The following is a 144,179-nucleotide window of genomic DNA, read 5'->3' as shown; positions in this document are numbered from 1 at the left end:
CCTCTCATGTATTGAGTAATCCAACATTTTATAATTTAAACCAACTCAATATTTATTTTCTATTTTTAAAGGAATATTAATTAATTAATTAAATTAACAAAATTAATTTTATAATTAAATAATTCTTTCAATTCAAATCTAATTCTATTAAAGTCGTGATGACTTTATTGTAAAAGAATTTATGAGAAAGATATTCATAATGATTAATTAATTAAATTTAATTTTTGAACTTCAATTATTTAATTATAATTAATTAAATAATAATTAAAAAATCTTAAATTAATTCTCAAGTCATTTCTATACTTAGTGAGAAAACGCATTCAGAAGTAACTATCTCATTTCTCTAACTTCATTATTTTTACTCAATTCTGCTAATTCGATTCAATATGCAATTCATTTATGGTTTCAACGAGCTAATGGAAGGACCAAATAAACATATGTAATTAGGGCTCAAATAATATATAATTAAGTTTAAGCTTTTCACCTATTAATTATAAACTTATTTAGTTGCGAAGTCATTCCATTATCGTATTGTGACTGAGCTCTCCCTAATTACATATCATTACGAAAGCTACTTAATCAGTGCTCATCTGATAACCTTGGTATCAGTGTGTTACCCTCATAGGATATCCTTAATATCTTTAAAATAAATTCGTTCGCCCAATATGATCTTATTTTATCTCATGGTATCCATTATATATTCCTTCAAGAAAAATCAATTACTATCAAATAGTGATTAAGTAATTTATTACAAAGACAAACAACCAGTAACCATGTTTTCTTTTCATCTATCATGTAATGTTAATGAGAGGATAACATTTAGCCATTATTTTAACTATGAATTTCACTATTGTGAATGATGTTACATATTGAAGAAGTTGTATACCCAACACACCAACTTTTGGTTCCTTAGTTATTTGAACTTAAGATTTTACTTACATCAAAGTATAAGAGTCACGCATACATGGTCCATCATCCACTAAGGATTAAGGTATGCCACAACTGAATAAATCTATAAACGAATCTAGGATCTATTTTACTTGGGTGATTTCTGATGTACTGTCAGTCTAGTTAGTCACATCTACGTCTTTATCTTCTAGGAGTCATCCACTTCGATGCCCAAGGAAAAATATCTCCTAATTGAACTTGATAGATGACATATTAGTTTTCCAATTAGTTTGCTCATTTTCTATTAAACTAAGGATATGTTTAGGTTCATCTACTAATACAAGTCTTTCCATATTACTATCCAACCACGTAATACCGTTTAATATTAGTTAAACTTTAGATAACTAGTGAATCAATATTTGCATCAATTTTGTTTTGCGTGCAAACATATTGAGGACAATATATAAAAGGTATTAATTTAATTAATAGATATTTTATTAAACCAATTTGTTCAAAAAATTCAAGTGAACATAGACGAAAATATTACACTTAGGGCACCAGATCCAATTGTTTCCCACTTGCCCTAGTGAAGTAGATGAGTCATGTTTCACATTCCTATGCCCTCTATATGTTTCTCAAAACTCCTAGCTAGTAGAGTCTTGATAAACAAATCCGTAGGGTTTTTGCTCAGATGTTATCGTTGACTACATCTACTATTCCGTCAATCACTACCGTCTCTCTTATGAAACTTCCTACCAATGTGTTTTTTTCTTTTTTTGGATTCCAGTTTCCATAAAGAACTTTCTTTATACCAAGAATGACTTCAAGATCCATAAGGAACTTTCGAAGTCATGTTGCTTCTTTTGTTGCTTCAGCAGCCACATCTTTGACTTCTAGAGTGGAGTAAACAATATATTTCTGCTTAACACTTTCCACACTATAGACTCGCCACCTAGGAAAAAGACATAGCCCAATGTTGATTTTCTCGAATTCAGACACGTTTGGAAGTCATAATCGGTATAGTCGATAGAAGTAAGATCTCCTTTGGAATACAAAAACAAATAATCCTCCTTTCTCTATAAATAGTTGAATATATGCTTAACTATTTTCTAGTATCTTAAATCGAAATTCATCTGATATTGACTCACCAACGTTACTACGAAACATAAGGATACTAATCTTCATAAAATAAACATTAAATAAAGAATACTAATCTTATAAAACATAGATTAAATTAAGGATGTTTAAGCCGAACATAAAAATGGATCACTGGGGAGGTCCATTAATAATAATTCTAAGAACCCATACTTAGAATTTTGTAACTAATGATTGTATATTGCATCCTTTATTTGTTTTCTTCTTTTCCCTATTCTAATCTGCGTAAGTGAATGCGACAGTTTTAAGATGTTGAATATATTATTGTACGTTGCAGTTCTATTAATTTAAATCATGTTTGAGAATAGTGAATATGAATCTAGCATAAAGTTATTTAATGCATCAAAATTTATATATAAATATGAAAAAGTAATAAATATGCAATTTACAACTTGCCTTACAGATTTTGGTCCCCACTCTCCTCTTGGGCTCGAACTTTAAGAGTTCCGGCCTTTATATTTCTATCTTTTTAGATATTTTGTAGATATTTTTTTATAAAGAAATAAAATAATCTAAAATCTTTCATATATAAATATTATGCATATCAAAATAATTATTTTAGAATTTTTAGAACAATATAATTTTTATAAGCTTAAGAAATATTTAATGCGAGATTAAAATTGACCTTTAGGTTTGATGAAGAACTCGAAAAGCATTCGATAAATTGATTTCTCTCTCTTGACTTTTCTCTTAGTTACACAAATCTAAAGTGATGCTGATTATAATTTCTTTTGTGTGTTTTGTTTTGTGTAACCCTAATAAATAAATGGTAGATCAATTTATAATGATAAACTTTTAATCCGGTACATTAATCAAGAAACTGAAGGTATGGATAGAATTTAACTTCTATACAAAATAAAACTTTTAGCCACTTTAAATTGGGTCACATTATTTTAGACTTAATTGGGCTCACATAATCGGGATAAAATCTTACATTCTCTCACTTGACCTAATGCAATAAAACATAAACTTTAATAGAATAAACGTTGAGAATGCATAAAAATAACACTCATCATAATTACGATATTATAGCAAATTGTAAATGTGAGTTATGGTGGTTCTATATAGCTTAAGTCACATACTTCCTTTCATATACTACAACATTGCAACTCAATATGATTGGTCTTTTGGTAACTATAAAGATTTTCTTGTTTTAAATCATTTTTAAAAATGATGTGCACAGAATCATAATAAATAGTAAATACATCCATTTTCTTTTAGAAACACCATAACTGAGCTCAAAGTGTCATAATGTCGTAAGATTTCTTTCAACAATACAACCAAAACTCATTCCATGTGTATGTTTTTTAAATGTCTTTGGTTGTAAGCCTTTAGTTAATAGATATGCAACCATAAGATCAGTTCTAATATGCTTTATAGACACTATTTGTTTTTGGACTTCCTCCTTAATGACAAAATATTTTAGTTCCATATGTTTTGCACCTTTTGAAAAATTTGTCACTTTTGGAGAAAAACACTATTGCGAATTATCATAATGAATTTTCAGTGGCTTGGTAATGGTATCAACTACCGCAAGTCCCAAAATAGAGTTCTGCAACCATAATGCATGAATAGTGGCTTCTAAACATGCCAAAAATTTTGCTTCCATCATAGATGATGCAATGATAGATTGTTTAGCATTTTTCCATGATAAGACTCTTTCAGCAATTAAAAATAAATAGCTAAAAGTGGACTTTCAACTGTCAAGATATCCAGAAAAATTTAAATTTGAGTATCTAATCACTTCTAATTGATTGGATTTCCTATACGTGAGCATGTAATTATTTGTTCCTTATAGTTACCATAAAACTTTCTTTGCCACTTTCAAATGATTAGTTCTAGGATTACTTTGATATCTGCCAAGTATCCAAACTACAAAGCTAATGTTGGGTCTTGTATACGTCTTGACATACATTTAAGTGCCCACAACAAAAGCATAAGGAATTGATTGCATTCCCTTTCATTCCAGATCATTCTTTGGACATTGCATGAGACTAAATTTGTCCTCTTTCTGTATGAGAACAATTACTGCTAAACAATTATGCATATTAAATCTCTCTAGTATACTTTCGAAATTGTTTTTTTGAGATAATCTTAACAGTCCTTGTAATCTATCACGGAATATTTCAATTCCTATCACATACAATGCTTTTCCCATATCCTTCTTTTCAAAGTTATTTAAGAGAAAATTTTCGTCTCACGCCATAACCTAAAATAATTTGCAACAAGCAAAATATTGTCAGCATATAGAATTAAGAAAATAAACTTGCTCCGACTAATCTTTTGGTATATACAACAATCAATGATATTTTTTTGAAAACCAAAGGACTTTATGGTATCATTAAACTTGATGTACCATTGTCTTGAAGCTTGTTTAAGTCCATATATTGACTTCTTAAGTTTACACACCATATGACATTTTCCTTCAATTGTAAAACCTTTAGGTTGGTCCATATAAACTTCTTACTCAAGATCTCTATTTAGAAAGGTTGTATTCACATCCATTTGGTGCAATTCTAAATCATAATAAGCTATCAATTCCATAATAATTCTTAAGGAGTCTTTCTTAGACGCCAGTGGGAAAGTCTCTTTACAATCAATACTATCCTTCCAAGTGTAACCTTTGACAACAAGTATAGCTTTATATCATTCAACATTACCATTTAAGTCACGTTCGGTTTTAAAAACTCATTTACATCCAACTCATCTCAAACCTTTTGGAAATTCGAAAATAACTCAAACTTTATTTTGTTCTATATCTTTTATCTCATATTTTAACATTTAATCATTTATCTAGTAACACTCTATACCCGGCTCGATCACTGAGTCTGAATATTAGGATGTCACACCACTGTCAAACATCACATACAATTCAAATGGTCTTAAAATAATAAGTAAACATGTATAGAGATCATTTAGCAAAATTTAAAACATAAGTACATAAGTATCGATATTTCCTTCATCTGGTATCGACACTGAATAAAAAATCGATATCAAAACAACAATTTGTTTCTTGCCCAAAAATAAAATTCTAGAAATTATCGGTACAGTTCAAAAAGTATCAATAATTTTACCCCGAAGATCAACACTTGTGATATGGTATTAATACCAATTTACAATTCTGACTTCCTATACATTTCAAAATCATAGAGGGATCATTTTTAACACATGAATATCAATAACTCTGCTTCATACCAGAAAAATACAACATACATAAGCACATAGCTCATTCCAACTTGTACCAATTCATTATGCTACTATTACATCATCAAATAATTGTCAAAATGGCCATAGAAATAGTTTCAATCACCGTAATTAAGTCCAAGAAATGATCAACATTTCACAATTTAGATTTTTAAATCCTAAGAACAAATAAGCTATGGAAACATTCAAAATATGATGGAAAATAATAGCGAAAAGCCTACCACATTGTTTTCATTTCCCAAAAACATTAACAACTAAATAAACACCTACAAATTGATTAAAAAAAGACTTGCTTGGATTACCCCTCGGAAACACTCCATTTGTAACGCCCCGCACCCGAGACTGTTGCCAGATTCGAACACGAGGTGTTAACGAACTTAATTCATTTATTTACACAGTTCATTTTAAAATTTCCAGACAAGCTGGCTAACTGCGTCACTGTCACCTTAAAAATCATATCTCGAGTTCCAAAACTCAAAAACTGATTCCGTGAATTTTCCCTGAAACTAAACTCATATATCCATCTACAGATTTGTTTCTAGAATTTTTGGTCAGGCCAATTAGTACAGTTTATTAGTTAAATTCTCCCCTGTTTCAGGGTTCGACTACTCTGACCTTCATGTATTACGACTTAGATATCTCCCTCTACAGGGCTTCAATACATATGCCGTTTGTTTCTAATGAAACTAGACTCAAAAAAGAATCTGTACATATAAAGAATGACTTCTAATTAATTCTGGTTAATTTATGGTAAATTTCCAAAGTCATAATAGGGGATCCAGTAACCGTTCTGGCCCTGTTTCACGAAAACTTAAACATCTCATAAAATACGGCTCATATGGTCATTTTACTTCTTCCATATGAAAATAGACTCATCAAGGTTCGATTAAATAATTTATTCATTATTTAATTACATTCATACTATTTTTAGTGAATTTTCAAACTCACATCACTGCTGCTGTCAGCATCTATTTTAAGGTAAATTTCACCTATTTCATAGTTTCCATGATTCAACTAGCCATTTGACATTCATAGCACCAAATATGATCGTGATTAACCATTCCAATGGCTAATCATTGCCAAGCATTTCCACACCTCTCAATAACCATATATATACAAAATGATTTTAATACTATGCTCAAAATATTTAAGCCATTTTCGCATGGCTATCCAAATATATACACATTACCAAAGGTACTTGATTAACAACAAAGGTTAGTCTTATACATTAAATTCACATGCAATCGACTAAATCGAAGCTTAAAAATTTCACACATTCATATTCACATATTTTAGACAATAAATATCATATTCAAATACTTCGGTGACTCGGTTTAGCGGTCCCGAAACCACTTTCCGACTAGGGTCAATTTAGGGCTGTCACAACTCTCCCCCACTTAAGAAATTTTCGTCCCCGAAAATCTTACCGGTAAATAGGTTTGGGTATCGTTCTTTCATAGAGTTCTCGGTTTCCCAAGTAGCTTCTTCGATCCCGTGTTTGAGCCATAACACCTTTACTAACGGAACCCTCTTGTTTCGCAACTCTTTCACTTCACGAGCTAGGATGCGAATCGGTTCTTCTTCATAACTCATATCGGCTTGAATTTCAACCTCGGAGGGATTTATTATGTGCGAAGGATCAGATCTGTAACGTCGAAGCATTGAGACATGAAAAACATTGTGAATCTTCTCGAGGTCAGGGGGTAAAATCAATCTATATGCCACTGGGCCAACTCGTTCGGATATTTCATATGGCCCTATGAACCTCGGACTCAGTTTGCCCTTACGGCCAAATCTGAGTATCTTTTTCGAAGGTGAAAATTTAAGAAACACTTTGTCTCCCACCTGATACTCAATATCTCTTCGTTTTAAATCCGCGTACGACTTCTGACGATCTGATGTTGCCTTCAGACTTTCACGAATTATTTTTACTTTCTGCTCAGCATCTTTAATCAAATCAACTCCGAAAATTTTACTTTCACCGAGCTCGGTCCAAAAAAATGGTGTACGGCATTTACGACCGTACAAAGCCTCGTAAGGCGCCATCTTAGTACTTGATTGAAAACTATTGTTGTAAGCGAATTCAATCAAAGGTAAATACCGCTCCCATGAACCACTAAACTCAAGGATGCAACATCTCAACATATCCTCAAGTATCTGAATTATCCGCTCGGATTGACCATCAGTTTGTGGATGAAAAGCGGTGCTAAAATGCAACTTGGTACCCAAAGCTTCTTGCAATTTCTTCCAAAATCGCGAGGTGAACCTCGGATCTCTATCCGACACAATAGAAATAGGTACCCCGTGTAATCTTACAATCTGAGAAACATACAATTCAGCTAGTTTATCCAATGAAAAATCCGTACGTACGGGGATAAAGTGAGCCGACTTAGTCAGTCTATCGACAACAACCCAAATCGTATCTTTCTTACTTGCCGACAATGGCAACCCAGATACAAATCCATCGTGACTCGATCCCATTTCATTCAGGTATCATGATCGGCTGAAGTAAACCTGTAGGTACTTGATGTTCCGCTTTCACTTGTTGACATATTAAACACCTCGAAACAAAATCGGAAATGTCTCGTTTCATACCATGCCACCAAAACTGACGTCTCAGATCGTTGTACATTTTCGTACTCCCCGGGTGAATTGACATTCGGCTACAATGAGCTTCGTTCAGAATCATCGAAATAAGTTCTGAATTTCTTGGAACACACAAACGACTTCTGAACCTCAAACAATCGTCATCATCAATTTGGAACTCTGATTCCATATTCGAAACGCATTCAGCCCGTTTTGCAACCAATTCATCATCGACTTTCTGAGCTTCACGAATTTGGTGAATCAACAATGGTTTGGCCTTTAATTCTGCTACTAACACATTGTCGGATAGAACAGATAGGTGTACATTCATCGCTCGTAAAGCAAACAGTGATTTACGACTTAAAGCATCCGCAACCACATTAGCCTTTCCCGGGTGATAGTCAATGACAAGCTCATAATCTTTTAACAACTCGAGCCAACGTCTTTGTCGCAGATTCAAGTCTCTTTGAGTCATCAAATATTTGAGACTTTTGTGATCCGAATATACATGGCACTTCTCACCAAATAAGTAATGTCGCCATATTTCAAAGCGAATACGATGGCAACTAGTTCGAGATCATGGGTGGAATAATTTTTCTCATGTGGCTTCAATTGTCTCGACGCATAAGCTACAACTCGACCTTCTTGCATCAATACACAACCCAACCCAAGTAAGGATGCGTCACTGTAAATGACAAACTCTTCGCCTGATTCAGGCTGCACTAGCACTAGAGCTTCAGTCAAGTAAGTTTTTAGTTGATCGAAACTTTTCTGACATTTTTCTGACCATTCGAACTTAACATCTTTCTGAAGTAGCTTCGTCATTGGTGTGGCTATCATCGAGAAACCCTTTACAAACCGTCTGTAGTAACCGACAAGTCCCAAAAAGCTCCAAACCTCAGTAATATTTCTCGGGGGCTTCCAGTTAAGTATGGCTAAAATTTTGCTCGGATCAACTCGAATACCCGATGCAGATACCACATGTCCTAAAAAGCTAACTTCTCTCAACCAAAACTCACATTTACTGAACTTAGCATATAACTGCTTATCCCGTAAAACCTGCAACACTAACCCTAGGTGTTCAGCATGATCGGTTTCATTTCTCGAATAGACCAAAATATCATCAATAAACACAACTACAAACCGATCCAAAAACGGTCTGAAGATCTGATTCATCAAATCCATAAATACCACTGGGGCATTAGTGAGCCCAAACGGCATCACTAAGAACTCGTAGTGACCGTATCTCGTTCTGAAAGCAGTTTTGGGTATATCCGAATCCCGATTTCGCAACTGATAATAACCCGATCTCAAATCTATCTTTGAAAACACTGAGGCTCCCTTTAGTTGATCAAACAAATCATCAATACGCGGTAACAGATATTTATTCTTTATTGTCACTTTATTCAGCTGACGATAGCCGGTGCACAACCTCATGGTTCCGTCCTTCTTTTTCACAAAAAATACTGGTGCACCCCAAGGTGAAAAACTCGGTCGAGCAAAACCTCTATCCGTCAACTCTTGCAACTGAGTTTTCAGTTCTTTTAATTCCGTTAGTGCCATACGATACGGAGCTATCGAAATCGGTGTAGTCCTGGGTACAAGTTCGATGCCAAACTCTACCTCCCGAACAGGTGGTAACCCCAGTAATTCTTCGAGAAAAACATCCAGATATTCACAAACCACTAGTACCGATTCAAGTTTCTTTCCTGATTTTTCATTATCAAGCACGTATGCAAGATACGCTTCACACCCATTTCTCACATATTTTTGAGCTAACGTCGAGGATATTATTGTTGGAAATCCATTCAAGATAGTAGACTCAACTCGGATTATCTCATTATTTGCACACCTCAAATCAATAGTCTTGCTTTTGCAATTCACAACCGCATCATGCACGGTCAACCAATCCAAACCGAGAATAACATGAAATTCATCAAACGGTAAAAGCATCAAGTCCACCGGAAAACGGGAACCTCGAATTACTAGGGGACATTTCTTACACACCTTATCAACAAGCACACAATGACCCAAGGGATTCGACACTCTAATAACGAACTCAGTAGACTCAACAGGTAAAGTCTTACTGGATGCTAAAGTCTCACATAAATAAGAATGAGTAGAACCAGGGTCAATCAATGCAATCACATTAGTATCAAATAGAGTGAATGTACCGGTAATAACATCAGGCGAAGAAGCATCCTCCGTGCACGTATAGCATAAGCTCTGGCAGGAGCACGAGCCTCAGATCTGGTGGTAACATATCTAGATCCTCTTTGACCGCCACTAGCATTCCCTGCATTTTTAGATGGCCTACCTCGAGCACTAGTACCACCCGGTTTCCCACTCTGATTTACATTCTGTTCAGACAATCTCGGGCAATCTTTAATAAAGTGGTCAACTGATCCGCACTTGTAACCGGAGCGATCATGGAATCTACAACTCCCCGAATGCCATTTACCACAATACTGGCACTCTGTTCTGCCTCGACGATCATTTCCAACACTGGCAACCGAAGTAACTCGTGTACTCACAGGGGGTCGATCACGGTCTCGTCTAGAAAAGCCCGACGTGTCTCTAGATCGGCCTAAATCATCTCTAAATTTCTTCGATGACTTTTGAAAGGGCTTTCCCGAAGATCTGTTACAAAACTCCTTTGCTCCCATATCAGCTTTTCTTTTCTCCTTACTGAGCTCTTCGGCTTTGCAAGCTCGCTCGACAAGTACCACAAATTCTCTTATTTCTAAAATGCCAACATACAGCTTTATATCATCGTTCAGTCCATCTTCGAAACGTTTACACATCACAGCTTCTGAAGAAATGCATTCTCACGCGTACCGGCTAAGCCTTACAAACTTTCGTTCATAATCAGTAACCGACATGGAACCTTGTTTAAGTTCAAGAAATTCTTTTCGTTTTTGATCAATGAATCTCTAGCTGATATACTTTTTTCAAAACTCGGTTTGGAAAAACTCCCAAGTTACTTGCTCTCTAGGCACAACAGAAATCAACGTATTCCATCAATAGTAGGCAGAATCACGTAGCAAGGAGATCGTACATTTTAGGCATTCATCGGGTGTGCAAGATAGTTCATCAAGTACCCGAATAGTGTTGTCCAACCGAAATTCAGCTTGCTCGGCATCGTCGCTGTCTGTAGCTTTAAATTCAGTAGCCCCGTGTTTTCGGATTCTATCAACTGGGGGCTTATTTAACCTTATCTAGTCAGTTATCGGAGGTATCGCAGGTGCAGGGGTTGTATTAGTCGGAAATGGGGGTTGTGGAACAGCCGTATTAGTTCGAATGTATTGGTTAAACCAATCATTCATTACGCTATAAAAAGCTTGTCTAGCTTCGTCATTCTGATTACTAGCAATAGGTTGAGAGTCCACCAGCGCTGTCCCTTGTGCGGGAGCAGGCGCTACACTCTCAAGATCATCAGCTACCGCTCGGTTGGGATCGGGATCCATTACTATAAACAAACACATTTTTAACTGTCAGAAATCACCACACTATCAAATAGACACATAATGGCATGTATAGCTAGACCCGAACGTATTTCGGTAGTCCTAGAATCGACTAAACCATAGCTCTGATAACAATAAAATTGTAACGCCCCGCACCCGAGACCGTTTCCGGAGTCGAACACGAGGTGTTAACGAACTTAATTCATTTATTTACATAGTTCATTTTAAAATTTCTAGACAAGCTGGCTAACTGCGTCACTGTCACCTTAAAAATCATATCTCGATTTCCAAAACTTGAAAACTGATTCCGTGAATTTTCTATGAAACTAGACTCATATATCCATCTACAGATTTTTTTCTAGAATTTTTGGTCAGGCCAATTACTACAGTTTGTTAGTTAAAGTCTCCCCTGTTTCAGGGTTCGACTACTCTGACCTTCATGCATTACGACTTAGATATCTCCCTGTACAGGGCTTCAATACATATGCCGTTTGTTTCTAATGAAACTAGACTCAAAAATGAATCTGTACATATAAAGAATGACTTCTAATTATTTCTGGTTAATTTATTGTAAATTTCCAAAGTCAGAACAGGGGATCCAGTAACCGTTCTGGCCCTGTTTCACGAAAACTTAAACATCTCATATAATACGGCTCATATGGTCGTTTCGCTTCTTCCATATGAAAATAGACTCATCAAGGTTCGATTACATAATTTATTCATTATTTAATTAGATTCCTACTATTTTTAGTGAATTTTCAAACTCCCATCACTGCTGCTATCAGCATCTATTTTAAGGTAAATTTCACCTATTTCATAGTTTCCATGATTCAACTAGCCATTTGACATACATAGCACCAAATATGATCGTGATTAACCATTCCAATGGCTAATCATTGCCAAGCATTTCCACACCTCTCAATAACCATATATATACAAAATGATTTTAATACTATGCTCAAAATATTTAAGCCATTTTCGCATGGCTATCCGAATATATACACATTACCAAAGGTACTTGATTAACAACAAAGGTTAGTCCTATACATTAAATTCACATGCAATCGACTAAATCGAAGCTTAAAACTTTCACACATTCATATTCACATATTTTAGACAATAAATATCATATTCAAATACTTCGGTGACTCTGTTTAGCGGTCCCAAAACCACTTTCCGACTAGGGTCAATTTAGGGCTGTCACACCATTTATACCGAGACGCTACTAATCTGCAATGGTTCAAAAGGGAGTGGGTGAGCTTAACAAGCTTAGTGAATGCTCAGAATAACTACCACGCAAACAAGTCATAATGCATTAATGCCAATCATATAACATATTCACAATATTACCAACTTTAATGTCATATTACACTCACTCATGAATTATTTACTAGTTCATTTACATGGTAATCACATTGACTTTTAAACATATATCACATTGCACATATAGTCACATAACATTTAAGCATATATAATAATACTCATAAACATATTTATTGATAATTTGGCACTTGAGCTATGAAATGTAAAAGTGGACTCTATCAGCACTCATCCGATACACGGATCTCCAACACATAAATGACTCATAGAGTCAAACATGTCCCAAAAAGTGAAGCATATAGCTAACACTCTCTATCATACCAAACATGTTTCGGTGAATGGAGCTTAGCTCACATTCCCTTATCTCTCCAACATGTCTTAAGGCCTCAATGTCCAAATCACATAACACATATAGGTGAGTACTCACAATCCTATGGCATGCTAACTATATTTAATGATCTTAAAGATTACAAGGCCAAAATATCCGTTATTAACACACACATATTATTTATCGTTCGCGACACTTATTCACTGTAAATATCACATTATAACACAACATTATCACTTTCATCTAGCATGTATAACATGCTTACATTTACACTTTCTCAATGGTATTCATGAAAACATATCACATAATATAGCATATCATCTCGATTCACAATTTTACAATCAACAAGCTCACATTATATTAAGAGTACGAGAAATCATACACTTAGGATTTAGATTAGAGGTTTAGGCTACTTCTAAATTCCAAATTAACACAATGAATTGTGTCCACAAGCAATTATTTCAAATGCTCACCAATTATGTTTTCGTCAAAATGCCGAAAGCTCAAACTAGCCTTTCCTTAACTCGTAAAAGGTCCTAATGGATTTGACGATTCAACATAGTAAGTCATACAACAAATACAATTAACAATCAGCTATGGACTCACCTCAAGTAACCAAAATACAAGCTTAAGCTTAATTCTCATACAATTAAAACTTTCGACATAACAAACTTAAAATTCAAATATCTCGATCTATATTTAATCTTTTTGCCTAAGACTATTTTTGTTCATCTAATTATTCACCTACGACGGATTCTCAACCTTTAAACTATGCAAAACTACCCAATTCATGGTATACAAATTTTTGACATGTTTATGGCAATTTTCAGGAAAACTCATTAAAACCCTAGAAATCCTTAGTGAAAATATAAATTAAGTTTAGAAACCTTCTAATCATGTTAAAATAAGTTGAAAACACTTTGAAACCATGTTTTTACCAAAAAACTTAAAATCTACCATTAACGACCCAATTTTCAGCTTTTATTTAAAACATACGATTTAATGGCTAAAATTCCATTTAAAAGACCACATATCATTTAAAACTAATTAGGAATTGAATTGTTACCTTATTTGATGAGTAACTGAGCATTTGATCAAAAACCCGAAAAACTCACAAGCTTGACAATGGATGAATCTATGGTGTTTTTGGGTGCTTTTCTTGGACTTTATGGAGGTTTAATGATTTGGAAAGTGATAGGAATCAACTAAATCTAAGTTTGGCAAAGAAAATTGAATGGAAGAGTTGGGAGAACAAAGGGAAGACAGGAACAAGTTATGGAGAAGAACTAACGTGAAAATAAAACTATAAATGGGGGTTTTTAGGTTGAATTTTAAAATTTGATCTAATTGTCTCTTAAAAACTCTAAGTTTTGACTGTTTTACAAATTAGTCTCATTTTCAAAATTAAAGATATTTAAAACTCATTTTCAGAAATGGATTTAATTTTCTAAAAGCCATAGTCGAAAACATCTACGGTGTACCAAGTCACAGAATTCTGAACACTCTAAAGCTAAAATCCTTAAAACTCCTAGGCCTTATTTTAGGGTGTTACATATTTGACTCTTCACTATTTAGGCTCGTGAAAATGAAACTAGATCTTTATTGGTTCCATTATCAAAACTTGACTATTGCAAATAAACCACATAATCAACAGGATTGTTTGGTTTTCTCTCTCTTTGAGATTTTCCTAATGGTATTATTTGCATTTCATTTTCAGCATACCTTTGTGAGTTAGTTTCTTCTAGGGGTGTTTCATCTATTGTTCAATATTATTAGGATATTGATTAATGGTTGGAGCAACGTTTGTGGTAGTTGTGGGTAAAAGAACATTATAAGTGTAGAAAATTCTACGTTAACTTATTTATATCCACAACTTGTTTTGAAACACTCCTACTAACTTCATCATTCTCAAGAAACCTAGCATTATCTGTCTCTGTGATTCTTGGATTATGATTTGCTACGTAAAACCTATATCCTATAAATTTATTTGGATAACCAATAAAGTATCCACTTATCATATGAGAATCTAATTTTATTGCATATAGATTATATATTCTTGCTTTCACTAGGTAACCTTAAACATGTAGGTGCCTTAGGCTAGGTTTCCTTCAAGTCCATATGATACGACTCTCAAGTCCCAATTTTAGACCTATGGATGTGATGGGCTTACACTACCTCAAGCCCCAACAACAAGGTCAAATGTCACACCCCAAAATAGGGCTTAAGAGTTTTAAGGATATTTTAGGAATTTTGGCCTATATCAGCTTAGAATTTTATAAGGTTAGTACTCGATAATGTTTTCGACAATGGTTTTCGTAAAGTTAAGTCATTTTTTGGTAACGAGTTTTAAATATCTTTAATTTTAGAAAAAGGGACTAATTTGTAAAAAGGTCCAAGTTGTGAGTCTTTATGAAGCACTTAAACTAATTTTTCAAAATGAGCCTAATAAACCCTTATTCCTAGTTATTTTCACGAATGCTTCTTCCCATCTCCTTAGTGTTCCCGTCCATTTCTATTCCCCACTCTCTCAATTGTTTGTTGACTCTTAAACTATAATACTTTGAATTTCTATCATTTCCAAGCATTAAACCTCTCTAAATCTTTAAGAAATTACCCAAAAATCTCATCAATTTCATCATCTTCTCCACTTGTGGATTTTTTAGATTTGCATCAAAAACTCGTTATTCCTCTCATCAAAGGTAACCATTCATATTATTATTAGTTTTTAATGTTATTGGGTCTTTAAAATAGAATTTTTAGCCATTAAGTCGCATATTTTGATTAAAAGCTAAAAATCATGTCTTTAGTGGTGAATTTTGAGTTTGTGGATAAAAATTTATTTTTAAGTGTTTTTCAATTAGTTTAAACCTAATTAGAAGCTTTCTAAAGTAACTTTGAAGATTCATGAAGGATTTCCTAGGTTTTAATGAATTTTCTTTGTAATGACAAAACTTGTCAAAAAACTTTGATACCTTAAAATGCATAGTTTTGTGAAGTTTAAAGGTTGGAAATTTGTCGTGGATGAATGGAATTCATTTCATGCAAAAAGATTAAGCATAGATCGAGTTATTTGAATTTTAAGTTTGTTGTGCTAAAGGTTTTAGTTAGAAAAGAATGTATTTTAGGCTTGTGTTTGTGACTGTTTGAGGTGAGTTATTGACTAATTGTTGATTAAATATAAGTATGGTTTGTCTTGTTGAAGTGTCGAAGTCAATAGGACCTTCAACGAGTAGAGATAAAGGTAAAAGAAAGCTTGTCTAAGCTTTTGGTTTTTTTAGCAAAAGCAAATATTTTGGTGAGTGTTTTGGAATAGCTGTTTGTAAGTGATTCGTTGTATATTTGAGGATTTAGATGTAGCCTAAACCCTTTCTCTAAATTTCGAGTGTAAGTGTTCTTTTACCTATGCTAAATATGTAATAAATATGTTTGTGAATTGTGATAAAAAGAATTATGATATGATGAAATATGAACATGTTGTGATGACTGTTGTGACAGTAAATATGAGGTTATGTCATTCATGCCATGTGACAGTGTGTATAATGTGCTAATTATATGATTATATAATGAATATATGCAGATAATCAATAGTAATATTTGATGACATTATGGATATTTTGGCCTTTTGAATTGATGAACTGTTGGATATAGTTGGCATACCATAGGATTGTGAGTACTCACTTATTTGTGTTGTGATATATGGGGCACTGAGGTGTAGGGACAATTTTGGAGAGATAAGGGAGTGTGAGCCAAGCTCCATTTACTGGGATATGTATGTGTGGTGTGTTGGAGAGTGTTAGCTATATGCTTCACTTATGGGATATGTTTGACTCTACAAGTCTATGTGCGGTGTGTTGGAGATCCTTGTATCCGATGAGTGGTGATAGAGTCCACTTGTTTCATAAAATCAAGAGCCAAATTATGATACACTGTGACTAAATCTGATTAAATGTAATTATATGTGCTTATATGTGATTGATATGTGTTAGAATATTGATATATGTATGCCTAAATGTTTGTATAAATAAAGTGTAAAAGAATGCATGGAATATGACTAAATATGTGAATTATGACACTAAGTTAATGACATTTTAGGAATATGTTGTATGTTGTTTGGTTGATGCGTGACGACTTTTTTGCGTAGTGGTTGTTCTAGGAATTCACTGAGCTTGTTAAGCTCACCCGCTCCATTTTATCCTTTGTAAAGTAGTCGTGTTCCCGATGTGAGCGGTGTTGTCTTCGAGGGATTGATCCAAGCTATTCTTTATTCATTATAGTAGGTGTTTTGCTTATTCTAGTTGTAGGGAATAAAAAGGTAATGTGGTAGACATTTATTTCAATTTTGTTAAAATGTACTAGAGATTATTTGTATATTGCATATGTTTGGAAGCTTGTGAACTTGGACATGGTGTTTGGTTTATTGTTTAGACATTTTGATGCTTATGTGACTAGGTGAATGAAGCATGATGTTTAAGGACGAAGTTTGAATGATTTAAATGCTTTTATATGATGAATTTTTTTAACTTACCTCTATATTTTCAAAAGTATAGGGAGTCGGAATACTAATTTGGTATTAATACCTTGGCCCGAGTATCAATACTCGGGGTGTTATTATTGATACCTTGTGGAAGGTACCGATATTTTTTCGATGTTTTAAAATTCAGTGAGAAACAGATTGCTAGTTTGATATCAATTTTCAAGGTGGTATTGATACAACTTAAAGGAAATATTGATACCATAGAAGCGGTCGATACCTACGACATTTTTAGGAAAATTTGATAAGTGGTCCTAATGCATGATTAATTCCCATGTTATGCTATTTTATGAATTCTTGGCATGGTTTATAATTCACGATAATTCTATGCTATCATTAATAATAATAAAAAAAAGATGCATGAGAAATAACATGTCATTTTAGATGAACAAGTAGTGAGACGGTGGTGTGGCATCTCGATATTCGGCTTAGCATCCAAGCCAGGTATGGAGTGTTACATCAAAGATCAAGTAAATCAAACCAAGATTCAATCAAAAATCCAATATATGAGGACAAATCTTTTCTAGGAAACGAGGAATGATACATGCACAGAATGACTGAAATGTATTAAAGTCAATTCAACTAAGTTGTCAACTTTCAAGCTGATAATATTAGTCAACTTACATCAAATTTTTGGATAGATCAAAGGATTTCTGGATTAATATGTTTGAATAGCTTTCAAATATCCATCTCTTAGCTTTGAAACGCACTTTGAATCACTCGATTTCAATTTTGGAAACTCAAGTTAGGACTATTTTAGTGAAGACTGCGCAAGCAGAATTTTTGGACAGGATTATTATGGAAATTACGAGTTTCGGGCTTCTAATTCGAGTTTAAATCATATTAGATTCGGGTTTTATGCTTAATTTTTATTAAAGATGATCCCAATATTGCATTTATCAGTTCTTATTATTTTATTATTTTATTATTCTAAATTGTTTTATAATTATTAAGTATTTTAAGTTATTTTGGAGTTTTATGTCAACAAGAAAGTTTAGTTTAAAACTCTTCTTGTTTAGGTTAATTAGAGTTCTAGTATACTTAAGAGTTGTATTTAGATTTATTTAGCTAGCCTATATAAAGACTTTTACATTGTACACAAAGGGACCAATTTGTTATTCAACTTCTCTTTTGAGTTAATAAATTCTCTTTAAGTTTTTCTTTTCAAGAAATTTTCTTGAATTTTCTTTTAAAAGAGTTTTAACAATCTTTTCAAATTGTTAGGAATTATCTTTAAACTTTTTCTTGCCAAGTTTTCTTTCTTGAAGGGGAAATTAGAGCCACTTGAAAAGGGTTGTGAATTCTTCTTGTTTCCAAGGCCCCTTAGGACTTCTACATGCCACATTCTATCTTTTTCGTCTATCTTCTTTATTGTTCTATTTTATTTAACTTAGTTATTTATTTTAATTGTTTCATTTTTTTATCTGGCTTGGATTCATTTGTGTTTCTTGTTGTGTTAGAATCCAAGTTTCTTTTTGAACATCTAGAGCCATAAGTCAAATTGAAACTTGGACAAACTTTATGATCTCTTCCACACTAATCCACATTTGTCTCTATTATTTGGTATCAGATTCTTGGGCATTTTAGGTGTTCTTATAAACTGGTTTCTAGCACATAACTTCAAACAATTCTTTTTACCTAGAAAGTTTTCGATAAAAATATTTTTCAATGGTTAAATGTTTTTCAAACGATCTAAAATTTTACATATTGATTCTTGGCACTATTTTAGAATATTAAAAAATATTTCCCACGAAGAAAAGTGATCGCAATAGTGAAAAAAATAGATAATTAAAGAAAAATTAAAAAAATATCATGTGGGTTGAATTTTATGCAGAAACTTTCCGCAATTTGAAAAAATTGTCAAAACTCTTCTAAAAGAAAACTCATGAGAAATTCTTGAAAAGAAAAACTCAAAAAGTATTTATTAACTCAAAAGAGAAGTTGAATAATAATGAATTGATTGTTCTATGTATAATGGAAAGACATTTATATAGGCTAGCTAAATAAATTTAAATAAAACTGTTTAACCTAAAAAAGAAGTAGTTTTAATCTAAACTTTCTTATTGATATAAAACTCCTAAATAACTTAAAATACTTAATAACTATAAAAATTTGAAATAAAATAATAATAAAATAATTAAAGCCAATAAATACAATATTAGGCTCATTATAATAAAAATTAAGCCTAAAACCAGAACGCAATATGATTTAAACACGAATTAAAAGCCTGAAACTCGTAATTTTCGTAATAATCTCGTCCGAAAATTTTACTCATATAGTCATCACTAAAACGGTCATAACTTACAATGTGCATGCTTGCAATAACAGATACAAAATATATGTTTACATTTTTCATATTTAATCAAGGCATATTACAAGTATTTCCTCTCTCTTATCACTTCAAACATACATTTTATTTCCAATTTAACATTAATAGATAATCAGAACTTGTGTTTTATAGCTTATTTAATAGTATACTGACCCTAGGAAAGGTCTACGTTCGATCCATACAATGTATACAACCCTAGGAAAAATTTTAGAATTTTGGGTCTGCACGCTCGTGTGGTCCACACGACTCAAATAGCCCAAACTGTGTGTCTCACACGGTTTGTCACACGGTCATGTGTCACACACAGCCTACCACATGGCCGTGTTGCATCAACTGTGAAGTTTTTCGACTTTCTTCGTTCGTTATTTTTCATATTTTTCGTTACACACCTGATTAATTTCTGGTGCGGATATAAAGATGAACACTCCAGTACCTATAGTGACCATTCCAATGAATTAATTAATTGATGAGCACCAAAACTCGAGCGGTAAAACGTAATCCAACAACAACACTTAAGCCACAACTTAAAGAAATTGACCGTAATAACAACGAACACAGTTACTTACCCTCAAGAACAGCAACCCACGATAACTAAATCATTGGAGGAACATCACCCGACTCACGGTTGTCCCCTAATTGAGCATTAAAATGAATAACACAATCAATGAATCTTTCCATTACAAAGAATAACGAAAACCCCCAACTTATCCAACAACCATAAAAAAACTGAAGCTTCACCTACCCCAATTACTTACTGAATCGAAAAAAACAAACTGGAAATTGGAAGCAAAAATAGATTATGAGCCAAACAATATTGACAATTGGAGGAAAGTAGTATCGTAATAGCACTTGGATTTGATTTGGAAAAGAAAATAGAAAAAGAGACGCAAGAGGAAGAACCAACAAAACTAAAATTAAAAAAAAAATAAAGAACATGGAAATATGGGAAGCAGACTTTTGGAAAATAAAATTAAAATTAAAAATTAAACAATAATCTTTTAATTTAAAATAAACACCAAATCTTAACTAACCTCCCACCAACTTATCTAGAATTTTAATCCAATTCCAACACACCAACTTGGATAGCACATTAAAAATAACAAACAAAAATAAATTCAATCTTTTACTCATGCCAGGACTCCAACATAAAAGCGAAGGGTAAACCAACATAATACCACTAAACCAATAAGCTTATTCTAATATAAATTGACTGAAAATAATGCTTAAGTCAAAAGAACATAGATAGACTTAGAAATAAAATAACATAATTTCCAAAAAGTGAGATTTGATGCTTGATTTCTAAAAATAAACTAAGAAAATAAAAAGTAAAAATTTCAATGCATGATTTCTAAAAATGAGTTTAACCAATATGACATAAATGTGTTAGATTAATTTTATTTTTAAACTTAGAATTATTAAAATTGTGTTCATGTTGTTATGAATAATTTCACTACAACTCAGTAACTTACTAACTAATGCACATACATACCAACTAAAACTCAATAATTTTTTGACCATATCTCTATGTCAATTCAAATGACTAATTGTGTAACACCCCAAAAATTTGAATATTTAATTTGTTAATTTTTGGCATAAGTAAATGTTTGCCTCTATGGTTGAGGGCCTTAATTCTATGGTTAAGGGCCTTAGAAATTTTTACTTTTTATTTTCTTATTTAATTTTTAGTTTTTATAACACCTCTTCAAATCAACATATTTTTCCTCCACGAAATTGTTAAATTTTGCATTTCATAAATAGTCACTTGCACAGTCTTTGTGGGCACGATAAGTTGACAATACTTGTTGCTTTATAACTTGTTGCGATTGTGTACACTTGCACATCTCCGTCGTTCCAAGTTTTTGGCACCATTGTCGAGTACTGTATTTTGTTATTATTTGTGAAGATAATTATTTTGCAATTTGCTTTAAATATATTTATTTTTCTATTTTCAGGTGATTATATATCCTGTAGGACAAAATAAAAACTAAGGAGCTTTTTACAACGCTTATAATATGGTCATTGTTGTTGATTATAGAGACCACCCCATCTGCCAATATGCTGTGCCTTTATTCAATGGATTCAATTTGACAATTGTGTGGCCTGAGATTGAGGCTTCTTAATTTGAATTAAAGCTAGATATGTTCCAGATGTTGCAAATGATCGGTCAATTTAGTGGAAAGCCTACCGAAGATCCACATCTTCCCCTTCGTTTATTCATGGAAGTAAGTGATTCATTCAAGCTAGCCAGAGTAGTTGAAAACGCTTTGAGGTTAAATTATTCTCATTCTCGCTGAAAGAAAAAGCACGAGCATGGTTGAATTCCTTACCACCTCATTCTGTATCAACATAGCAAGAATGGACTGAACGATTATTGATGAAGTATTTTTGTGACAGCCCAAAATTTACCCTAGTCGGGAAGTGGTTTCGGGACCACAAGACCGAGTCGTAAAAAAATAATTACTTGCTATATTCTATGCTTATTATGTGTGAACATGAGTATGTGGAAGTTTCACTCCCTAATTTTACCAATTGCATGAGAAATTATTAATTGGGATCAATTTGAGACATTGTAAAAATATGATAGTCTAATTCAAATGGTCTATTAGTGCATGTACCAAAAAGAGTGGTTTTGCATGTCAATTTGTCCATAAAATTTATGGTGGCCGGCCAAGGAGTGATAATGCTCCACTCATTCTAATTTAAAATGTTTCTTTGGTGAACAAATGATGGGATTAATAATAGAAAAGGGAACAAAAAAAAAAGGTGTCATACTTGCCATCACCTAGCCGAAAAACCAAGAAAAAAAGAAGGAGAGAAAGGAACTTGGGAGGGATTCGGCCATTGCTTGCCTAGGGAGAGTGTTTGATGTTGTGGCATGAAAAATGAGGGAGGTTGAATGCTTAATAAGGAGGGAAGAAGGAGTGTTCATATTTTCTTTCTTTTGCAATTGTTCTAACTAGAGGAAGAAGGGGAAACAAGATTCGGCCAAGGTGGTCCTTTAGACCAAGGTATGTTTAATGTTGTCTTAGAGATGCATGCATGTTTTAAATAGCCCATGTTCAAACCTTGAACCTTGTTGATAACATGAGCGATCGGTCATGAGAAAGTGTTCAAGGAAAGGTTGTTGATGAAAGAAATTAATGTGTTAAGAGATTATATGAAACTTATTCATGTTTATATATGTTATATGCAACGAAAATGGTTGATGATTTTGGAGGTGATTAGCTTGAATCGGCCACGGTATATCCATAAACACGATCTATGCTTGTTATGTTACTCATGGTTAAAACAATTCGGCTAGGACATTCGGCCATGGATGGTTGTATTTCTTTGAGGTTGTTTTTGATGCTTTAGGGCATTGAGGGTTGATTATAGATGAGGTGAGTTTCTTGATTTAAAATTTGATGGATGTTAAGCTAATTGGGCAACCAAAGGTTCAATATTTTTGTTATGAGGTCATATGTGCATTTCGGCCATGGTCTTTGCTTGAATATGAGATTTGTAATGTGATTTTCCTAAATTGTCTATGAATTTGGTTGTTGATTTCATGGTAATGGTATATTGAATCCATGAGAATTTAGTAAGGTTGCATTCGGCAACTTACTTGAAATTAAAAATCGATGTCTAAGCTTAGGTGATTTCGATGATGATATATGTGTATATACATAAGTATATTTAGTTGATTCGGCTTTGGTAGTTGCATGAGATTATTAGCCGAATATACTAACATACATATACATGTGAGATTGGATTGTAAATATTTAGCAAGGTGGTTAAACTAGTTAAATTATTGATATAGCTCAAGGAGCTAAAGGAGGTGAATCGAGCAAAGGCAAAGAAAAGGTTATCGAGTAGCCGAGTTGGAACCGTCTTACCCAACACGAGGTAAGTCATTAAGCATGTAGTTGGTATTATTTCAATGGTCATAATGTTGTGTATTGATGCTGAATGGAATGAATAAATGTACATATATATATGCATGTACGTATGTGATGATGAAATTGTTGAATGAAATAAAAGAGGTAAGATGTAATGAGTTGTTGATCTCGGCACTAAACGTGCGGGATAACCATTTATGACCATGAGATTGGCGCTAAGTGCGCGGGATTAAATTGTACAGCACTAAGTGTGCGATTCGACTTTGTTGCACTAAGTGTGCGAAATGAATATGATGCACTAAGTGTGCGAATTGACCATGCGGCACTAAGTGTGCGAGTCTGACTATGTAGCACTAAGTGTGCGATTTGATTACGTGGCACTAAGTGTGCGAGTTGATTATATAGCACTGAGTGTGCGGGCTCAATATACATTCGTGAATCATTATGGACACTATGTGTGCGACACTATTGAGCTGATCGCGGACAGCGGATCGGGTAAGTGTCTTGAGTACATGGCTAATATGTGCTATGCGTATACTTGGTGTTGAGCTCGGTAAGTTGAACCTATGTGACAACTATACTTGAAGTCACGTACATAAAAATTTATCGTAGGATGGGTGAAAGGCCGTTTTGTGGTTTGATTGTAACGAAAATAAATTGATTTATGAAAATGCTTCAATGTCCTATTGATGAGTATATGAATTGTGAATGCATGAATTGATATGAAATTGAATCGGTAGGTTGGAGGAACTATGGCATGGTTCGGTATGGATGGAGTAAATTGTCTCATTCCATTTTGTTCCTCTTGTGATAATGTTATTGATGTATAGTAGAGCATTGCTTATGACTTACTGAGTTATAAACTCACTCGGTGTTTCCTTGTCACCCATTATAGGTTGCTTGGACTCATCAATTTTTGCGGGGTCGGGCCGTCATCGAAGTCATCACACCGGATAGCTAGTTTTGGTACTTTCTTCTTAGTGTGCTTAGAAGATCATTTTGGCATGTATAAGCTAGTACGTTGTGTTTGAATTATGGCATGTAAACTTTAAGCCATGCGAAAATGGCACGAATGTTCGATTGAGTTGGATCGAGGGTAGGCATGAAATGGACCTAGTTACTTTCGTAACAGATGCTGGCAGCAGCAGTGTCATGAGATTGAAAAATCACTAAAAATAGTAGGAGTGGAATTAATTGATGAATAAATTACGTAATCGAAGCTCGATGAGTCTGTTTTCATGAGGAAGTAACGAAAAGATCATATGGGCAGTATATTAAGAGATAATCAGATTTTAGTGGGACAGGGCCAGAACGGTTTCTGGATTCCCTGCTCCGACTTTGGAAATTCATTATAAATTAACCAGAGATAATTAGGGGTCGTACCATATATGTGCAGATTCCTCTCTGAGTCTAGTTTCCATAGAAACAAACCGCAACAGTATTGAAGCCCCGTGCAGGGAGATATCCCAGTCGTAATGGGCAAAGGTCAGTGTAGTCGACCCCTGCAACTTGGGGAACTTTGACTAATAAACTGTACTAATTGGCCCAACCAAAAATTCTAGAAAAAAATACATAGATGGGCACATGAGTCTAGTTTCTGGGAAAAATTACGAAACTGATTTTCGAGTTACGAAACTCAAGATATGATTTTTTAAAACGACTAGTACACAGATTGGGCAGTGTCTGGAAAATAAATTTTGTAAGAGGTTAAAGCCAGTTAACACCTCGTGTTCGACCCCGATGTCGGTTTCGGGTTCGGGGTGTTACAATTTTCCACCGAGTATAAATTCCAAGCTTAAAAATAAAATCTCACATTTCAACAACTTGACTATGAATCTCTCTATGATGCATGGGAGCGATTCAAGGACTTGTTGCGAAAATGTACTCATCATGGAATTCCTCACTGTATTCAGTTGGAGTCTTTTTACAATGGTCTCAATGCACATATAAAAATGGTGGTAGACGCTTCAGCCAATGGATCTCTTCTTGTAAAATTATAAAATGAAGCATATGAGATCCTTGAAAGGATATCTAGCAATAGTTATCAGTGGCAGACTACTCAAGTAGCCATAGGAAGAAGGGTGGCTGAAGTTCATGAAGATGATCTACTTACGTTTTTGGCAGCCTTAAGAACTTTTTTGCTAATGATTTTAATGCTAATGTGTCAAGTCAACAACTAAGCTAGTTTGAAATTATCTCTTGTATTTATTGCGGAGATGTTCATATGTGCGAAGACTACCCATTAAACCCAAAATCCATCTATTACAAGGACGACCAAAACTATAATAAAAGTGGTCTAGGATCGAAATCAACTTACTACAACCCTTCATAGCAGAATCATCCCAATTTCTCCTGAGTAAGCAAGGGATTGGTCTAGGTAATTCCTATATGCCTTCACATTCAAATCATTTTCCAGGTTTTTCAAAAATAGATGTAGAAATCTCAGCCAGCTGATTCTTTAAGTAGTTTGGATAACTTATTGAAAGCATATATGGAAAAAAAATGATGCCACTCTAAGGAATCTAGAGAACCAAATAGGACAATTAGCCAATGAGCTCACAAGTAAACCTCAAGAAGCTTTGCCAAGTAACACTATAAATCCAAATGGTACATGTAAATAACCATGTGAAGTTGTTACTATGAGGAGTGGAAAAATGTTGAAACCAAGGACTATTGAAATTGAAGACGAGCCTATGGAAGCTAAGAATTAGGAGGAAGTTCAATCAAATGTTGAAGTTCCCATAAGACAGAAGTCTGCTCTTGTGACTTCTACAGAAAACCAAGCACAACAGAATCATCCTAAAGGTTCAACGCCCATGGCAAACACAAGGACATCAACACCTCAGAAAAGGGGTTCGGTCAAGGTTAACATTCCATCACCTCCTTATCAGTAGAGACGCCAAAAGTATCAACAAGAGGTACAATTTTAAAAATTAAAGATATTCTTAAACAATTACATATCAAGAAACCCATTGTGGAAGCTTTGGAGAAAATGCCAAATTATGCCAAGTTCATAAAGAACTTAATAGCCATGGGAGCACAAGATGATGAATTAATAGACATGGTGTAACACCATTAACCTGTTTACATCATCAGATTAGGGTTACGGAGTATTACCAAGCAATCTTCAATCATTTGTCTATATAACATTAAATAAAATACATGACATTAAAAGTATCTCTATCATAGGCAGTTTGTCCCTAAATCGAGCCTTCGAGGCCTTAAAAATAGCTTTGGGGCAATCTGGGACTAATTTGAAACAAAATAGAAGTTTTAAGAAAAAGTTGTAAAATTGGAAAAGAAGGGTCACGTGGTTGTATGACATCACCCTGGACCATGTAACATTCGAACATGGGACACACGGCTATGTTTCAGCCCGTGTCCTTACCGTGTAACTCATTGAGATGCCACACACGCCTATATGTTAGGCTATGTGCTAGGCCATGTAACTCTCTGAGTTGCCACACATGCCCGTGACCTAGGCCGCACACGGCCGTTTGACAACCTATGTCCTAGGCCGTGTGCACCAAATTTGACCTAAAGTCATACTCTTTTTAAGACCAAACCACACCTATTCCACCATTCCAATTATACACACATTCAATAGACCTACGCACTACCACAACATACCTCAATATACCAAATCAACTAACCTATATCATCCAACCAATATGCCATTCAAAGACACCACATTATATACTAAAAAATTGTTCAAAAATATGCATAAAAGACCTCCTTTATAAGACATTAAGCAATTAAGGATTGCTCCATGATCAAATCCACTTCAATCAACAACTAACCATCAATGTTTATCTATGAAATATAAGCATACTTGCTTCATCCATTCAAAATATACCTTAGAAAAAACACATATCTCATTCATAAACTACATATTTATCTATATATACAGGCCACTACCTTAAGAGACACAAAAGCTACCAACTTAGATGGATAGTGTGAGTCGGTTGATTGATCCTTCCAAAATGTCAACAACGATTATCTACAAAAAAATCCACAAAAATCGGTAAGCTTACATAGCTTTGTAAGGACATAGTATAACATTTAATCTAAGTATAACTATACTCAATGCACATATTTTTTTAATTCAGGATTACCAAAGTACAAACAGGGCCCGTATGTGTAGTCAGGGGTACCGAAGTACAACCAGGGGCACGTATGTGCGTTTAGGGGTACCGAAGCACAAATAGGGGCACATATGTGCATTCATTCAATAATTATCTATAAACATTTAGTTAAAGAACTATACTATAAGAATTCAAGTAGAAATTCATTTATGTATTAAAACACCATAAACTTACCTACTATTAAATGTTGATCAACATGCAATGACTAATCTGCTATTTTCTCTTTTCCTCGGTTAGTCTTTTTATTCAAATTTTGATCTATATAATAATTAAATACAATATATTTATCTCATACACATTTCATATTCCATTCAATGCATTTGACCCTTAACTTTTCATTAATTATGCATTTTCCTTAAACTTTTATAGCTTTTTGCAATTTAGTCCTCTAACCCAAAATTCATCAAAGTGAACATTTTCTAAGAACCAATTACAACCAAATATTCTACACCTTTTAACAGTCCCTATTATACATCAAATTCACTATCAGACCTTGAAATTTTGACATTTTAACAATTCAATTCTCAAATCAAATTCTAACAACAATCACTTCACAAAACAACCAAATACTATAATCAAAGCTTTAAACACATAGTTATCATAAAAAAACAGTCAAGATTCATCAATGGAAACTTCTAAAATTTTTAATAGATTTAAAAAAGAAGGTATAGGCTACCTGAACCTACTTGCAACGATCTCAAAAATATAAAAATCACAAAAAAAGGGATGGAAATTACTTACATGCAAGCCAAGTACATAGCCGAACTTCATGCTTGATAAAAATGGTGTTTTAACAACTTAATTTTCGGTGGTTCTTCCTTTTGGAAGATGATAGCATTGTTATTTTATTTTTACTTAAGTTTTATTTAACAAATTACAACTTTATCCTTTAAATTTACATGCATTTTAATGAATTCAAAGTACAAAGCCATCCATCTTCTTTTGCTATGGTCTAATTACCATATAAGTCCTCCTTTATTTAATATTTAGACTATTTGATCATCTAAATGTTGTAATTAACAAGTTTTGAACCATTTACAATTTAGTCCTTTTTTCCTTAATTAGTTATCTAAACGTTAAAATTTCTTAACCAATTTTTAATACGACATTTATGACTCCATAAATATTCTATAAATAGTATTTACGAGCTGACATAACAAAAATTTGTGGTCCCAAAACCACAGTTCTGTCACCACTGAAAATAGGCTATTACAACTCTACCTTCTTAAGAAATTTTGTCCTCGTAATTGTTACCTGAGAATAGACTCGGATACTATAGTTTCATTGATTTCTCGATTTCTAAGGTAGCTTCTTCATTACGATGTCCATGACACAAGACTTTTAATAATGGTACACATTTATTCCAAAGTTCTTTGACTTCCCGAGCCAAAATTTTCACTGGTTCTTCAAATACGTCAAATTTGGTTGTAATTCAATCTCACTATGAGGAATCACATGTGAAAGATCATTTCTGTACTGTCTCAGCATTGAAACGTAAAATACATTATGAATTTTTTCTAGTTCAGGAGGGAAAACTAATCTGTAAGCTACAGGACTGATTCTTTCAGTAATCTTATACAGCTCGATAAATCTCAAACTCAACTTTCCTTTCTTTCTGAATCTTAGCACTTTCGGAGAAACTTTTAAAAATGCTTCATCGCCAATAGTAAATTCTATATCTTTTCTTTTCAAATCTATGTACGACTTTTGGCGATCAGATGCAACTTTCAAACAATCTCGAATAATTCAAATTTTTTCTTCAGTTTCTTGAATCAAATCAATCCATACTATTTTAGATTCACTCAGTTTGGACTAATACAATGGAGTTTTACATTTCCTTCCGTATAAAGCTTCAATTGGTGCCATTTTGATACTGGATTGATAACTGTTATTATAAGTGAACTTAACTAGCAGTAGATATTTTTCCTAGCTACCCTCGAACTCAAGAATACAACATCATAGCATGTCTTCTAAAATTTGAATTACTCATTCTAATTGTCTATCCGTCTGAGGATGAAACGTTGTACTCAAATTGAGTTTAGTTCCTAAAGCCTCATGTAGTTTACTTCAAAGTCTTGATGTAAACTGTGGATCACAATCAGAAATAATAAATGTTGGAACTCTGTGCAACCTCACAATCTTTGACACATATAATTCTACTAGCCTCTCTAGTGAGTAATTTGTTCTAACTAGAATAAAATGGGCTAACTTATTCAATTTGTCAACAATTACCTAGATCGAATCTTTCTTCTTCAGAGTTACAGACAAACCAGATATGAAATCCATCGTGACTCGCTACTACTTCCAATTAGGAATCATAACAAACTGTAATAATCCCAATGACACCTAATGCTCCGCTTTTACCTACTGAAAAATCAAACATTTGCCTACGAACTCACAAATCACAATACATCTTCGTGCTACTTGGATGTGACAACCCTAATTTGGCCCTAGTCGAAAAGTGGTTTCGGGATCACAAAACCGAGTCAAAAAAATAATTAGATGTTATATTCTATGTTTATTTCATGTGAAAGTGCATGTTTGAAAATTTCATGCTTTGATTTTTCCATTTGTAAGTGAAATTATGAAATAGGACTCATGTGAAAATTTTTGAAAATGCTATAGGCTAATTTGTAGTGGCCAAATAACTTATAGTATGAAATAGTTGGATTTGCATGTCAAATTTCCCACCTTAAAACATAGTGGCCGGCCATAATGGGCATGATAAGCATTTGTGCAATTTTTTTTATTGAAATTATGGCATAAGTATGGCACAAATAATATATGTTATTTTGTGTCATAAAATGTTAGTAATAAAATAACAAAAGGAAGTAAAAGACAAGGTTTTTTGTTCATCCTTGTTCTTCATAGCCGAAAATAGGAGAGCAAGAGGGGAAAAAGCTCTTGAAAAATTTGGTCACTAGGGGAAGAAAAATCCAAGGTAAGTTCATGGTAGTTTACTTCTATCTTGATTTTCATGAGTTTTTCTTGATTCTACCTTAACTCATGAAGCATATTTTTTATTTTTGGTTGTGTTGTGAGCATTCGGTCATGAATGGAAATGAAGGAAATGGTTGTTGTTTCATGTTCTTTTGATGAATAATGGAAGATAGGGGAAGTTGAGCCAAACAAATGAGCATGCATGTGCCTTAGATGCTAAGGGGGAAAATCGGCTAACATGTTGTGTGTATTATGGCCGAATGTGAACTTGGATAACATTGAGTAATGTTTGTGCTTTAAAATGATGAAATGGAGATTATGCTTAAGTGAAATCATAGGTATGTGATGATTGATTTGTGATATGCATGTTTGAATAACATGCATGCAAGTTATGTGTGAAAGAGTGAATTGGTAATAAATCTGCTTGGGACAACAGCAGTAACATGAATTTGGAAAATCACCATAAATTGTGGGAGATGATTTAGAAGCTAAATAAATTATGTAATTAAATATTAATGAGTCTAGTTTCTTATAAAATAAACCGTGTAAGCAAAAGAATTGCCGATAATGAGATATTTGAAGTGATGTGGGACAGGGTCAGAATGACTTCTAGATCCTCTGTTATGTATTTATAAAATCATTATAAATTGTAAAAAAATGATCATAAGATGAAATTTATATGAATAGACTCCTTAATGAGTCTAGTTTCAAATGAAATAAATAAGAAAATATTTTGAATTCTGTACAATGAGAAAATTGATCCGTAGTTAGGAGTGGTCAGATTAGTCAAATAGTGAAACAGGGGAAACTTTAAGAGAAATCTGGTATTGATTGTACAAACCAAAAATTCTTAAAATTTTATGGATAAAATATATATGAGTCTATTTTCAGGGAAAATTAACGGCACTTGATTTGGAGTTTCGTAGCTCTAGTTATAAATGATTTAGTGACTGTTACTAAGGAAGACAGCTTGCAGTGAAATAATGATTATGTGGTAAACATTGACAAAAATTTGTTAATGAGTTGCTTATTGATTTCTTATAAGCTTACTATGATCAGTAGGTGTGAAATTCAAATATATATATATATATTATATTTTGAAAGTGATGCTGGAATAGTCGAATAATGACTAGTTTAAAATCTTTGAATTTAAGCTCAAGAGCATAGAGGGCAAATTCGGATAAGGGAAAAGAGAAAGTAATCGAATAGCCGTTGTAATCGTTCGGCAACGTTCAAGGTAAGTTCTTAAGTGTTTAAGCTTGATTCCTTCTTATATGCCTAAGAGCTAAATTAATATGGCAGAGAGAATGTAAATTTTATTTAGTTAATGTGCCGAATATGTAATGATTTAAGGCTATAAGCCAATTATGGCTATTATGCTTAAGTTGAATTGGATTTGGAAATTTGATGCACTAAATGAGTGTTACAATGAATAAACTATGTCGTATATGTGCTGGTAGAGATATCACGATTTGTGATTATTAAATATCTAAAGGAAACCGTGATGTGTATAAAATTATTTTTATTAGTCCTTTGTGGTAGCCAAATGTGGCTTGGTACTAAAGTGATTAAATGTGAACTTCGATGAGGTAACTGTTAGTGATCGATGATATAAGTTATGCATTATAATATATATTCGGGTTTCAAACCTAGCAGGCGTAATGCCGGTGAAATGACATCAGACTTAAAGGTCTAGCAGGCTTATGGCCGGCGATGAAATCAGGTTATTACCTAGCAAGCAAATTGCCGGTAAACTATTAAAAGTGTGGTGCTATAAGACTATGGGCTAATACGATATGTGGATTCGTTCCGTAAAGTAAACTATTCAGGTACGAACAACCTAATTAAATACATGTGAATTAAATGAATTTGATGATTGATGTGAATCGAACATATAAGAAATGGTTTCATGTTTATGTTCAACTATGAGACCTTCTGTTAAATCGACAATCGATTTCGTTCAATACATTAAGTTGGTCAGGTATGCGATATGTACTTATGCATGTTAAATCGATTGGAATTGAATCATGATTGTGAATTGAGAAGCATAGGTGAAAATGCCTATGTCATATATATGAGTAAGGATAAAATCATCGTAAATTATCGATAAGGATGGGCTATGTGCGAAACCATCTTATAATTGCTAATTTGAATGGTTGTGTGCAAATCAGTGAGCAAGATGTATTGTATTGAGATGATGCTTCAGTGAAAATATACATATGTTCTTTGTGTTGTATGAATATTAAATTAAAGTTATGAGCCATATGTGACTAGCATATCTAGTCGAATTTGATACTATTAAATGATGTACTAAGATATGTGTTCCAATGTGGAAATTAAATCCTATGTGGTTGAAAGGATGAAAATCTTTGTTCATAGATATGTGTTTCAGTTATACATGATTGAAGTATAAGTTATGAAAGTGGGAAAGAACAGGTGAATTGTCTATCGAAATGTGATATTTAGGCTTCGGGCCTAGCAGGCTATAATGCCGGTGAAATGATATCGGGCTTTGAGCTTAGTAGGCTATGATGCCGGTGAAATATTATTCGAGCCTCTGAGCCTAGCAGGCTATAATGCCGGTGAAATGAAATGTTATGTGAATTCGGTGTTCCTTGTAAGATAGGGATTTAGCCGAATGTTTAAGATGAAATGATAGTGTATTATATCATGCTTATATGGCCTAATGGTAAGTATAACATGTTGGTAAATATGCAATGTGCTTTTATAATCGATTGATAAGTTTGAAATGAATGTGAGTAAAATGTTATGCATAAGCTATCAAATGCTAAGTGTGAAAATGAGATGAAAGAAAAGTGTTGAAATATGTTAATATATGATTAAATATGCATGATATTTGTATCCGGCTTAAAGACCGCAGGCTATATGCTGGAATTATATCCAAGTTAAACCCCGCAGGCTTCGTGCTGGTAATATATCCGGGTTAAATCCCGCAGGCTTCGTGCTGGTAATGTATCCGGGTTAATTCCCGCAGGCTTCGTGCTGGTATTATATCCGGGTTAAATCCTGAAGGCCTAGTGCTGGTATTATATTCGGGCCTTTAAGCCTAGCAGGCTATTATGCCAGTGAGACACTATTCTATCCTTTGGGCCTAGCAGGATATAATGCGGTGAGATACTATTCGGGCTTTCGAGCCTAGCAGGCTATAATGCCGATGAAATGATAATCGGGCCTCGATCCTAGCAGGCGAAATGCTGGTGATTTGAGAAAAGTCTAAGACTATGGTACCTCGTGTTAGATTGACAAATGAATACATTCAATACGTAAATGGGCCAGGTACACATTATGTACTCATATGTGAGTTTGATTTGAAGTGAATCATTAGTGTGTAATGTGATACATACGTGAATAAATGTTATAACTATATCTATGATCATGATACATCGGGTCAGGGTGTGAAAGTATGTGAAGTATTTGAGTTAATTATGGTATATGAATTCAGATTAAGTATGATAAGAATGCTGAAAGTGCATTATGTGTTTGTGTGTATTCGGCCAGATGGCAATATACTTAGAATATGGCCTCTTGAGAAATTGAATAATCGAAGTATAATTGCGTTTATTTGTTTACATTGCTTAAAACTTACTAAGCTTATGAAAGCTTACTCCGTTGTTACATTCCTCTGTTTTGTAGATTGTTGGATCTAGTTATTTGCTCGGGTTGGAGTTTGCCGGAGATATTATCACACTGTCGAGCTCACGCTATTGGTGTAAGTAAATCCTAGTATTTCGAGTCTATGGCATGTATAGGGTTTTAATGTTGAGTATGTGATACTATAAGTTAGCCAAAGGTGGTGGCTTGTATTGATAAAGTGTTTTGGCCATGTGAATTGGCCTATGTTGGCTAGTGATGTTTTGGGCCTCGTAAGCCCATATATGGGACAGATTGCATGTGAAAAGAAAAGATTTAAATTGATTGAAATTTTTTGGCACGGTTTTTGTATGATTGACTGAGTTTAAGTCGGGTAACACCTCGAACCCTGTTCCGGCGAGGGATACAGGCGAGGGGTGTTACATTGGATGAATGAAATATGTACTACTATGAGCCTCTAGTAGAACATATGTTTCAAATTTAAATTATTCGAAACATAAATTCTACCGCGTTAATGCAATGTACCATATTCACTAATACTATATTCAGTAGTCAAATTATCCTGAACCAAGTTTCATTTCATTATCAACTTCAAATCGTGATTTTGCAACTCCTGAATTCATTGTAGAAACAAGGGTTTAGTTCTCAATTGTGCCAATATTGAACCAGTAACACCCCAAACCCAGCCCAAAAGTTAGGCCCGAATCTGGCGTGTCACATTGAAGTGTTTTTCGAAAACCATGTTTTCATTGAAAACCCTTCTTAATATTTAAAAAAAACCTTTCGGTCATTGAAAATAGTAAAAAACTCCAGTTTACGTTACTTTAATTTCAAAATGTGGTTCATTGAAAAATACATAATTTTATGCCCAAAATCTCTTTTAGTTGCAGAAGCTAATTTTAAAATGTTGTGGAAATGTAGTGTTGTTTTAAGAACAATTAACATTTTGTGAAAACCGTGATTTATTTCAAACAGATATAAATCAAAGTAAATGAAAGCCAAAGTTAAAATCAAAAAACTCTAAAAGGCTTTATTACAAAAATTAAAACCCTAAACAGAATCTAAACCATAAATAAAGTCCAAAGTATAATAAGATTATAGTCATGTGACCATCTCTGAGTCCCTCGCAGCACCGATCCTTCTAATGCTGGGGATTACCTACATAGTTAATAAATGGGGGGAGTTTATGAAAACTCAGTGTGTAATCCCCTTACTAGAGTAACAGTCAGTATATAGGAATAGAAACAGTCTGGGCCAAAGCCCTATAACAGTAACAGTACAGTCTAGTTTAGAGCATAAGTGGGCCAAAGCCCAATACAATATCATTTGGGTCACAGTCTATAATAGAATCAATTGGGCCTAGCCAATCTCAGTAACAAAACAGAATGTGTGAATGCATGAATGCATGCTATCCCATCCAACCCTATACTTGCCTCCGTCCAACCCTGCACTACCTGTGGGGAATATCTCACCCACGCCATCCCTACACTTACAATGTTAGCACTAATTGTAGCACTAAATGAAATCGTAGCAAAGCTGCTAGTATATATACGGCTTTAAGCCTTCAGTAGCGGTATTATAATTGGCACATAGCCTTCGGTAACTGTAATAAATTTGGTACATAGCCATCAGCGACAGTAATATAATCGACACACAACCATGAATAAATATGATCGACACAGAGTCATCAATAAATATTATAGGCACATAGCCACTGGTAAATACGATTTTCACAAAGCCATAATTAACGTAGCACAGAGCCATATTTAGGTTGGCACAGAGCCATAATTAGATTAAGCAGCATTAAGCCGTCCATCAGTCCACAGTCGTCTCGTGCGACCCGTGCGACCTTAATAGATCAATAATGGATCCACAGTCGTATCATGCGACTCGTACGATCCTATCAAAACTTCCTCCGTATCAATGTCCCAACCCCATGTAATATGTCGTGTATGTCATGCTCAATTATCACACGTGTATGCAGAATGGCCATGCTCAGTAACAGTCATTTAAACATATATTAAAAGCATATCAGTTTTACAACCACAATCAACTCAGTTAAAACACAGTCAAACAATCATAGTCAAATCAATCAAATTCATAGTCCAAGTTAGTCATTTACCCACAAGGGTAAAATAGTCATTTTACCCTATAGGGGTATTTCGATAATTTTACACTACAAGGGTATTTCGGTAATTTTACACTAAAAGGGTATTTCAGTAATTTTTCACTACAAGGGTATTTTGATAATTTTACACTATAAGGGTATTTTGGTAATTTTACACTACAAGGGTATTTCAATAATTTTACACTACAAAGGTATTTCAATAATTTTACACTATAAGGGTATTTTGGTAATTTTACAAATCGAGGTCTTAACGACCCAACCGAAGGTCTATCGTTGCCTCGAGCAACTTAAGTAATCTAAACAGAAATAACGATGTAAATGGGCCTAAGGCCCATTCTCGGCTCAAGTGGGCCCACACACGAGTGTGGCCCATTTAGCCCCGAAACAACCATAGCTATGCGAACATCACAGTCCAAGCAAAACTTACCGCATCACATACATTTTATCTATGTGGAGCCTACGAGCCCATTGGGCCCACATGGCCCATTTAGCCCAACTAGGCCTAGAACAGCCCAAGACCATGGAAGCGCTCGTGGTGGCTTCTACAGTCTAACGCCTATGTCTGTGGGCTCGGTTCACCACACGTACAATCGCATGCTTGTGTGGCATCATACACAATATTTCTGGCTTTTCGACATTTTGTCGATCAACAATCATAGTAGTGTAAACAACACATACTTTTGGCTTTCAAACAATTATCGAATATATCATACAAATACACACACTTTCGGCTTTTCAGCCAATCATCAAGCATAGCATACGGTTATACACCTGATCACGTAGAGTACTAAGAATCCACAATCACCAGCACTTTGAGTAGATCGGTCGACTGTGATTTGCCTACCTAATCCAAAGTTTGGTGCCGTCACCCTTTTGCATCCTAGCGGGAAGTCCCGAACCGCTGACACCCTACGCCGTTTAAACCTATGAGTAGAGGCTACGCACTCAATCTCAGTCGGCACCCTTGCCATCACTTTATCACTAGCACTCCCTTTTCCCATCTAAAGTTCTATTAGCAGAGGTTGCTTACCAAACCGAAAACAAAAATGGAAAGAGAGCGAAAACGGGTTTGAGAGGGAAAAGAATTTGATAAAAAGACTAGATTTAACCAGAGGTGTTTAGGAGAAAAGGAATAAGATATTCGGCTTTAGAGGGAAAGAGGAAAAAGGAAAGTAAATGGAGAGGAAGAAAACAACAATCGGTTGCGTCAATGATTTGAGAGACTTAGGAGTATTCGGCCACCAAAGAGAATAATAGAAAGAGATGTCAAAGAAGGGGATGATGAACAGATTCGGCAGGCTGTGAAGGGAAAGAATTGATCACTAGAAAAAGAAAAAGAAAATAGAATACTTGAGTGGCACCCACAAATTCAGCTAGAAAGGTGAAAAATAAAAAGAATGCATGAGAGGTCACTTTTTAGCATATGTTAGGCAATACAGAAAATTAAGAAACACAAAAAATAAAAACGAGGAGAACCAAAGAAATGGCATAAAAGAATTTGACTCATATGAAACAAGAGGTCCTATGACCGAATTTGCCAAGATGGGGAGTCCCACATTCGGCCAACTACTAACTCTCCCCTCAACCCCCATAATCCACTCCTACAATCTCTCAACGCCTCGATTTGAATCACTTTCAAACTCCTCCTAGTCCATTTTAAATCTCTCCCCTAAGATCAATTCCACAACCACTTGAGCAGAATTCTATTCCAACACAACCACTGGGCGGCACAGCTGCAAAATAAGTAATCCTTAGTTCACTTCAGGTCTCAAACCTTTGACCTCCTTGCCATACTCCTAATGCCACCTTGCCTCTAGACCACATGCGTCCTTGTGTCATAATTTAAACCAAAATATTAATAAGACCTTCCAGCTAACGCCAAGTTCAATTTAGGGAAAACTAAGATTTTTGCTAAAGCTTAGATTTGAACTTAAGACCTCCTAAAACACTCCTAATCACCCTAAAGTACATAGCCAGTAAAGCAAACATGCAATTAGTGAAATTTTCTCGCAGAACTAAAATCCAATTGCTCTGATGTGAGAAGCCCAATTCTTTTAGGCCCAAAATTCGGGGCGTTACAGAACCATTGGAATTCAAAGCCAAATTAACGTTCAACGCTTGAAGTGCAAACAATGATGACTTTCTGCTGAGTGCATCCGCAATGACATTAGCCTTTCCCGGATGATAATCAATAACCAAATCATAATCTTTCAATAGCTCTAACCAACGTCACTATCTCAGACTCAGTTCCTTCTTGGTCATTAAATATTTTAAGCATTTGTGATCAGTATACATGTGACATTTATCGCTGTATAAATAATGCCTCAATATTTTCAAAGTGAAGACAATTACAACCAGCTCAAGATCTTGAGTAGGATAATTCTTTCATTGCGACTTTAACTGCCGATAAGCATAAGCTACTACTTTCCTTGACTGTATTAACTCACAACCCAAACCATTGAGAGACGCATCACTGTAGACAACATATGCCGTCCCAGACTATGGCTGAGTCGATACTGGAGCTTCTATTAACCTATTTTTTTAGCTGATCAAAAATCTATTGACATTTATCAGACCAAACAAATTCGACGTTTTTCTGTAGTAACATGGTCATAGGTGAAGTAATGATTGAGAAGTTTTTTTAACAAATAGTCGATAATATCTGACTAATCCCAAGAAACTTCAAACGTTAGAAACATTTTTTGGAATTTTCCAATAAAAAATTATGGATACTTTGTTCAGATCAACATTAATTCCATCAGCAGATATAACATTTCCCAAAAAATCTACGTCTTGTAGCCATAATTCACATTTACTGAATTTCACATACAATTGTTTTTCACGCAAAGTTTGCATCACAACTCTTAAATGTTTAGCATGATCTGACTCGTTCAATGAAAAAATCAGTATGTCATCAATGAATACCACAACAAACCAATCTAAATATGGCTAAAATACCTAATTCATCAAGTCCATGAATGCCGCAGGAGCATTAATCAAACCAAATGGCATCACCAGAAATTCCTAGTGACCATATCTTGTTCTAAATGCAATTTTCAGTACATCTTGTTCATTTCTCATTGCTGAGAATATCAGGATCTTAAATCGATCTTCGAAAACAATGTAGCTCCTTTTAATTATTCAAACAAATCATCAATACGAGGTAACAAGTATTTATTCTTAATGGTGGCTCTATTCAACTGTCGATAATTTATACATATTCTTATTGACCTATCTTTCTTCTTCACGAACAAAAATAGCGCACCCCAAGGTGACACGCTCGGTCGAATAAATCCACGACATAACAACTCTTGCAACTGCACTTTTAACTCTTTCAATTCTGTACTGACCATCATGTACGGTGTTGTAATACCTCAAACCCGGCCTGGACGTTATGACCGAGTCTAGAGATGTCACATTGAAGTGTTTTTTGTAAAGTATGATATTGTAAAAACCCATTCTCAATTTACCCTCTTTGTGTGATCTTAAAGATGCTCATTTAATTTAAAACACAAGTCGTTTAGCAAAATGTTAATCATATTAAAATTGTTATTACTTTTTAAAACATTGTTTGTTGCGGAAGCTTTTAAAATATGTTGCGTAAACGTAGTGTTTTGAAAAACATTTATCTTTTTGAAAACTCGCGTCCTACTACTAACAGATATGAATCAAAATAAGTAAAACCCCAAATTAAAAGTTAAAAATTTAAAGAGGCCTTATTACATAAACAAATACCCAAATTAAATCACTTGTACATTTAAAGGCAAATATGGAAGCATGTGCAGTTGTGTGGCCACTTTTGAATCCCTCGCAGCACCGATCCGCCTAAGACTGGGGATTAGCTGTGCAAATAAACAGAAGGGTCAGTTTACGAAAACTTAATGTGTAATCCCTTTATAAACAAATAGTCACTCATGCAGTAAACAAATACAGTCTGAGCCTAAGCCCGTATCAGTAACAGTTCAGTTTCATTTAGGCCTTAGCCCATTACAATATCAGTATCAGTGTGGGCCTTAGCCCATTTCAGTGCCGGTAACAATACATATATGCAATCAGAAATCCTACCCAACCAGCCTCTACACTCCACTCCTTCCAGCCCTACACTCCATGTGGGGATAAAATCAACCCACCCATCCCTACACTCCAAAATAGCACCAGTTACGGCGCTAAACAGTATTTGCAGCAGAGCTGCCAGTACAGTACACTTCCTCCAATCATAATAAACCCATCCCCATGCAACATACAATAATATCATGCATGTATGAAATTTATATAAAATGGCATGCTCAATCAGTCATACATCTTATAAAGGCATAATAGTCATTTTACCTCATAGGGGCATAACACTCATTTATCAATTTGGGGTCTAGGTATGCTAACCGGCCCCACAGTAGGTCCACAGTCATCTCGAGCGACCCATGCAACCTTAACAGTTAAACAGTGACAATGGGCCCAAGGCCCATAATACAGGCCCATGTAGGTCCACACGCCCGTGTGGCCCATCTAGCCTAAAAATGGCTTTGGCCGTGTGGATTACACAGCCTGGCCCAATATTCACCACACGTCAATGTGGTTTACCTGTGTGGGGCCCACACAGCCCATTTTAGCCCAATATGACCCAGAATGGCCTAAGCCCATGAAATCGCTCATGGTGGCCACTACGAACAAACGCCCATGTTTATGCATTCGGATTACCACAAGAGTGAGCGCACGCTCATGTAGCATCGACAGTTTCTTATTTTGGCTTTTTCTAATTTACAAGTAGAGGTAGTGTTTTACATACACACCTGTTTGCGAAAACGTGTGAATAGCCCACGAGCACCAAAACCTACATTTAAACAAGACCTTCCATTAATCATTTGACAATTGGGTTAACTACCCCTTTTTAAACACTTAACCTAAAACATCATTAATAATTGCCTTGATTGAACAAATGTGGCTTAGCCTACTTAAATCGCTGACCAAGATTGATCACCAAATACTCCTAGCAAATCGGTAGTAAAAGAAGGTGTTAGATATAAGATTAGCACGACAGAGAGAGAAAAGAAAGAGAAGGCTGAAAGGGCAAAAATCGAGCATTGACCTACCAAAAACATAAAACCAAGATTCAGAGAAAGGAGAAGTTGGCCTACACCCAACACGAAAGCCGAAAGCACTCACTTTGACAAAGGTAACAATGGCACAATTACCCCTAATCAGAAAACGACAGCACAAGAAGATGTTAAGTGCAAGACTAAAAAGATAAAGAGGAAGAAAGAGAGAGAAAGAGCATAACCGAATAGTTGTATTACCACCTAAGTCGTCAGAGAGCATAGAAGAAACGACACAGAGGGGGTGAAAGAATGAGTAATATTTGGTCAAGGTAACAATATGAAAAAGAAAGGGGATCTGCTAATACAGAAAGAATAGAATGAGGGAGAAGAGAAAAGAAGAGAAGATAAATTGGTAGTAGAGGGAGAAGTTGTCAAAAAGAATTGAGAGATAGGAAGCAATGTCATTCGGCCATAGAGGAAAACTAAATGAGAGAAAGAGAGGAGAAAGCAATCGGTCAACCAAAAAAAATTTAGGGAAAAACAAATTCAGGAATAGACAAAAACGAGCAAAACTCGAAAGATTTCTACCAACAATCGGTTCCAAAAAGAGAGAAACACGAAAGGAGGAAAAGTAGTAAAAACCTAAAAGCAAAATTTCGGCACCAAGGAGTGAAAGAAAAGAACTAAAACGTAAAAGCCAGAAACTGAATGTGAGAAGGGAAGAATCATACTAGTCCCTAGTCAATTTCTGAGTGCCTAAAGTTCAAATTTGGCACAACTCCTCCACAACCTCACATCCCAAATTTTCCTCCTAAAATCTCTCCACCATAATCTCCTCAACCACCCATTCCACTCCACTCCACTCAGTAGTGTTTCAGTCAAGTTCTACCACCTACACAGTAAAGGAAGCAAAATAAACACTCCTTTTGCATCGTCAAGTCTCGAACCTCAAACCCCATGGAACACTCCACACTCCCCTATCCCCTAGACCAGCAGGCCTTTTCTGACATGTCTTACCCATATTTATTTAAGAAGCCTACTGACTAGAGACAAGGTTTATTCAAGTAAGAAACAAAATTTTTGCACAAGCCAAGGCTTGAAGCCAAGACTTCTCAGACACTTCCCAAGACACTTAACCACTGAAGCAGATAGATATTTGTGTCACAACCATGAAATAATAATTATTTAAGATTTGGGACATTACAGGTGTTATCAAAATTGGAGCTATTATAGGTGCAAGTTTGACCACAAATTTTACTTCTCGAGTTGTTGGTAACCTAGGCAGTCCTTCAGGAAAAACATCAGCATACTCCTTAACTATCCACACTTGCTTAATTTTTTATTCAACCACTTTTGAATCAAGAACGTAGGCTAAAAAAGCTTTACATCCCTTTTTAATCAATTTTAGAGCTAATAATGCTGAAACTACATTTATAATACAATCGGCCCCATCTACCCTAACACAAATAAATTCACCATTCGGATGCTTCAAACTAACTTGCTTCATTTGGAAACTTACTATTGCATCATGCTCAGACAACCAATCCATTCCCATAATGATATCAAAATCATTGAAAGATAACAACATCAAACTAGAGGGAAAATCATAAACCCTAACTTTTAGTGGACATGATTTACATATCTGATTAACTAAAACACATTAACCCAGTGGATTCATTACTTTTACAGTATATTCAGTGAATTCAATAGGAAAATTTGTTTTGTCTACTAATGCAGTGCATATATATTAGTGAGTTGATCTAGGATCAATCAATGCATATACATCAATATCAAAGAGAGAAAAAGTACCCACAATAACATCTAGGGCAGCAGGTTCTTCACGAGCTCTGATTGCATAAGCTCTAGCTGGTGTTCTTGTTATTCTTCCCCTGACTAGAAGTAGTGTTTGTAGCGTTTCCAGATCGTCTAACTTTCTGTGAGGTTGCTTCAGACTTGCTTGTTTGATTGCCAAAACCATTTTCCTTTTTTGGAAAATCACAAAGGAAATTATCAGTAGATCCACAATAGAAACAAGCTCTGGACTTTGATCGACACTCACCAAAATGCCTTTTGTTGCAATCATCACAAACAGGGACGATTTTCTTACCATTTCTTACACTTCCCACACTAGCCACTGGAGAGCTAACAAAATTAAAATTGCTTTGCCTCTATTTATCCCTACCCATGAACTATGAAGGGGCAACAGATTGACTTGTCTCATTTCTAAATTTCTTCGATGGAGCCATTTGAGCAGGCTTGAACGACCCTCTTTTGTTAAAATCTCAAAATTTCAAATCTGACTGTCGTTTATTTTTGCAAATTTATTCAATTTTCTGAGCTCATTTTGAAAGTTCTACAAATTCCCATAACTTTAATGCTGCCACAAACATATGAATGTCATCATTCAATCCATCTTAAAATCTGATACACATTTCTTCTTCATTTGACAATATATTATGGGCATACTTGCTTAATTGTACAAATTCTTGTTCATACTTAGCTACAACCGATTCCCCTATTTTAATTCAAGAAATTCTTTCTTTTTCTTGTCAATAAACAACCGGCTTACATACTTCTTCTTGAATTCCATCTGGAAGAAATCCCAATTAATGTGATCACTCGATGTCATAGTGCTCAAAGTGTCCCACCATAAATATGCTTCATCTTTTAACAACGACACAACACTTCTCAAACAATCTTCAGGAGTGCACATCAATTCTGCGAAGACTCTCTTCGTATTCATTAATCTATACTCGACTTTTGCTGGAACATCATCAACATTGCCTCTAAAATCTTTCGCTCCACGTATCTAGATTTTATCTACAGATACTCGAGTAACTATCATAAGTACAGGATTTTGAGGTCCCAGAGGTGCTAGAGGAGGCACAGTACGGGGTGGAGGTGGCGGAGTTGCAAGATTTGCTTGCTTGAATTCATTGAACCAGTGGTTTGTTATTCTAAGAAGCACATTTTTCATTTCATCACCACCAGACTATGGAATCGATGCACTATTACTTGCTTCAGGGTTCGAAACTTGAACATTACTTTCTGCTTCATTAACTACAGCCTGGTTCGACTCAGCTAACATCTTGAATCTATAAGAAAATACAATATTAGAGCAGATCAAAAGCATCACACTATCAAAAGGTATATGTGGCACGTATATACTAAGCTCTACTCTACTACGTTATTCTTAGAACCAATTAAATCGTAGCTCTAATAACACTAAATGAGCACATCTAACCCGTCTCCGTCACTGGATTAGGGTTACAAAGCATTATCAAACAATCTTCAATCATTTTTCTGTATAACATAAAAATAAATACATGACATTCAAAACATATCTATCATAAGCATTTCCTCCCTAAATCGAGCCTTCGAGGCCTTAAAAATAACTTTGGGGCAATCTAGGACTAATTTGAAATAAAATAGAAGTTTGAAGAAAAACTTATAAAAATTGGAAAATAGAGATCACACGGCCGTGTGACATCACCCCAAATTGTGTAACATTCGAACAAGGGATACACGATTGTGTCTCAGCCCATGTCTTCACCCACGTAACTTACTGAGATACCCCACACGCTCGTGTGCCAGGTCGTGTTCTAGGCCATGTAACTCACTGACTTGAAACACTAATAACCTTACAAATGACATACGACTGTGCCGCCAGTCTGTGTGAGTCACACGACCCTGTGACAGCCCATGTCCTAGGTCGTGTGCACCAAATTTGACCCAAAATCAAGCTCTTTTTAACACCAAACCATAACTACTCCACCACTCCAATTATACACACATTCAATAGACCTAGGGACTACCACAATATAACAGCCATTTTTGGGTTAAATTAGAATAGTGGTTTTGGGACCACAAATCCAATGTAGAAATATTTATTTTACTATTTCTTTAAGGTCTATAGCATGATAGAGTAATTTTGTGAAAATTTCATTAAAAAATTTTATTGATTGAGTGCTCAATTTAGCTAAAAGGACTAAATTGCAATAGGTGCCAAACTTGAGTTCCCTTAGCTAAATGTGTTTAATTGTTATGAATTTTTAAATTAGAGGTCCTTAAATGGTACTTAGACCATTATAACGATAGACAAAAATGAACATGATTAGGTGAAATTTTAAAGTTATGCATTAAGGGTAAATCAGTAATTTGGTCAATGAAGACAAATTAGCCTAGTAAAAGATGTCCATCTTCTTCAATATAGTCCTCCCATAGCTGAAATTGTGGAGGAAGCGATAGTTAGGTTTTTGGCCAAGCTTTCAAGCTCGATTGTAAGTCCGTTCTTGTCTTGTTTTTAATGATTTTTATATTTTTAAGATTGTTGTAACTTGATCTAGCTATTTCAAGGACTAATTTGAAAGAAAGTTAAAGTCTAAAATTTTACTCATGTTGAATATGCTTGTATTTTGATGATTTATGGTAGACAATGCATGTTTTTTGTTTGTTAAACAACATTTGTAAATTGATTTCCGTAAAAATATCAAATAGGAACTTATTTGTAAAATGTTGAAAAATGTGTGGTAGAGTGTGAATAAATGTAAAATGTAGGCTGTTATAAGTAAGGGTAAGGTTCGGCTAGGCTTGAGTTGGGAAGAAATTGAAAGAAATTCATTTTACGAGCCTAGGGAGTAAATTGTAAAATGTTGAAATATTAGGGGCAAAAATGTAATTTTTGTCATAATGTGATTTTGGACAGAATTGAATAGCTTGATGATTAAATGAGTTAAATGTGGCATTATAGATCAAGAAAAACGAAGTTTAGATCTAGATCAGGGAAAAACAAAGTAATTGATGAATAGATCCTTTTCGCCATTTTTGTAACCGAGGTAAGTTCGTATGTAAATAAGCTTTATTATAATTTTATTTTAAATGCTTTTTGTAATATCCTGAATTAGGGCCTAATCGGAATAGTGGTTTTGTGACCACAAATCTGAGATAAAAATAATTATTTTATAATTATTTTGAGGTTTATGATATGATTGCAGGATTGTGTGAAAATTTCGTGACGAAATTCTATGTATAAAGTGCTTAAGTTGAAATTAGGGACTAAATCGAATAATTTACAAAACTTGAATTCTAGAAGTTTTTAGTATGAAATTGCTTTGGAATATTAATGAGGAGGTCTTAAATAGAAATTTGACCAATTTCTAAGTTTATGGACAAAAATTGGACATGGATGGAATTATTGAAAGTTTATTAAGGAAAGGCATTTTGGTCATTTGGATATTAAATGAAATAAAATGGGAAAAATAACACAAAAATGATCATATTCTCCATAAGTTTCTGCCAAATTTTTCTCTCCACCATAGCTAGGGTTTCAACACTTTTAATCCTTGGTTGTAAGTGATTTCTATGCCCGTTTTTAATGATTTTTATGTTTTTGAAATCTCCGTACCTCGATTTAGCATATGCCAACCTAGGGTTCATATTTGGAAAAATACCCATAGGTAAAATTTTTGTATTTTGGTGTTTTATGAAAGAATATGAGGTTTTAAATTATGTTAGACAACTTGTGCTACTCGGTTTTAAGTGAAAACGAGTAAAAGGGCTTAATTGGTAAAAATACCTAATATTCATAAGTACATGTTAGAGTGTGAATTTGATGTTGCCATAGAAGGGAAAAATGATCAGCATGTCATAAAACATAAGAAAATAAGATGATGTTTAATTTACGAGCCTTGGGGTAAAAGTGCAAATATGTAAAAGTTTAGGGGCAAAATGGTAATTTTGCCAAAATTCGTACTAGGGGCTGTTTTGACGAGTGTATGTATTAAATAAATTAATTTGGTATTATAGATCAAGAGAAACAAGATTCAAGTCGTGATCGAGGGAAAAATAAAGTTTACGAGGAATAAGCTCGATTGCTAATATTTTGTATCGAGGTAAGTTAATGTGTAAATAAGGTAACATAATTTTTTATTTTTACTGATTTAATGATATTTATATGATATGATACTTATTATCATGAAATATTATGTATGATGCTTATTATCATGAAATATTATGTTTTGTGAATTATTATTTGGTAATATGCAAATTATTTGAACAACTTGATAAGTATGAGATGCTAGCAAGTATCGGTTTCTATATTTTGAAGAAGACAATAAAAATGTGTAATTGAGAAGAATCCTGCTTTAACCTTGGGAATAGATTAGGGTACAAGTGACATGTCACTAGGATGGTTGAGCTCCGCACTCGTTGAGTTGAGTCCGAGTTCACTTATGGATGCGAACGCCCGAGCTCGTTGAGTTGAGTCCGAGTTCGTTTATGGGCAGGTTACATAGTAGCTTGGCTACATAGATTTCAAAAGCTATTGAGCTTGTTTAGCTATGAGTATAGCACTTATGTGCACACTATCCGCGTATCCGAAATTATATTCCGATTTGTTCAACGGGAGATCTCTAATAGAATAAGGAGAATGCCTAATACGAAGGTGGCATGTTGGTAAGTGTGGTGAATAAGAAAATTTGACAGGTATGTGTTTAAACCCTCGGGTTGAGAACTTAGTATGATGAAATTGTAGTAAGATATTAAATGCAAATGTAACATGAATGTCTTGGTGTTGTTTATGCAAATAATGTTTTTGTTGAATGGCGTGATTTTGTTACTTGTTATTTGCATGTGAACTTACTAAGCATTTATGCTTACTCCCTCCTTTTCATTCGTTGTAGTTTTGACAAGCCAGCTTAAGAATCGGGATAGGTTGAAGGCTTGTTCACACTATCCAAAGATCTAAATTGGTAAAATGGCTTTTATATTTTGAGTGTGGCATGTATAGCAATATACACTTTGTGTAAATGATCATATGATATGGTTATAGTTTGGTAAGAAAAGGGTTTGTAAATGATTAGCTATTGAAATGGCTAATCAAGTTTATATATGATAACATGTATGCTTTATGTCTTAATTAAACCATGAAAATCCTTGGAAAGGTAAAATTTGCCACAAAACAGAATCAGACAGCAGCAGTGCAATGAATTTGAAAAATCTCTAAAAATAGTAGAAATCGAATTAAAGGTAGAATAAGTTATTAAATCAAAGCTTGATGAGTCTATTTTTATATGGATTGAACAAAACAGGTAAATAGTTATATTTTATGAGATATTTAAAGTTTTGGTGGAACAGGGTTGGAGTGGTCTCTGAATCCCCTGTTCTGAATTTAAAAATTCACCATAAATTTTAAAACAATAATTATAAGTCCTGTTTTATATTTATAGATTCCTTATTGAGTCTAGTTTTATTAGAAACATATGAAATAATCATTGAAGCTCTGTATAGGGAGATATTTGATTCGTAATACACATAGGTCAGAGTAGTCGAACCCTAAAACAGGGGAGACTTTAATCAATAAACTATACTAATTAGCTCGACCAAAAATTCTAGAAAAAAAATTGTAGATATATATTGAGTCTAGTTTCATGCAAAATTTACGGATCTTAATTTTGAGTTTCGAAACTCGAGATATGAATTTTTAAGCGACTATGACGTAGTTAGCCAGCTTGTTTAGAAATTCTAAAATGAATTGTTTAAGTTGTTTAATTAATGAATTAAGTTTAGTAACACCTCGTACTCGACTCCGGCAATGGTCTCGGGTACGGGGGCCTTACATTTGGTGGTATCAGAGCAGGTTTAGTCGATTCTTGGGCTAACGTGTTGTATGTATGGGTTTTGCTATACATGCCATATATATATTGTGATAGTGTGACGACTTCTAACCTTTTAAATGATTTTTTTATAGTAAATGGATCCCACTCCAGCTGTGGCTGATGATGTAGAGAGTAATGCAGCAGCTCCGGCTGAAGGGGCGGTGCCAACTAAAAATCTACCTCCTACTGTTGGTCAAGGAGGAGGAGACAAGGCTCGGGAAGCCTTTCACTAGATGATGAATGCCTGGTATACTGAGTTTGTTCGTACGAACCCGAATGCATAACCTCTCCCACCTCCCTCGATTCCTCAACTTGTACCCCCGATGCCTCAAAGTGTAGATCTGATGAAATTTCACAGAACTCCAATTGACAGAATCTGTAAGCAAGGGGGCGAAGAATTCAGGGTAAATGTTGATGATGATGCTGAGAAAGTAGAGTTTTGGTTTGACAATTCTATTCGGGTATTTGATGAATTGTCTTGTACACCTGAGGAATGCTTGAAATGTGCTATATCATTATTGAGGGATTCAGCCTATCATTGGTGGAAGACATTGATTTCAGTGGTACCGAAAGAGAAAGTACCTTGGGAGTTCTTTAAAGAAGAATTTTGGAAGAAATATATCAGTGAAAGATTTGTTGATCAAAATCATAAAGAGTTTCTTGAATTGAAGCAGGGGAACATGACAGTGACTGAATACGAAAGGGAGTTCGTCAGGTTGAGTAAGTATGCTAGAGAATATGTTCCTACAGAGGCTAAAATGTGCAGACGATTTGAAGACGGACTCAATGAAGACATCAAATATTTGTTGGGATTCTTGGGTTAAAAGAAATGGTAGTACTTGTTGATCAGGCTCGCAAGGCTGAAGAACTACTTAAAGAGAAGAAAAAAGTAGAGGCTGAAACTAGAAATTGGAAGAAAAGATCGACGAGCAGTTCATTCTCACAGCAATCTAGAAAATCTAGAAGTATGAATCCTCGTTCTCAGGTTTCGGCCGGAAAATCATATGGAAATTCTAAGAAGCAAAATGTGGGTCTTAAATCTCAGACTACTTCCATGGCTAGTGTGGGGAATTCGAGATTTGCTAAGCCCGAGTGCCAGCAATGTGGTAGAAATCATTTTGGCCCATGTAGAGCGAATGAATGTTTTCGGTGTGGTTCTCTAGATCATTTTATTAGAGATTGCCCAGAGAGAGTTGAGAAAGAAAAATTTCAGAGGGTAAAAGCTAGTGGTGCAGAGTCGAGGGGAAGATATTCGAGAAAAGCTGGAAATGAAGCAAGTAGCAAGAATGTAGTCAGAGATTCAGCAACTAAACCTGAAGCAAGGGCTCCAGCTAGAACTTATGCCATAAAAGCATGTGAAGATGCTTCATCACCCGACGTGATTACTGGTATATTTTCTCTTTATGATGTTAATGTTATTGCTTTGGTTGATCTTAGTTCTACTCATTCATATGTGTGCATGAAATTGGTGTCTAGTATGAATATACTTGTTGAGTACACAAAATTTATGATTAGACTGTCAAATCCATTAGGCAAATGTGTGATAGTTGATAAACTATGCAAGAAATGTCCTTTAATGATTTGGGGTCATTACTTTCCGGTCGACTTGATGTTGTTGCTATTTGATGAATTTGATGTTATTTTGGGTATGGATTGGTTGACATTGCATGATGCTATAGTAAATTGCAAAGAAAAGGTTATAGAATTAAAGTGTGAAAGTGGTAAAATTCTGCGGGTTGAATTAGGCAAAGTAGAAGCATTATCTAGTGTGATTTCTTCAATGTCGGCTCAGAGATATTTGAGGAAGGGTTATGAAGCTTATTTGGCATATGTAATTACTTCAAAAGAAATTGAAAAGAAAGTTTTATTAGTGCCAATTGTGTGTGAATTCGCGGATGTATTTCTAGAAGAGTTGCCGGGTTTGCCTCCAGTCAGAGAAGTAGAATTTGGTATTGAGTTGATACTAGGAATAGCTCTGATCTTGATTGCTCCGTATAGAATGGTACCAGCAGAGTTGAAAGAATTAAAGTCGCAATTGCAAGAATTGACAGATAAAGGCTTTATGAGATCGAGTTTTTCACCTTGGGGTGCTCCCGTGTTATTTGTGAAAAAGAAGGATGGTTCTATGAGATTGTGTGTTGACTATCGGCAATTAAACAAGGTGACAATCAACAACAAGTATCCGTTGCCGAAAATTGATGATTTGTTTGATCAGCTGAAAGGAGCGACATGGTTTTCAAAGATTGACTTGAGATCTGGGTACTATCAGCTGTGAGTAAAAGAGTCGAATGTGCCTAAAACTACTTTTAGAACAAGGTACGATCATTATGGATTTTTACTTATGCCATTCGGGTTAACAAATGCTCCTGCTGTGTTTATGGATTTGATGAATCACATATTTCAGCCATACTTGGACAAATTTGTTGTGGTATTTATAGATGACATCTTAATTTATTCGAAAGATGAGACAACGCATGCCGAACACTTGAAGATAGTTTTGCAAACTTTGAGAAATAAGCAGTTATTTTCCAAGTTTAGTAAAAGTGAATTTTGGCTTCGAGAAGTTGGATTTTTAGGTCACATTGTTTTAGGTGATGGTATACGGGTTGATCCTAGTAAAATTTCAGCCATTGTTGATTGGAAACCACCGAAAAATGTTACCGAAGTTAGAAGTTTCTTGGGGCTAGCTGGGTATTATCGATGGTTTGTAAATGGATTTTCTATAATTGCTGCTCCTATGACTAGACTACTCCGAAAGGATGTTAAATTTGAGTGGATGGAAGAATGTCAACAGAGTTTTGAAGAATTGAAAAAGTTATTAACTGAAGCACCAGTGTTGGTACAACCCGAATCAGGTAAAGAATTATAGTGATGCTTCTCGAAATGGCTTAGGATGTGTACTTATGCAAGAAGGAAAAGTGAGGGCTTATGCTTCGAGGCAGTTAAAATCTCACGAAAGGAATTATTCGACTCATGATTTGGAATTGGCTGCTATAGTGTTTGCTTTGAAGATTTGGCGACATTATCTGTATGGTGAAAAGTGTCGAGTATATACCGACCACAAAAGTCTTAAGTACTTGATGTCACAAAAAGACTTGAATTTGAGACAGTGAAGATGGTTGGAGTTATTGAAAGATTACGAGCTTATTATTGACTATCATCCGGGAAAAGAGAATGTGGTTGCCGATGCTTTGAGCAGAAAGTTGCTATTTGCTTTGAGAGCTATGAATACTTAGTTAAAGGTATCAGATGATTGTTCAATTTTAGCAGAGTTAAGAGTAAGACCAACGTTTTTACAAGAGATTTGTGAAGCTCAGAAAAGCCATGAAGATTTACAAGCAAAAGAAAACAATGTGAGGTTGATACGAGGTCAGATTTTAGAATCGGTTCTGATGGTTGCTTGGTGTTTAAAAACTGGATTTGTGTACCGAAAAATGATGAGTTGATTCAAAAGATTTTGCATGAAGCACAAAATGGGTATTTGGCGGTTCACCTAGGCAGTACGAAAATGTATAATGACTTGAAGAAAATGTATTAGTGGAGTGGAATGAAAAGAGATATCTCTGAGTTTGTATCAAAGTGCTTAATTTGTCAACAAGTGAAAGCTAAACACCAAGTACCTTCGGGACTACTCCAGCCTATCATGGTTCCTGAATGGAAATGGGATCGGATTACTATGGATTTTGTATCAAGGTTTCCGTTAACTTCGGGGAAGAAAGATACCATTTGGGTAATAGTTGACAAACTGACTAAATCGACTCATTTTATTCCGGTATGTATGGATTATTCTCTTAATAAGTTGGTTGAATTGTATATTAGAGAGATTGTTAGACTTCACGGAATACCTTTGTCAATCATTTCGGATAGAGATCCGAGATTTACTTCATGATTTTGGCAAAACTTGCAAGAGGCATTAGGTACGAAGTTAAATTTCAGCACTGCCTTTCATCCACAAACTGATGGACAATCAGAGAGAGTGATTCAGATTCTTGAAGACATGCTCAGATGTTGTGTATTGGAATTTCAAGGTAGTTGGGAAAGATACTTACCGTTGATAGAATTTGCTTATAATAATAGTTATTAGATGAGTTTGAAGATGGCACCTTATGAAGTATTGTATGGTCGTAAATGTCGGACGCCATTGTATTGGACTGAACTTAAGGAAAATCAGATTTATGGAGTTGATCTAATAAAAGAAACTAAAGAAAAAGTGAAAGTGATTCGAGATTGTTTGAAAGCTGCTTCGGATAGACAAAAATCTTATGCGGATTTGAAACGAAAGGAAATCGAGTTTCAAGTTGGTGATAAGGTATTTTTAAAAGTATCTCCATGGAACAAAGTTCTTAGATTTGGACGGAAGGGCAAGTTAAGTCCACGTTTTATTGGACCGTATGAAATAATTGAAAAAGTTGGACCAGTAGCTTATCGGTTAGCATTTCCATCTGAATTACAAAAGATGCATGATGTGTTTCATGTATCTACGCTACATCGGTATCGTTCGTATCCTTCACATATAATTTCACCGACAGAAATTGAGCTATGACCGGATATGACTTACGAAGAAGAACCGATTAAGATTTTAGCTCGAGAGGTCAAGCAACTAAGAAATAAAAGTGTCGCTCTCGTGAAAGTATTGTGGAAAAAACATGGGGTAGAAGAGACTACATGGGAACCTGAGGAAACCATGAGAAATCAATACCCACACCTGTTTACCGGTAAGATTTTCGAGGACGAAAATCCTTAAAGGTGGGAGAGTTGTAATATCCCGAATTATGGCCTAATCGGAATAGGGGTTTTGTGACCACAAGTCCAAGATAGAAATAATTATTTTATAATTATTTTCAGGTTTATGATATGATTGCAGGATTGTGTGAAAATTTCGTGACAAAATTCTATGCATAAAGTGCTTAAGTTGAAATTAGGGACTAAATTGAATAATTTGCAAAACTTTCATTTTAGAATTTTTTAGTATGAAATTGCTTTGGAATATTAATGAGGAGGCCTTAAATAGCAATTTAACCAATTTCTAAGTTTATGGACAAAAATTGGACATGGATGGAATTTTTGAAAGTTTATTAAGGAATGGCATTTTGGTCATTTGGATATTAAATGAAATAAAATGGGACAAATAACACAAAAATGATCATCTTCTCCATAAGTTGCTGCCAAATTTTGCTCTCCACCATAGCTAGGGTTTCAACACTTTTAAGCCTTGATTGTAAGTGATTTCTATGCCCGTTTTTAATGATTTTTATGTTTTTGAAATCCGGTATCTCGATTTAGCTTATGCTAGCAATAATTCAATCTAGGGTTCATATTTGGAAAAATACCCATAGGTGAAATTTTTGTATTTTGGTGTTTTATGATAGAATATGAGGTTTTAAATTATATTAGACAACTTGTGCTACTCGGTTTTAAGTGAAAACCAGTAAAAGGGCTTAATAGGTAAAAATATCTAATATTCATAAGTACATGTTAGAGTGTGAATTTGATGTTTCCATAGAAGGGAAAAATGATCAGCATGTCATAAAAAATAAGAAAATAGGATGAGGTTTAATTTACGAGCCTTGGGGCAAAAGGTGCAAATATGTAAAAGTTTAGGGGCAAAATGGTAATTTTTCCAAAGTTCGTACTAGGGGCTGCTTTGATGAGTGTATGTATTAAATAAATTAATTTGGTATTATAGATCAAGAGAAACAAGATTCAAGTCGTGATTGAGGGAAAAAAAAGTTTACGAGGAATAGGCTCGATTGCTAATATTTTGTATCGAGGTAAGTTAATGTGTAAATAAGGTAACATAATTTTTTATTTTTACTGATTTAATGATATTTATATGATATTATACTTATTATCATGAAATATTATGTTTTGTGAATTATTATTTGGTAATATGCAAATTATGTGAACAACTTGCTAAGTATGAGATGCTAGCAAGTATCGGTTTCTATATTTCGAAGAAGACAATAAAAATGTGTAATTGAGAAGAATCCCGTTTGAACCTTGGGAATAGATTAGGGTACAAGTGACATGTCACTAGGATGGTTGAGTTCCAAACTCGTTGAGTTGAGTCCGAGTTCACTTATGGATGCGAACGCCCGAGCTCGTTGACTTGAGTCCGAGTTCGTTTATGGGCAGGTTACATGGTAGCTTGACTACATAGATTTCAAAAGCTACTGAGCTTGTTTAGCTATGAGTATAGCACTTATGTGTACACTATCCACGTATCCGAAATTATATTTTGATGTGTTCAACGGGAGATCTCTAATAGATTAAGGAGAATGCCTAATACGAAGGTGACATGTTGGTAAGTGTGGTGAATAAGAAAATTTGATAGGTATGTGTTTAAACCCTCGGGTTAAGAACTTAGTATTATGAAATTGTAGTAAGATATTAAATGCAAATGTAACATGAATGTCTTGGTGTTGTTTATGCAAATAATGTTTATGTTGAATGGCATGATTTTGTCACTTGTTATTTGCATGTGAACTTACTAAGCATTTATGCTTACTCCCTCCTTTTCACTCATTGTAGTTTTGACAAGACGGCTTAAGAATTGGGATAGGTTGAAGGCTTGTTCACACTATCCGAAGATCTAAACTGGTAAAATGGCTTGTATATTTTGAGTGTGGCATGTATAGCAATATACTCACTTTGTGTAAATGATCATATGATATGGTTATAGTTTGGTAAGAAAAGGGTTTGTAAATGATTAGCTATTGGAATGACTAATCAAGTTTATATATGATAACATGTATGCTTTATGTCTTAACTAAACCATGAAAATCCTTGGAAAGGTAAAATTGGCCACAAAACAGAATCAGACAGCAGCAGTGGCATGAATTTGAAAAATCAATAAAAATAGTAGAAATGGAATTAAAGGAAGAATAAGTTATGAAATCAAAGCAGGAATACAACAACGTATTGGGCCTGAATACGCTGATCCTTTTGGCATTCTCCAAGCGCTTGATGAGTCTATTTTCATATGGATGGAACAAAAAGGGTAAATGAGTTATATTTTATGAGATATTTAAATTTTGGTGGAACAGGGTTATAGTGGTCTCTAAATCCCCTATTCTGAATTTAAAAATTCACGATAAATTGTAAAAAAAATAATTAGAAGTGATGTTTTATATGTATAGATTCCTTATTGAGTCTAGTTTTATTAGAAACAAACAGCATAATCATTGAAACTCTGTAGAGGGAGATATCTGATTCGTAATACACAAGGGTTAGAGTAGTCAAACCCTAAAATAGGGGAGACTTTAATCAATAAACTGTACGAATTAGCTCGACCAAAAATTCTAGAAAACAATTAGTAGATAGATATATGAGTCTAGTTTCATGGAAAATTTACAGATCTTAATTTTGAGTTTTGAAACTCGAGATATGAATTTTTAAGCGACTATGACGCAGTTAGCCAGCTTGTCTGGAAATTCTAAAATAAATTGTTTAAGTTGTTTAATTAATGAATTATGTTTAGTAACACCTCGTACTCGACTCCGGCGACGGTCTCGGGTACGGGGGAGTTACACTTTTAATTTTGTATGAATTGCGTGAACGACTCTACAGACACCTTCGATGATGTTTTGGCAAGCGATAAATCCCAATCGAACCTAAGGAATAGATTAGGATGCAAGTGACATGTCACTAAGGTATTATGTTATGTGATTCAGGTGTGGGTCCTTTACATCCTACTAGGTGCTGAGTATACCGGTATATGTTGCAGTTACTTGAAAACTTGTGTGAGCAGCACTGTGTAGCTACGTCTTGACTGACAGCTTGTGTGAGTAGGCCCGTTGATGGCTCGACAGCGAGCATATATGTGTTATGAGATAGAGGTAGCAATGGCTACATATGTGACACCTTGTGTGCTAGGTTTCCTGAGTATCCAATATTATTTTTTCGAGTGGTTTATTAGGTATGGCAACGATGAGAATAAGTTGAAATTATTACGTGATGGTACAGGTATGTACATAAAGCTTATGATTATTAAATTCGTGAAATGATGATTTCAAGGTAAGTAGTGATGGAATGAATTGTGGTCATAAGATTATGGTAAATTACATTATCTTATATTACATTACTTGAATGTTAAATGTATGATAAGATATTCTTATTTCTTTCATACGAGCTTAGTAAGCTATATAGCTTACTCCGTTTTATTTTTCCATGTTTTATAGTGTTACCAAGCTAGCTCGAGTTGGAGGTCGTCGGAGATCGCATGACACTATCAAACTGTCATTTTTGGTATTGACGATTTTAAACATTTTGATTATATGGCATGTATAGGGACTTGGTCATTTCGGGTATAGGTGTCATTATGATTTTGGCCAAATGTGTTGGCTTATATTTGGTATTGAGCAATGTAATTGGCTTATTTTGAATAAAATGGTTGTAAGCCTATTTATATTAATATATGTGCCAATGCCTTTTGTTTATGTGTTTTGTAATGGTTCACTATATGTTTATTTATAGCTATATAGCTTTGTTGTTAAATGAATGAGTTCGATTCATTGGTATGCTAGAAGATCTATATGATACAATGCATATTAATGGTAGCCATATTGAAGCTTGTAGAATGTGAATAGTATGGTTTGGTTTAGTAAAATATGATGTTGTAAGTATGTTAGGTATTGAAATGACATGTTTTAGCCTTGATTATGGATGTTTTGGTTGTCTAAGTATGCTATGAGTTGTGCCATTTGATGTTGTGTATGTGTGTGCAAATGAGGGGGGCAAATTGGCTTGGTAGATAGCCTTTACATTTGTCTACATGGATAGACACACAGCCTGCCCCATGGGCATGTGTTTCGGCCGTGTCCCCTGCACCTTAATTTTGAGAAATAGAGTGCTCAGAATTGTGCAACACGGGCAGAGACATGAGTGTGTGTCTCAGCCGTGTGAGGGACATGGCCTCGGACATGGGCGTGTGTCCTGGACGTGTGAAGTCTGCACCTATTTTATGAGAATTAATTAATCACACGGGCGTGTGGCTTGGCCATGTGACTTAAATTTCTTCATGCCTTGCAAAATAAAAAGTTACATAGGTTAAGGACACGGGCGTATGTGACCACATGACCTGCCCACACAGGCGTGTCCCAAACCACATGGGCGTGTGACCCCTATACCAAACAAAAATCTTCCAAGTTTTGTAGAAATTTCCTAAGTTCTCGGTTTAATCCCAGACCACTTCCACAGCATGATTTGCGCCTCGTAGGTTCGTAATAGGGACTTTATGACTGAAAAAATGGTTTTAAATTTGGTTGAAATTTATGACTCGGAATTGTATGATTGTTTGCGACGTAAGTCTGGTAAAGCCTCGTAACCCTATTTTGGTGTGGAATACTAGTAAGGGGTGTTAAATTTAGTGGTGTCAGAGCTATAATTTAGTCAATTCTCAGACTAACGTAACTTGTGTGAGAGTCTAGCTATACATGCCATATATAATTTTTGATAGTATGACAACTCTTGACAATTTAAATTGTATTTTCATATAGTAAATGGACCCTGACCTAGATGCAGCTGATGATCTTGAAAGTAATGCGTCGACTCCCGCTCAAGGGATAGGGCCATCTGAAAGTAGACCAGTAACGGTTAGTCAGAAAGGAGAGACTAGGGAAGCCTTCTTCCAAAGGATGAATGAGTGGTTTGCCGAGTTTGTTCGAACAAATCCGGCTGTTGAACATCCTCCACCCCCACCTAACCCCCAACTAGTTTTCGTAGCTCTTCAAGGTGTGGAATTGTTAAGACTAAACAAGCCTTCAGTTGAAAAGATTAGAAAATAAGTGGCTGAAGAATTTAGAGCTAATGTTGACAACGATCCCGAAAGAGCAGAGTTTTGGCTTGAGAACTCTATCAGGGTATTTGATGAGCTTTCTTACACACCGGATGAGTGCTTAAAATGTGCTATATCACTTCTAAGGGACTTGACATATCAATGGTGGAATACTCTTGTATCCGTGGTACCGAGAGAAAGAGTTGCCTGGGAATTCTTTCAAGATGAGTTCATAAAGAAATATATTAGTCAACGGTTCATTGATCAGAAATGCAAAGAGTTTTTAGAGTTGAAACAGGGTCATATGTCTGTGACTAAATATGAGCGAGAGTTTGTTAGGATCAGTAAGTATGCTCGGGAATGTGTTTCCACCGAGGCCATTATGTGTAAAAGATTTGAAGATGGGTTGAACGAGGATATTAGATTGCTAGTAGGGATTATAGAGTTGAAAGAATTTGTTGTGCTAGTCATCCGAACTTGCAAGCTAAAGAGTTAACCAAAGAAAAGAGAAAAGTTAAGTTTGAGGCTAGCGATTCGAGAAAAAGACTGATGAATAAGTCATTTCAATCTTCATCAAAGAAATCAAGGGATTTTTATACTCGTTCAAATGTTTTAGCTAGATATCCCAATAGAGATCGCAGAAAGCAATATTCGGTTTTGAAGGCCCAAACTACATCAATAGTGATCGTTGGTAATGCTAGGTCTAACAGACCTGAATGTCAACACTGTGGTAGATGACATCCTGGTGAATGTAGAATGAATGACCGAGCTTGCTTTAAATGTGGCTCCCAAGATCACTTCATTCAAGATTGCCTTGAAATGGCTGAGAAAGATAAGTTTCAGAGTGCAAGGTCGAGTATCACTACCACTAGAGGAAGGCCACCAAGAAATATGGGAACCAATAACAGAGGTGTAACGAAAGATTTGACTGTGAGATCAGAGGTTAGAGCTTCTGCTAGAACCTATGCTATTCGTACTCACGAAGATGCGTCATCCTCTGATGTTATCACTGGTACATTTTCTCTCTATGATACTAATGTAATTGCATTGATTGATCCTAGATCGACTCATTCTTATATTTGCATGAATTTGGTTTCTAGTAAGAATTTGCCTGTTGAGCTTATTGAGTATGTGATTAAAGTGTTGATCCCTTTAGGCAAATATGTTTTAGTTGATAAAGTTTTCAAGAGTTGTCCTTTAATGATTATTGAATTGAAATGTCAAGATAAAGAAATTCTTCGGATTGAATCGAATGAGTTGAGTGAGTTTCCTATTGTGATTTCATCGATGTTAGCTTAGAGGTACATAAGAAAAGGTTGTGAAGCTTATATTGCGTATGTACTGAATACGAAAGTGCCTGAATTGAAGATCAAATTTGTGCCGGTAGTAAGTGAATATCCAGATGTGTTTCCAAAAGTGTTGCCTGGATTACCACCAAATAGAGAGGTTGAGTTTACCATTGATTTACTACTGGGAACTTCACCAATATCGATAGCTCCGTATAGAATAGCTCTGACTGAATTGAAAGAATTGAAATCTCAATTGTAAGAGTTGACAGATAAGGGTTTTGTGAGACCAAGTTTTTCGCCCTGGGGTGTACCAGTGTTTTTCATCAAGAAGAAAGACGAGTCCATAAGACTTTGTATTAATTATCGTTACAATAAAGAAATAGTATCCTTTACCGAGAATTGATGATCTTTTTGACCAGTTGAAAGGGGCAACAGTGTTCTCGAAGTTAGATATGAGATCTGGTTATTATCATCTGAGAGTTAAGGATTCAGATGTGCTGAAAACCGCGTTCAGAACATGGTACGGGCATTATGAATTCCTTTTATGCATTTTGGATTAACTAATGCTCCTGCAGTTTTTATGGACTTGATGAATTGAATCTTCAGACCATATTTAGATAAATTTGTGGTTATTTTTATTGATGAAATTTTGATTTATTCACGAGATGAGTCTGAACATGCTGGGCATTTAAGAGTTGTATTATAGACCTTGCAAGACAAACAATTGTTTGCTAAATTTAGCAAAAGTGAGTTTTGGCTCCGAGAAGTTAGATTTCTGGGACATATTATTTCCGCAGAAGGTATACGATTTGATCGGAGTAAGATTTCGGCAGTTGTTGATTGGAAATCACCGAGAAATGTATCAAAAGTTAGGAGCTTTTTGGGCTTGGTCGGTTATTATTGGCGTTTTGTTAAAGGATTTTCGATGATAGCTACACCTATGACCAGACTTTTACAAAAAGATGTGAAATTCGAGTGGTCTGAGAAATGTCAATAGAGTTTCGAGCAGTTGAAAGCATTTTTGACTGAAGCACCGGTGTTAGTGCAATCTGAGTCTTAGTGCAACCTGAGTAGAGGAAAGAGTTTGTGATTTTTAGTGATGCATCATTGAACTATTTAGGTTGTTTGTTGATGCAAAAAGGTAAAGTGATAGCTTATGCCTCGAGGCAGTTGAAACCGCATGAAAAGAACTATCCGATGCACGACTTGGAACTAGACACTATTGTGTTTGCTTTAAAATTTTGGACACAGCATTTATTTGGTGAGAAGTGTCACATCTTTACTAACCACAAGAGTTTAAGGTATTTAATAACTCAAAAATATTTGAATTTATGACAACGGAGATGGCTCAAACTATTGAAAGATTATAAGATAGTGATCGACTATCACCTAGGGAAAGCGAACGTAGTTCCAGATGCTTTAAGTAGAAAGTCTTTGTTTGCTTTGAGCACAATGAATACACGGTTAATCTTATCTGATGATGGATCGATTTTAGCTGAGTTGAAAGCTAGACCAGTATTTCTTCAGCAAATTTACAAAACTTAGAAAGGTGATAATGAGTTGCAAGCCAAAAGAGTTCAATACAAATCGAATAGTGATTCAGAATATCAGATTGGATCCGATGATTGTTTGAGGTTCCGAGATAGGATTTGTGTACCAAGAGATACTGAAATGATTCAAAAATTTCTTCATGAGGCACATAATGGTTGTCTATCTGTTTATCCTAGGAGTACAAAGATGTATAACGATTTGAAGAAATTGTATTGGTGGGAAGGCATGAAACTAGACATTTCAGAGTTTGTAACGAGATGCTTGATTTGTCAACAAGTGGAAGCCGAACATCAAGTGCCTTCGGGTTTACTTCAGCCTGTGATGATACTCGAGTGGAAATTGGATAGAGTTACGATGGATTTTGTATCGAGGTTACCTCTAACTCTGAAAAAGAAAGATAATGTTTAGGTCATTGTTGATAGGTTGATGAAATCGGCTCATTTTATTCCGGTACGTACTGATTATTCACTTGATAAACTTGCTGAATTGTACATTTTTGAGATTGTTAGATTTCACGGAATGTCTACTTCTATTATTTCGGATAGAGATCTGAGGTTCACGTCGCGATTTTGGAAGAAATTGCAAGAAGTATTAGGGACAAGGTTGAATTTTAGTACTGCATTTCATCCACAAACCAACGGTCAATCTGAGAGAGTGGTTTAAATTCTCGAAGATATGCTTTGCTGTTGTGTTTTAAAGTTAAAAGGTAGTTGGGAGAAATATGCTTATAACAATAATTTTCAATCGAGTATAAAAATGGCACCGTATAAAGCATTATACAGTCGCAAGTGCTGAACTGCGCTATACTGGACAGAGCTTAGTGAGAAACAGATTCACGGGGTTGATTTGATCAGAAAACTAAAGAGAAAGTGAAGGTAATTCAAATTGTTTGAAAGTAGCTTTGAATCGACAAAAATCATACACAGATTTGAAACGGAAGGATATTGAATTTCAAGTTGGTGATAAAGTGTTTCGAAAAGTGTCACCGTGGAAGAAAGTTCTTAGATTTTGTCGCAAAGGCAAGTTGAGTTTGCGTTTCATTGGGCCGTATGAGATTATTGAAAGAATAGGGCCAGTGGCATATTGACTAGCTTGGCCATTGGAGTTAGAAAGGATCCAAAATGTATTTCATGTGTAGATGTTGCGATGATATCGATCAGATCTATCGCATGTAATCTCACTGTCAGAGATTGAGATTCAACCCGATATGACATGCGGTGAAGAGCTGATCAAAGTGTTAGCTTGAGAGGTTACACAGTTGAGAAATAAAAGCATAGCTCTAGTAAAAGTTTTGTGGCAACGACATGGGATCGAAGATGCTACGTGGGAACCCGAGGAAGCTATGAGAAAATAGTACCCTAACCTCTTTTCTGGTAAGATTTTCGAGGATGAAAATCCCTAAGGGTGGAGAGTCGTAACAGCCCATTTTTGGATCAAATCAGATAAGTGGCTTTGGGACCACAAATCCAAAGAAGAAATATTTATTTTACTATTTGTTTAAGGTCTACAGCATGATAGAGTAATTGTGTGAAAAATTCGTTAAGAAATTTTATTGATTGAGTGCTCAATTTAGCTAAAAAGACTAAATTGCAATAGGTGCCAAACTTGAGTTCACTTCGCTAAAGGTGTTTAATTGTTATAAATTTTTAAATTGGAGGTCCTTAAATGGTACTTAGACCATTATAAGGATGGACAAAAATGGACATGATTAGGTGAAATTTTAAATTTATGTATTAAGGGTAAATTGGTAATTTGGTAAATAAAGACAAATTAGCCTAATAAAAGATGTTCATTTGCTTCAATTGAGTCCCCTCATAGCCGAAATTTTGGAGGAAGCCATAGCTAGGGTTTTGGCCAAGCTTTCAAGCTCGATTGTAAGTCCGTTCTTGTCCCGTTTTTAATGATTTTTATATTTTTTAGATCGTTATAACTTGATCTAGCTATTTAAAGGACTAATTTGAAAGAAAGTTAAATTATAAAATTTACCTAGGTTGAATATGCTTCTATTTTGATGTTTGATGGTAGAAAATACACGTTTGTTGTTTGTTAAACAACATTGTAAAGTGATTTTCGATAATAATGTCAAATAGGGACTTATTTGTAAAGTGTTAAAAAATGTATGTGAGAGTGTGAATAAATGTAAACTGTGGGCTATTACGAGTAAGGGTAACGCTCGACTGGGCTTGAGTTGGGAAGAAATTGAAAGAAATTCATTTTACGAGCCTAGGGAGTAAATTGTAAAATGTTGAAATATTAGGGGCAAAAATATAATTTTTTTCATAATGTGATTTTGGATAGAATTGAATAGCTTGATGATTAAATGACTTAAATGTGGTATTATAGATAATGAAAAATGAAGTTCGAATCTAGATCAAGGGAAAAATAAAGTAATTGACGAATAGATCCTTTTCACTGTTTTTGTAAACGAGGTAAGTTCGTATGTAAATAAGCTTTATTATAATTGTATTTTAAATGCTTTAATTTTGTATGAATTGTGTGAACGACTCTACGGGCACGTTTGATGACGTTTTGGCAAGCGAGAAATCCCAATTGAACCTAAGGAATAGATTAGGATACAAGTGACATGTCACTAGGGTATTATGTTATGTGATCCGGGTGTCGGTCCTGTACGTCCTACTGGCTGCTGAGTATCTCGGTATATGTTGCAGTTACTTGATAGCTTGTGTGAGCAGCACCGTGTAGCTACATCTTGACTGACAGCTTGTGTAATATCCTAATTTTGGGCCTAGTCGGAATAGTGGTTTCGTGACCACAAAATCCAAGATAGAAATAATTATTTTATGATTATTTTGAGGTCTATGATATGATTGCATGATTGTGTGAAAATTTCGTGAAGAAATTTTATGCATAAAGTGCTTAAATTGAAATTAGGGACTAAATCGAATAATTTGCAAAACTTGCATTCTAGAAGTTTCTAGTATGAAATTGTTTTGAAATATTAATTAGGAGCTCTTAAATAGAATTTTACCAATTTCTAAGTCTATGGACAAAAATTGGACATGGATGGAATTTTTGGAAAGTTTAGTAGTAAGGGCATTTTGGTCATTTAGGGGTGAAATGAATTAAAATACAAAATTAAAAGCCAATTTTGCTCATCTTCAACCCCATGGAAAAATATAGCAAGGAGAAACCATGGCTAGGGTTTTTCAAGCTTCCAAGCTCGATTGTAAGTCCGTTCTAGCCTCGTTTTTAATGATTTTTACGTTTTTAGAGTCCCGGTAGCTCGATTTAGCTTATGCTAGCAATAATTTAACCTAGGGTTTATATTTGGAAAAATACCCATAGGTGAAATTTGTGTATTTTTGTGTTTTATGATAGAATATGAGGTTTTAAATTATGTTAGACAACTTGTGCTACTCGATTTTAAGTGAAAACGAGCAAAAGGGCTTAATCGGTAAAAATACCTAATAGTCATAAGTACATGTTAGAGTGAGAATTTATGTTGCCATAGAAGGGAAAAATGATCAGCATGTCATAAAACATAAGAAAATAGGCTGAAGTTTAATTTACGAGCTTTGGGGCAAAAGTGTAAATATGCAAAAGTTTAGGGGCAAAATTGTGATTTTTCCAAAATATGATTTTGGGTCAATTTGAATAATGTGAGTCCTAATTAGACTATATTTTAAATGATAGAGCAAGGAAAACTAAAATTCGGGCTAAAATGGGGAAAATACCAAGTTGTGGACGAAATGGTAAAAGTAGCCATTTTCGCATACCGAGGTAAGTTCATATGTAAATGTTGGTAACATAGTTATTGTTTTAAATGTTTTAATGTTATTTAAATGATATGATAATTATTATGAAATATCATACTTGTGACAATTGTTTGATAATATGTCAAATTATGTGATATACTTGGAAAATGTGAAATACTACCGAGTATCGGTATCGACATTCCATAGAAGATGGTTGAGACATATGATTGGGAAAAATGTCCCGTTGAGCCTGAGGAATGGATTAGGATACGAGTGACATGTCACTGGGATATTTGGGCATCCGAACTCGTTGAGTTGAGTCCGAGTTCACTTATGGATGCAAATGTCCGAACTCGTTGAGTTGAGTCCGAGTTCGTGAGATGTAACTAGGCATCCGAACTCGTTGAGTTGAGTCCGAGTTCACTTATGGATGCAAATGTCCGAACTCGTTGAGTTGAGTCCGAGTTCGTGAGATGTAACTAGGCATCCGAACTCGTTGAGTTGAGTCTGAGTTCACTCATGGATGCGAACGCCCGAGCTCGTTGAGTTGAGTCCGAGTTCACTTATGGGCGGGTTACATGGTAGCTTGGCTACATATGTGGCACTTATGTGCAAACTTTCCATGTATCCGAATTATATTCCGATGTGTTCAACGGGTAAAGTTCTACTGAAATGGAGGAATACTCAAGATGAAAGGGACGTATTGGTAAGTGCTGTGAAATGGGTACTTTGAACAGGTATGTACTTAACCCTCGGGTTGAAAAATCGATATAACAACAATATGGTTAGATGATAAATGAAAATGTGATATGAATGTCTTGGTGATGATTATGCAAATGATGTTTTATGTTTGCTTATATGGTTATGTTACTTGCTATTTGCATGTGAACTTATTAAGCATTTATGCTTACTCCCTCCTTTTCATTCCTTGTAGTTTTGACAAGCCAGCTCGAAAATCGGGAACGGTCGGAGGCTCGCTCACACTATCCGTATACCATCTTGGCATAATGGCTTGTATATTTTGAGTATGGCATGTATAGCAGTATAATCATTTTGTATATATGGTCTTATGATATGGTTATTGAGTGGTATGGAAATGCTTGGTAATGATTAGCCATAGGAATGGCTAATCATGATCATATTTGGTGTTATGTATGTCAAATTACTAGCTAATCCACGGATACCATGAAATAGGTAAAATTTACCATAAAATAGATTAAGACAGCAGCAGTGACGTGAGTTTGAAAAATCATTAAAAATAGTAGAGATATAATTATATGATGAATAAAATATGGAATTAAAGAAATATGAGTCTATTTTCATATGAATGGAACAAAATAGGTATATGAGTTATATTTTATGAGATGTTTAAATTTTTGTGAAACAGGGCTAGAGCAATTTTTGGATCCCCTGTTCTGACTTTGGAAATTCACCATAAATTTTACAAAGGCAATTAGAAGTCATTCTTTATATGTAAAGATTCCTTATTGAGTCTAGTTTTATTAGAAACAAACGGCATAGTCATTGAAGCTCTGTACAAGGAGATATCTGATTCGTAATACACAGAGGTCAGAGTAGTCGAACCCTGAAATAGGGGAGATTTTAACTAATAAACTGTACTAATTGGCCCAACCAAAAATTCTAGAAAAAAATTAGTAGATAGATATATGAGTATAGTTTCAGGAAAAATTTACGGAATTGGATTTCGAGTTTTGTAACTCGAGATATGATTTTTAAAGGGACTGTGATGCAGTTAGCCAGCTTGTCTGGAAATTTTAAAATGAATTGTATGAGCTGTTTAATTAATGAATTAAGTCCGTTAACACCTCGTGTTCGACTCCGAAAACGGTCTCGGGTACGGGGCGTTACAGCTTGTATGAGCAAGCCCGCTGATGGCTCGAGAGTGAGCATATATGTGTTATGAGATAGAGGTAGCAATGACTACATATGTGACACCTTGTGTGCAAGGTTTCCTGAGCATCTGATATTATTATTCTGAATGGTTCATTAGGTATGTCAACGATGAGAATAAGTATGAAATTATTAAGAGATGGTACAAGTTTGTACATAAAGCTTATTATTATTGAATTCGTGAAATGATGATTTCAAGTTAAGTTGTGATGGAATGAATTATGGTCATGAGATTATAGTAAATTACATTATCTTATATTACTTTACTTGAATGTTAAATGTATGGTAAGATTTTCTTATTTATTTCATACGAGCTTAGTAAGCTATATAGCTTACTTCATTTTATTTTTCCATGTTTTATAATGTTACAAAGCTAGCTCGGGTTGGAGGTCGTTGGAGATCGCATGACACTATCAAACAGTCATTTTTGGTATCGATGATTTTAAACATTTTGAGTATATGGCATGTATAGGGACTTGGTCATTTTGGGTACATGTGTCATTATGATTTTGGCCAAAATGTGTTGGCTTATAGTTGTTTAAGGTGATTTGGTATTTAGCAATGTAATTGGCTTATTTTGACTAAAATGGTTGTAAGCCTATTTATATAAGTATATGTGCCAATGCCTTTTGTTTATGTGTTTTGTAATGGTTCACTATATGTTTATTTATGGCTATATAGCTTTGTTGTTAATGAATGAGTTTTGGTTCATTGGTATGCTTGAAGATCCATATGATACAATGCATATTAATGGTAACCATATTGAAGCTTGTAGAATGTGAATGGTATGGTTTGGTTTGGTAAAATATGATGTTGCAAGTATGTTAGGTATTGAAATGACATGTTTTAGCCTTGATTGTGTATGTTTTGGTTGTCTAAGTATGCTATGAGTTATGTCATTTGATGTTGTGTATATGTATGCAAAAGAGGGTGGCAAATTGGCTTGGTAGATAGCCTTTATTTTTTGTCCACACGGATAGACACATAGGCGTGTGTCTAGGCCGTATGTGACACACGGCCTGCCCCATGGGCATTTGTTTCGGCCATGTGTCCCCTGCATCTTAATTTTGAGAAACAGAATGCTCAGAATTGAGCACACAAGTAGAGACACGGGCATGCGTCTCAGCAGTGTGAGGGTCACGGCCCCAGACATGGCCGTGTGTCCTGGCCGCGTGAAGTCTGCACCTATTTTATGAAAATTAATTAATCACACAGCCTAGCACACGGGCATGTGGCTTGGCCGTGTGACTTCAAATTGTTCATCCCTTGCAAAACAGAGAGTTACACGAGTTAAGGACACGGGCGTGTGTGACCACACGGCCTGCCCACATGGACGTGTCTCAAACCACACGAGCGTGTGACCCTTATACCTGACAAAAATCTTCTATGTTTTGTAAAAATTTTCTAAGTTCTCGATTTAATCCCAGAGCACTTCCAAAGCATGATTTGGGCCTCGTAGGATCGTATTAGGGACTTTATGACTAAATGCAAATGGTTTTAAATTTGGTTGAAATTTATGACTCGGAATTGTATGATTGTTTGCGATGTAAGTTCGATAATGCCTCGTAACCCTGTTCCAGCATCGAATACGGGTGAGGGGTGTTACACACAACATACCTCAATATACCAAATCAACTAATCTACATTATCCAACCAATGTTCCGTTCAAAGGCACCACATTATACTAAACAATTGATCACAAATATGCTTAAAAAAGCTCATTTACAAGACATTAAGTAATTAAGCATTGTTCCATGATCAAACACACTTCAATCAACAACTAACAATCAATGTTTATCTATGAAATATAAGCATACTTAGATGGATAGTGTGAGCTGGTTGATTGATCCTTCCAAAATGTCAGCAACGGTTATCTACAAAACAATCAACAAAAACCTGTAAGCTTACATAGCATAATAAAGACATAGTATAACATTTATTCTAAGTATAACTATACTCAATGCACGTATTATTTAATTCAGGATTACCAAAGTATAAGCAGGGCACGTATATGCATTCAGGGGTACCGAAGTACAATCAGGGGCACATATGTGCATTCAAAGGTACCGAAGAACAAACAAAGGCATGTATGTGCATTCAGGGGTACGAAAGTACAAAAAGGGGCATGTATGTGCATTCAGGGGTACTGAAGTACAAACAGGGGCACGTATATGCATTCATTCAATAATTATTTATAAAATTTAATTAAAGAGCTATAATATAAGAATACAAGTAGAAATTCATTTATGTATTAAAATACCATGAACTTACCTACTTTTAAATGCCGATCAACACGCAGGAACTAATTCTCTATTTTCTCTTTTCCTCGATTATTGTCTTTTTTTATCCAAGTTTTTATCTATATAATAATTAAATACAATATATTAATCTCATACACATTTCACATTCCATTCAATGCATTTGGACGGTAAATTTTTATTAATTACATATTTTCCCTAAACTTTTATAGCTTTTACAATTTAGTCCTCTAACCCGAAATTCATCATATTTACCATTTTCTAGGAACCAAATTACAACCAAATATTCTAAGCCTTTTAACAATCTTTATTATCAAACCTTGAAATTTTGACATTTTAAGAATTCAATTCTCAAATCAAAATCTAACAAAAATCACTTAATAAAACAACCAAATACCACAATCAAAGCTTCAAAAGCATAGTTATTGTAAAAAGCAATCAAGATTCATCAATGGCAACTTCTAAAATTTTTAACAGATTCAAAAACGAAGGTACGGGCTAGTTGGACCTAGTTGCAACGATCTCAAAAACATAAAAATCATAAGAAACGAGTTGGAAATTACTTACATGCAAGCCAAGAACATAGTAGAACTTCAAGCTTGGTAAAAATGGTGTTTTAACACCTTAATTTTCGGTGATTCTTCCTTTTGGAAGATGATAGCATTGTTATTTTATTTTTACTTAAGTTTTATTTAACAAATTACAACTTTTTCCTTTAAATTATCATTCATTTTAATGAATTCAAAGTACAAAGCCGTCAATCTTCTTTTACTATGGTCTAATTACCATATGAGTCCTCCCTCATTTAATAATTAAGCTATTTGATCATCTTAATGCTATAATTAACAAGTTTTGCACCTTTTACAATTTAATTCTTTTTTCCTTAATTAGTTATCTAAATGTTAAAATTTCTTATGACTCTGTAAATATTCTATAAATAGTATTTACAAGCCGACATGGCAGAAATTTATAGTCCCAAAACCACTATTCCATCATCATTGAAAAGTAGGTTGTTACTGTAACAACCTGATTTTGGGTCTAGTCAGAACAGTGGTTTTGGGACCACAAATCCGACATAGTAAAATTCACTTTAATTATATTTTTATAGCCTAAAATTTCACAGGACGATTTCGTGAAAATTTCATTCCAAAATTTCGACGTTTGGGCACTCAATTTAGTCAAAAGGACTAAATTGTAAAAAAAGTGTAAAACTTGAATTCTACATGTTAGAGGTGTCCAATTGTTATAAAATTTTAAATTGGAGGTCTTTAAATTGTAATTAGACCATTGGTTAAGTTGGTGGAAAAAAATGGACATGGTTTGGTATATTTCTAAAGTTTTTCATTAAGGGTAATTTGGTCATTTGATAATTAAAATGAATTAAAAACAAAATTAAAAGCCAATTTTTGTCCATCTTCAACCCCTTGTCTGAATTTCACATGAGGAAGACATAGCTAGGGTTTTTCAAGCTTCCAAGCTCGATTGTAAGTCCATTTTAGCCCTGTTTTTAATGTTCTTTACATTTTTGAGATCCTAGTAGCTCGGTTTAGCTATTTCCACCATTATTTTGAGCTAGGGTTTGTGTTTAAAAATTTACCCATGGATTACATGCATGTGTTTTGATGTTTTATGGAAGAATATGAAAGTTTGAGGTGTGATAAACAACTTTTACTAAGTAATTTTTGATGAAATTGCCTAAAAGGACCTATTTGTAAAAGTTGTAAAATTATGTGCAGAAAATGTGATTTAGTGAAAAATTTGAGCTGCTATAAGAGGGATTATGGATCGGCTAGGCTTAGAATTTGAGAAAAGTAAGTGCTTTTCATCTTACGAGCCTAGGGGAAAAATTGTAATTATGTAAAACTTTAGGAGCAAAAATGTAATTTTTCCATAGTATGATTTTTGGACTAAATTGAATAATGTGAGTATGATCAAGAAAGACGAGGAATTGACCTTGATCGGGGAAAAAAAGGTTGTAGACTAAGTTGCAAATTTGTCATATTTTGCACCGAGATAAGTTTGTATGTAAATAATGCATCATTTTTACTTACGTTATTACATTTTATTATGTTTTATGAAATGTGGCTGAATATTGAATGAAATTGACAAGTATTGAAAAGTGAGAAATTTCCCGGTTGAACATTAGGAACAGAATAGGACACAAGTGACATGTCACTAGTGACTCAAGTGTGGTACTATGTGAAGGCCACTTTGAGAAGAGATAGCTTGGTCACAAGTGTGGTACTATGTGAAGGCCACTTTGTGAAGAAAGATAGCTTTGGTCACCAGTGTGGTACTATGTGAAGGCCACTTTGTGAAGAAGGTAGCTTTGACTACAAGGGTATCTGTTATTATTCCGATATGTTCCACGAGAAATGACTAGGTGTAATTGAATATGACTATGTGATGAATAAGTGCATGTATGTGTGTGTAAACTTATGAGCAATGTGCTCGTTATGTGATCGAACTGTGGTAAGATTGATATGGAATAAGTGTTACAATGAAAGTTACTACAAAGAAAAATATGAAAGACTGAAATTTAGTAATAAAATAGTTTTGGACAGCAGCAGTTGTGTGATTTTCAAAAATTACCAAAAATGGTGAAAATTGAATTGGAGGTTTAATAAGATATTAAATTAAATCTTATTGAGTCTATTTTCACATAAAAGAAATGGTGTAAGAAAGAGAATTTCATATTACGAGATATATGAATTTTTGTGAGACAGAGTCAGAATGATTTTGGATTTCCTTGTTCTGATTTGGGAAAATCATTAAAAATTTTACAAAAATAATTATGAGTTATAGTTTTTATTATTAAAATCCTTAATAAGTCTATTTTAAAAAGAAACAAATGGGAAAATGATTCGAATCCCGTATGAGGAGATAATTAATTTTTAGTGAAGAGGGGTCGGAACTGTTAGATAGTGAAACATGGGTGACTTTAAGGAATAAACTGTACTTATTGGCTAAACCAAAAATAATAAAAATTTTATGGTAAGATTATATATAAGTCTAGCTTCTGGAAAAATTAGTGGATCTTAATTTGGAGTTCCATAGCTCCAGATATAAATAATTTAGTGACTATGACTCAAATAGATAGCTTGTTTTGAACTTGAGTAAATAGTGTATCTATGTGTGGTTATAATTGTATTATTTTGAAAACATATTTTGAGGATTTATAAAAGCATGTTAATATTTTTTTTTATTTACATACCTACTTACTAAGCTATATGCTTGCTCCCCTCTCTTTTCCCTTGTTTTATAGTGTCACCAAGCTAGCTTGGGGTATGTAGATCGTCGGAGATCCATCCACACTATCATTATTCTTTTCGTATCTTGAAATTCATATTTTGAATTATCACATGTATAGAGGACTTGGTTATTTTGTTATATGTCATAATTGATTTGGCCTAAAATGTTGGCTTTTAATATTTTATAAGTCATTTTGTACAAGGCCATCGATGTTGGCTAATATTAGTTAAGTTATATGTTATGATGATTCATTTTGTGAGAGTCATGAGTTGGTTGAATGAGTGTGTATGGAAAATGTGGCATGTGAATGGTTGTGTGAAGGACACAGCCTTGGACACCCTATTTTCAAAAAAAAATTCCAATGTTTTCCAAAGATCTCGATTTAGTCCCGAACTGTTTCCATAGTATGTTTTGGGCCTTGTAGATCCATATTAGGAACTTAGAGATAAAAATTGACAAGTTTAATTTGGATGTAAAAATTATGTCTTTGTTTTGTATGATTACATGTGTATGTTCCGGTAATGCCTCATACCCTGTTTCGGCGATGAACACGGGTAAGGGGTGTTACAGTTACACGTGGAGGACTTAACTTTTTTCTTTTTTCTTTTTTACTTTGTCAAATCAATTGGTCTGGTTTGATATTTATTGGGGAAAAACAAGCAGCTCGAAATAGAGAAAATAGCCTGAATTGGGCAAGTAAAGAGGGAGGACAGACAAGCCCAAAAGAGCAACCCAAACCATCCCATATAGCTGACCCAATCAACTTGTTTTAGCTAATTTTCACGCTTGCAAAATAGCCCTTGAACTCCTCCTAAATGCCATTCAAACTCCTCCCCTTTTTAGCCACAAGCTAAAAATAGCAAATTTGAGTCAACCATTCCTTCCACCTAGCATGGTCGACCATGGGAAGGGGGATTGGCTGCTATTTTTAGCTAATTTTAGCTGCATCTCCCACTATAAAAAGCTCCCTTCACTCTTTCATTTTTGATCCCTCACTTCATACATCTCACACACACATATTTTCTCTCTTTTTCCCTTTATGTTTCCTTTCACTTCTTTTCTTCCCTTATCGATTTCCCCTCTTGAAAAAGAGCTTGCACACCTTTTGTAGTAGAAGCAATTAAATGTTCATGAAAGCCTTGGATCACAAAACAAGCAGAGACGAGAGGAGTGCACTAATCTAGCTTCAAAAAACCACATAGATTTGCTTTTCTAGTTCCCTTCTCTTAATCTTTTTTTTTTATTTTTTTTATCATGAACATGAATTTTTGCGTTGTTGTTCTTTAATTAATTAAAATGACTTAAATTCCTTTCGTGTTAGGTTAATTGCATTATGTCCTCTTAAGATTATTAAAAATGTGTTTGTGCTGTTTTTAGATGTCAATAAATTGTTCAATTAAATAAAAATCATGCTTATGTTATGTTTACATTTTAATTGTAAGGTAACAATTGAATTAATTATTTAAATTGATTTAAATTTTAATTAATGAACACAATATTTAATTGGTGCATGTTTAATCTTCTAAGGTAGTTGAGGGTTAAATTAGCGACGATATTAAACAATACATTAGTCTTGCATAACTTGTAAGATTATTGTGATTAAATTGTTTCAATATAGAGATATATTGTTACCTCACTTAATCTTTTACTTGCTTATTAAAATTTGATTAATCGTTTGAATTGACATAGAGATATGGTCAAGAGATTATTGAGTTTTAGTAGGCAAGTATGTGCATTACTTAGCAAGTTACTGAGTTGCCGTGAAATTATTTGTAACAACATGTACAAGATATTAATAATTCTAAGTTAAATAATAAAATTAATCTAACACATTTATGTCATATTGATTAAACTTATTTTAAGAAATCATGCATTGGAATTTTTACTTTTTATTTTCTTAGTTAATCACTTAGTTAACTTTAGTTTTTATAACACCTATTCAAATCAATATATTTTTCCTCCACCAAATTGTTAAATTTTACATTTCATGAATATTCACTTACACAATCCCTGTGGGTACAATAACTTGACAATACTTATCACTTTATTACTTGTTGTGATTGTGTACACTTGCACATTTCCATCGTTTCACATTTCATATTGTTTTTCCACTTGAGAACTCTCCAATTTTACCACATATGGATTTTCACTCGTCAAATTTGGACCATCAAGTAGACTTTTATCACTCAAGGTCTCTTTTCTCTTGGTCTTTTCACATGATTCTTCCTCATCTCCCATATCCCCTTCACAAGTTTTATGAATATTCAATTCAGTACGATACATCTCAGTAAGAGACCATGACGTTTCTATCTCATCTAACTCGATAGATTTGAGGAAAAAATTTTCACTATCTTATTTTCCGGTTCATAAAGTTCGCCATCACAAATCTCTTTTCCATTAGAGTAAGAGTCAATAAAAGGTATAAGTCATACTTAGTTTCTTCTCTAGTTGGATATTTAACTGGACATTGGAAACCCTTATGCTCTTTTGAACTACACCAATAACATTGCACAAAAAGGTGATATCTCAATTTTATTCACTTAATTGGATATCTAATTGGACATCGGAAACCCTCATGATCTTTTGAACTACACCAATTGTACTCCTTCTTTCATTTGGCCATCTCCCCTTGAACTGACAAACTAATTTATGATCACCTTTTCCATTACAATAAGTCTTCTGATCATTCTTTCCATGATATTCTAGAATTGAGAACTTTGATTTAGCTAAAAAATGTAGCCCACATTCATTATTAACCAAAGTCTCATCATTTTCACGAGAGACATGTCGAGCATTATTTGTAGAAAGACGAGGCTAATAAACCTTATCTCCTCAAAATATCGATTCCGACACTCAATTTTAGTACTTAGGTGTTCCAATTTTTTACTGATTGTGTCTAGAATAGTATCACATTGCTGATCTTGAGCATTTTGAACCTCTTCACCCCTTTGTAACTTCCCAATCATAGTATCACGAATCATTATGAAAGCTTGAAAAGAACACAACACACAAGAAAAGAAAACTTAAGGAAACCTCACTGCTATGCACTTAGAAATAAAAATCAAATTCTTAATAAGTAAGAATCAATCTTGTGAGTCTTTTAAAAGTGTTTATATTAATTAATCAGAATGTATTAGAATCAAACTAGCAAAGCAAACCTAGTAGCACTAGGAATCCAAAATCAGCTAGACACAAAAGAATTGTGTTGCATGGAGGAAAGAACGTGCAACGTGATTTAACCTACTAAAAAAATAAATAATAAAGTGTTAGAACGCGTAAATGAAAAATAAAAAGCAAAAAATAAAAATGAAAACCTAATGCTAAGAGTCAATAAAAATCCTTGAAACTCGAAAACCTGAAAATTGCGAAGCAACTTGACAAACTTTGTTCGAGGTGTTTTCAATTTCCAAAATTAACAAATTTTAAACAGTAGCCTCCTCAAATAATGTAAATCTAATCTGGACAGTTGGGACAAAAAATTCAACCCACAAATAATTTTTTAATTTTTCTTCTTTTTTTCGTATTTTTCTATTTTTTCACTCTTTTTTCACTTTTTTTTGTGGAAAATATTTTTTAATATTCTAAAATAGTTTCAAGAAACACTATGTAATATTTTAAATCGTTTGAAATTGTTTAACCCCTAAAAAATTCCTCTAAAATTTTCTAGGTAAAAAAAATTGTTTTGAGGTTGTTTGTTGGAAATTAGTTTTATAAGAACCTAAAGAAAACCTAAAACGCACAAATCAGATACCAAATGATACGGATAAGTGTGGAAGAATGTTGAAGAGGCTCGTAAAGTTTTTCCAAGTCCTAAATTTGACTTAGGGCTCTAGATGTTTGAAAAGAAACTTGGATTTTGACACAATTTAAAATGCAATCGAATCCAAGTCAGATAAAAAATTTAAAATAAAAACTAAGATAAATAAAATGGAATAATAAATCAAATATTAGAATAATAAAGAAGAAAATAAAGAAGATAGATGAAAAAGATAGAACATGGCGTGTAAAAGTCCTATGGAGCCTTGGAAATAAGAATAATCCACAACCCCCTTTAAGCGGCTCTAATTTCCCCTCCAAGAAAGAAAACTTAGCAAGAAAAAAGTTTGAACTTAAATCTGAAAATATTGTTAAAACTCTTCTAAAAGAAAACTCAAAAAAAATCTTGAAAAAAGAAAAACTCAAAGAGAATTTATTAACTTAAAAGAGAAGACGAATAATAATGAATTGATTATTAGGTGTACAATGCAAAGGCCTTTATATAGGCTAAATAAATAAATCTAAACAAAACCCTTAAGTATACTAGAACTCTAATTAACCAAAACAAGAAGTAGTTTTAAACTAAACTATCTCGTTGACATGAAACTCCTAAATAACTTAAAATATTTCATAATTATAAAAAATTCAGAATAAAATGATAATAACTGATAAATACGATATTGGGCTCAAATATAATAAAAATTAAGCCTAAAAATTGAATCCAATATGATTTAAACTCGAAATAAAAATCCCAAAACTCGTAATTCCCATCATAATCTCGTCCAAAAATTCTGGTCGCATAGTCTTCACTAAAATGGTCATAACTTGGGTTCCTAAACTTGAAATCGAGTGATTCAAAGTGTGTTTCGAAGCTAAGAGATAGATATTTGAACACTATGAAGACATCTTAATTCATAAATGTCTGGATCCCATACAAATATTTGTTGCAAGTTGAATAATCTTTTGAGCTTGAAAATTGACAGCTTGAACAAACTTTATGATCCCCTTCCACACTTATCCACACTCGTTTTTCTCATTTGGTATCAGATTTTTGGATGTTTTAGGTGTTCTTTGTGTTCTTATAAACTAATTTCTAGTAAATAGCCTTAAAACAGTTTTTTTACCTAGAAAGTTTTCGATAAAAAATATTTTTTAATAGCTAAACATTTTCCAAACAATATGAAATTTTACATATTGATTATTGGCACTGTAACACCCCAATTACTGACCCAATCATCAGGTCCGAGCAATGGGATATCACATTCATTGCTGGAGCAAATGAAAACATTCATTACAATATAAATTAAAAAATCATACATTTAAACCAAAGACTAAGTCATGATTAATATATATCAGTATCTCAACTATTAACCTATTTATTCATTGAATTTCATGCATCCTGTTTTCCAATTATATATATTAATTCACATCCAAAGCATTATAATCACATTTAAAAACTCCCATAGCATCATCAACAACAAACATATACATGGTACGAACCATTGACAACTATCATATACGCCTCTTTATAAAACATCTCAAAGTATGAATTAATTCTCCAACTAAGTAGAGTATAACATAAAATCCTATAGGTACATGCCAAACAAATTAAGAAAAGTTTCATCAACCTGATGAATATGAGATTTTCTGTTGGATGCTAATTCAATGATCGAATCACTAAGTACCTAACCTGTGCACGGGAAACAAAACCATATACTTAGTATATGTAACACCGCTTACCCTTACCCCAGATTAGGACAAGGTTCGAGACGTTACCGTACAATTTCACAAGTATTCTAGTAAAACCACGTCACAAAATTTTGTTCCAAATCAAAAACCATCAAACATATTCACGATGTCCTTAATATGGGCCTACGAGGCCCAAAACAGACATTAAAAATGGTCTGGGACTAAACTGAAAACTTGAGGAAAACTTAGGAAAATTTCATGCTTTTAGCCTCACATGCCCGTGTAGAGGAATGGCACACGTCCGTATAGTCGGGACACGCCCGTGTACCTTACCCGTATGGGTTTATTTTTCATTTCGAACTTACAGGGGTTTTCACACAGCCTAGCACATGCCTGTGTTCCTAGCCCGTGTCCCTCACACGGCCATGAACATGCCCGTGTCATCGACCATATCCAAAGACCTTGACATTCTGTTTATGATGTCAGCAACCATTTAGATGCACATGGCCAAGGCACACATCCGTGGCCAGAGGCCTTGTCTTCCACATGGCTAAGACACACGGCCTTGTCTCTGCCCGTGTGTTTACTACCATGCATACTGACTTGAAATTTCAAGGTGCAGGGGACCTACGGTTGGACAACACGGCCATGAGGGCAGACCGTGTGTTACAGACGGCCTAGACACATGGCCGTGTTTCTACCCGTGTCGACCTTTTGAAGGTTATTTTCCAAGCCATTGGTCATCATCTAACACCTATACACACTTATTAATTTCAGTGGTATCTAACATGGTCTAAACATACCTTAAACCACTTGGGCAAAGTTTATTGCATGTTAATCTGATCTCATTTTTTAGCACATGCTAAGTTACCCTTTTTTGTATTAAAGAGTAACATTATCACATTACACGTTTTATACTTAGGCCATATTATAACCCCATACCATTCATGCTAAACCATAAAATCACATCATATGAAACATTTAAACTTAAACATGTATATTTAGTAAGGTTACAACTTCTATCAATATGAGCCACATCTCATGGCCATATACAAAATGAATTAGCATATCTTGATAAACCATTTCTTTGGCTAACCAAATGACATATATAACAAAACGATCAAAAACCCTATACATGTCATTATAAGAAAATAAAAGTTCTTTATACCGAAGCAAGACTTGTCGATAGTGTGACCAGTACTCCAATCATCTTCCAATCTTTATGAGTCCACAAGCTCTAAAGACAGGGAAAATAAAACGGGGTAAGCATTAACATGCTTAGTAAGTTCGTATAACGAGAAAATAAACTTACCAATTATTTTAACATACAAATACATAATTCACCAATCCATCAAGAAAAGAATATTTTTCCTATCACATACACCCAAACATCAAGTTAGTCACATAACAATACAGGACAATAATGGTCTTAGATGAGCTCATCATTACCAGCATTCCAATTCCATTTCTCATATTAATCCTGTTGAATTCCTCGTATTCTCGATGGATATTCCATAATACACTTATAACGTACTAACTTATTTATCTTCAATTCATGTTAGTGACCTTTTTAATGAATGCACTCCCGCAAACTTCAATCCTTACGGCGGGATTACCAGTCCAGGCTAAATCCCCCGTAGTATAGATTCATAGAGCAATATTGGGATTACCACTCTAGGCTAAATCCCCCGTAGTACAGACTCATAGAGCAATGTCGAGATTACCAGTCCAGGCTAAATCCCCTGCAATGACAATTACTCTAATAAGCTCGGATCTGAATTACCAGTTCAGGCTAAATTCAGATCCTAGTTCGAATTACCCGTCCGGGCTAAATCCATTTAAACTCTATTCTTCGGGAGGCTAGATCACCTAAGGAATAGCCGTCTGTGCTAGATCCTTTTTCTTACCGTCAATTCCATTTTAGGGAAATCCATCGGACATCCTTTTTATTCAATCGGGACTTTTAGTCCTCTTTTCAACATTACATTCATATAACATGAATTATTATACCATGAATATCAAATATTCATAACATCAAAGAGGATACATTTTAAATATTAAAAGTATACATTCGAGTTACACGAACTTACTTGGAAGATGTTTCGAATTTGGATTTCGGTTATTCCGAAACCTTTTGTTTTCCACGGTCAACCTCCAAAATTGATCTCTCGGGGTCTATATAAACAAAATAAATTATTATTCAATCACATTATTCAAATTTAGCCCAAAAATTCTCTCTTGGACAAATGACCATTTTATCCCTAACCTTTCACATTTTTACAATTTAGTCCTAACGCTCATAAAATGAAATGCATGTATTTTCTTGGTTACCTAAGCCTAGTCGAATCTATTCTAAGCTCATACCAACCCATATTATCCTCCATTTCACGTTTCTACCACACATTTTATTCCTTTTACAAATAGGTCCCTTTGAAGTGTTTTCATGAAAAAATCACCTAGCAAAAGATGTTCATCTAACATCTAACTTTCATAATCCTCCATAAATCATCAAAGAATAATGCATGGGTCAAATTTTCAAGATAAACCCTAGCTTAAAAATTGGGAAGAAATGGATAGAGTATGTTACGAGGATCTCAAAAATATAAAGAACATTAAAAACGGGCTAGGAGTCACTTACTTCCAAGAATGAAAAGTTTGAAAACCCTAGCTATGGTTCTCCACAAAATTCGGCAGCCAAGGGTTGAAGATAAGCAAATTTTTGCTTTGATTTTCCTTTTTTAATTCATTTATTACTAAATGACCAAAATGTCATTCCTTACTAAACTTTCAAAATTTTCTATCCATGCCCATTTTTGTCCAAAAACTCAAAATTTGAGCAAATTGCTATTTAAGACCTCCTAATTAATTATCCAAAGCAATTTCATACAAATTGCTTCTAGAACACAAGTTTTGCAATTTATTTGATTTGGTCCCTAAATTTCAATTGGACACTTTACACCTAGAATTTTCTTCATGAAACTTTCACACTTGCATGCTTTAATGTTCTAGACCTCAAAATAATCATACAAAAATATTTTTACATCGGATTTGCAGTCTCAAAACCACTATTCTGACTAGGCCCTAATTTAGGATGTTACAATTCTCCCACCTTAAGGACTCTTGTCCTCGAAAGTCTCACCGGTAATTAAGTTCAAATATTGGCTTCTCATGGCCTCCTCGGGCTCCCATGTAGCCTCTTGAACTCCATGTCCATGCCACAACACTTTTACCAAGGCAATATTCTTGTTCTTCAACTATTTGACTTCTCGAGCCAAAATCCTAACCGGTTCTTCACCAAAAGTCATGTCCAGTCTAATATCAACTTCTACCAGTGAAATCATGTAGGAAGGGTCTGATCTATATCTTCGCAACATGGGTACATGGAATACGTCACAAATCTTTTCCAGTTCAGATGGTAAGGCTAATCGATAGGTTAATGTCTAACTCTTTCGGTAATCTCATATGGTCTAATAAACTGCAGACTCAATTTGCCTTTCTGGCCAAATCTCAAAATCTTTTTCCATGGAGACACTTTCAAGAATACTTTATCTCCAACTTGAAACTCAATCTCTCTTCTCTTCAAATTAGCATACGACTTTTGCCTATTCGATGCCGCTTTCAAACAATCACGTATCACCTTATTTTTCTTTAGTTTCCTTGATTAAGTCAACTCCATGAATCTGATGTTCTTTGAGTTCTGTCCAATATAATGGAGTCCGGCACTTCCAGCCATACAGTACCTTATAAGGTGCCATTTTCAAACTCGTCTGGAAACTATTGTTGTAGGTGAACTCCACCAATGGTAAGTATTTTTCCCAGCTACCTTGAAACTTAAGAACACAACACCGTAACATGTCCTCAAGGACTTGAATTGTTCGCTTAGGCTAACCATCAGTATGTGAGTGGAAGGCCATGCTAAAGCTCAACTTTCAACCCAAAGCCTCTTGTAGTCTCTTCCAAAATCTTGAAGTGAACCTTAGGTCCCTATCTGAGATGATCAACAATGGCACCTCGTGTATTCTAACAATCTCAAAAATATACAAGTCAGCCAACTTATCAAGTGAGTAGTCAGTTCATACTAGAATAAAGTGAGCTGACTTTGTCAGCATATCAACCACAACTCAAACAGTGTCTTTCTTTTTCGGTGTCAAAGGAAACCCTGTCATGAAATCCATAGTAATCCTATTCCACTTCCACTAGGGGACCATCATAGATTGTAACAAGCCCGAAGGTACTTGGTGTCCAGCCTTAACCTGTTGACATATTAAGCATTTTGATACAAATTTAGAGATATCTCTTTTCATGCCATTCCACCAGTATGTTGTCTTAAAGTCATTGTACATCTTGGTACTTCTCAGATGAATAGACAAACGACTATCATGTGCCTCTTGCAAAATTGTTTGAATGAGTTCATTATCTTTGGGTACACAGACCTTATCTAAAAACATCAGGCAGCCATTGGAACCAATCCGAAAATCTAATTCAATACCTGTCTCACATTGTGCTCTCTTGACTTGCAAGTCACTATCATTGCTCTGAGCTGCACAAATTTCTTGGAGAAATGTCGGTTTGGCTCTTAACTCTGCCAAAACTGAACCATCATTAGACAAAGCCAATTGTGTGTTCATAGCCTTCAATGTAAATAAGGACTTCCTACTCAAGGCATCGGTGACCACATTCGCCTTTCCCGAGTGATAATCAATTATTAGCTCATAATATTTAATCAATTCTAACCATCTCTGTTGTCTCAGATTCAATTCCTTTTGAGTCATCAAGTACTTCAAGCTTTTGTGATCGGTGAATACACGGCAAGTTTCACCATACAAATGGTGTCTTTAAATCTTCAACGTAAAAAATATGGCAGCTAGCTCCAAGTCATGTGTTGGATAATTTTTCTCGTGTGGCTTTAATTGTCTTGAAGCATAGGCTATCACCTTGCCCTCTTGCATAAGTATGCAACCCAATCAATTCAAGCACGCATCACAATAGACAACAAATTCTTTTCCTGGCTCGGGCTGCACTAAAATTGGAGCTTCGATCAGTAATGTCTTTAACTTCTCAAAACTCTACTAACATTTTTCCAACCCTTCAAACTTAACATCTTTTTGCAGCAACCTCGTCAAAGGAGTTGCAATCATAGAAAATCCTTTTACAAAGCGTCGGTAGTAACTGACTAAGCCCAAGAAGTTTCTAACCTTAGTTACATTCCTTGGCAGCTTCCACTCGACAATAGTAGAAATCTTATTTGGACAAACTTGGATGCCATCACCCGACACAATGTGACCTAGGAATCCGACCTATCGAAGCCAAAATTCACTTTTGCTAAACTTAGCATATAATTGCTTGTCTCATAAAGTCTGTAAAACAATCCTTAAATGTTCGGCATGCTCAAACTTACTACGAGAATAAATCAAAATATCATCTATGAATACCATAAGAAACTTGTCTAAGTATGGCCGAAAAATACAATTCATTAAATCTATAAATGCAGCTGAGACATTTGTTAGACCAAAAGGCATGACAAGGGACTCGTAGTGACCATACCTCGTTCTGAAGAAAGTCTTAGGCACGTTCGACTCTTTAACTCGCAACTGGTAGTATCTGGATATAAGATCTATCTTCGTAAACACGGTGGCTCCCTTCAATTGATCAAACAAGTTGTCGATCCTTGGCAAAGGATACTTGTTCTTGACAATTACCTTGTTGAGTTATCGGTAGTTTATACATAACCTCATCGAACCATCTTTCTTTTTCATGAATAATACAGGAGCACCCCAAGGTGAAGAGCTCAGTCTTGTGAAACCTTTGTCAGTCAATTCTCGCAACTATGATTTTAACTCCTTCAACTGAGTCGGGGCCATCTTGTACGGGGCACTAGAAATAGGCATTGTTCCTGGCACTAGCTTAATACCAAACTCCACTTCTCTAACAGGAGGTAACCCGGGTAACTCTTCACGGAATACGTCTAGTTATTCACAAACTATTGGTACCGACTTAATCTTCAACCCAGATTCTTTAGTATTCATCACGAAAGCAAGCTAAGCTTCATACCCTTTTCTTATATACCTTTGAGCCAACATTGAGGTAATCACAATCAGCGGTGCATCCAACTCATTCGAATCAACCCATAGAATCTCGCCATCTGGGCTTTTCAATTCAATATTCTTGCTACCACAATTTACAACCACCTCATGAACAATCAACCAATCCATGCCAAGTATTATATTGAACTCATCGAATGGAAAAAGCATAAGGTTAGAGGGAAAACAATGACCTTGAATCATCAAGGGACAATTTTTACAAACTTTATTAACTAACACTGACTTGCCCAGTGGGTTCGACACTTTAATCATAAATTTCGTAGGTTCCACAAACATATTCATGCGAAGCACCAATTTCATGCAAATATTTGAATTGGTTAATCTCGGGTTAATCAAGGCAATGACATGAACATTATGAAGAGAAAATGTACCCGTAAAGGCTTCCTCTCTAGCGCGTATAGCATAAGTTTTCACCGGGGCTCGAGCCTCTGATTTTGCAGTAGAATCCTTTGCAACAATTTGACTACCGCTAGCACTTCTGGGATGTCGTGGAGGTCTACCTCAGGAGATAGGAGCAATCGATTTCGGTGCTGGCAAAACCTCTCTATCATCTCGTTTCAGGAAGTCCCTAAGAAAGTGGTCAAAAGAACCATATTTATAGCATGCTCCGCTCCTTGTCCGGCACTCTCTGAAGTGGAATTTATTGCAACTATTACACCTGAGCTTTTGATCTCCCACACTTCCCACACTAGTTGACATGGGAGAAGAAGACTTCGAGTTGTGAAGCTTAGAGCTTCTTGCTCTACCCGAATATCCTACCGATGCAGTGGAGCGTTCCTGATGACTTTTCGATTTCTTTGTGGGAAACAAGTGCGTCTTACCCCTAGATCTCTTATTCAAAACTCGAGCTTCTGTCTTTGCTTACTTTCTTTTGTTATTTAGCTATTTGGCCTTCTTGGCTCGATCAGCTAACGTAGACAATTCCTTTATCCCAAGGATCCCAATTAACAGTTTAATTTCCTCATTCATACCTTCTTCGAAGCGCTTGCACATTTCTGCCTCTGTCTAGACCCACTTCTTTGTATACTGACTTAGTCTTACAAATTCTCTTTCGTATTCTAGCACGGTTCTATTTCCTTATTTGAGTTCTAGGAACTCCTTTCACTTCTAATCTAAAAACATTTGACTAATATACTTCTTCTTAAATTCCGCTTGAAATAATTCCCATGTAATAATCTCTCACAGTGTCACTGAAGATATACTCTTCCACCAGTGACATGCGGTGTCTTTCAATAAAGATATCGTGCACTTCAGGTATTCTGCAAGGGTACATAACAACTCGTCGAGAACTCGTATGGTATTCTCAAGTTAGAACTCAGCATGTTCCGGATCGTCATCAATCGTGACCCTAAACTCTTCAGCCCTGTATTTCCTAAGTTTATCCACTGGGGTTTTACCAATTCTCACGAGTTCCATACCTTGTGGCAATTCTTCTTCAGATCGAGCAAGGGGCGGAGGAGGTCGTGGTATATCGGGGTGGTTTCTCAGGTAATCACCGAACCACTCATCCATCATCTCGAAAAGGGTGGCTCTTGCCTCTTCCTAGCCCTCAGACATGGGCCTTCTACCACTACTAGAGGTAACTTGCTGTACGGAAGTTGGAGCATGGCTTTCGGCTCCCTCGGACTCATCTTGAGCTTCATTGGAAGACATTGCTATATACAAATACAATTGAAATGGTTAGGAGAGGTCACACTATCATAACATGTATAATGGCATGTATAGCGAGACTCGATACATGCTACGTTAGTCCAAGAATCGACTAAACCGTAGCTCTAATACCACTAAATGTAACACCCCTTACCCATGCCAGAGATCGAGAAAAGGTTCGAGATGTTACCGTACAATTTCACAACTATTCTAGTAAAACCGTGTCATAAAATTTTGTTCCAAATCAAAAACCATCAAACATATTCACAATGTCCCTAATATGGGTCTACGAGGACGAAAACAGACATTAAAAATGGTTTGGGACTAAACCGAGAACTTGAGGAAAACTTAGGAAAATTTCATGCTTTAAGCCTCACACACCCATGTAGAGGCAAGGTACACGCCCGTGTATTCAAGACATAATCGTGTACCTTACCCGTATGGATTTAGTTTTCATTTCGAACCTACAAGGGTTTTCACACGGCCTAGCACATGCCCGTGTTCCTAACCCATGTCCCTCACACGGCCATGAACACGCTCGTGTCATTGATTGTGTCCAAAAACCTTGACATTCCATTTATGATGTCAGCAACCATTTAGATGCACACGGCCAAGGCACACGCCCATGGCCAGAGGCTGTGTCCTCCATACGGTTGAGACACACGGTCATGTCTCTGCCCGTGTGTTTACTACCATGCATATTGACTTGAAATTTCAAGGTACAGGAGACCCACGACCGGATAACACGCCCATGGGGATAGACCGTGTGTCACACACGGCCTAGACACATGGTTGTGTGTCTACCCGTGTGGACCGTTTGAAGGCTATCTTCCAAGCCTTTCGTCATTATCTAACATCCATACACACTTATTAATTTCAATGGTATCTAACATGGTCTAAACATATCCTTAAACCACTTGGGTAGAGTTTATTGCATGTTAATCTGATCTCATTTGTTTAGCACATGCTAAGTTACCCTTTTTTGTATTAAGGAGTAACATTATCACATTACACGTTTTATACTTAGGCCATATTATAACCCCATACCATTCATGCTAAACCATAAAATCACATCACATGAAACATTTAAACTTAAACATGTATATCTAGTAAGGTTACAACTTCTATCAATATGAGCCACATCTCATGGCCATACAAAATGAATTAGCATATCTTGATAAACCATTTCTTTGGCTAACCAAATGACATATATAACAAAATGATCAAAAACCCTATACATGCCATTATAAGAAAATAAAAGTTCTTTATACCGAAGCAAGACTTGTCGATAGTGTGACCAATACTCTAATCATCTTCCAATCTTTATGAGTCCACAAGCTCGAAGACAGGGAAAATAAAACAGGGTAAGCATTAACATGCTTAGTAAGTTCGTATAACGGAAAGTAAACTTACCGGTTATTTTAACATACAACTACATAATTTACCAATCCATAAGAAAAGAATATTTTTCCTATCACATGCACCCAAACATCAAGTTAGTCACACAACAATACATGACAATAATAGTATTAGATGAGCTCATCATTACAAGCATTCCAATTCCATTTCTCATATTAATCTCGTTGAATTTCTAAGATTCTCAATAGATATTCCATAATACACTTATAGCATACTAACTCATTTATCGTCAATTCATGTTAGTGACCTTTTCACTGAATGCACTCCCGTGAACCTCAATCCTTACGGCGGGATTATCAGTCCAGGCTAAATCCCTCGTAGTTTAGACTCATAGAGCAATGTCGAGATTACCAGTCCAGGCTAAATCCCCCGTAGTATAGACTCATAGAGCAATGTCAGGATTACCAGTCTAAGCTAAATTTCCTGCAACGATAATTACTCTAATAAGCTGGAATCTGAATTACCAGTCCAGGTTAAATTCTAATCCTAGGTCGGATTACCCGTCCTGGCTAAATCCATTTAAACTCATATTCTTTGGAAGGCTAGATCACCTAAAGAACACCCGTCCGGGCTAGATCCTTTTTTTATCGTCAATTCCTTTTTAGGGTAATCCATCGAACATCTTTTTCATTCAATCGGGACCTTTGGTCCTCTTTTCATCATTACATTCATATAACATGAATTACTATACCATGAATATCAAATTTTCATAACATCAAAGAGCATACATTTTAAATATTAAAAGTATACATTCGAGTTACACGAACTTACCTGGAAGATGTTTCGGATTTGGATTTCGGTTATTCCGAAACCTTTTATTTTCCATGGTCAACCTCCAGAATTGGTCTCTCGGGGTCTATATAAACAAAATAAATTATTATTCAATCACATTATTCAAATTCAACCCAAAAAATTCACTCTTAGGCAAAATGACCGTTTTACCCTAACCTTTCACATTTTTACAATTTAGTCCTAACGCTCGTAAAACAAAATGCATGTATTTTCTTGGTTACCCAAGCCTAGTCGAATCTATTCTAAGATCATACCAGCCCATATTGTCCTCTATTTCACATTTCTATAACACATTTTATACCTTTTACAAATAGGTCCCTTTGAGGTGTTTTCATGAAAAAATCACCTATCAAAAGATGTTCATCTAACATCTAACTTTCATAATCCTCCATAAATCATCAAAGAATAATCATCTCATGCATGGTTCAAATTTTCAATGTAAACCCTAGCTTAAAAAATGGGTAGAAATGGATAGAGTATGTTACAAGGATCTCAAAAATATAAAGAACGTTAAAAACGGGCTAGGAGTCACTTACTTCGAAGCTTGAAAAGTTTGAAAACCCTAGCTATGGTTCTCCACAAAATTCGGCAGCCAAGGGTTGAAGATGAGCAAATTTTTGCTTTGAATTTCCCATTTTAATTCATTTATTACTAAATGACCAAAATGCACTTCCTTACTAAACTTTCAAAATTTTTTATCCATGCCCATTTTTGTCCAAAAACGTAGAATTTGGGAAAATTGCTATTTAAGACCTCCTAATTAATAATCCAAAGCAATTTCATACAAATTTCTTCTAGAACACAATTTTTCAATTTATTTGATTTAGTCCCTAAATTTCAATTGGACACCTTACACCTAGAATTTCTTCATGAAACTTTCACACTTGCATGCTTTCATGTCCTAGACCTCAAAATAATCATAAAACAAATAATTTTACTTCAAATTTGTGGTCTTGAAACCACTATTCTGACTAGGCCCTAATTCGAGATGTTACAGTATAACTCAGTGGTATTTCTATATCTAATATTTGAATAAATTATAATTTATGTATGCCTAACTTAACAACATGAATAAATAGAATTTAGTATGGAAAGTTACATGTCATAATACATCAACTAAGAATACGATTCGATTTACTTCTTATAGATCAATCTGTTATATTTGTACCATATACATCTCTTTATATTACAATTGAAATAATTTAATCATTACATAATAGATTCATATTTCTAGATTTAATTACGGTATCTTTTATTCATCTATGTTTCAATCTGCTTTATAAACAATTTTCCAAATTAATACCATTAATTCATCTATTATCCATCAATACATATACATAAAAAAATCCCACATTTCAAAACAGATCATTTTTCATACTTATATCAATATACAATATTTCCACAATTATTCAATTTAGTCCTCATCGTAAGCAACCATTCTATATCAAAACAATTCAGCCCCTTTTTAATCATTTTCAACTCTTCTTAAGATCTTACCTTGCAATACAACTCATAAATGCAACAAATGAAGTAATTCAAATTTAGAACACAAACCATACATTCCGAGCCATTCGCCCACAGCTTTGTCTTTCCTTTCTTTTTGAGAAATCCAGGTCGTTACAGTGTACTTCACCACTAGTGAATAACATGAAAAACTGTAGCACTTGAATAGCAACCAAATTTAAACCAAATCGTTTATTTGGTCCAACCGAATAATATGAAGTTGTCCAATTTTGGATCACAACTAAACTTCGATTATTGCATATATTAATTCCAAACATGTAAAATGAAATTTACTAGCTTGAGACATAAATTTAAACTCAATTAAGGTATAAATTTAGTCCAACCAAATTACATGGAATTATCCAACTTTGGACATGCAATTAAACTCAATTTATGTAATAACGACACATAATTAATATCAAACCCAAAGTTATACATTTTTAATCACAACACCGAAGCACAATAATTTACAGCTATAAACTCCTTTCAACTTGTAGCGTTAAGATATCGCAATTTCATTGTAAAGATATTTTAATATACGATAATTAATCCCCTTCAGGTAATGTTTAAGACAACATAATTACTTACATTTTAATCTAGATGCAACAACATAACATCTCAATTATAGCTACTACCTTTTTTAATTTCAGCTTACGACATTAATATTTAGTCTAATTATAGCATCAAAACATCATAATTGTAGCTATTACATTTTTTTAATTTCAACCTAAGGCATTAATAGTTACAACATATAATTAGCACCTCAAATTTTAGCTTTCAGACATGGTAAATTACAGCATCTAATTACCTCAGTTTCCAAACTTCCAAACCTCATAATTTGTAGCATTTAAATGCCTCAAATTTCAGCATTCAGCAACATAAAATACAACATCTACCACTCCAAATTTCCAGCAAGTTTACAAGTCTTTAAACATTGAAATTAAATACTGCAATCTAGAATTTAGACAGTGTCCAAAATTGGCCTTTAACCTCCAATAATTTCTCCATATTTCAACCTATAACAGTTCAACTACTCAACAAATTTAAACATATTCAATTCGCCACAATTTTCACTACCTCTTCAAATTCGGTCCTTCTTCATTAGTTTGGGAAGTTTTATTAAATTTACTTCAATTCTCACATAGTCAAGGCCTGGCTCAGGCAACAAAAATGCAGCGAACATAATTAAAATTTTTACTTGCCAATGACTTTTAATTTCTCTTTAAATTGGTCAGTATTGTACAGAAGTACAACATTTCATTTCAATTGGCACCAATATTTAATTACTCTTACATGGATAGTAATAATGAATCCACAAAAGAGGGCATGAATAAACAATTTTACAATTAAATTTTTTTATCTTGCTCTAGATAGCAGCAAACACTCATAATATCATGTATTAAATAAATTTCAAGCTCATTTAGATAAACTAAAGTTATGGCCTTTGGACACCTTCAATCTTTACCTCCCAACATCATGATTGGCATCATTTAACCGTCCCAGATTATAGCCTACAAACTTTGTAAATGGCAGCGTTTAAACACCTTAAATTACAAATTCCAAACATCATAGATTCACATCGTTTATGGACATTATAAACTGACATTTAAACCACTTAATTTCCATTATTCAGACCTCATTTATTTATGCTCAATTGAACAACATTCATAAAAAAAAGACTTTGGATAGCATAGATCACCACCAACCGAACCACCTTTTTCTGGCGAAGAAACTTAATAGCCTACTTAAAGAAAAACTGCATGCATAAGCAGCTCCCTCGATAACATGCATTCCATAAAAATTTTCCTTGGATTTATACATTCATACCAGCATGAAAGTGTAACAAAGCAATCAAGAAAGAAAAATGTATAGAGGACTCACAAAAACTCGAAGTCGAGCATAACCTTGAGTAAAATCTCTTCCCCTCTTGCTGCTACCTTCTCCTTCCCCTTTTTGCAAGTTTCTTGAGGAAAATCAGCTCCTAAATGAGCTCAAAATTTAGCATGCAACAATTCTCTTCTCCCTTTCTAATTGAATTGTAGCCAGAAAAACAAGCAGATTTTTTTTAAGTGTCCTCTCTTTCGAAAAAAAATCATCTAGGTTGAAAAAGACTGTCCTCTTTTTTTTAAATTTCTTTCTCTTACATATAATAGTTATCCTCATAAACATCCACTATCAAAATCTATAAAAATAATGGTCTATTTATTTAATAAGTCCTTCAATAGAGATTCACCTTATAATTTAGTATTAATTTTTACTTCTATCACTTATTTGATTTAGTTCCTTTATTTTAATTAAACACTCTTTATTCAAAATTACATAACTAAAAATTTAATTCACATCTAATAGAAATCTGTAAATATTAAATAAAATATTTACGAGTCCGGTTTAAGGAAACGAGATCCTGATACCTCAATTTCCAAAACCATCATTTTTGAATCCGTTGACTTTTGGGGTGTTACAGGCACTATTTTAGAATATTAAAAAATATTTCTCATAAAAAAATGATCGGAAAAGTGAAAAAAAAATAGAAAAATAAAGAAACATTAAAAAATATTTTGTGGGTTGAATTTTGTGCCAAAACTTTTCAGATTAGATCTACATTATTTTAGTAGGCTCCAGTTTAAATTTCGTATTTTTTGGAAATTGGGAACATCTCGAGCAAAGTTTGTCGAGTTGCATCGTAATTTTTTGGGTTTTAGGGAATTTCATTGACTCTTAGCCTTAGATTTTCATTTTTCTTATTGTTCATTTACACATTCTAACATTTTATTGTTTCTTGTGTTAGTAGGTTAAAACATGTTGCACATTCCTTCCCTCGTGCAAGATAATTCTTTGGTGTCTAGCAGATTTTGGACTCCTAGTGCTACTAGGTTTACTTTACTAGTTTGATTCTAATATATTTTGATTAATTGATATAAACACTTTTAAAAGACTCACAAGATTAATTTTTACCTCGTTGACAATTTGATTTTTATCTTTAAGTGCAAAATAGTGATGTTTGCTTAATTTTTCTTTTCCTGAGTGTTGTGTTCTTTTCAGACTTTCATAATGATTCGCAATACTGTGATCAAAAAGTTGCAAAGGGATCTAGAGGTTTGAGATGCTCGATATCAATAATGGGATACTATTCTAGACAAGATCAACAAAAATTTGGAACGTCTAAGTACCAAAATTAAGCATTGGAATCATAATTGGGGAGATAAGGTTGACCAATCTTGTCTCCATGCAAGTAATATTCGACTTTCATCAATAGTGATCGTGGACAGCTTTATTTGGCTAAACCAAAGTTCTCAATTCCATAATTTTGTGGAAAGAATGATCCCGAAGCATATTATGAGTGGAAATAAAAAAATGAACTTATGTTCTATTACTATAAATGCTTGGGAGAGGAAAAAGTCTCATTGGTGACTCTTGAATTTTTGGATTATGCATTGAGGTAGATTCAAATTGGAATTAATTTTCAAAGAAACTATGAAAGAGAAATTGAAACATAGAAAAGTTAAAGCAAGTGATGCGAAAGTGTTTCATTCCTTCTCATTAATGCAGAGAGCTCAAAATGAAACGTCGACATCATGGTCAAGTTAACTGATTAGTTGATGAGTACTTCAATAACTGGTGGCCAAATGAAAGGAGGAGTATAATTGATCTCTCATCTATTGTGAAATATTATTGGTGTAGTTTAAAAGGTCATGAGGGTTTCCAATGTTCAATTAAATATCCAACTAGCAAAGAAAGTAAGTATGACTTTCTACCTTTTGTTGGCTCTTACTCTAGTGGAAAAGAGATTTGTGATGACAAACTTTGTGAACCAAAAAAACATGATAGTGAGAATTTTTTCCTCAAATCCATGAAGTTAGATGAGATAGAAACATCATGTTCTCCTACTGAGATGTATTGTACTAAATTGAATATTCATAATGCTTGTGAGGGGGATATGGAAAGTGAGGAAGAATCATGTTAAAAGACTGAGACAAAAGAGACCTTTAGTGATAAAAGTTTATTTGATGAATTTGGTAAGTGAAATCCATATGAAGTAACATTGGAGAGTTCTCAAATGGAAAAACAAAAGAAAAATCAAGAAAATACCCATACAAAGTGAATAATGATTATGTTTTAACTAACTCTAACTCAAATTTGTTTAGTGATATTTCTTTGTTACATGATTTCAAGGTTCTATTGACGAACTCCCAATTATATTACTCTACCACCAATAGACAATTTTACTTGTGGGAAAGAGCTAAAAATTTGAGGATGAATCTTCTTGAGGAATGGGGAAATGCTATGAGTCTCAAGGCCCAATTTCAGGCCCATGGATGTGATGGGCTCACACTACCTCAAGGCCCAACAGCTAAGTCAAAGGTCAAGCAAATCAAACAAATATTTGATCAAATCCAGTATATGAGGATGAATCTTTCTAAGAAAACAAGGAATGATACATGTATGGAATGGGTGAATTGTATTAAGTTCAATTCAACCAAGTTGTCAATTTTTAAGCTAAAAATATTAGTCAGATTGCAACAAATTTTTGGATAGGATCTAGACATTTATGGATTAAAATCTCCTCATAGAGTTCGAAGATTTATCTCTTAGATTTAAAATGCACTTTGAATCACTCGATTTTGATTTTGAAAACTAAAGTTATGATCGTTTTTGTGAAGATTGCACGCTAGAATTTCTGGATGGGATTATTACGAAAATTACGAGTTCTGGGCTTTTAATTCAAGTTTAAATCATATTGGGTTCAAGTTTTAGGATTAATTTTTATTATATATGATCCTAATATTTTATTTATCAACTTTTTTTATTTTATTACTTTTTATTCCAAATTTCTTATAATTATTTAGTATTTTAAGTTATTTAGGAGTTTTATATCAATAAGAAAGTTTAGTTTAAAATTACTTCTTGTAGGTTAATTAGAGTTCTAGTATACTTAAGGGTTTTATTTAGATTTATTTAGATAGCCTATATAAATGTTTTTACATTGTACACAAAGGGACCAATTGATTATTATTCAACTTCTCTTTTGAGTTAATAAATTCACTTTGAGTTTTTATTTTCAAGAATTTTTCTTGATTTTTCTTTTAGAAGAGTTTTAATAATCTTTTCAGATTGTGGGGATCATCTTCAAGCTTTTTCTTGCCAAGTGTCTTTCTTGGAGGGGAAATTAGAGCCGCTTGAAAGGGGTTGTGGATTCTTTTTGTTTCCAAGGCTCCTTAAGACTTCTACATACCACGTTCTATCTTTTTCATCTATCTTTTTTATTATTCTATTTTATTTACCTTAGTTATTTATTTTAATTGTTTCATTTATTTTTTCATCTCATATTGATTCTTTTGCATTTCAGGTTGTGTCAAAATCCAAGCTTCTTTCCAAACGTCTAGAGCCCTATGTAATAGCCTATTTTTAGTCAAACCGAAACAGTGGTTTTGGGACCACAAATCTGAGGTCAAAATGATTATTTTATTATTATTTTAATGTTTACAGCATGATAATATGATTGTGTGAAAATTTCGTTAAGAACTTTTATCGTTTGAGTGCTTAATTTGATAAAAAGGACTAAATCGCGTAAAGTGTAAAACTGGAATTCTATTAGCTAAAGGTATCTAATAGCCATGGAACCTTAAATTAGAGGTCCTTATGTAGTAATTAACCCATTAATTAGGTAGTCGATGATATTGTCTTGGCATTATGGAAAATTTGATTAAGTTTTAAGGTTAATTAAGTAAATTAGACATTAAGGTTAATTAAAAAAACAAAAATGATCATCTTCTTCCACTATCTTCTTACAACCAAAAATAGCATGAGAAGAATCCATATCTAGGGTTCTTCATTTGGCCATTCCCATTTCTTCCAATTAGGTATGATTTTTGTCTCGTTTTTAATGATTTATATGTTTTCGAGATCGTTGCAGCTTAGTCTAGCTAGCCTAGGGACTATTTTGCAAAACTGTTAAAGGTTTAGGGTTTTACCATTGATGAATGTATGCTTATTTTGATGTTCGATGATAGAAAAAGTATGTTGTTAAATAAACGACATTTCTAAAGTAATTTTTGACAAAATTGTCATTTAGGGATTTGATTGAGAAATATTGAAATTTTGTGGTTAAATTGTGAAATAAATAAAAAATATGGGCTGCTAGGGACTTAATTGAAATTCAGCTAGCACGGGTATAGATTGAATTGCATGAATTTATATTTTTATAAGATAAGGACTAAATTGTAAAAATGTTGAAATATTAGGGGCAAAAGTGTAAAGTTGCCTTAATGTGTATTTTGGACTAAATTGAATAGAATGATGATTGAATAAGTTAATTTTGATTACATTTAGATCAAGAAAAGCGAAATTTGGATTTAGATCGAGGAAAAACAAGGTTTTGGATGAGTAAATATGTTTGTTGTTTTAACGGCCGAGGTAAGTTTGTATGTAATAAGCATTGTATTAATTGTGTTTGAAATGATTTAATAATGCATAAATTGAGAATACGAACTTGCGAATATATTCGATGACATTTCAAAAAACGTGAAATCCCGATTGAACGTTAAGAATAGATTAGGATACAAATGATATGTCATTAGGTGTTATCTGATTGGGTGCTGGTCCGTACGTCCTACTAGTGGCTGAGTTATTCGGCATGTGTTGTGGATTCCCATCAGCTTGTGTGAGCAACACCGTGTAGCTTCGTGATGATCGTCAGCTTGTGTGAGCAAACTCGTTAATAGCTAGAGAGTGAGCATTATATGTGATATGAGATCGAGATAGCTTCGGCTATATATTTGGCACTTAAGGTGTGAGATTCCCAAGTATCCAATAGTATTCCAAATGATTTAACGGGTATATCAAAGATATGAAATGGTAAGAAATAGATACGTATCAGTACAGGTATGTACGAAAACTATATAAGCATTAAATTTGTGAAAGATATGAGTTCATGGTTAAATATGTAATTGAATATATGTTAAAATTATATGATTAATTGTTTAGTAGTATGATATGTTCATATTCTTGATTGGTAAATGAATGGTGAGTTTTGGTTACCATTTCATACGAGCTTACCAAGCTTTATAGCTTACATTGTTTATTTTTCCATGTTTTATAGTAAAATCGAAGCTAGCTCGAATTTGGAAATTGTCGAAGACCTCATTATACTATCAAGCTATCACTTTGGTACTTTTGACTCTATGGTTTTGGTTATATGGCATGTATAGGAGCTTTGGTCATTTTGGTATATAGTTTGGTAATGAATTTAGCCATTTGAGTTGGCTAGTAAATTTTAAGTGGTTGGTTATGTATATATTTAGCCAAGTGATTTGGCTTATTGGTTGATTTAGTTGTATATATATATATGTGTAAATGGCCTTTATTATGCATATGGTAATTCCAATGTAAATGCTTGTGATGAATAGTAGTTTGTAAATTGGTAATTTGTATATCACATGGTAGATATTAAAGAATTGGTATGCTTATGAGTTTAGGCAAAATGATGCAAAATTAGAAGTGTCCACATTGATGATTTGTGAAAGTGAGGTTTGGTATGAAATTGAATGGTATTTGTATGCCTTGTATATGTAGGTATTGAATGGCATGAATTAAATTTATTTGAGATTGGATGAATGCCTATTTATGTTATGTTTGGTGCCATTTGGTTTGGTTTGGTGTATGCAAATTTGGGTGGCAAGATGGCTTGGTAAATAGCCTATTTTTGTCTACACGAGCAGAGACATGAGTGTGTGTCTTAACCATGTGTGACACATAGTTAGGTTACATGACCATGTTTCCCCTGTTGTTGAATTAGAAATCAATTCAGTATGCTCCACACAGCCCAGCACAAGGGCATATGACTTGGCTATGTGGCATAAGTCAGTATGCCCTACAGGTTTGGCACGGCCTAGCACACAGCCTGGAACACGGACGTGTGTGGCCATTTTGAAGGGAACACGGGCTGGTCACATGGGCGTGTGGTTGGCCGTGTGACCCAAGTCAGAGAGTTAGACAGGGTTAGAAATGGGCTAGGACACGACCATCTGATCCCATTTCGAATGTCCACACGGCCTGTGACACAGGCATGTCTTTGGCCTTGTCAGACAGATGGCCAGGCCACACGGGCGTGTGTCTCCTGTATTTTGTAAAATTTTCTAAGTTTTCTAAAAATTTCATAAGTTATCAATTTAGTCCTAAACCATCCCGAATGCATGTTTAGGTCCTCGTAGGCTCGTATTAGGGATAATGTGAATGATTTTGAATAATGTTTATTTGAATTTTAAAAATGTATGTTTAATTATATAATAGGTTCGGTAATGCTTCGTAACCCTATTCCGGTGTTGAATACGGGTGAGTGGTGTTACATTTATTTGTATCAGAGTTACGGTTTAGTCAATTATAGGACTAACGTAACGTATGTGAGAGTTTAGCTATACATGCCATATATAACCTGTGATAGTGTCATATCTCCTGGAAATTTTAGATCATGTTTTTATATAGTAAATGGATCCCAATCGAGCTATGGCTGATGATGTTGAGAGTAATGCGCCAGCCTCCATTCATGGAGCAGCGCAATCTGAGTCGAGACCCATATCGTGTAGTCAATGAGGAGTGGCCAAGGAAGCCTTCTTCTAGATGATGAATGAGTGATTTACGAAGTTTGTTCAAACAAATCCGGCTGCTCAGCATTCTCCACCCCAATCTAATCCCCAATCGGTTCTCGTAGCTCCTCAAGGTTTGGAACCTTTACGATTGAATAAGCCGCCTGTTGATAAAATCTAAAAATACAAGGTTAAAGAATTCAGAGCTACTGTTGATGACGATCCTGAGAGAGCCAAGTTTTGGCTTGAGAGTACTATTAGAGTATTTGACGAACTATCCTGCACACCAGCTGATTGTGTAATATGTGTCTTATCACTTCTTAGAAACACAATCTATCAATGGTGGAATACTTTAGTATTTGTAGTACCGACAGAATGAATCACTTGGGAATTCTTTCAAGCTGAATTTAGAAAGAAATACATCAACCAATGGTTTATTAATCAAAAGCGAAAAGAGAATCTGGAGCTGAAACAGGGTCGAATGTCTGTAACTAAGTACGAGAGAAAGTTTGTAAGATTTAGTAAGTATGCTCGAGAATGTGTTTCAATTGAGACAATTATGTGTAAATGATTTGAAGATGGATTGAACAAAGATATCAGATTGGTAATTGGGATTCTAAAGTTGAAAGAATTTGTGGTGCTAGTTGACAGAGCTTGTAAAGCCGGAGAACTTGGAAAAGAAAAGAGAAAAGTTGATTTTAAGGCTAGAGATTCGAGAAAAAGATCGATGAATAAACCCTATCAATCTTCGTAAAAGAAATCACAGGATTCGTATACTCGTTCAAATGCTTCGGTGGGGTATCCAAATAGAGATTGTGGAAAGCAATACTCTAGTCCTAAAACTCAGGTTACTTTAGTGTCGAGTGCGGGTAGTGTGAGAAATAATAAACTCGAGTGTCAATAGAGTGGGTGACGAAATTTTGGAGACTGCTGGATGAATAATAAAGCTTGTTTCAAATGTGGTTCGTTAGATCACTTTATTCGAGATTGTCTTGAATTAGCCGAGAAAGATAAATTTCAAAATGCAAGATCGAGTAACACAACTCCTAGAGGGAGACCTCCTAGAAATGTAGGAAATGGACCAGTAGTAACGGAACAATAAAGGACTCTACTATGAGATTTGAGGCTAAAGCGTCGGCCAGAGCTTACACTATTCACGATCACGAAGATACGTCGTCACTAGATGTTATCATCGGTACATTTTCTCTCTATGACACTAATGTAATTGCCTTGATTGATCCTGGATCGACTCATTCATATTTTTGTATGAACTTAGTGTCTAGTAAGAGTTTTCCTATTAAGTCTACTGAGTTTGTGATTAAAGTATCGCACCCCTTAGGCAAGTATGTCCTAGTTGATAAACTTTGCAAGAATTGTCTTTCGATGACATGGGGTTACTGTTTTTTTGGAAAATTTGATGCTTTTACCATTTGATGAATTTGATATGATTTTGGGTATGGATTGGTTGACTCTGCATGATGCTGTTGTGAACTGTAGATGAAAGATTATTGAATTGAAATGCTAGAATAATGAAATCCTTCGAATTGAATCAGATGAGTCGAGTGGGTTACCTGTGTAACACCCCTCGCCCGTATCCCTCACCGGAACAGGGTTCGAGGTGTTACCCGACTTAAACTCAGTCAATCACACAAAAACCGTGCTGAAAAATTTCAATCAATTTAAAACTTTTCTTTTCACATGCAATCTATCCCATATATGAGCTTACGAGGTCCAAAACATTAAAACCCTATACATGCCATAGACTCGAAATACTAGGATCTACTTACACCGATAACGTGAGCTCGACAGTGTGATAATATCTCCGGCGAACTCCAACCCAAGCAGGTAACTAAAGTCAACAATCTATAAAACAGAGAAATGTAACAACGGAGTAAGTTTTCATAAGCTTAGTAAGTCTTAAGCACTGCAAACAAATAAATGCAATTATACTTCAATTATTTAATTTCTTAAAAGGCCAAATTCTAGGGATATTGCCATCTGGCCGAATATACACAAGCACATATGCACGTTCAGCATTCTTATCACACTTAATCTAAATTCATATAACATATTTAAATCAAATACCCTCACATACTTTCACACCCTGACCAGGTGTATCATGATCATAGGTATAGTTTTAACATTTATTCACGTACATATCACATTACTCACTTATGATTCACTTCAAATCAAACTCACATCTGAGTACATACTGCGTACCTGGCCCACTTTACGTATTAAATGTATTCATTTGACAATCTAGCACGAGGTACCTTAGTCATAGGCTTTTCTCAAATCACCGGCATTTCGCCTACTAGGCTCGAGGCCCGATATCATTTCACCGGCTTTATAGCCTACTAGGCTCGAAAGCCCGAATAGTATCTTACCGACATTATAGTCTGCTAAGCTCAAAGGCCCGAATAATCAAATCAACAAGTTCCATATAACATATTTATATCAATTGAGTACTAACATCATTCGAACGTATATAATTATACATCTCAAACACTTTTCTTTCATCTCATTTTCACACTTAACATTTGATAGCTTATGGATAACATTTCACTCACATTCATTTCAAACTTATCATTCGATTAAAAAAGCACATTGCATATTTACCAACATGTTATACTTGCCATTAGGCCATATAAGCATGATACAATACACTATCATTTCATCTTTAACATTCGGCTAAACCTTTATCTTACAAGGAACACTGAATTCACATAACATATCATTTCATCGGCATTACGCCTGCTAGGCACGAAGGCCCGAATAAACATCACCGGCACGAAGCCTGCTAGGCACGAAGGCCTGAATACACATCACCGGCACGAAGCCTGCTAGGCACGGAGGCCTGAATACACATCATCGGCACGAAGCCTGCTAGGCACGAAGGCCCGAATACACATCACCGGCACGAAGCCTGCTAGGCACGAAGGCCCGAATACACTCACCGGCACGAAGCCTGCTAGGCACGAAGGCCCAAATACACATCACCGGCACGAAGGCCCGAATACACATCACCGGGACGAAGCCTGCTAGGCACGAAGGCCCGAATACACATCACCAGCACGAAGCCTGCTAGGTACGAAGGCCCGAATATAATTACCAGCATTAGGCCTGCGGGGTTTATCCCCGATATAATACCAGCACGAAGCCTGCGGGATTTAACCCGGATATTTTACCAGCACGAAGCCTGCGGGTCTTTAAGCCCGGATACACATCAAATATCATGCATATTTAATCATATATTAACACATCTCATTCAACATATCACATTTCCATTTCACCATTCAAACTTAACCCATAGTGACCATTCGACTATAAGTCATATGCATAAATTATTTATCGCGCAACTTAGTTCAAGTAGAACCAAAAGGTTACGATTCATCTAATATATACATATTGCTTACTGATTCGCACACAACCTTTCAAATTAGCAATTATAAGATGGTTCCACACATAGCCTCCTTATCGATAATTTACGATGGTTTTACACTTACTCACATATATGTCATAGGCATTTTTACCTATGCTTCTCAATTCACATTCATGATTCAATTCCAATCGATTTAACATGCCTAAGTACATATCGCATACCTGAATAATTTACTTTACGGAACGAATCCACATATCGTATTAGCCCATAGTCTTATAGCACCACACTTTTAATGGTTTACCTCATCGAAGTTCACATTTAATCACTTTAGTGCCAAGCCATATTTGGCTACCACAAAGGACTAATAATAATAATTTTATACACATCATGGTTTCCTTTAAGTATTTAATAATCACAAATCGTGATATCTCCACCAGCACATATACGACATAGTTTATTCATTGTAACACTCATTTACTGCATCAAATTTCCAAATCCAATTCAACTTAAGCATAATAGTCATAATCAGCTTATAGCCTTAAATCATTACATATTCGGCACATTAACTAAATAAAATTTACATTCCCTTTACCATATTAATTTGACTCTTGGGCATATAAAAAGGAATCAAGCTTAAATACTTAAGAACTTACCTCGAATGTTGCCTAACGATTACAACGGCTATTCGATTACTTTCTCTTTTCTCTTATCCGAATTTTCCCCTCTATGCTCTTGAGCTTAAAATTTAAAGATTTTAAACTAGTCATTATTCGACTATTCAAGCATCACTTTCAAAATATAATATATATATATTCAAATTTCACACCTACTGATCATAGTAAGCTTAAAAGAAATCAATAAGCAACTCATTAACAAATTTTTGTCAATGTTTACCACATAATCATAATTTCACTGCAAGCTGTCTTCCTGAACAACAGTCACTAAATCATTTATAACTAGAGGTACGAAACTCCAAATCAAGTGCCGTTAATTTTATCTGAAAATAGACCCATATATATTTTATCCATAAAATTTTCAGGATTTTTGGTTTGTCCAATCAATACCAGAGTTTTCTTAAAGTTTCCCTTATTTCACTGCTTGACTAATTTGACCACTCTTCACTACGAATCAAATTTCTCATTGTACAGAATTCAAAATATGTTCTTGTTTATTTCATTTGAAACTAGACTAATCAAGGAGTCTAAGAATATAAACTTCATCTTATAAAAATTTTTGTACAATTTATAATGATTTTATAAATACAGAACAGAGGATCTAGAAGTTATTCTGATCCTGTCCCACATCACTTCAAATATCTCATCATCGGAAATTCTTTTGCTTACATGGTTTTTTTATAAGCAACTAGACTCATTAAGGTTTAATTACATAATTTATTCAGCTTCTAACTCATCTCCCAAAATTTATGGTGATTTTACAAAATCATGTTACTGCTGCTGTCCCAATCAGATTTATTACCAATTCACTCTTTCACACATACCTTGCATGCATGTTATTTAAACATGCATATCACAAATCAATCATCACATACCTATAAATTCACTTAAGCATAATCTTCCTTTCATCATTTTAAAGCACAACATTACTCAATATTATCCAAGTTCACATTCGGCCATAATACACACAACATGTTAGCCGATTCCCCCCCTTAGCATCTAAGGCACATGCATTCTCATTTGCTTGGCTCAACTTCATCTATTCTCCATTTTTTATCAAAAGAACATGAAACAACAACCATTTCTCTCATTTCCATTCATGACTGAATGCTCACAACACAACCAAAAATCAAAAATATGCTTCATGGGTTAAGGTAGAAACAAGAAAAACCCATGAACATCAAAATAGAAGCAAAGCACCATGAACTCACCTTGGATTTTCTTCCCCAAGTGACTGAACATTCAAGAACTCTTTTCCTCTCCTTTCTCTTCTATTTTCGGCTACCATGAACAAGGATGGACAAACTTTTCCCTTCCATCATTTTGTTATTTTTAGTCTTTATTTTATGACATAAAATGACACATATCAATTAGTACCATAACTTCATGTCTTAAATTATTATTATCTAATGCACATGTTGCTTCCCACCAACATCATGGCCGGCCACTACACATAAAATGGGGAGTTTGACATGCAAATCCTCCCATTTTACACTACAAATTATTTGCCCACTACAATTTGGCCTATAGCAATTTCAGAAATTTTCACATAGGTCCTATTTCATAATTTTACTCTCAAATGACAAAATCAAAGCATGAAATTTTCACACATGCACTTTCACATATAATAAACACAGAGTACAACATTTAATTATTTCTGTGACTCAGTTTTGTGATCCCGAAGCCACTTTCCGACTAGGGCCAAATTAGGGCTGCCACAACCTGTTGCGATATCGTCGATGTTAGCTCAAAAATATGTGAGAAAAGGTTGTGATACTTACCTTGCGTATGTACTGGATAAAAAAGTGTCTGAATCAAATATTGAATCAGTACTAGTGGTCTGTGAGTATCTAGATGTGTTTCCAGAAGAGTTGCCTAGGTTGCCACCGATTAGAGAAGTTGAATTTGCTTTTGAATTAGTGACAGGAACATCATCATTATCGATAGCTCCGTACAGAATGGCTCTGACAGAATTGAAAGCTCAATTACAAGAATTAATAGATAGAGGTTTTGCACGACCTAGTTTTTTGCCATGGGGTGCACCAGTGTTGTTCATAAAGAAGAAAGATGGATCAATGAGACTGTGTATTGATTATCGTCAGCTCAACAAGGTTACGATAAAGAACAAGTATCCATTGCCACGAATTGATGATTTGTTTGATTAGTTGAAAGGAGCAACAGTTTTTTCGAAGATTGATTTGAGATCTGGTTATTATCAATTACGAATTAAAGATTCAGATGTTCCGAAGACTGTGTTTAGAATAAGGTACGAGCATTATGAATTTCTTGTTATGCCTTTTGGATTAACCAATGCTTCTGCAGTTTTTGTGGATTTGATAAATCGTATCTTTACACCGTATTTAGACAGATTTGTTGTTGTATTCATTGATGACATTCTGATCTATTCCCGGGATGAGTCTGAGCATGTTAAACATTTGAGGATTGTATTACAAACATTGATAGACAAGCAACTGTTCACTAAATTTAGCAAATGGTAGTTTTGGCTTCGAGAGGTTGGATTTTTGGGACATATTATTTTAGCAAAAGGTATCTAAGTTTATCCGAACAATATTTTTGCAGCTGGTGACTAGAAACCACCAAGAAAAGTATTTGAAGTTTGAAGCTTTCTGGGATTAGATTGCTATTATTGGCATTTTGTAAAAGGATTCTCGATGATTGCTGCACCGATGACTCATTTGCTACAGAAAGATGTGAAGTTCGAGTGGTCTAAGAAATGTCAACAGAGTTTTGAACAGTTGAAAGCATTGTTAATTGAAGCACTAGTACTAGTTCAACCTGAGTTGGATAAAGAGTTTATGCTTTTCAGCGAAACGTCATTGAATAGTCTGGGTTGTGTGTTGATGCAACAGGGAAAAGTGATAGCCTATGCTTCCAGACAGTTGAAACCACATGAAAAGAATTATCCGACGCACGATTTAGAGTTGGCCGCTAGTTTTCTCATTAAAAATTTGGTGACATAATCTATTTGGTGGGAAGAGTCATATATTTACCGATCATAAGAGTTTAAAGTATTTAATGACTCAAAAAGATTTGAATTTGCAACAATGAAGATGGCTCGAGTTGCTAAAAGATTATGACTTAGTGATTAATTACCATTCGGGGAAAGCAAATGTACTCGCGGATGCTTTGAGTAGAAAATATTTATTTACGTTGTGAGTGATGAATACACAGTTAACCTTTTCTATTGATGGTTCAATTTTAGCTAAGTTAAAAGCTAAACTGTTATTTCTTTAGCAAATTTGTGAAGCTCAAAAGTGTGATAATGAATTGCAAGCTAAAAGAGTACAATTCGAGTCGACTACTGATTCAAACTATCAGATTAGATCTGATGATTGTTTGATGTTTTGAAATAGAATTTGTGTACCAAAGAATTTTGAGCTTATTCAAAAAATTCTACACGAAGCACAGAGTGGATGTTTATCTGTTCACCCGGGAAGTACTAAAATGTATAATGATTTGAAACAGTGGTATTGGTGGTTGGGCATGAAACGAGACATTTCAAAGTTTGTGTCGAGATGTTTAGTTTGTCAATAAGTTAAACCCGAACATCACGTGCTTTCGGGGCTACCACAGTCTGTGATGATACCAGAGTGGAAATGGGATAGAGTTACGATGGATTTCGTATCAAGATTACCCCTGTAACACCCTCACCCGTATTCAATATTCAACACCAAAATAGGGTTACGGAGCATTACCGAACTTATCACACATTAAACTTACATTCAATATACAATTTAAACAAATCATATACATTTCAATCATAAACAATCATATTGTCCCTAATATGAGCATACGAGTCCCTAAACATACATTGGGAGTGGTTCAGGACTAAATCGATAACTTTGGAAACTTTTTGAACACTTAGAAATTTTTCTCAAAAATAGGGCAAACACGCCCGTGTGGCCCCACTATGTGTCTCACATGGCCAATATACACGCCCATGTCACAGGCCGTGTGGACATTCAAAATGGAAACACATGGCCGTGTCCCAGCCCGTGTTCGACCCCGTGTAACTCTCTGACTTGGGTCACATGGCCAACACACACGCCCGTGTGCCCTAAAAATGGCCATACACGCCCATTCGCAAGGCCGTGTGCTAGGCCATGCCAAACTTGTAGGATATACTGACTTATGCCACACTATAACAGCCCATTTTCCAGTGAAATTAGAACAATGGTTTTGTGACCACAATCCTACCCAAAAATATAATTTATTTTTATTTTATTATTTGGTCTGTAATATGGTAGGTATGTCGTGTGGAAATTTTGATATGAAAATTTTATCGATTAAGTGTTTAATTATGAGAATGACTAAATCGCATAAAATGCGAAAGTTGAATTCTAGTAAAGAAATTTTACTGTTTAAATGTTTAATTCGGTAAAACTGACTAAATCGCGTAACGCGTAAAAGTTGAATTCTATTGTTAAAGTTTAATTGCTATTAATTATTAATATGGAAGTACTTATGAGGTAATTAGTCCATTTATAATGTAAGTATACTTTCATGGACATTGTTTTAATGATGTTTAAACTATATTAACAAGGTTATATTGGTAATTTAGTTAATTAAGTTATTATTAATAATAACAAAATAAATTTTTTAGTTAATGTAACAACCCGATTTAGACCCTAATCGAAATGGTGGTTTCAGGACCACGAATTTGTGTCAAAAAAATATTTTAAAATTATTTTATGTGTTTATTATGTGTGAATTAATATCTGTGAAATTTTCATGATTTAATTTTGTCGTTTGAGTGCCCAATTAAATAAAAAGACTTAATCGCGTAAAATGCAAAACTTGTATGCTAAATGTTGAAGTTTCTAATTACTTTGTTCTTTTAATATGGGGTATTTATAATGCAATTATACCCTTAAATTGTTGTATGGACACATTCGGCCTTTAGTTAGTGGAATATGAAAATTTTAACTAAGGTTATTTTAGTAAATTAATAATATAAGTTAATATAATATAAAATATATCATAAAAAAAATATTAGTGTTCATACTTTCTATCCATTACCAAAATAACAAAATAAGAAGAAAAGAAAAGGAAGCTAGGGTTTGGCCTTGTTCAAGTTTAATTAAGGTATGTGTTTAGCTCGATTTTTTTATAATTTTTACGTTTTTGAGATTGTTGCTAAGTTATCTTCAAGACCCATGCTTGAATTTTTTATTTTGATAAATATTTTGAGTTATGTCATTGTTGAAAGCTTGTGATTTTTGTTGTTTGATGATGAAATATGAAAGATATGTTTTGGGTTAACATGTTTTGTATTGGAGTTTTTGATGATTTTGAGTAATTAGGACTAAAATGAAAAACTAATAAATTGAGGGACTAAAATGTGAAAGAAATGAGATATATGGACTTGTATGGACACTAGGAACATTCGGCCAAACATAGGTATATTGAAATTTTGCATATTTTGTGTTTTGTACAATAGGGACTAAATTGTAAAAAAGTGTAAAATGTCAGGGGCAAAATGGTAATTTTCCCATTTATGTGCTTTGGAATAAATTGAATGAAAATATGTTTGAATGAGTTTAATATATGTTTAGATAAAGAACCAAAGAAATCGGATTTGGATCGGGGGAAAACGAAAGTTGTCGATTAGTCGTCCCATTCCGTTTTACAATGTCCGAGGTAGGTTTATAAGCAAATAGACATACTTAATTTTAATTAAATGCAAATTATATATGCTGAAATGAAATATGTGAATTTATATTTACAATAGTCGAATATATACAAGCTTGGCTACTATATTTCTAAATTCGTTTCGACCTAGTTACGACGTCCGAAAACCTCTATTAACCTCAGGAATAGCTAGGATACATATGTCATGACATAGGATTCCAATATGTGATGTGCGAGTAAGACCATGGCATCAATATGTGACTCTGATATACGTGTGCGAGTAAGATCCTGTTTGGGACAGTGGTATCGATATGTGATTACATGTAAGACCACATCTGGGACTTTGGCATTGTACGATATATGTGATTATCCGAGTGTCCTATCCAATTCTGAATGGTTCATTGGGCAATGATAAGTACGATTGAATGTGTAAATTGAGCTAAAATGATCAGGTATGAATTAGTCTATTTCCTACTTGAAATAAGGTAAGTAAGTTATTTAATAATTGTTGTAAGTCTTGTATGAGGTAAAGGAAGAATGCATGTGAACATGGTAAGTATACTCGGCCTTATGAATAAATGATGTGAGTGTTATGGAATTTATTCTTGAATATGTGTATAAATGACCATGTATATTCCACCAAATAAGTAGTTTATGTACATGATGTTATATTATGGTTCTTGAGCTTGTGAATATGAGCATATGTATTTTTGGTTATATAATGACATCTTGGCTTTGAAAGTTGAAGGATAATTTGTTAGTTTAATTATATGATCGTTCGGCCAAGGTAGTATTTGTGTATGAAAATGTATTGTTAATGAAATTTGTAACTTTGAGACTAAATGTGGTAATGATAATATAATTTGGTTTATTTTAAGTGAGTTGATTATATTATTGAGATGTTTATTTGCTTATGACTTACTAAGCTATAAAATCTTACTCTATGTATGTGTTTGATTTTGTTTTATAGATTTGGGATCAAGTTATGAGCTCAGGGATCGTCAGCAAAGTTCATCACACTATCTACTGTTTCGGTATTTAATAAGTTGAACTTGAATTATGGCATGTATAGGCTGGAACATACTTTTGAAATGTTGAGTTTTGGTTATGTATAATATAAGCCATACGAAAATGGCCTAACTACCTTGTTTGAAATCAGTTATGTTTGATTATGGTTTGTGTTCATTTTGGTTATAATATTAGTTGGTATGGATGAATGATATTTGTGATATGTGTTTTTGTGCATTGAAGTTGATTGGTGAATTGGATGTGGTTTGAATGATTCGGTCATGATATACTTGTAGGCAAAAATTATAATTGTTATATCACTCTTGGCTAAAATGTTTCGGTTGTGACTTGTAATGATAGTAATAGTCTCATTTGGTTGACAAGTATATTTGGTTAAATAAGAAGAAGAGACAATGAATATAATTGATTATTAGTTCGGCACATACATATTTTTTTTCATGTAAATTGTGGTAGTTTATAATGTTAAGAGTTGTGTTAATATTTGGTCTTGGAATATGCTTACATTGAGAGTATATCCAAGGTATATGTGTTTATGAAGTTGTTTATGTGTCTTGGCTACATGACATATAATGGTTGTTAAATGAGCTAAGTATATCATATACTAGTTAGGTAATAATTAAGATACATGCAAGAGGTATATTCGGTGTTCCCTGATGGTTTGGAATAATGATATGTACATGATTTTTTCGTTATAGTAAAAGATATGTGCTAATTTAATCAGCTATGCTTTGTTAATTGAACTTATATATGTATAACTTATACTATGGTTGGTATATATGTATAACCAAATGATACTTGTCATTATGTTTCGGTTTGTTTTGGAAATATATATGCATATATTATGCTTATATGATTTGTAAAATAGATACAATTGATGAAGACAAATATTGAGTAGGTGCTAGGTATGTATTGTTAGTAAATGGTTAGTTAATAACTAACAAATATATATTTGATTGTGGATGTGCATTCGGTAAACTTTTTAACTTAAGTTGGAAAGATGGAGTTGGTATAAATTAAATTTTTAATTTTATCCCGGCATTTACTTATCATTAAAGAAATTAACCGTGATTTGTATATGCAATATGTTTTATATGTAATTAATTATATGCTCCACATGTACATAAGAATATGACTTTTGATAATATGAGAATGTTCGAAACTGTGCTTATGTTCAGTAATGCCTCGTGATCCTAGTCTAGCGATGGATACAGATTAGGAATGTTACATTTTATTGGTATCAGAGCTACGGTTTAGTCGATTCTAGGACTTACGTAGCGCGTATGAGTCTAGCTATACATGCCATATTATATATTGAGATCGTGTGATGACTTCTGACATTTGAAAATGTGTTTTCATATAGTAAATGGATCCTGACAGAGCTGTAGCTGATGATGTCTAGAGTGTAGCGCCTACTCCCACGCAAGGGATAGCGCCGGTTGATTCTCGATCGATTTCAAGTAACCAAGAGGGAGAGGCTAGACAAGCCTTTTACCAAATGATGAAAAACTGGTTTACTCAGTATATTCAGACTAACCCAGTTACACAACAACCTCTACCCCCAACTAATCCATCTTTTATGCTTGCTATGCCTCAAGTAAGTGACCAGTTGAGATTACATAAGCCACCTGTTGATAAAATCAGAAAACATGGGGCTGAAGAGTTCAAAGTTACTAATGATGATGATGCTGAACGAGTTGAATTTTGGCTTGATAATACTATCCGTGTGTTTGATGAGTTGTCCTGTACCCTATATGAATGTTTGAAATGTGCTATATCTTTGTTACGTGACACTACATATCACGGGTGGAATACTCTAGTATCGGTGGTTCCGAGAGAGCGGGTGACCTGGGAATTCTTTCAAACTGAGTTCCGTAAGAAATAAATCAGCCAGAAATTTATCGACCAGAAGCGTAAAGAATTTCTAGAGTTGAAATAGGGTCGGATGACCGTGACAGAGTATAAGCAGAAATTCGTGAGACTCAGTCGGCATGCCCGAGAGTGTGTTTCGACCGAAGCTATAATGTGTAAAAGATTTGAAGATAGGCTGAACAAAGACATTAAACTGTTAGTTGACATATTTGAGATAAAAGAGTTCGTAGTACTTATTGAACGAGCCTACAAAGCTGAAGAGCTCATGAAAGAGAAAAAAAAGCTGAGTTTGAAGCTAAAGATGCACGTAAGAGACCATCCGGTATGTAACACCCCAAACCCGGCCTAGACGCTACGGCCGAATCGGTGTGTCACATCTGAGTGTTTTGCAAAACCTTGTACTTGATGGTGGAAACCGTTTTTAAGTTAAACCCATCCAATTAAAAGCCGAAGAAGCTTCTTTAGTTGAAATCCTTAAAGATAGAAATGTAGGTTTTTATTTGAAATGCTATTATTTTGAAAATTCGATGTTCCTACTCTAGTAGTTTAGAATATGAAATCAAAAGCCCATTAAAAGTTAAAAACCCCCAAATGGCCTTATTACATAATTAAAACCCAAATATGAAAGCTTAAATAAATTGAGTTATTAACAACCAATCTGTGGACATGTGGCCACCACTGAGTCCCTCGTAGATCCAAATCTTCTAAAGCTGGGGATTACTCGCACAGTTAAAAGAAGGGTGAGTTTACGAAAACTTAGCCTGTAATCCCCTATCAATCAACAGTAACAGTGCATACAGTATTGGTCTGGGCCTGAGCCCTATTCAATAACAGTACAGTCTGGGCCTAAGCCCTATGCAGTAACAGTGTGGGCCTATGCCCAAAAATAGTATAATCACAATACACGTATGCAACCCAACCCAATCCATCCTGCTCACCACCTGTACCAACCAACTCACCATGTAAGGAATAAATCGACCCACGCAGCCAACACGCCAATTTTGTAGCGTAGCTGCTAATAGTAACATAGCAAAGCTGCTAATAGCGATAAACGTGGCGTAGCCACTAATATCAGAATACGTGGCAAAGTCACCAGAACAGTACTTCCTCCAAATCAGAATCCCAACCCCAATGTAGTATGTCATGTCATAATATTTTGTGTATGCAAGGTTTCATACTTAGATACGGTCATGCATTATCATACACTCATCAATTAACCTACCTTTAAGGTATAACAGTTATTTCCACCCATTAGCGGTAGAATAGTAATTTTTACCCCTCAGGAGTATTTTGGTCATTTTACCCTCTAGAGTCTCGGTACAAATAATCGACCTCTAAGAAGGTCCATAGTCGGCTCAAGCGACTTAAGTAACCTAACCAGACCTAACGGTGTAAATGGCCTAAGACCCATTATTCAGCCCAAATGGGCCCACAGGCTCATGTGGCCCACTTAGTCCAAATTTATCTACGAGTATGTGACCTACATAGCCCAATCTAAAATTTATCACTTACCGTAGATTTAATCTGTGTGAGGCACAGGAGCCCATTGGGTCCTCTCGACCCATTTCGGCGCAACGAAGCCGTTAATATCCTATACCATGCACATGACATGACAAGCCCAACTATTTCCCACCTATCAGTTAGATTTACACAAGCAAGCTCACAAGGCCCATTGGGTACATTTGGCCCATTGAGGCCCAGTACACGAGAACGCTTGTGGCAGCCTCTACAGTCTATCGCCCATGGTATGTGGGCTCGATTTACCCCACGAGAGGTCGCACGCTCGTGAGGCCTCAAATGCCGAAGTTTCAGCTTTTCAGCTTTTGCCGATTTCCAGAAAAAAGGGCTTGAATACACACCTATTTATGAGAATGCACCGAATTCCACGATCACCAACTTTGGCACATCCTACATTGAGTCTTAATCACTTTCCTTCTTACCAACTCATCTGGTTTGCACTATTTAAAGCCAGCTTCTCACCAATGCTCATGTTAGCTTCCTGATGTGGGATTACTTTCAACCATTAGGAAAATTCCTTATTAGTTTTTATGACCACTTTAACCACAGAGTTCCTGCCTGATAAACCGTAATTTATATATAGTTTTATCCCATGCTGAGCCATTTATGAATGGTTTCTCCTTAGATTTGATGAATTCGATGCTCCTAATCCTTTAATTTCATGTTTTATACTTAGATAAGCATAAGAGAGTAAAAAGAGCGAGAAACAGGCCGAAAATGAAAAAAATAGACCCACGTGGGAAATCAACACGGCCTGGACTTCCTCACACGGGCATGCCACACGGACGTGTCCATTTGGCAGGATTGAAGCATGACTTACATGGGTAGACTACACGCCCGTTCCTATTCAACAGCCTTGACCACTGGCTGGAGTAATCGCACACGGGCGTGTCACATGGGCATGTCCCTGCGGAGCCCAAGTATAGTCTTATTCAGAAAAGGCCAATTTTTAGGGATCTTAGGCATTCAAAAGCCTATTTAAACACCTGGGGAGGCACTTAAGAGGGGAACGCAGAGTAAGAATCAAGGAATTACTCAAGGAAAGTCGATTGATCCATCTCAGAAGCCGGATTCATCATCAAGATTGAAGATCTCTCTTTAAGTTCCTTCAGGAGTTTTGGGTTTTCTTATGTTTTGTTATCTTTATGCTTTTGAGATGATTTCTTTCATAAGTATGAACTAAACCCCCTAAATACATAAGGGGAATGAAACCTAAGACAGATCTTGTTATTATTATCTGAATTGTATGATAAATATTTGACTCGTTCTTAATTATGTGTTCTTAATTCTTGTTTTAATATTCCAGGATATTGATTCAAGTTAAGCTCTTATTTAGAGGAGGAATAGACCTTGTCTAAGAGTAAAATTGTCATAATTAAGCAGAGTTGATTGCGCGCCTAGAGATAGGGTGACAAGATTTTTTCGGATTAGGGTGAAACCTAATAAGGGAATCCATAGATTGAATTAATGCAATTCTAGGGTGTTAATTAGAAAGAGATTTCAATTATTCAACGTAGGGTTAGACGTTATTAGTCTCGATATAGATAAAAATATAACTTAGGAATTTCTACAGATCAAGTCAAATGAATAAATCGTCTGGTTCAGAGTCAACTAACAAGTGAAGTCTAGGTGGATTTTTCCTTAGGTATTGTCTTAATCAATCGAATTCCCACAAAAGTATTTTCCCAAAATTTTATTTTTGTGCATTCTTAGTTTAGTAATTAGTTTAGATAACCAAACCTTTTAATTTTTAGGCTAGATAATAACAAGGAAGTAAATACTAGTCCTCGTGGTTCCTTTGGGTTCGACAATCTGGTCTTGCTGAACTATACTACTGTTGGATAGGTACACTTGCCGTAATTGTGATAATAAGTTAGTCTCAAGAACGATTCATTCATAAATCTTTAAAACCTGTCACGAATATCACGTATCAAGTTTTTGGCGCAGTTGCCGGGCAACTAGGATATTAGGAACACTGGATTTTTATTACTTTAGCCATTTTACTTTTATTGCAATTAAAATTTTTATTTTATTTTCTAATTCTTCATTTATTCTCTTCTGACAGGTTTTTCTAGTTTATGACTAGAAGAAACCCGTCAGGACCATTATTGTTCGATAGTGAGATCGATTGCACAATTTGCAGAAACCGAAGAGAAATAAAGCGAAGGTTACGATACACAGAGGAAGAGCAAGAGGACAATACTTAAACCACAACCAAGGAGATGGCTAAAAACCAAGAAAATTCGCTACCTCCTGGGATTGCTGTTTATCAGAATCCTACTCCGCACACTATGTGTGATTATGCTAAACCTTCTTTAACAGGACCTGAATTGAGCATAGTTAGACCTGCTGTAGTTGCAAATACTTTTAAACTAAACCTAACACAATTCAAATGATATAGCAATTTGTTCAGTTTGATGGTTTGCAGGACGAAGATCCCAACGCTCACTAGGCGAACTTTTTGGAACTATGTGATACATTTAAAATTAATGGCATTTCTGATGACGCCATTCACCTTCAGTCATTCCCTTTTTCATTGAGAAACAAAGATAAACAGTGGTTGAATTCGTTACCACGAGGGTCAATCACTACTTGGGAACAAATGACTGAAAAGTTTTTATTAAAATATTTTCCGCCGGCTAAAACGGTTAAATTACGTAATGATATCTCTTCTTTTGGGTAGATGGATTTAGAAACACTCTACGATGCATGGGAGAGATACAAGGACCTCTTGAGAAGATGCCCTCACCATGTGTTTACCACTCTGGCTATAGGTTCAAACCTTTCATAATGGCCTAAATCCTTCGACTCAACGAATGGTTGACGCAGCCGTTGGCAGAACCATCAATAATAAGACACCTGAAAATGCTTATGAATTTATAGAAGAGATGTCACTGAATAATTATCAGTGGCAAGTCATGAGGACAAAGCCAACAAAAACAACCGGCGTTTATAACGTCGATTCGGTCACCATGCTCTTTAATCTGGTAGAACTCTTGAATAAGAAAATTGATGGTTTTCTTAGTTCTTCATAGGTTCACCCAGTAATGCAGTGCGAAGCAAGTGGAGGTGGATCAAGCAATTCAGAATACCCACCCTATGGCCACAACATGGAGAACGAGCAGTTAAATTACATTGTTAATAATCCTCGATCTCAAAATAATCCTTATAGTAATACTTACAATGCAGGTTGGAGGAACCACCCAAATTTCTCATGGGGAGGCCAAGGGAATCAAAGACCACCACCTCCAGCCTTCCAACAAACACCCTACCAACAAGAGAAAAAGCAGAACCTTGAGGAGATGTTAACAAAATTCATCTCGGTGTCAGAAACTCGTTTCCAAAATACCAAGACAGCCCTTAAGAATCAACAAGCATCAATCCAAAGGCTCGAAACTCAGATAGGCCAACTCGCCAACCTGATTTCTAAATAACCACAAGGTACCCTGCTGAGTAACATGGAATCTAACCCAAGGGAACAACTCAATGCGATTACCACTCATGACAAGGAAGGGTTAGTTGAGCCTGCACCAAAACCGATGCAAGGCATTATGGTAAGTCAAGATAAAGGTGAGGTAGACCATAATGACCAGAAACCGGTATGTAAAGAGTACAGACCACGTGTGCCATATCCAACCGTGACAAGGAAAGACCGCACAGAAGAACAACTAGGTAAATTTCTTAAATTATTAAAAAAATTACATATTAACTTATCGTTTATTGAAGCTCTCTCGCAGATGCCAAACGCAGTCAAATTTTTAAAGGAGCTTTTAACAAATAAACAAAAGTTGGATGAGGCATCGCATGTGGAGTTGAATGCAGTTTAATTAGCCATATTATAGAATAAGCTATCCAACAAATTGAGAGATCCAGGGAGTTTTACGATTCCTTGTTTAATTGGTAGTTTAGATGTTCATAATGCATTGGCTGACTTAGGGGCAAGCATTAATGTTATGCCTTATAAAATGTTTAAACAGCTAGGTCTTGGGAAACCCAAACAAACTAGGATGAGCATTCAATTGGCTGAAAAAACCATTAGATTTCCTAGGGGTATCATTGAATATGATCTTGTTAAGATCGATAAATTTATATACCTAGTAGACTTTGTTGTTCTAAACATGGAAGAGGATAATAACGCACCTTTAATTTTAGGACGACCCTTTTTAGCGATTGTTAGAACCATTAATGATGTTGGTACAAGTGAACTCACACTTCATGTGGGAGATGAAACAATCACCCTTCAAGCTCGTAATTCGAGTAACACATCAAGAATTGAAGGTGGTTGTATAAATCATTCTACTAGTTCTGATTATCTGGCGAAACCCTCTATGCAGGAAATAGTTTCGAAGAACACATATGAGCCGTGTTCAGAAAACAATAAAGGACCTATCTATGAAGAACGAAGGCTACAAATCGAAGAGCTAGATGAATGACGGACACAGAAATTGAGAACACTCGATAAACCGAAATCGAGCAAGGACAAGCTCAATACCTCACCAAATCAACTTAAGGTTGGAGACAAAGTACTACTAGATGCAGCAGATCCTCGCATTGCCACTTCTGAACCTAATGAAGAAATTCCACTTATAGTACTTAGTATTTTCCCATATGCTACAGTCGAGGTAATTCATCCCAAATTCAGCTTATTTAAGGTAAACAATACTCGTCTTAAACCTTATGTTGATAAAGTTGATAGTAGGGATGAGGAGTGTAAACTCCTCGCACCACCTTGACCATACAAAAGAGAGGTAAGTCCAGCTTAAGACTATAAATAAGCGCTTCTCGGGAGGCAACCCGAGCACTAATAGTAATGATTTATTTAAGTTCTAGTTTTTCACATCTAACCTGCTAACTTAATCTTGAAACACAGGGTTTTCCCATCCACATGACCAGGCACACGGGCGTGCCGTAGGCCGTGCTCACACCACAAGAGGAGACATGACCGTGTGAAAATAGGGAAAAAGTTTTCCCCAACACGGGATGCAATAAGTCACCATGGCCGTGGGTGAAATGCCAAAACAACACGGGCATGCGACATGCCCGTGCCTTGAAACCGTGGGCGAACCTGTCAATTTAGCACGGGCGTTTGACACGCCTGTGCCATCCACCCGTGGTCGACACTGTCAAAACAAACATGAGTGTGGACTTATGTACATGGATGTTGGAGAAGTGAACGAAGCAAGACACAGCCGTGTGCACCCATACGTCCAAGGAACATGGGCGTGGGCCAAATGTCAGACGCGCCCAAATTTAAAAATCGCGAAACACATGGGCAAAAATTAGGGTACACGGGCATGCCCCATGGCCGTGTGCCCCAAAATCTATATAAACCCCTCACTATTCATCATCTCCCTCCCCAAAAATCCCTAAGCCTAGCCGCTGCAACTCCCCACGCCTTACCTGCCACGCCTGTACGCCGCCTTTAACACTGTTTCCAACGACTCAAGCTTCTCCTTTTTTCCTTTTTTTACTCTTTTCTCTCTATTTTCTTTAATTATCTTGCCTATTTCATGATTTCTCTGATCCATTTGACTATCTTAAGTGAATATTAATAGTAGAATAGTAGAAATACTCATGCTTGTCATTGCCATTTTCATACTATATTCATTCATTTTTCTTGTTTCTATGGATTTTATGTTTACCCACATACATTTATGCATTAGATTTTCCCGTCGTATTATTCTCATAGTCCTATTTTAAATGACTTGATCTAATTGCTTTAGTTGTTTTAGTTTTATTCTCTTCATTTAGTACGCGAGTCTCATGAAATATTTCTAATTAGTTTTGTTTTTCCATGCTCTTTTTGGGACGTATTGGTTGAACTTTGACTTTTCAATGCAGGTATAATGTCATCCTCACGTGGTAAGAAGACCGATGTTCCCGCCTCGAAGAAAAGGAAAGGAGCAGCGTCATCCTTGAGTCCTACCATGGAGATTAGGCACCCGTTCCTCCAGGTTCCCTTAGGACCCAAGTAGGAATTATATTAGATATTACGGGCCCGACCCCTAGGTGTGGGCCACTGCATTGACTGGGTTGTACTGGAACAAATTCATTTGGCTGGCATGGTCCGACCCTCCTGACGACTGACCCGTGGGGGCTCTTCTTTGAGATCGTCGAGCTGACGTATCTCGAGTTCACATTGGAACTCTACTCAACGTTCCATCTTCAGACCATCATGACCAACTTCGACGATCTTGGAACGGTCCAGTTTCACCTTGGTGGTCTAGTACGCCAGTTCAGCGTACCCGAGTTCAGGATTGTACTAGGGCTATACACGGAGGAGTTCATGGATGACAATGAACTCGACACCCTCCACCATCACATCCACTACTCCCCCTCAAAATACTGGAGGGACCTCATCCCTGCCTCGCCCACCTACGATCCTAGCCGCTCTAAGGCATCAGCTCTCCCTCCATCCTTGAGGTATCTACACACCATCTTGGCTCACACTCTGACAGGGAGATGAGAGAGCACCAGCGTCGTCACCACCCACGACTCCTATTTCTTATGGAGCATGGCGAACGGACACGTCTTCGGCCTTGCTTCCTTCATGACCCTCGTCATCCGCCATCAGGCGGAGCGACATAGGAGAGGGGTCATCTCCATCAGGCCTTATGTGACTCGACTGGCTTGGCACTTCGGGCTCCTGAACACAGTAGCACAATCATACTCCCTCACTCTCATCGGCCAGATGTCCCCACAGGGCATCTCGAGCATGTTAAGTATGAGGATAATCGAGAAACGACGTGACACCTACCCTCCTCAGTACTGCCTCATCCAGTCCACCGAGGAGGACCCAGAGGACATTACTGATGATGTCCCTCTACGTCATGAGGACCCACCATCTCAGCCACCACCCATCCATCGTCCAGTTCATGCGGCGACTTCATATTCTGATATCTCTGAACGCCTTACACGATTTGAGCAGCAATGTTTTCAGCGCTTTGATCACATTGATGTGACTCTACATCAGATTTGTCAACACTTCCACATCTCATTGCCACCACCACCTCGGGAACCATCCGGCGATGACGATGTTTAAAAACTTTTTATTTTTTATTTTTATTTTCACTTTTATCTTTATTTATCTTAATTAAGTACTTTTTATTTCATTTTCCTTTAATATTATTCTAATTTTAGTTTTTATAATTTTTATTGAATAATTTATAGTTTTGGCTATTTCATTACGAGTAATTATGCTTCATTATATTCCTTGAGAAGTTCTTGATTCTATCACAGTTATAAAGAGCTCCAAAGCTCATCATCACACAGGAACCAAAAACTCCACTGGGAAAGGTTCTCCACGATTGCCATGTCCTGCTCGACCACGACCATAGCTACCACCAGATATAATATTCTTTTGGCACAGGACTTATGGACTAATGAACCTCTACCACCACTGGAGTATCCTCCTCCACTCTCATCATTGCCTTGGTCGATTATTCTCCATAACTCCAATTCAAGGAGTTCATCCATCATTCAGGAAGTTTCACTTCTCTCCCTATCTTATGATTATATATCTATCTTTTTCAATATATCTATCTTTGTACATTGAGGGTAATGTACATCCTAATTGTAGGGGGCCTTTTATATCATTATTAGAAATCCCTGAATTTTGTCTTATTCTCACGTAAATTACTCATATCACTATTAGAATGAATTTTAATTAATTTATGATTTTTATTGATATGTCTGGAATTAAAACATCGGCAATTATGCTTTGATTGTTTAAACTTTAAGATATTAGGGAATCAAGCATGATAAGTTGATTTTTAAAGAATTAAAAACTTTTAGGTTGTTTCCCTAAGTTTAGGTATTATCTTGAGTTCAAATTCACAAGTTTAAACATAAAAAAGCCATAGTTTTTGTGAGATATTGAGCCTTTAGAGCATATTCTATTCCATTCATGCTCACTTTCATTATGAGTGCATTAGTTTTGATTTGTTATTCTAGAACTTGCTTGATTATGCATGTCAAGACCACACCATTTGATTTGATATGTTAAGATGATAAAGGCATTTAGGTTTAACCCACTCACTCCACAAAAGCCTACCTCCATAATTAACCCTTAGTGAACCCCTTTTGAGCCTAATAAGCCATTAATTGATTTACCCTTAATATTAACCCATAACCCATTATTGTTGAAATCCCCTAATTTGATTCCTATTTTTGTCGAGATTTGATTTGAACAAATTGCTTAGCTATGTTTTTTCTTCTATGTATTTGACTTGTTCTTAAAAAAAATACTTACATACGTGTTAGTAGTAACTCGTCATTTTTGAGCTTGAGTGTTAATTCCATATTCTGAGAAGAAGCTCACTTGTATTCAATTGATGACTAGTTATTTTTCTAGCTAGGTAATTTTTCAATTCAATCTCGATTCTAACCTCTTCTTTCAGCTTGTGACCACACCCCCTAACCAAAGCCACATTACAACCTTCTAAAAGACCTTTTTGATTGATGTATTAGCTCAATATATAGTGGTGGAGATTTGATTTTCAAGTAAGCCTATGGTAATAACTTTTCATATTGACTAATGAGTGCTTTAATTGATATCCTTAAACACCTTGAGTGATTTGAGTGATTCTTTAGTAAGGATGTTAAACTTTGCAATATTTTGATCAAAGATAATTACCTAGATGAGGGGAGACACCTATGTTTTCGTGATAAAATGCTCAACTTGGAATGCTTGAAACTTTGATGTACTTTTAGTTGAATTTTCAATGTATGAGTACTTATGGATTATTTTGAGATATTATTGATAGGGATTATAAATTGAGGAGAATTTAATTTGATTGTGAGTTGAGGATTTTGTTTGAGGATAAGCAAATGCTTAAGTGTGGGGGTATTTAATAAACCATAATTTATACATATTTTTATCCTATGCTTAGCCCATTTATGAATGGTTTCTCCTTAGATTTGGTGAATTCGATGCTCCTAATCCTTTAACTTCATGTTTTACACTTAGGTGAGCATAAGAGAGTAAAAAGAGTGAGAAACGGGCCGAAAAAGGAGAAAATGAACCCACGTGGGAAATCAACACGGCCAGGACTTCCTCACAAAGGCGTGCCACACGGTCGTGTCCATTTGGCAGGATTAAAACATGACTTACATAGGTAGAATACACGCCCGTTCCTATTCAACAGCCATGACCACGGGCTGGAGTAATCGCACACGGGCGTGTCCGTGCTGAGCCCAAGTATAGTCCTATTCGGAAAAGGCCAATCTTTAGGGCTCTTAGGCATTAAAAAACCTATTTAAACACCTGAGGAGGCACTTAAGAGGGAAACACAGAGTAGGAAGCAAGGAATTACTCAAGGAAAGCCGATTGCTCCATCTTAGAAGCTGGATTCATCATCAAGACTGAAGATCTCCCTTCAAGTCCCTTCAAGAGTTTTGGATTTTCTTATGTTTTGTTATCTTTATGCTTTTGAGATGTTTTCTTTCATAAGTATGAACTAACCCCCTAAATACCTAAGGGGAATGAAATCTAAGATGGATCTTGTTATTATTATCTGAATTGTATGATAAATATTTGACTTGTTCTTAATTATGTGTTCTTAATTCGTGTTTTAATATTCCAGGATATTGATTCAAGTTAAGCTCTTATTCATAGGAGGAATAAACCTTGTCTAAGAGTAAAATTGTCATAATTAAGCAGAGTTGATTGCGCGCCTAGAGATAGGGTGACAAGATTTTGCCGGATTAGGGTGAAACCTAATAAGGGAATCCCTAGATCGAGTTAATACAATTATAGCGTGTTAATTAGAAAGAGATTTCAATTATTCAACCTAGGGTTAGACGTTATTAGTCCCGAGAGATATAATAATATAACTTAGGAATTTCTACAGATCAAGTCAAATGAATAAATCGTCTGATTCAGAGTCAAATAATAAGTGAAGTCTAGGTGGATTTTTCCTTAGGTATTGTTTTAATTAATCGAATTCTCACAAAAGTATTTTCCCAAATTTTCTTTCTATGCATTCTTAGTTTCGTAATTAATTTAGATAACCAAACCTTTAATTTTTAGGCTAGATAATAAAAAAGAAGTAAATACCAGTACTCGTAGTTCCTTTAGGTTCGACAATCCGGTATTGCTGAACTATACAACTGTTCGACAGGTACACTTGCCTTAATCGTGATAATAAGTTAGTCTCAAGAACGATTCATTCATAAATCTTTAAAACCTGTCACGAATATCACGTATCACAGTCCAACTCCACCTCCTACATAGGAGCTCAAATAGCAAAATAAATACTCCATTGCGCATCCTAGGACTTGAACCTCAGACCTCACAGTTACACAACACACCACCTTGCCACTCCACCACAGGCTCTTTTTGTCTCACAAAATATCCTCAATTAATTATAAGGTCTATAGGCCAAAGTCCAGGTTCCTTTAAAAGAAAAACCAAAATAAATTGCAAGAGCCAAGACTTGAACCAGGCTCCCTTGCAACTTTAATGACGCCACAACCACTAGACCACATGCTTCCTTGTATCATTTACTTAACACAATAATGTAAAAGGCCATCATTCAAGCATCCAGGGTTTTATTCACTTAAAACCAAAATTTTTGCTAAAGCCCAGGTTTGAACCCAATATTTCTTAGACACTTCATAGAGCACTTAACCAGAGAAACAAACACATAATTGTGTCATTTCCTAGCATAATTAAATACTTATATTCAACCTCCATACGGACCCATACTCAAGGCCCAAATCTACCCTTTTTAAGAAATTTTGGCCTCGAAATTTACCTGTTCAGAATAAGTGAGGGTATTGATGCCGCATCGCCTCCTCAGGCTCCCACGTGGCTTACTTTGAACCGTGATTATGCCAAAGCACTTTGACCAGTAGAATAGATTTCTTTCTTAATACCTTAACATCATGATCTAATATCTGCACTGGTTCCTCCTCGATAGTCAAATCAGGTCCAACCTCGATTTCCTTAATTGATACAATGTGCGAGGGATCAGAACGGTACCACCTCAGCATTGAAACATGAACCACGTCATGAATCCTATCCAACTTTGGAGGCAACTCAAGTTGATAAACTGTCGGTCCCACCCGCCTAAGTATTCAGTAAGGTCCAATAAACCTAGGGCTAAGCTTGCCTTTCCGCCTAAATCTTAAAATTTTCTTCCATAGTGAGACCTTGAGAAAGACATAATCCCCCACAAAGTACTCGATCTCTTTACGCTTCAAGTCTGCATAAGACTTCTGCCTATCAGATGCTTCCTTTAACCAATCTCGAATCAGTTTCACCTTATCTTTTGTATCAGAAATTAATTCTGGCCCCAGAACTCGCCGCTCACCCAGCTTAGTCCAACAGGTAAGAATACGACACCTACGACCATACAACGCCTTAAACGGTGCTATTCGGATACTGGACTAGTAGATGTTGTTATAAGAAAACTTTGTGAACGACAAATAATCCTCCCAGCTGCCTTTGAAATCAATTACACAACCTCTTAACATGTCTTCCAGTATCTGAATCACCCTCTCTGACTGCCCATCTGTCTGAGGGTGGAACGCAGTACTGAAATCCAGCCTTGTACCCAAAGCCTCGTGTAACTTTTTCCAAAACTGAGATGTGAATCTAAGATTTCTGTCAGATATGATAGAAATCGGTACACCATGCAGCCTCACAATTTCAGCCACATACAACTTGGCCAATTTCTGTAATGAATAATCCGTGCGGAGCAGTATAAAATGGGTAGATTTAGTCAATCGGTCCACAATCACCCATATCGAATCTTTCTTAGTCGGTGTCAAGGGTAGCCCACTCACAAAAACCATGGCTACCCTCTCCCACTTCCAGAGTGGAATTTTAACTGGTTGTAGTAACCTAGAAGGTAATTGATGCTCAGCCTTAACTTGCTGGCATGTTAGACACTTATTCACATACTCAGTAACTTCACGTTTCAACCCTGGCCACTAGTACAGCTCACGAAGATCTCGATATAACTTGTTTCTGTTAGGATGCATAGCATATGGACTACTATGTGCCTCTTGCAGTATGGACTGCCTCAGATTAGAATCCCTCGGTATACATACTCTTCCACGGAAGCATAATACTCCTTTCTCATTTAGCCCAAAATCCGTGGTCTCACTATTCTCAACTTGTCCAAAATGAGAAGCTAGTGACTCATCTAGAAACCATTTCTCCTTAATTTGATCAATCCAAGTAGGTCTCACTTGCAGTTCAGCTAACAGGCTACCATCATTGAACAGGCTAAGACGAGCAAACATTGTTCTCAAATCAGATACAACCCTACGACTTAGTGCGTAAGCTACCACATTAGCTTTACCAGGGCGATACTCAATTGAACAATCGTAGTCCTTAAGCAACTCTATCCACCTTCGTTGCCTAAGATTCAATTCCTTTTGAGCAAGAAGATATTTGAGGGTTTTATGATCTATGTAAATAGTCGTCTTTTCACTATATAAGTAATGTCTCCAAATCTTCAGTACGAATACCACCGCAGCTAATTCCAAGTCATGAGTGGGGTAATTTGTCTCATGAGGCTTGAGCTGACAAGACGCATAAGCAACCACTTTACCCTCTTGCATCAACACACAACCCAAGCCAATGTGCGACGCATCACTGTAAACAGTAAATTCCTTCTTAGACTCTGGCTGTATCAAAAAAGGGGCCTTAGTTAAAACATCTTTCAGTTTCTCAAAACTCTCTTGCCGTTTATCAGCCCGATTAAACAATACCCCTCTACGCAGTAACTTAGTCAGAGGTGTAGCAATCTATGAAAATCCTTCAACAAAACATCTGTAATACCCAGCCAGACCCAGAAAGCTTCGAATCTTAGTACCATCTTTAGTGGTTTCCTATCCACTACAGCTTTAATTTTCTAAGGATTTACCCTAATTCCCTTTGCCGAAACTACATGTCCTAGAAATGTCACTTCCTGCAACCAGAATTCACACTTGCTGTACTTTGCATAAAGCTACTTTTCCCTCAAAACTTGCAAAACAATACGAAGATGTGTATCATGCTCTTCCTCGATTCTTGAATACACCAAGATGTCGTCTATAAACACAACTATGAACCGATCCAAAAAAGACTGGAATACTTGGTTCATTAGATCCATGAAAGCCGTTGGTGCATTCATCAACCCAACAGCATCATCAGGAACTCGTAATGACCATAACGAGTTCTAAATGCAGTCTTATACACGTCAGCGTCCTTAATCTTTAGTTAATGATACCCAGACCAAAGATCTACCTTAGAGAAAATCGTAGCTCCTCACAGCTGGTCAAACAGATCATCTATCCTCGGTAAAGGGTACTTATTCTTGATAGTCAGCTTGTTCAATTGATGATAGTCAATGCACATGCGCATGGATCCATCCTTCTTCTTCAGAAATAACATCGGTGCTCCCTACGGAGACACTCTCAGTCGAATGAATCCTCGATCTAATAGCTCTTGGATTTGAGCCTTTAGCTCTACCAGCTCTTTCGGTGCCATACTATAAGGGGTAATAGACACCAGAGCTATTCCATGTAGGAGTTCAATACCAAATTCAACCTTACGATCTAGAGGCAACCCCGGAAGCTCTTCAGGAAATACTGTAACACCCCGAACCCGAGGCCGTCGCCGGAGTCGAACACGAGGTGTTAACAGACTTCAAACCACTTATTAAAATTTTTTCAGACAAGCTGTCAATCTGCGTACTAGTCGCTTTAAAAATCATATCTTGAGCTATGGAACTCAAAATCCAGTTCCGTGAATTTTCCCTGAAACTAGACTCATATTCCCATCTACATATTTTTTTCTAGAATTTTTGGTTGGGCCAATTAGTACAGTTTATTAGTCAAAGTCTCCCATGTTACTGGGGTCGACTACACTGACCTTTGCGCATTACGACCTGGATATCTCCCTGTACAGAACTTCCATACTGATGCCGTTTGTTTCTATAGAAACTAGACTCAGAGAGGAATCTATACATATATTGTATGACTCCTAATTAACTCTGGTTAATTTATAATGAATTTCCAAAGTCGGAGCAGGGAATCCAGAAGCCGTTCTGGCCCTGTCCCACGAGAACCTGATTATCTCTTAACATACTGTCCATATGATCCTTTCGTTACTTCTATATGAAAATAGACTCATCGAACTTCGATTACATAATTTAGTCATCAATTAATTCCACTCCTACTATTTTTAGTGATTTTTCAATCTCATGTCACTGCTGCTGCCAGCATCTGTTACGAAAGCAACTATGCCCACTTCGTGTTTACTCCTTGATCTAACTAATAATTCATCATGCATATCACAAATTATGATCATGACTAACCATGCCAAAGGCTAATCATTGTCAAACTTCCCCCTACTACACTATTGCCATATCATGAATTTTAAAACCAAAATAATCAACCATGACGTATGGCATAAAAAGGTCGAATTATCAAGATTTGCGACCTAACGTTATGAATCCAAACCCAACCGAACATTTATGCCATTTTCGCATGGCTAAAAGATTACATACCAAAGTTCAAGCACAACATAATAGCCTATACATGCCGAAATGTTCTCCTAAGCCAACTAAGAAGAAAGTACCAAAACTTGCTATCCGGTGTGATGACTTCGATGACGGCCCGACCACGCAAAAGGAGATGAGTCCAAGAAACCTAGAATAGGTGACAAGGAAACACCGAGTGAGTTTATAACTCAGTAAGTCATAAGCAATACACTACCATCCATTAATAACATTATCACAAGAGGAAACGAAATCGAACGAGGCTAGTTACTCCATCCATACCGAACCATACCATAGTTCCTCCGACCTATTGGTTCAATCTCATACCAAATCATGCATTCACATTCCATATACTCATCAATAGAATATTCGAGGCATTTTCATAAATCATTTTATTTTCGTTACAATCATACAACTAAACGGCCTTTCACCCATTCCACGATAAATCTTATGTACGTGACTTCAAGTATATTTGTCACATAGGTTCAACTTACCAAGCTACACTCCAAATATAAACATAGCACCTATTAGCCATGAACTCAAGATACTTACCCGATCCGCTATCCGTGATCGACTCAATAGTGTCGCACACTTAGTGTCCATAATGATTCAAGAATATTTATTAAGTCCGCACACTCAGTGCTATATAATCAACTCGCACACTTAGTGCTACATAATCATACTCGCACACTTAGTGCTACATAGTCAACTCGCACACTTAGTGCTACATAGTCAAACTCGCACACTTAGTGCTACATATTCAATTCGCACACTTAGTGCTGCACAATTTAAACCCGCACACTTAGCGCCAATCTCATGGTCATAAATGTTTATACCCGCACATTTAGTGCCGAGATCAACAACTCAATACATCTCACCTCTTTTCTTTTCATTCAACACTTTCATCACCACATACGTACATGCATATATATATTTATTCATTCCATTCCGCATCATTACATAAACGTTATGACCATTTGAATTAATACCAACTATATGCTTAATGACTTGCTTTATGTTGGGTAAGACGGTTCCAACTCGGCTACTCGATGATCTTTTCTTTGCCTTTGCTTGATTCTCTCCCTTCGATGTCTTGATCTATAATAAACACATTTAGTAGTTTAATTTTCTTGCTGGATACTTATGTATAATTTAACGGTTTTCACTCCATTTCACAATTATCCTTGTTCAAAATATCAAAACCTTAACCATATTCGATTAATGCTTCAAGGCTGAATGCATTATCGCTATTATGGTAACCTAGTCTTGAGTATTTTTGATTCTAATATACAACATCATGAATCAACTCAACCATATAAGCCAATATTACTCCCTTAATCGGTTATCAAGAGTTAACAAAAATAGTATCACAAACATATACACCTATATGGCCGAATATACCAAATTAAATTTGACCTTACGTATGTGATTACCTATAGTTAATATACATCAAATTTCATACATTTAACCCTTAATTTCCACCACATAACAAGCATAAATCGGGTTTATGGATATACCATGGCCGATTCAATCTAATCACTTCCAAAATCATCAACCATTTTCAATGCATATAACATATATAAACATGAATAAGTTTCATATAATCTCTTAACACATTAACTTCTTCCATCAACAACCTTTTGTTTCTTTATCCATCAAAACTTAAAGGAAATAATCAAATTCCTTCTTTAATAGCCATAGCCGAATGGTCCATCCATCCATCAAAGTTTTTTAAAAAGAATTAGCATGGTCTAAGTAAGAACCATGATAATTAACCTAAAACAAGCTAAAATTTCACAACTTTAACACAATATACTAACCTTATTAAACATTCAAATGGCCGAAAGTTCTTTGCCCCTATTCCTTCCTTCAATTCGGCCAAGAAGACAAGAATGAAGCCCCCTTTTTTTTTCATCACATTTTCATTCTTTTCTTTTATTTATTAAATCCCATAACCCAATATCAATTTCAACAAATATTTTGCCCATCATCAACCCACCTTGGCCGGCCACTATAAGGAAAATTAGGCAATTTGACATGCAAGTCCACCTTTGTGTTGACATGCACTAATAAGCCCCTTTAAAATTAACCTATCATTTTTCACCATGTCTCATGTTGATCCCTATTTAATAATTCCTCATGCAATTGGCAAAATTAAGGCATGAAACTTCCACATATGCATGTACACACATAATAAACATAGAATATAACAATTAATTATCTTCATAACTCGGTTTTGTGGTCCCGAAACCACTTCCCGACTAGGGTAAATTTTGGGCTGTTACAACTCTCCCCCACTTAAGAAATTTTCGTCCCCGAAAATCTTACCGGTAAATAGGTTTGGGTATCGTTCTTTCATCGAGCTCTCGGTTTCCCAAGTAGCTTCCTCGATCCCATGTTTGAGCCATAACACCTTCACTAACGGAACCCTTTTGTTTCGCAACTCCTTCACTTCACGAGCTAGGATACGTATCGATTCTTCTTCATAACTCATATCGGCTTGAATTTCAACCTCTGATGGGCTAATTATATGCGATGGATCAGATTGATAGCGTCGAAGCATCGAAACATGAAAGACATCGTGAATCTTTTCAAGCTCAGGGGGCAAAATCAATCTATACGCAACCGGACCAACTCGTTCGGAGATTTCGTACGGCCCAATGAATCTCGGGCTCAACTTGCCCTTACGGCCAAACCTAAGTACCTTTTTCCAAGGCGAAACTTTAAGGAACACTTTATCCCCCACCTGATATTCAATGTCCTTTCGTTTCAGATCCGCATACGGTTTCTGACGATCTATGGCTGCCTTCAGACTTTCGCGGATTACCTTTACTTTCTGTTCGGCATCTTTAATCAAATCAACTCCGAAAACTTTACTTTCACCGAGCTCGGTCCAAAACAATGGTGTACGGCATTTACGACCGTACAAAGCCTCGTAAGGTGCCATCTTAATACTTGATTGAAAACTATTGTTGTAAGCGAATTCAATCAAAGGTACATACCGTTCCCATGAACCACTAAACTCAAGGATGCAGCATCTCAGCATATCCTCGAGTATCTGAATTATTCGCTCGGATTGACCATCGGTTTGGGGATGAAAAGCGGTGCTAAAATGCAGCTTGGTACCCAAAGCTTCTTGCAATTTCTTCCAAAATCGCGAGGTGAATCTCGGATCTCTATCCGACACGATAGAAATACGTACTCCATGTAATCTCACAATCTGAGAAACATACAATTCGGCTAGTTTATCCAATGAAAAATCCGTACATACAGGGATAAAGTGAGCCGACTTAGTCAGTCTATCGACAACAACCCAAATCGCATCTTTCTTACTCGTCGACAATGGTAACCCAGATACAAAATCCATCGTGACTCGATCCCATTTCCATTCAGGTATCATGATTGGCTGAAGTAATCCCGAAGGCACTTGATGTTCCGCTTTCACTTGTTGACATATTAAACACCTTAAAACAAATTCCGAAATGTCTCGTTTCATGCCCGGCCACCAAAATTGACGTTTCAGATCGTTGTACATTTTAGTACTACCCGGGTGGATAGACATTCGGCCACTATGAGCCTCATTCAAAATCATCGAAATAAGTTCCGAATTCCTTGGAACACACAAACGACTTCTGAACCTCAAACAATCATCATCATCCATTTGAAACACCGATTCCTTGTCCGGAACACACTCAGCCCGTTTTGAAACCAATTCATCATCAACTTTCTGGGCTTCACGAATTTGATGAATCAATAATGGTTTGGCTTTTAATTCAGCTACTAACACATTGTCGGGTAGAACAGACAAGTGCACATTCATCGCTCGTAAAGCAAACAGCGATTTCTGGCTTAAGGCGTCCGCAACCACATTAGCCTTTCCCGGGTGGTAATCAATGGCAAGCTCGTAATCTTTCAACAACTCAAGCCAACGTCTTTGTCGCAGATTTAAGTCTCTTTGAGTCATCAAATATTTGAGACTTTTGTGATCCGAAAATACATGGCACTTTTCGCCAAACAAGTAATGTCGCCATATTTTCAAAGCAAATACGATGGCGGCTAGCTCGAGATCATGGGTGGGATAATTTCTCTCGTGTGGCTTCAATTGTCTCGACGCATAGGCCACAACTCGACCTTCTTGCATCAATATGCAACCCAACCCGAGTAGGGATGCGTCACTATAAATGACAAACTCTTTGCCTGATTCGGGTTGCACTAAAATTGGAGCTTCAGTCAAATGAGTTTTCAGTTGATCGAAGCCTTTCTGACATTTCTCTGTCCATTCGAACTTAGCATCCTTTTGAAGTAGCTTCGTCATTGGTGTGGCTATCATCGAGAAACCTTTGACAAATCGTCGGTAATAATCGGCGAGTCCCAAAAAGCTCCAAACCTTAGTAATATTTCTCGGAGGTTTCCAGTTAAGTATGGCTGAGATTTTGTTCGGGTCAACTCGAATACCCGATGCGGATACCACATGACCCAAGAAGCTAACCTCTCTTAACCAGAACTCACACTTACTGAACTTAGCATATAACTTCTTATCCCGCAAAACTTGCAACATTAATCTCAAGTGTTCAGCATGTTCGATCTCATCTCTTGAATAGACCAAGATGTCATCAATGAACACAACTACGAACCGATCCAAATATGGTCTGAAGATCCGATTCATCAAATCCATAAATACTGCAGGGCATTAGTGAGCCCAAACGGCATCACTAAGAACTCGTAGTGACCGTACCTCGTTCTGAAAGCAGTTTTGGGTATGTCCGAATCTCGAATTCGCAACTGATAATAGCCCGATCTCAAATCTATTTTTGAGAACACTGAGGCTCCCTTCAGTTGGTCGAACAAATCATCGATACGCGGCATCAGATATTTGTTCTTTATCGTCACTTTATTCAGTTGACGATAGTCAATGCACAACCTCATGGTTCCGTCCTTCTTTTTCACGAACAATACTGGTGCACCCCAAGGTGCGAAACTTGGTCGAGCGAAACCTCTATCCGTCAATTCTTGCAACTGAGCTTTCAACTCTTTTAACTCGGTTAGTGCCATACGATACGGAGCTATCGAAATTGGCGTAGTTCCAGGTACAAGCTCAATACCAAACTCTATCTCCCGAACAGGTGGCAAACCCGGTAACTCTTCAGGAAAAACATCCGGGTATTCACAAACCACCGGCACAGATTCGGGTTTCTTTTCTAACTCTTTGTCATCAAGTACATACGCAAGGTATGCTTCGCACCCTTTTCTCACATATTTCTGGGCCAACATTGCTGATATTACAGCTGGCAACCCCCTTAAGTCCGCAGACTCAACTCGGATTATCTCGTTATTTGCGCACCTCAAATCAATAGTCTTGCTTTTGCAATTCACAACCGCATCATGCGCGGTCAACCAATCCAAACCAAGAATAACATCAAATTCGTCAAACGGCAAAAGCATCAAATCGGCCGGAAAACAGGATTCTCGGATTATTAGAGGGCATCTCTTACACACTTTATCAACAAATACGCATTGACCCAAAGGGTTTGACACCCGAATTACGAACTCAGTAGACTCAACAGGTAGAGTCTTACTGGATGCTAAGGTTTCACATACATATGAATGAGTAGAACCAGGGTCAATCAATGCAATCACATTAGTATCAAAGAGAGTGAAGGTACCAGCGATGACGTCAGGGGAGGATGCCTCCTCTCGTGCGCGAATGGCATATGCTCTAGCAGGAGTACGGTTCTCGGCTCGAACAGCCGTATCAGAGGTCCCTCTCTGACTACCACCCCTACCTCCTAAAATTCTCGGTGGTCTACCTCTAGTTGTCACTCCACTAGGTCTTGCACCTTGAATCTTATTCTTCTCATCAAGCTCCGTGCAATCTCTAATGAAGTGGTCCTTCGAACCGCATCCGTAACAGGCCCTGTTAGTAGACTTACCCCAACATTCACCTAGGTGTCGTCTTTCGCATTGGGGACATTCAGGTTTCTCTAGACGATTATTGCCCACACTAGCTACCAAAGTAGTCGGGAGCCCGTCGATGGTTTTGCTCTGATGGAAATTCCCGCAGTCGTCCTCGACTTATTAGTGTCCTCCTTGAACTTCTTTACAGCTGAGAACGGAGCTTTACCCGTCGATCTTTTACGATAGTCTCTAGCTTCAAATTCAGCCTTCTTCTTCTCCTTTCCAAGTTCTTCCGCCTTGCAGGCTCGTTCGACTAGTGTTACGAATTCTTTTATTTCCAAAATACCCATTAGTAGCTTTAAATCTTCATTCAATCCTTCTTCGAATCTTTTGCACATAGCAACCTCATCAGCTACACACTCCCGGGCATACCTACTGAGTCTCACGAATTCATGTTCGTATTCAGATACTGTCATATGGCCTTGCTTGAGTTCCAAGAATTCCTTACGCTTTTGATCAATGAACCGTTGACTAATATATTTCTTTCGAAATTCCGTCTGAAAGAAGTCCCAAGTTACTCGTTCGTTTGGGACTATGGAAATCAAGGTCCTCCACCAATAGTAGGCTGAGTCTCGCAACAAAGATACAGCACACTTTAGACATTCATCAGGTGTGCATGACAGTTCATCGAACACCCGAACGGTGTTATCAAGCCAGAACTCGGCCCTTTCAGCATCATCAGTAACTATGGCCCTGAACTCCTCAGCCCCGCGCTTCCTAATCAAGTCTACAGGTGGCTTAGTCAGCCTCACAGGATCAGTAACTGATGGCATTACTGGCTCCGGGGGTGGATTATTCAAATTCGGGAATTGTTGGACAGCCGGATTGGTTCGGGCATACTGCGCGACCCACTCATTCATCATGGTAAAGAAGGCTTGTTTAGCCCCCTCACCTTGATTATTCACAGATGACTGAGGTTCAATAGGTGGTGTCCCTTGTGCAGGAGCAGCCGCTACACTTTCAACGTCATCTGCTAAGATTCTTTCTACACCGGGATCCATTTACTAATCAAAACATAAATTTTAACCGTCAGAAGTCATCACACAGTTAAACATTAACATTCGGCATGTATAGCTAGACTCATACGTGCTATGGTAGTCCTAGAACTGACTAAAACATAGCTCTGATACCAATCAAATGTAACACCCCGAACCCGAGGCCATCGCCGGAGTCGAACACGCGGTGTTAACAGACTTCAAACCACTTATTAAAATTTTTCCAGACAAGCTGTCAATCTGCGTACTAGTCGCTTTAAAAATCATATCTTGAGCTCTGGAACTCAAAATCCAGTTCTGTAAATTTTCCCTGAAACTAGACTCATATTCCCATCTACATATTTTTTTCTAGAATTTTTGGTCGGGCCAATTAGTACAGTTTATTAGTCAAAGTCTCCCATGTTACTGGGGTCGACTACACTGACCTTTGCGCATTACGACCTGGATATCTCCCTGTACAGAACTTCCATACTGATGCCGTTTGTTTCTATAGAAACTAGACTCAGAGAGGAATCTATACATATATGGTATGACTCCTAATTATCTCTGGTTAATTTATAATGAATTTCCAAAGTCGGATCAGGGAATCCAGAAACCGTTCTGGCCCTGTCCCACGAGAACCTGATTATCTCTTAACATACTGTCCATATGATTCTTTCGTTACTTCTATATGAAAATAGACTCATCGAACTTCGATTACATAATTTATTCATCAATTAATTCCACTCCTACTATTTTTAGTGATTTTTCAATCTCATGTCACTGCTGCTGCCAGCATCTGTTACGAAAGCAACTATGCCCACTTCGTGTTTACTCCTTGATCTAACTAATAATTCGTCATGCATATCACAAATTATGATCATGACTAACCATGCCAAAGGCTAATCATTGTCAAACTTCCCCCTACTACACTATTGCCATATCATGAATTTTAACACCAAAATAATCAACCATGACGTATGGCATATAAAGGTCGAATTATCAAGATTTGCGACCTAACGTTATGAATCCAAACCAAACCGAACATTTATGCCATTTTCGCATGGCTAAAAGATTACATACCAAAGTTCAAACACAACATAATAGCCTATACATGCCGAAATGTTCTCCTAAGCCAACTAAGAAGAAAGTACCAAAACTTGCTATCCGGTGTGATGACTTCGATGACGGCCCGACCACGCAAAAGGAGATGAGTCCAAGAAACCTAGAATAGGTGACAAGGAAACACCGAGTGAGTTTATAACTCAGTAAGTCATAAGCAATACACTACCATCCATTAATAACATTATCACAAGAGGAAACGAAATGGAACGAGGCTAGTTACTCCATCCATACCGAACCATACCATAGTTCCTCCGACCTATCGGTTCAATCTCATACCAAATCATGCATTCACATTCCATATACTCATCAATAGAATATTCGAGGCATTTTCATAAATCATTTTATTTTCGTTACAATCATACAACTAAACGGCCTTTCACCCATTCCACGATAAATCTTATGTACGTGACTTCAAGTATATTTTTCACATAGGTTCAACTTACCAAGCTCAACTCCAAATATAAACATAGCACCTATTAGCCATGAACTCAAGATACTTACCCGATCCGCTATCCGTGATCGACTCAATAGTGTCGCACACTTAGTGTCCATAATGATTCAAGAATATTTATTAAGTCCGCACACTCAGTTCTATATAATCAACTCGCACACTTAGTGCTACATAATCATACTCGCACACTTAGTGCTACATAGTCAACTCGCACACTTAGTGCTACATAGTCAAACTCGCACACTTAGTGCTACATATTCAATTCGCACACTTAGTGCTGCACAATTTAAACCCGCACACTTAGCGCCAATCTCATGGTCATAAATGTTTATACCCGCACATTTAGTGCCGAGATCAACAACTCAATACATCTCACCTCTTTTCTTTTCATTCAACACTTTCATCACCACATACGTACATGCATATATATATTTATTCATTCCATTCAGCATCATTACATAAACGTTATGACCATTTGAATTAATACCAACTATATGCTTAATGACTTACTTTATGTTGGGTAAGACGGTTCCAACTCGGCTACTCATGATCTTTTCTTTGCCTTTGCTTGATTCTCTCCCTTTGATGTCTTGATCTATAATAAACACATTTAGTAGTTTAATTTTCTTGCTGGATACTTATGTATAATTTAACGGTTTTCACTCCATTTCACAATTATCCTTGTTCAAAATATCAAAACCTTAACCATATTCGATTAATGCTTTAAGGCCGAATGCATTATCGCTATTATGGTAACCTAGTCTTGAGTATTTTTGATTCTAATATACAACATCATGAATCAACTCAACCTTATAAGCCAATATTACTCCCTTAATTGGTTATCAAGAGTTAACAAAAATAGTATCACAAACATATACACCTATATGGCCGAATATACCAAATTAAATTTGACCTTACGTATGTGATTACCTATAGTTAATATACATCAAATTTCATACATTTAACCCTTAATTTCCACCACATAACAAGCATAAATCGGGTTTATGGATATACCATGGCCGATTCAATTTAATCACTTCCAAAATCATCAACCATTTTCAATGCATATAACATATATAAACATGAATAAGTTTCATATAATCTCTTAACACATTAACTTCTTCCATCAACAACCTTTTGTTTCTTTATCCATCAAAACTTAAAGGAAATAATCAAATTCCTTCTTTAATAGCCATAGCCGAATGGTCCATCCATCCATCAAAGTTTTTTAAAAAGAATTAGCATGGTCTAAGTAAGAACCATGATAATTAACCTAAAACAAGCTAAAATTTCACAACTTTAACACAATAAACTAACCTTATTAAACATTCAAATGGCCGAAAGTTCTTTGCCCCTATTCCTTCTTTCAATTCGGCCAAGAAGACAAGAATGAAGCCCCCTTTTTTTTTTCATCACATTTTCATTCTTTTCTTTTATTTATTAAATCCCATAACCCAATATCAATTTCAACAAATATTTTGCCCATCATCAACCCACCTTGGCCGGCCACTATAAGGAAAATTGGGCAATTTGACATGCAAGTCCACCTTTGTGTTGACATGCACTAATAAGCCCCTTTAAAATTAACCTATCATTTTTCACCATGTCTCATGTTGATCCCTATTTAATAATTCCTCATGCAATTGGCAAAATTAAGGCATGAAACTTCCACATATGCATGTACACACATAATAAACATAGAATATAACAATTAATTATCTTCATAACTCGGTTTTGTGGTCCCGAAACCACTTCCCGACTAGGGTAAATTTTGGGCTGTTACAAATACATCCAAAAACTCTTTGACAATTCTGACATCTCCCACAAAAGGACTTTTAGAGTCAAAAATACTAACATATGCTAGGAACGCCTCGCATCCCTTGAGAACCAGCTTCGTAGCCCTTAACGCAGAAATCATATTAGACAAATAATCTCTTCGCTCCCCTATCACCGTCACCTCCTCATCCTCCATAGACTTCAACACCATACGATTAGTAGCACAATCCAATTTCGCATGGTGTTTCACTAACCAATCCTTGCCCAATATAATATCAAATTCCCCAAACGGAAGTTCCATCAAATCTGCCGAAAAGACCAGCCCTTGAACTTCTAAGTGCACTTCTTTGAACAACTTACTCACCCCAACCTATTGTCCCAGTGGACTCAACACAGTCATTTCACTAACTGTATTTTCAGACTGAATACCCAATGTCTCGGACACAGTGCATGCAACATATGAATGTGTAGACCCAATATCAGTTAAAGTAGTGTATAGTAAATTATAAATCAGGAACGTACCAGTTATGACGTCAGGGGCATCCCCATCCTCTCAGCGACGAGTAGCATAAACCAAGGCTAGCTGTCTTGCCTCAGTGTTTCCAGCACCTCTGCTTGGTGCTTCACGACCTCAACCAAACCCGTTTCCACCTCTCGCTTGAACTCGGCCTCTTGGTGGCTACTGACCACCTCTCACAGACTAAACACGACCCTATCCTGCAGCTTGCATCTGAGTAAACCCTTGAGTATAGTTCTTAACCAGATGATCCATAGACCCACATCTAAAGCGTGCCCTAGTTCGTTTCCAACACTCACCCTGGTAAGCTCTCCCATAATCGGTGCAAGGCTACAGTCTTGCAACAATACTAGGAACCACTCGAACTGGCCCATCAAACCTGGCTCTCTTTACAGGCCTTCCAGAAGAACTCGAGGGTCGAAAATCCCTTTTATTTTTTCCTCTATCTTTCTCTCAGTTCTGGCGCTCAGAGCACTTCACATCCTTAGTAATTTTTGCTTTCTCCACAAGGGCAGCAAAGTCCCGCTCCCTTTGCGGGGCTACCAGCACATGTAACTCATCCCGGAGGCCATCCTCAAACCGCACATAGCGTTCATATTCAGTTACGACTATCCTGTGTGCATACTGACTCAACCGCAGGAACTCTGCCTCGTACTCCGCCACGGTTTTATTCCTCTAAGTTAAATTTAAAAATTCCTTCCTTCGAGCATCTACATAACTTGCGCCCATATACTTCTTTGAAAAGGCTGCTTTGAAGAAATCTCATGTCAAACGGTCAGCTTGCGTACCTTCTCTCACAGTGAGCTAACACTAGTAGGCCTCATCACGTAGTAAAGACACTTCCCCTTTTAATTTTTGCTCTGAAGTACAGTCAAGGTCATCCATTACTTGTTCGGTAGCCTCTAACCAATATTCTACCCCATTCGGGGCTACACCCGAAACACCTCAGAAGATTTTTGCTCCATTAGATCGGAGTTGCTTCGAAATTGACCCCCAGCCTACATATCCGATACTTGCTCCAGCAAGCCTTTCAAGAACTCATAGCATTGCTTGAGATAAAGCATCATCTCCAGCTATTTAGTCATGAGACCCTGACTCAGTTATTGGTGAGGCTGGTGCCTCCCTAGCCGGCATGTGGCCCGATGCTAAAGACCCAGCTCTAGTACTTCTTCGACCTCTATCGCGGCCTCGTGTACCCCTTCTGCGAGTACCTCTTGTGCTCATAGTGATAGCGAATTGTTTGTTTTAAAGTCTTATGAATCAGTTTATAATTTCAATAATTATTAACAATGTGTTATGAACATTAGCAATTAGAGTTTGTTTTCGCAGAACAGAATCTTCTACAGTTGTCAGTCTTCTATAATCTCAGTCTACTCTAACTACAAAGTTTTAGTCTAATTCTACTACCTACAGTAGTCTCCAGTAATACATTTCAGTTCATAACAATAATTAGTGTAAAAAAACTTATTGATTTGGTGCCGGAGACTCAGTGTGCCACATTTCCAACCACAACATTTAACATTCAAATCCATAAAAACCTATTCTATAGTCGAGTTTTGTAACTTGGCTCTGATACCACTAAATGTAACACCCTAAACTCGACCTAGATGCTACAGCCAAATCTGGTGTGTCACATCTGTGTATTTTACGAAACCTTGTACTTGATGCTAGAAACCGTTTTTAAGTTAAACCCATCAGATTAAAAATCGCAGAAGCTTCTTTAGTTGAAAACCTTAACGTTAGCTTAAATAAATTGAGTTATTAACAACCAATTTGCGGACGTGCGGCCACCACTGAGTCCCTCATGGCTCCAAATCGTCTAAGGCTGGAGATTACCTGCACAGTTAAAAGAAGGGTGAGTTTACGAAAAATCAGTGTGTAATGCCCTATCTGTCAAGAGTAACAATGCATACAGTAAAGGTCTAGGCCTGAACCCTATTCAGTAACAGTACAGTCTGGGCCTAAGCCCTATGCAGTAATAGTACAGTCTGGGCCTAAGCTCGATGCAGTAACCGTACCGTCTAGGCCTAAGCCCTATGTAGTAATAATGTGGGCCCATGCCCAAAACATTATAATCACAATACAAGTATGCAAACCAACCCAATCCATCCTGCTGACCACCCGTACAAACCAACTCACCATGTGGGGAATAAATTGACCCACGCAACCAACACACCAATATCGCAGCGTAGCTGCTAATAGTAACGTAATAAAGCTGCTAGTCGTAACATAGCAAAACTGCTAATAGCAACGCAGCAAATCTGCTAATAGCGGTAAACGTGGCGTAGCCACTAATATCACAATACGTGGCAAAGCCACCAGACCAGTACTTCCTCCAAATCAGAATCCCAACCCCATTGCAGTATGTCATATCATAATATTTTGTGTGTGCAGGGTTTCATACTCAGATACGGTCATGCATATATCATACACTCATCAATTAACCTACTTCTAAGGTATAACAGTCATTTCCACCCATTAGGGGTAGAATAGTATTTTTTACCCTTTAGGGGTAGTTTGGTCATTTTACCCTCTGGGGTCTCGATACACATAATTGACCTCCAAGAAGGTCCACAGTCACCTCGAGCAACTTAAGTAACCTAAATAGGCCTAACGGTGTAAATGGCTTAAGACCCATTATTCGGCCCAAGTGTGCCCACACGCTCGTGTGGCCCATTTAGCCCAAATTTAGCTACGACTATGTGACCTACATAGCTCAGTCCAAAATTTATCACTTATTTTGGATTTAATCTGTGTGGGGCCCATAAGCCCATTGGGTCCTCCCGGCCCATTTCGGCCCAACGAAGCCCTTAACGGCCTATGCCATGCGCATGACATGACAAGTCAAACTACTTCCCACCTATCAGTTAGATTTACACAAGCAGGCCCATGGGGCCTATTGGGCCTATTTGGCCCATCGAGACCCAGTACACGAGAACTCTCATGGCGGCTTCTACAGTCTATCACCCATGGTGTGTGGGCTCGATTTACCCCATGAGCGGTCGCATGCTCATGAGGCCTCAAAAGCCAAAGTTTTGGCTTTTCGAATTTTGCCGATTTCTAACAAAGAAAGGCGTGAATACACACCTGTTTATGAGAACGCGTGGAAGTCCACGATCACCAACTTAGGCACATCCTGCATTGAGTCTTATTCATTTTCCCTATCACCAACTCATCAGGTTCACTCTATTTAAAGCCAGCTTCTCACCAATGCTCATGTTAGCTTCCCGATATGGGATTACTTTCAACCATTAGGAAAATTCCTTATTATTTTTTATGACCACTTCAACCATAGAGTTCCAGTCCAACTCCACCTCCTACACAGCTCAAACAGCAAAATAAATACTCCATTGCGCATCTCAGGACTTGAACCTCAGACCCCACAGTTACACAACACACCACCTTACCACTCCACCACAGGCTCTTTTTGTGTCACAAAATATCCTCAATTAATTATAAGGTCTATAGGCCAAAGTCTAGGTTCATTTAAAAGATAAACCAAAATAAATTGCAAGAGCCAAGACTTGAACCCAGGATCCCTTGCAACCTTAATGACGCCACAACAACTAGACCATAAGCTTCCTTTTGTCATTTACTTAACACAATAATTTAAAAGGCCATCATCCAAGCTTCTAGGGTTTCATTCACTTAAAACCAAAATTTTTACTAAAGTCTAGGTTTGAACCCAAGATTTCTCAGACACTTCACAGAGCACTTAACCACTGAAACAAACACACAATTGTGTCATTTCCTAGCACAATTAAATACTTATATTCAACCTGCTTACAGACCTATACTCAAGGCCTAATGCTTCTAGGCCCAAATTCGGGGTGTTACACTGTAAGTCATTTCAATCAATATCAAAGAAATTCTGAGATGATTTTAGCCGTTCTAAGGCTACATTAGATTATTCTCGGTGGGATCAGAATAGACCGCCTATGAGCTCGAGAGCTACCTCAGTAGCTAGTGTGGGTAATGTTAGATGAAATCAACCTGAGTGTAAACACTGCGGTAAACGACATCTCGCCAGCTGCAGATTACATGATCAGGCCTGTTTTAAATGTGGACCGATGGATCATTATATTCATGAATGTCCAGAGTTAGTTGAAGAAAATCCAATACAGAATATGAGATCGGGTAATACTGCAGCTCAAGGTAGACCACCCACAAATGCGGGTAATGTGAGTAGCAGTCAGAGAGGGACTAAAGATACAATAGTTTGATCTGAGGCTCGTGCACCTGCAAGAGGTTATGTTATTCGCGCACATGAGGAGGCTTCATCCCCAGATGTTATTACTGGTACATTCACTCTTTATGATACTAATGTAATTGCATTGATTGATCCTGGTTCTAATCATTCTTATGTGTGTGAGACATTAGTATTCAGTAAGACTTTACCTATTGAGTCTACTGAGTTTGTGATTAGAGTGTCAAACCCTTTAGGCCGATGTGTTATGGTTGACAAAGTGTGTAAAAATTGTCCTTTGATGATCTGAGATTTGTGCTTTCTGGCTGATTTGATGTTGTTGCCATTTGATGAGCTCGACATAATTCTGGGTATAGACTAGTTGACTTTGCATGATGCCATTGTAAACTGCAAAAGAAAAACTATTGATTTACGATGCTTGAATGATAAGATTATTCGGATTGAATCTAATGATCTGAATGGTTTACTAGCAGTGATTTCCTCGATGGTAGCTCAGAAATATGTGAGGAAAGGTTGTGAAGCTTATTTTTCCTATGTGCTTGATAATAAAGTGGCTGAAAGAAACATTGAATCAGTACCTGTTGTGCGCGAGTATCTGAATATGTTTCCTGAAGAATTATCCGGTTTGCCACCTGTTCGAGAGGTAGAGTTTGGTATTGAGTTACTGTCAGGGACGACTCCGATATCGATAGCTCCATACACAATGGCACCTAATGAATTAAAAGAATTGAAAGCTCAGTTGCAGAAGTTGACAGATAAAGGTTTCGCGCGACCGAGTTTCTCTCCCTGGGGTGCACCAGTTTTATTTGTGAAAAAGAAAGACAAAACTATGAGCATGTGCGTTGATTATAGATAGCTCAATAAGGTGACTATAAAGAATATGTATCCGTTGCCACAGATTGATGATTTGTTTGATCAATTGAAAGGGGCCACAGTGGTTTTGAAGATAGATCTGAGATCAGGCTACTATCAGTTGCGAGTTAAAGACTCCAATGTGCCGAAGACTACTTTCTGAACGAGGTACGGACACTATGAGCTTTTGGTTTTGCCATTCAGACTTACTAATGCACCCACTGTTTTCATGGATTTGAAGAATTGGATCTTCAGACAGTATCTGGATCGATTTGTGGTTGTGTTCATAGATGACATTTTGATCTATTCCCGTGATAAAACCGAACATGCTAAACATCTGAGACTTGCGTTACAGACTCTGCGAGATAAACAGTTGTATGCAAAGTTCAGTAAATGTGAGTTCTAGTTAAGTAAAGTTAGGTTTCTGGGCCATGTTGTGTCAGCATCGAGTATTTGGGTTGATTCGAGCAAAATTTCAGCTATATTTGATTGGAAACCTTTGAGAAATGTTTCTGAAGTTCGAAGTTTTCTGGGGCTTGCCGGTTACTATAGATAATTTTTGAAATGTTTCTCTATGATTGAAACGCTAGTGACGAAGTTATTACAGAAAGATGTTAAGTTCGAGTGGTTAGAAAAGTGCTAGAAAAGTTTTGATTAGTTGAAAGCCCTTTTGACCGAAGCTCCAGTGCTGGTTCAGCCAGAATCGGGTAAAAAATTTGTTATCTATAGTGATGCATCTTTAAATGGTTTAGGTTATGTTTTGATGCAGGAAGGCAAAGTTATAGCTTATGCCTCGAAACTGTTAAAGCCACATTAGAAGAACTATTTGACACACGACTTAAAACTGGCAGCTATTGTGTTTGCATTGAAGATATGGCATCTCTATCTGTTCGACAAAAATGTCATGTTTATTCTAATCAAAAAAGCCTAAAATACTTGATGACTCAGAGAGATTTGAATTTGAGACAATCCCAATGGTTAGAACTATTAAAAGATTACGAGCTTGTAATTGACTGCCATCCAAAGAAGGCTAATGTTGTTGCTAATGCTCTAAGCCGAAAATCACTATTTACTTTGCGTGTAATGAATGCACATATGGCTATGTCTGATGATGGTTCGATAATAGCTGAATTAAAAGCAAGACTGTTATTTGTTCAAAAAATTTGTGATGCTCAAAAAGTTGATGATTTGTTAGCAAAACGAGCTCAATGTGATTCCGATGTTGATTCAGAGTTCAGAGTTGATGCCGATTGTTGTTTGAGG

General features: G+C 35.7%; 1 protein-coding gene and 2 non-coding genes across 3 annotated transcripts; 1 reads left to right on the top strand and 2 right to left on the bottom strand.

Annotated features, from left to right (window-relative positions):
- Positions 1-25,474: 25,474 nt before the first annotated feature.
- On the bottom strand, positions 25,475-25,580 carry LOC121231170 (small nucleolar RNA R71). Its single transcript, XR_005929237.1, has one exon. It is a non-coding gene; the product is annotated as a small nucleolar RNA R71 (small nucleolar RNA).
- Positions 25,581-59,727: 34,147 nt separating this feature from the next.
- On the top strand, positions 59,728-118,539 carry LOC121230505 (serine/arginine-rich splicing factor 7-like). The gene is made up of 2 exons (XM_041115397.1): positions 59,728-59,983; positions 118,406-118,539. Exons 1-2 carry the CDS (start codon positions 59,728-59,730, stop codon positions 118,537-118,539), a joined length of 390 nt encoding a protein of 129 aa, XP_040971331.1.
- LOC121231714 (small nucleolar RNA R71) lies at positions 115,215-115,321 on the bottom strand. The gene has a single exon (XR_005929769.1). It is a non-coding gene; the product is annotated as a small nucleolar RNA R71 (small nucleolar RNA).
- Positions 118,540-144,179: the final 25,640 nt, after the last annotated feature.

Source organism: Gossypium hirsutum, chromosome A06 (assembly GCF_007990345.1).
Source record: "Gossypium hirsutum isolate 1008001.06 chromosome A06, Gossypium_hirsutum_v2.1, whole genome shotgun sequence".
Taxonomy (NCBI): Eukaryota; Viridiplantae; Streptophyta; class Magnoliopsida; order Malvales; family Malvaceae; genus Gossypium; species Gossypium hirsutum.
Note: the sequence above shows the minus strand (reverse complement) of the source record. Positions and strands in the feature narration are given on the sequence as shown.

Excerpts from the sequence above, each read along its gene's own strand:
- LOC121230505 (XM_041115397.1), top strand. The coding sequence starts at position 59,728 with ATGAATGACCGAGCTTGCTTTAAATGTGGCTCCCAAGATCACTTCATT. Across the intron at positions 59,984-118,405 it reads ATCCTCTGATGTTATCACTG|GTATAATGTCATCCTCACGT; the intron begins GTACATTTTCTC and ends TTTTCAATGCAG.